The 120,939-nt window shown below is 43.6% G+C and overlaps 8 protein-coding genes across 10 annotated transcripts in view; 7 read left to right on the top strand and 1 right to left on the bottom strand.

Moving 5' to 3' along the window:
- Positions 1-1,324: 1,324 nt before the first annotated feature.
- On the top strand, positions 1,325-7,957 carry derl2 (derlin 2). The gene is made up of 7 exons (XM_062536152.1): positions 1,325-1,449; positions 2,446-2,511; positions 2,602-2,675; positions 2,889-2,982; positions 3,729-3,924; positions 4,767-4,857; positions 7,365-7,957. The coding sequence occupies exons 1-7, from the start codon at positions 1,357-1,359 to the stop codon at positions 7,468-7,470; spliced, it is 720 nt and encodes a 239-aa protein (XP_062392136.1). The 5' UTR covers positions 1,325-1,356; the 3' UTR covers positions 7,471-7,957.
- Positions 7,958-13,975: 6,018 nt separating this feature from the next.
- Positions 13,976-36,194, top strand: rabep1 (rabaptin, RAB GTPase binding effector protein 1). Its single transcript, XM_062536151.1, has 18 exons — positions 13,976-14,096; positions 16,213-16,341; positions 16,770-16,973; positions 18,331-18,491; positions 20,412-20,531; positions 20,687-20,822; positions 21,109-21,287; positions 22,507-22,611; positions 22,966-23,451; positions 24,369-24,473; positions 24,917-25,033; positions 25,468-25,566; positions 26,474-26,614; positions 28,902-29,091; positions 30,727-30,782; positions 32,500-32,598; positions 32,812-32,928; positions 33,127-36,194. The coding sequence occupies exons 1-18, from the start codon at positions 14,051-14,053 to the stop codon at positions 33,226-33,228; spliced, it is 2,592 nt and encodes an 863-aa protein (XP_062392135.1). The 5' UTR covers positions 13,976-14,050; the 3' UTR covers positions 33,229-36,194.
- Positions 36,195-36,910: 716 nt separating this feature from the next.
- On the bottom strand, positions 36,911-45,493 carry nup88 (nucleoporin 88). Its single transcript, XM_062535826.1, is given in 16 exon segments — positions 36,911-38,313; positions 38,790-38,908; positions 39,105-39,231; positions 39,761-39,781; positions 40,148-40,213; positions 40,466-40,519; positions 40,996-41,003; positions 41,108-41,212; positions 41,408-41,505; positions 41,851-41,855; positions 42,105-42,281; positions 42,437-42,523; positions 44,392-44,517; positions 44,989-45,032; positions 45,034-45,109; positions 45,450-45,493. Coding segments are annotated over 16 exon segments (1,221 nt in total). The 3' UTR covers positions 36,911-38,249.
- Positions 45,494-45,996: 503 nt separating this feature from the next.
- On the top strand, positions 45,997-63,985 carry vps37d (VPS37D subunit of ESCRT-I). Its single transcript, XM_062536150.1, has 4 exons — positions 45,997-46,275; positions 52,936-53,107; positions 60,620-60,702; positions 62,963-63,985. Exons 1-4 carry the CDS (start codon positions 46,150-46,152, stop codon positions 63,488-63,490), a joined length of 909 nt encoding a protein of 302 aa, XP_062392134.1. The 5' UTR covers positions 45,997-46,149; the 3' UTR covers positions 63,491-63,985.
- Positions 63,986-78,760: 14,775 nt separating this feature from the next.
- On the top strand, positions 78,761-86,054 carry prkrip1 (PRKR interacting protein 1). Its single transcript, XM_062535557.1, has 6 exons — positions 78,761-78,894; positions 79,066-79,144; positions 81,815-81,915; positions 82,103-82,188; positions 85,125-85,183; positions 85,553-86,054. Exons 1-6 carry the CDS (start codon positions 78,772-78,774, stop codon positions 85,645-85,647), a joined length of 543 nt encoding a protein of 180 aa, XP_062391541.1. The 5' UTR covers positions 78,761-78,771; the 3' UTR covers positions 85,648-86,054.
- Positions 86,055-88,299: 2,245 nt separating this feature from the next.
- On the top strand, positions 88,300-90,678 carry upk3b (uroplakin 3b). 2 transcript variants are annotated; one of them, XM_062535555.1, is made up of 6 exons: positions 88,300-88,449; positions 89,208-89,375; positions 89,468-89,711; positions 89,888-89,970; positions 90,072-90,201; positions 90,326-90,678. In XM_062535555.1, the coding sequence occupies exons 1-6, from the start codon at positions 88,392-88,394 to the stop codon at positions 90,501-90,503; spliced, it is 861 nt and encodes a 286-aa protein (XP_062391539.1). In that variant the 5' UTR covers positions 88,300-88,391; the 3' UTR covers positions 90,504-90,678. The 2 variants fall into 2 exon arrangements, with proteins under 2 accessions (XP_062391539.1, XP_062391540.1); XM_062535556.1 differs by lacking the exon at positions 88,300-88,449 and adding an exon at positions 88,965-88,997.
- A 435-nt stretch (positions 90,679-91,113) lies between these two features.
- Positions 91,114-114,226, top strand: rasa4 (RAS p21 protein activator 4). Of its 2 annotated transcripts, none has more exons than XM_062536149.1 (21): positions 91,114-91,439; positions 94,523-94,579; positions 95,823-95,936; positions 96,489-96,550; positions 100,398-100,530; positions 100,879-100,960; positions 101,597-101,731; positions 102,523-102,614; positions 106,486-106,603; positions 106,899-107,052; positions 107,998-108,062; positions 108,176-108,280; positions 109,066-109,257; positions 109,547-109,684; positions 110,218-110,362; positions 110,827-111,002; positions 111,304-111,441; positions 111,580-111,715; positions 112,477-112,597; positions 112,710-112,768; positions 113,066-114,226. In XM_062536149.1, exons 1-21 carry the CDS (start codon positions 91,375-91,377, stop codon positions 113,194-113,196), a joined length of 2,418 nt encoding a protein of 805 aa, XP_062392133.1. In that variant the 5' UTR covers positions 91,114-91,374; the 3' UTR covers positions 113,197-114,226. The 2 variants fall into 2 exon arrangements, with proteins under 2 accessions (XP_062392133.1, XP_062392132.1); XM_062536148.1 differs by having other exon boundaries at positions 108,176-108,288; positions 109,065-109,257.
- A 1,819-nt stretch (positions 114,227-116,045) lies between these two features.
- The window catches only part of clip2 (CAP-GLY domain containing linker protein 2), a 21,566-nt gene continuing 16,672 nt past the window's right edge, over positions 116,046-120,939 (top strand). Inside the window, exons 1-3 of the mRNA XM_062536147.1 lie at positions 116,046-116,497; positions 117,452-117,667; positions 120,594-120,939. The exon at positions 120,594-120,939 is cut by the window's right edge and continues 190 nt beyond it. Coding sequence (XP_062392131.1) covers positions 117,553-117,667; positions 120,594-120,939 — 461 coding nt within the window. The 5' untranslated portion in view covers positions 116,046-116,497; positions 117,452-117,552. The remainder of the gene's footprint in view (positions 116,498-117,451; positions 117,668-120,593) is intronic.

Below are 120,939 nucleotides of genomic sequence, written 5' to 3'. Positions count from 1 at the left end.
ACTTGTCGAGTGGTACAAACTAACCACTGAACAAGAGCCACAGAATCTGGGTTTAACCCAATGCAGTTCATTCTCTGACATAAAACAGAGAATGAAGTCTTTGACATTGTCAATGCATGCCCAGAATGATATTGCACCGTGTAAAGGATCCTGACCTTTTTCGTTGGTTGTTTAATTAAGCATTAAATGGGGTTATATTGACGCCAATGGGCATAGATATGGATGATACAGCAACTTTTTGAGCAATGTTGCAGGGGAACAACATAACAGTTTCCATGGGTTCCGCTGATTAAAGTTTAAATTGCTAGTTTATTTTCCATTGTTTATTTCCGTTAGGTTATAGCTTGAATTGATGTTGTTCTCAAGTATTCAGTTTTCAAGAAACTTGAGGTTGATAAGAGAGGTTTGTCTTGTGTGTGTGAGAGCAATCTAGGCCTACCTGTTACTCATCTTGCACTGGATCATCTTCCTGAATCTCAATATTCTGATCACAATAAGCTGGACCAATTATTAAGTCAGCATCAGTCAGAGGCTGCATCTTTTGTACTTCACCTCACTTCGTCATCCAAAAGTATTGGTTGTAGCAAAATATTTGAAAGTATTTTAAAACTACAGTAATAGAAACCTGTAAAGAATTCTGATTCAAAATATGAATTCATTTTCTTCAAGCCAAATAAAATACAAATTACAATTTTGTATTTGAAATACGTAGCCTATTTTAAATGCACATAACCGCCCATCCCTGCTGATTCCCATCTTCTAAAGAGTTTAGGTATTGGTTTGACATTGCTTCCCTCTTGTGGTTAATATTTGAAACTACATTGTTGTCACGCATAACCAATCATATATTTAGTTGACTGTATTAAAATAACGTTATATGGTACATTTTGGTGTTATTTTATTGCATTGGTAAAAATAGTCTCATTTAAAAAAAAAGGGGGGGGGGGGAGCACTGTTTTAGGCCTACTCTCTCAACTGCCGACTGGCAGCACTGTCGTCTGGTAAATCATAGCTTGCATTATTCAGTATTCATTTCAGCTGTAAAATAAAAAAATGGGGTTGATGGCTGATAACCAAATACTTTTTGTTTGCACAGGAAACAGGCCGTACAAACCAAGTCAGTCGTGTGCAGTGTCCCACTAGACACGTATATGTGCAAAAACCAATTGAAAACTGCCATATATTCATATGGCCGTCCTACAAGTGACTGCCATGTTTGTACTCCAATAACAAAACAGACTCCTCAAACAGTACACGAATGAGGGGCCACAAATATGAAACGCCCCTCCCCCTTCCGCTGAATGTTATGACGTGTCAAGAAAGTGCCGGAAGCACCTGTGTGGTGGTGCAAAGAAGATGGCTTACCAGACATTCCAGCAGGAATATTTACAGATTCCTGTGGTAACCAGGGCATACACCACTGCCTGTGTACTTACAACAGCTGCTGTGGTAAGTAATATGTTTTACAAAAGTGTTCGTAATAGCAACGTGTCTGAGTTGTTACTGTGAAAGGTGCATGAACGTTGTCGTCTTCCCCTGTGCAACTCATTAGCCTAGCGGAACGCTAACGACACACAGTTATCTAAATGTCTAAAATAGGATGTTGTGTTTATCTATACAACTAGTTGTCAAAGAGAAATGACACATTCTGTGAAGTAAATAGCGAGATGCAACGTGTTGTGTTCCTGCGAGCTGACTTTACTGGACATGACGTTAGCGAGACCGATATATGTGCAGCTAGCATCGCGTAGGTTTTGTTGACGCTTTCAGCACATACTTGTGCACACACAGCACAGAATGCTAGTAAACGTTAGCTAACGTTGTGCCTCACTCTTTCGTATCTTACGTATGGATATGTGTTTGTTCAGCAGTATTCTACCATGTTATGGGAGGTAATGTTAACGTTATGTCTTGATTGTGAAACTATACGTTACCTAGATAGCAATCAGATAATCACAGGGTAAACATACCTGATTCTAGGTGTACTGGTTACGTTTAAGTGCATCGTTGTCTTTCCCAGGAGGGGCATGTAAAAGTATCATACGGTTAGTGCAGGCCAATTTCCATTTGTCCTATGTGATGTGGCCACAGGTCCCACCAGGGATGTACGTTAACTTTGTTTGCTCATCGCACTGATGCTACAGAGGTTGATATTTTTGTACCACAGGATCTTTTTGCATCGGTATGTAAACACTTAAGCTGATGGGTACACTCTTCGGTGCTATAATGGTGAATTCATAGCACAGACATAGTACAGTTGTTTTGTAGTATGTGCTTCAGATATGTAGCACTGTACAGCCCTGCCCACTGATGACTAAATTATGAGTAGCTTCCATTGCTTGCTATATAGGTGTGGACCTAACCGATGATGGGGAGTGTTTGGTAATAGGGGTTAATTTTGAGCTGAATGCACTCACCTCATGTTTTGTTTCTATTCTCTACCAGCAACTAGAACTCATCACACCTTTCCAACTCTATTTCAATCCTGATTTGATTTTAAGGAATTATCAAGTAAGTGCTCTCTTTGTAGTTCCAGGTTTGTGACATTAGAATTAAGATTTTCACAGAATAAGTACTGTTTTTTTTCCTCTTATTTCACAGGTATGGCGACTTATAACCAACTTCCTGTTTTTTGGTCCAGTTGGTTTCAACTTCTTATTCAACATGATATTCTTGTATCCTTTGTCGGAGATGCACTTCAGCTAATAAAGTATTGGCTTTCTGTCCATCAGAATCCATGAATCAGATTTCATGGATCAGATCAGACGATCAGATTTGTGATACTCCATATAACCATTTTTTTGCGGGCAAAAAATGTGCTATGTTGCAGGGGCACCACATAATGTTTCATTGCTATGCTGAATATGTCCTTAACTCAAGTGTTGCAGATACCGGTATTGTCGTATGCTGGAGGAGGGTTCGTTCAGAGGCAGAACATCTGATTTTGTCTTCATGTTCCTCTTTGGTGGCCTTCTCATGACCGTATCCTTTTGTCACTATGGGAATCATTTTACTCATTTAGAGTTTCCCAGTACTCTTGTTACATAACGTTGTGACATAACTGAAGATGGAACTTGTAATTACAGTCTGAGGCATAATGTTGTTGAATATCATTGACTATTTAGTTTACAGTTGCTTAAATGTTCCTTAGAATTTGCTGAACAAATCGCCCCATTGGGGGTAGGGCTGCACAATATGAACCAACGCAATTTCCTAATCGGTCAAAATATTGCCAAAACACATTCCTTAGAATTTGCTAAACAAATTGGCCCATTGGTGGTAGGGCTGCGTAATATGAACCAACGCAATTTACTAATCGGAAAAGTTAGAAATAATTGTGTAGAGTTAATTTTGTCACATTTATGATTTTTACATTCTTGTCATCCTCCTTGAATGTGCCACTTTTGGTTGGTGGGTGTGCACAGTGCATGAGGGCCACAGAAATGATTGGTGAACTTCACAGTTGATGGAGGGTGTTATGCTTCTTGTGCACTGGGTGTGCTTACCAATCATTGCAATCGAAATATTTGTCAGAAAAATCGCAGTTAGATATTTTCTCAATTGTGCAGCCCTAATTGGGGACCAATAACATTCTACTTACTACTTTTCCTAATCTTTACTGCCATTCTTGTACGTTTATGTACAGACAAGCCTTGTGGATACATTTTTGTAAATTTACAGATGTACTCGCTTTTACGTTTTGTGTGTCGAACTTAATTTCCGAACAGATATTTGGCACATTCGTGAGTTTGGTATTCCTAGGCCAAGCGTTCACCATCATGCTGGTGTACGTGTGGAGCAGACGCAACCCCAACGTGCGCATGAACTTCTTTGGTCTGCTAAACTTCCAGGCCCCCTTCCTACCGTGGGTGCTCATGGGCTTCTCTCTGCTGCTTGGAAACTCCATCATTGTGGACCTCTTAGGTAAGAAGAAGAGAAAATCATGCCATCTCTTTGTCCAACACGTGCACAACATGCATTAGGGGTGCAAAGGTTCGCGTATTCGTACCGAACTGTTTAGGTACAGGACAGGACGTTCGGTTCAATACAGATGTGTGCCAAATGTATTCTTTCGCAGTAAGACCATGTTACAAATTTGAGTTCCCACACAAACATCCTGCACATGGATATTGCATGTGCACATTATGATCACAAGAAATGTTTCTAACAGCGGTGCTGTTAACGCTGCATGTTGTTAACCCAGCTAAACTGCAGGGATCCGTAATTAAAATATGCCCCTTTAATGATGAGTTATGGCAAGTTTTGTGGAAAGGAATGGACGGTTTGATACTTACAAATATGACGTAACCATCATCAGATTTAAAAGCATCTGCTGTGAGAATTACAAATTACAAAGCATGATTATTGCAGCACATACCTGAACTGGTCACAAACAAAAAGCCTAGACAGGATTATTCATGTTTATCCTTCGTTTTCCTTCAGCTTTTTTGTTTACATTATTGGTAGAAACTTAAGCAATGTAAATTACTTTATTCTGCTTTGGGGGAAAACAAAACAAAAAGTATAGGCTGCAGGCTTGTCTAAATCACCTGAAATGTAACTTTTGTGTAGATGTTCTGAATAATGATCACTTTTGCAAGGATTTGATGCACTTCACTTAGTCAATAACTGGCGGTTGTGCTTTCACAGAGTGCAAGCGACTGTCATTGCTTTGCTCGTGATATTACTGATCACTATAGGGAAATGCCGATGGGTATTTTTCTGTTTGGGCATATGATGAATCTTTGTTCTTTCTACCCATATAGGTATTGCTGTGGGACATGTCTATTTTTTCCTTGAGGATATATTCCCCAATCAACCAGGTGGCAGCAGATGGTTGAAGACCCCCACCATTCTGTAAGTGTTGCTTCTTGGGCATAATGTCAACTATTGTTTTGATTAAGATGTTTAATAGAACTCCAATGTGTGATTTTAATAATCGGTACTGACTTTGATACTTCAGGATTTAAAAAAAAAAAAAAATGGGATATTGTGTTTTAAATAGACCTAACTATCTGGTAATCTAATAAAAAAGGCTCTTAGAGAGATAGGGTCTTTATTGTCCTATAAATGATATTCTTCTTCACACATGTCATTCCGTTCCATAAAAGATAGCAGCATTTGATCTTATACAGTAAATTCTAGTATTCTACTAATATTAGTATCAGATTTTTCAGGTCTCTTAAGGCCCTATCACATTGCGTACGGCATGTGCTTCGCTCACTGCTAGGTTGCGCTTGGTTGAGGTGATTTTTGTTGTGGTTACCGCTGGGCTCTGCGCAAAAGACCTACGATTTACAGTACAACGTGCCGCGGTCAAAGCTCAACAAATTTCAACTTTGACCGCGGCACGCGCAAGAGTAGCAAAGCGGCAGTTCATGCGCGTGCAAGCCATTCAAAGTAATGGGTTTCATACCACATGCCATGTGCATTGTGATGGGGCCTTCAGGCTTCAACTGTGCTGCAACTGCAACCCAGCTAGAAAATAGAAGAGACCCCTATTTTTATCTACGTAAAGCAAGTATTGAGAAAGTGAGTGTTCAGAAATACATTGAAAAGACCAGTCAAATCATGATTAGTATTCAAAAGGAGAAGTGGAGGCTACAGTACATGTGTACTATCAATATATTGCGTAAATAGGATGACCACTAAACAGATTCTGAGAAGGAGGGCAGATTGTGTCTGGGGTGTTTTCACACATGGTTTCTTTCAGCCTTTGAAAGAACTCCGATCGATGACTCGGCGTATTTTGTGAACACTCCAAACAAACTCCAACCCCACTAAAGCAAACCGTGCCAAGACTACCTCGGGAGCCGTGGTGCTGTTCGCCTAATCTGTGCATTGTGAACACAAAGCGCCCTGGTTTCTCTTTCACATTTTGCGTTGTAGGCTAGCCTATTTTGTCCTACTTGACTTGCCATTGCCAAAAGAGAAGGCATGTTTTTTTATGATAAAAACGTTGTCATCATTAGGCTCATGATGCAGAGATTTGTAATTTGGCTATAGTGTGTCAGTTAATGTGGGCGTGCTCTAACATTAGGCTAACAAATATCTTTTCATCCAAGCTATTGGTCGCTGAAAATGTACAAATCAGTGAACTTTGCTCACCATTTTCATGGTCTGCATCTAGGCTATTATTGCGCTGTTGAACTCTTCCTGCATATGGCAGGAAGAGTTCAACAAGAGACTTTGTGGTGCAGTTAACAGCAGTTCTGCTCATTTGTCGTTTTGGACGTGAGCTACAGGTTGGTTATAGCAACAGTAACCAGGTGGGGCGGACCTACCATTGAGTGAGAAAGTGTGATTGGCTGGCATGTTGACAAGCAGTTCTTTCCAGGAACCTCAGATCAGAATTCATTCTGAAAAAATATTTTTCTATTCTCAAAAAGTTAGAGATATCTAATTTCAGAAGTAATGAAACATTGAACTGTTGGACATGCACATTTAAAAGTTTAGAGAAGGTCACATTAAGTTCACCTGTACCTGTACACCTGATTTTAGGTTGGCTCTCCGTTAGTCCATGCAGAACTGAAACTGAATGTATCTCTGTTCATACATGGGTAACACTGTTACAGTTATTTCTGCTGTGCATCAGCAACTCACATTTGACAGAATAGAAGAAGTGGCTGTTTAACCACTTGAAAGCAGTTATTGAGTTCATCAGGGCTGCCAAGTTTCAGAAAATGGTAAGTGTGAGAGTTCGTCCGCCGACCACAGGTCGGCGGCGAAAAATCGTGACATTTGGCAGCTCCGATTAGAATAGATTTTTCAAGTGTGAACTTATCAAGAAAGAGGCAAATAAATGTTACACAGCTCTGCAACAAGTGACAATTAGGCTATAGACTTAGCAGTCTTAACGTTAACTTGGAAAATCAAGGAGAAACAGCGAATCAACAGTGAACAAAATCTAGCAAACAGTAGAACGTTTTAAATCTAATTGTCGGAGTCGGCGCAGTTGTGTGTTTGAAAGATAAGTTAGAGGCGCCAAGACCCGCCTTATGTTGTTTCTGATTTGTTTATATTGCGTGATGCCTTCCGTGGTTGGTGAGATTTAGGCACAAAGGACTGATGGATTGGTTATTGCTGTCAGTCAATCAGAGCTCGAACTACGGCAAGGCAATGACCAACGTTTATCATCATGAAAAAAATAAATATATATATAGTGCACTGAATGGGGAAATATTTTGCGCGAGAAATGTCAAGTTTGGCGTGAGCGAGGTGTGAGAATGGGTCAAATTGCGTGACTCACACTCAAAGCGTGAGACTTGGCAGCCCTACACACACACACACACACACACACACACACACACACACACACACGGTTTATGCTGCTGCTGCTGATGATGTCCATTTGTCCCCTACAGCAAGATGCTATTCGACACTCCCGAGGAGGATGCCAACTACAACCCACTTCCAGAGGAGCGGCCTGGAGGCTTTGCCTGGGGTGAAGGCCAACGTCTTGGAGGCTAGCTGGAGCTCCTTTTGCCACTATTTTTCCTCTCTCTCTTTTTTTTTGCCTCTGGACATTGATGCTGAGTGCAGTGGGAGATGAAAAACAAAGATGTGTTCTCTCCCCATCCCCCCCCACCCCCACCCCCAACCCAACACCAACTCGTTTCTCATGTACTGAACAATGAACAGAAACTCACTGAGGTCAGGGGAGAGACTCTTGGTTTGTCGACGTTTGCAGCCTTTTTCTCCCCGAAACTTTTTTGAGCCTGACTGGCGCTCAAAGCAGGAGAAGGGTCACTGCGACAGGATGTTGCTTTTTAAAGTAATCCTGCGCTGGCTACTGTTTTTTTTTTTTTCTTCTTCTTGTTTTGGTTTGTCTCGATGTGCAACAGTAGTCAGTTGGCATTCAACTGCAAAAGGAAAAAAAATCTGGATCAGTTCATATCAGAACATTGTCATTTTACGTAAAAAAAGAAAAAATAAATGTGTATAAAGTGTGCATTTAGCCCTGCATCCTCTCTTACCTTTTTTTTTTTAAATGTTATTTTACAAGATCACACTTTTTCACTCATCACTGAGACTTGGAGAGTGCTGTGCAGAGATCATTTTGGATATATTACCTGTTTTTGGATGTGCTTGCTGTAGTTGAAGACGTGTGATGAGCCCTTGCGTTTTTTAATTGTTTTGGGGAAGTGTGATGATGCGTGGGGTTTCTGATGGATTTCAATTGCCTTTGTTGAAGTGAAGGAGTTGGTATAACAAGTAAAGGGAGTATGCCAAATGTTTTACTTTATTTTATGTGTTTTTCAGCTATTGTCTCTCTTGATAGGATATTGTTCATCATAACCTGTTAATCTTCAATAATTGTATTCCACAGTGCCTTAGGTAGTAGTGAGAAAGGTGTCCACAATGTTGTGTGTACAAAAAAAACAACTAAATATGCATTTACATAATGTGATGGCATAATCTTTTGCAAACTATTACTTGTAAAAATGACTCATTAATTTTCAGGCAAGGTACATAAACGGCACATATTTTTCACATATATTTTTATTTTACAAGAAATTGAAAATATTGAAAGAAAATGCCTACAGTTGGGCCATGCTGCTCTTTCCCCCACTTTCCAGCAGTACTCAAATCATTTCTGGCTTTAAAGTGTAATAAAAAGCACATCGGCTTGATTTGAGTTTGTTGTAGCTGGCAAGCATCTTTTCAGAACCCTCACCCCTCTGTCCACAACTCCGGCAGAGAGAAATATGATTTCTCGATGGATTTACAGGCTGTTAGAAATTACATTGTTTTGTGCTTCCAACACAAACAGTTTACTGGGCCTCTATTTCCAACTGGCGCATTTCTGCAAAGCCCAAGACATTACATAAATCAAATAATACCTCATCTTACAGCGTTTTTTTTAGTGGAAAGTCCTCTCCATTGTGCATGCGGGGCCTATGATAAATCCATGCCCTGAACCATGCATATTATCATTGTAATATTTAGTGTGTGGTGTAGCCGCATTCGCTTTTCAAATCTTGACTGCTAACATAGTTGTACTAAAAAGGCTTGTACTAGAAACACCCTGAAACACACATACACACAGCATCGTTGTTCTTTCTTGACGATTTCTTGAAGTGTGCTGGTATAGCAATGTTGCCTAAAGATGAAGCACATGCTCCACTATTCCTCCACCTGCTGTCCTCCATGTTGACCTCTGCTTATTCAAGGTAGCTCAGGGAAAAGTAATGGAATGTGGTGCAGTTGAAGGCAGAATGTTGCTCTCCAAGACTATCATTTTCACATTCCTTGCACAATAATGGGATAATATCATCATAACATCATAGTTATCATTGTCCAGCTCTGTGTAGTTGATATGGATGTTTTTTTGTGTGCAGCGTTCAGGAGAACTTGCAGCAGTGAGAGCAACATGACAGGTGCAACTTAATATTTGCTGAAGATCAAGTGTAGCCTAATAGTTTCACAACAATAAGTGATCGATATCTCAGACAGGTGAAAAGTAAACTATCCATAACTGTGCATTTTGGCAACAAAAGAGACGTCAGTCAATGAGCATTTTAAAACGCTGAAAACTGGCTGCTCTTTGTCTGAGGTCTGATCGTCTAATGTGTGTGTTCTGGTGGACAGCTAAACTAGCCTACATCATCGTAATCGTCGCTATCGTATCCTGGAGGTGGCATGACATCATCATAATCCTCTTGGTCCTCCAGTGCTTCTTTGCTTTTAGGCGTGTCAGGTTGGTCATACAGCGGCTGTGGCCCCTCGTCTTCAACCACTTTCAGATACTCCGGGAGGCTGTCGACTGGCTCGTATTGATTCACTGGCAAAATCAGGACAACACAGTGTGTATTAGTGGTGGGGGAAAAAATCGATTCTGTTCAGTATCGCGATATTTTGTGCATGCAATTATATCGATACGAGAAGCTCAAGTATCGCAATACTTAATTATATAATTTAATCATCTATTTTACTTTTATTTGAGGCGAGTTTACTCAGGGTTTACTCTGATCACATTAAATTTGCTAGATAGATAGATAGATAGATACTTTATTGATCCCCAAGGGGGAATTTCAATATATTACGCTCTCAAGGTGACGCTTGTTGTGGCGTTTTATTGTCCATTCAACGGCAATTTCAAATTGAAAGTGTGGGTGTGTTTCGGTTCTCAACAAAAAGCAAATAGTAAGGACCTTGATATGCACCATGCCATGACAAAGTGAGTTGAACAGTGTTATTTTCCTTATTTTTTGTAATGCCTTCGAACAATATGAGAGACATGAATAGCAATATATCGCAGAATCGAATCGCAATACTTGTTGTATCGCAATATGTGTAGAATCGCAATAATATCGAATTGTGGCCCAAATATCGCAATAGTATCGAATTGTCATTCTTTTGCCAATTCCCACCCCTAGTGTGTATAGAGTCTTGTGCAAATCCATACAGTGCTGAACTTGCATGCCATTGGATTAACATTCAAAGACTGAATTGAATGCTCTCCCTCAGATTCTATGCTTTGTTATGCTTCACTATTCCACAACTCTTGTTTTAAATGTCACAGATTATCAGTATCAATGACAATAGCATATGTTCTGTAGAATACTAGGCATAGATGGCAATTTCGCTGCAGGAAATAGCACTAAAATTCTACACTAACACTAAAATCAACACATTAAAGGGACACCTTTTGGGACACCTTTAGCTTGCAGTTCATGCTTGATCACATTGCAAATTCACAGTTGTATCATTTTCAACCTTTGCAGGTCTTTGATTTGAAACACAAGTTGTAGGCTACCTCATGAATGTTTTCACTTACCAGAATCCGAAGACTCAAACATATCTCTGGGTGGTAATGGAGGAACATCACTCTCAATATCTCTGGTGTGGTAAGGTCGACTGCTATATTGCAGAGGGAAAAAAGCAGTCTGAATAATTTTCAAGGCCTAACACTGCTGATAGAAGTAAAGACATGTAGAAATGAATGAATTCTGTTTTAGTTTTAAGACAAGACAACTTACTCTGCATAGAAGTTTGACCCAGTTATTTGAGGGGTTGAGTTTGTCTGATCATTCGCAGCTGTGCCAAATAAGGGAAAATAAGAAAATGTATTGTAATAATGAAAATGTGATTTGGGAAAAATAAGACAGCAATATGACATTGTTATTGACTAAACCGTTTACAGTTGACTTATTGGTCAAAACTATTATGTGGGTCTTTTAGGAGTGTTTATGAAAACATTCACTGTGAACTGAAACAGTTGGGAGGTGAGAACATACTTCTGGAAAGAGGTTACAAATGCAACATGGATTCCAACATGTCTGAAAATAAATACCTTTCCAGCTTATACACTTGTTAATAATGATGAATACAAGTGCTATGACCAGAGAGGACAAGACCATTCCGACAACAATCCACAACCAGTAGAGATCACGAAAAAGTGCCATCTATTTTGCATCATCCAGACGATTCCAAATGAATGATACAAAGAGAAAAAGAGAAGAAACGGTAAGTCATCACAGTGGCCATCATGCCTTAGAATCATTAGCTTACAATCATTAGATCAACTGACATTTAGATAGACAAAATATTTTTTTTGAGAGATGGACGATGAAGGTGCTACTTCCTCTTTCAAATTGTCCTGTACGACATTAGGTTTTTCAACTAATAGAAAATGCATGCTGTGACAGACTATACTTCGAACAAAGGTCCAAGAGATAGGTGAACATAATCTAGTCAAGTTAGCTTATTTGCTTTGACTAGTTATAAGATGACATTACATTACATTACATTAGGCTGAGGCTTTTTAACCAAGCAACTTACAACATGGTAAATACATTTAAATCATGAATCCTTTTTTGACAGTGCAGTCCTACAATCTAATATCTGAGATGTGGAAACATCACCGGAGTAATTTGCAGTCTTCTGGACATAATACCCTGTGCATTAACAGAGTCTGCCTCAGCAGTTTGACACATACTTTGAGACAACAAAGTCTCAGTTCACAGACTTTGTTAAAGTGTTTCGCCAGTTTATCAGTGAGCAGACATCCTCTTGGTTTCACAGTTTTTAAATAGACTGACATGTCTAAATGACTTCCTCTTACACACTTTTCCCCCCTCTGAAATGCATGACTATTCTGAGCATGACTATTTACTTTGAGGCTCGGAAAAAATACTTCGGCAGACATAAGCCATTAGATAAAGCTTGAATTTTCCATAATTATGTTTCAAAATAGAATTGACAATATCCCCAATTGATATTCAGTAAATCACCGTTCACTTTTATCTTTAAGATATTCATAGTCCATAGGCATATAATAGATTAAGTTGACCATTCGACGTTTGACATTTACTTTTCAGTTTGTGAAAGATTTCAGATAGGCCTAGCTTTCACTTCTCAAAGTGTAAAACTAAAAACCAATACTATCGTTACTATTTGCCACAAGATATTTGTACTTGAAATGATAAATTCAAATAGCATCTTACTTTTTTACTGTGCTCTGGAGAGCCCCAAACATTGATATCCCAACTGGAAGCTGTCAAGATTAAGTCCTTGGTACAAATAGAAAATAAGGATATTCCGTGTGAGTTCCCATAAAATGTAACCTCTCGGGGATTGTGGCCACCAGATTATCAGAAATAGCTTGCACTATCTCCTAAGTGTGATGATACTTATTTGATGGCGACACTGTAACCATGTAAAGGGAAGTTTAGTCTTATAAGTAATGATGTGTGGTGGTGGGTGGGTCTCTCTCTCTCTCTCTCTCTCCCTTTCTTTCTCTTTCTCTCTCACAAGCGTGTGCGTGTCTATGCAAGGTGACACACACACACACACACACACACACACACACACACACACACACACACACACACACACACACACACACACCCTACTGAGAGATAATAATGAATGAGTTGATTCATTTTGATTACATACAGTATCTGATTCAGTATTTGATTATTTTTGACACTGACTTGACAGACACTCAAATTTTTAATGTGTTTATTTGAATTAGATGCCATGCAAATTGTTGCCAATTTAGGCCATTTGAATTAATGTGATTCAGATCAACGTTTTTCATAAAGAAATACAATATATTGCCAAAGGTATTGGGCCACTTGCCTTAGCTGACATCCCATTCTTAATCCGTAGGGTTTGATATGACATTGGTGTACCCTTTGCGGCTATAACAGCTTCTGGGAATGCTTTCCACAAGGTTTTGGAATGGGTTAATGGGGATTTCTGACCATTCTTCCAGAAGTGCGTTTGTGAGGTCACACACTGATGCTGGGCGAGGAGACTGGCTCTCAATGTCCCCTCTAATTCATCCCAAAGGTGTTCTATTGGGTTGAGGCCAGGACTCTGTGCAGGACAGTCAAGTCCATCCACACCAATCTCTATCATATGACCCTTGTTCCAACATCACTGTGCACCAGTGCACAAAACAAGGTCCACACAGACATGGACGACAGAATTTGGTGTGGATGAACTTGATTGGCCTGCACAGAGTCCTGAACTCAACCTGATAGAACACCTTATGAATGTGAGCCGACACTGAGAGCCAGTCTCCTTGTCCAAAATCAGTGTGTAATCTCACAAATGCGCTTCTATTGGAAAAAATGCCCATATACACTCGGTGAAAAGCCCTCCCAGAGGACTTGAAGTTGATATAGATGCAAAGGGTGGACTGACGTCATACCATATGGATTAATAATGGGATGTCACTTAAATTCATTTGTGAGTCAAGGCAGGTGACCCAATAGCCTACTTTTGGCATAGTGTATAGCCTAGGCCTGCTGCAGGTGGCATTAACAAAACAATCAACCATAATAGACAAGCATATTTGCAAGTGAGCTCTAAAATACAAGAGTTTTGTTATATGCATTAGTTATAATAAAAAGAATACAACATTATAAATGATCCGAAATTGCAATTTAGCCTTCCGACTCCGCCCTTTTGTTATTCACACATGCGTGATGAGTACTGTTGCTTCAATGACGTTGTCCAGTCTGTAGTAGTCTGTGCACTGGGGCACTCCTAGCTGTGTACGCTCAAGCCCGGTAATTGCAATCAGCTCCGGGAAACCATGGCCGAACAGGCCCCGGGATCCTCCCGGTCGTCTCAGGATGACGGTAAGATTGTGTCTTGGAAAAACGACCAATGTTACTAACCTAGAGGTATTGTTTGAAGGCCAGCGGCCTATTCATCCACGGGCTCGCCCACTGTCATCACTGGGTACTGTTGCTAATCCTCTGCCATCACGTCCACTGTTTTCAAAGTCTTTATACATCCACTTGTCATACAGCAGCCTGGCGTCAGAAGTTATTTCGTAGAAATACTTGTTTGCAAACATGTTTAAATGCAAGTACTAGTAGACGAGTGATACTTTGACTTTATTACACGTGATTGTGCACTCACTATGCATCGTTAGTTAGCTGGGTAGCTTGTTATAGCCCCTTTTGCTAGCTTGGTCTGCTGAGCAAGAAGTAACGCAACTAGAAAACGTAGCTCGCAGCTAAGTAGCAACGATGGATGGATAGCTGTCATGTTGCTTTGTACTTTGACAGTGACAGAAATATCATGAAATCTAATCAGGCGCGCGGTAGTCTTTAGCATCAGAAATGGAGAGCAATCTTATTTATTTAAATGATAACTGCGTGTGCGCTTGCAATTAGGGCTGCGTCTACATCAGCGCTGGTTAACTGTTAGCTAACGTTAGCTGATTTACAGTCTGTAAACTTACTAAAGACTAATTTGGCACGGACTAACGTTATGATCCTGCTATTATGTCAGGGTTCTGTCACGCGGTTACAGGACACATTCTTCGCCATATCATATGCAATTAGAGGCTAATGTTAGCGATCAAAGGTAATATGTCGTTGAATTGTTTTGGTTTTCATGCAGATTGTCCGAGTAACCTGTCAAGAAAACAAGCTGTTTAGAAAACTGGAGAAAACAAGCCTATTAAACAATCAATGGTTTGTGCAAGAGTTTGCCTTCAACAATTTCACTAGATAACAACAGCTGTGATCAGCACTTCTCCTTTGCTGAATTCAAGATACACCTAGGTTTTGATTCTCCGTCGTGTTAGAAAACTACAGCAATAGGATCAAATTGATATATATTTTCACAGTAAGACAAGAGGACAGCTTAAAATCACTGTAGTAGGTGAACATGACCGGGGTTACGATGTATACCAGGCACAGCAAGGCATTACAGAATGTGCATGGGGAAACTACAGGTGCACGCTTGCTGAAGCTTTGAGGTGAGGGATTGTTTCTTGAGGAACCTTTCTTGAAAGCAGAAGCTAGTTATTAGTTGACACAATTTCAGGCAATTTCTTTGACATTAGCCACAATCTATGATAAAAATCAATGGTCAAACTGACTTTTGTGCAGTGTGTTTTGGAGTAGTAATCATCCTTGTTGCTTTAACCTGAATTTAGTTTCTCTTGTAGTTGTAGATGTTAAATCCACAGTACCATGTCCCAGCTTTTATTGTTTGCTCCGTATCACCTCAGGACATAAATTATTCAGATGGTCTGGCCCTTGGCTACTTGAAATCTAGTTGCTTACTGGACTACAACTAGTCTATCTCAAAGGCTTTGTGTAGAGGCATACATTCATATATGACTGCTTTCTGCCAGACATTATGCAAGACACCACTACTTGTCAGTGGAAACCCTTGTCAAGGTTTGTTTTCTTACTTGGGGACATCTGGGCATGAAACTCCTGAACTATTGCACGTTTGGCCTAATCCATTTACCAGTCTCAAACTGACTCAAACTACGGGGTGTCTGGTAAACCCTTTAGTATTTACTGGCTATTTAGGGGTGTTTGATAAGAGCTGTTTGCACCAAGAACTATAATTATAATTAACTATAAACAAACATTGTTCTTGTTAATATCAATGATGACATTCACACAAACTACAATGATAACAACATGAAGAACGATATCGTTGGGGATCAATTTCAGAGTGATTTTGAGAATGACAGACAATCAGAACCCATCACATTTTAGCCATCACATTCATTAAGTAGTTCACACCAGCACGGCGCTTCTAGTAGGAAGTCAAAGCGGTCTGATGACCGGGGCGCGGCACTTCTAGGTATAAGTGGGTCAGAACGGCGCGGCGCTTTTAGTCGTAACACAAGGAAAGACTTTGCTCATCTTGGTCAGTGTGGACGCTTTTCTCGTTATCGTTGTTGGTGTGAATGGCCCTTAATGCTGGTGTGTGTTCTTGCAGGGGTTCTCCAGCAGCGAGTGACTGAGCTGGAGCATGAGCGAGCTGAGATGCTCAAGCTTAAGCAGCAGCTGGAGATGGAGTTCAACCAGAAGCGAGCCAAGTTTAAGGAGCTCTACCTGTCCAAAGAAGGTGAAGGCCCACACTACCCCACTGGTGGCACAACAAGGAGCACTGTTACTTTTCCGTCTGGCCAATCTGTCATATTTGAATCACGGTCAAATCATGTGTTGACTGTGATTTTAGGCTCTACATTTTGGGTTATTTTTAGTGTTTCCTGTGAACGTATGTGTTGAGAAACACACACAAACAAGTGGCATGTTCATGTGCAGAAACACACACAAACAAGTGGCATGTTCATGTACAGAAACGACACACAAACAAGTGGCATGTCCATGTACAGAAACACACACAGACAAGTGCCATGTTCACACACACACACACACACACACACACACACACACACACACACACACACACACACACACACTATGCACCCTCTCCCAGTTCCGCTGTATGTCTCCCACTCACACGGCTCTGGCGTCTGGTCCCCTCCACAGAGGAGCTGAAGAGGCAGGCGGGCTCTCTGGAGACGGCCCAGGCAGAGCTGCGGCAGGTCCAGGCCCAGCTGGCCGAGGAGCGCGCCGAGATGGAGAACATCAAGGCCGTGGCCACCGTCTCCGAGGACACCAAGCAGGAGGCCATCGACCAAGTCAAGCAGCAGTGGCAGGACGAGGTGGCCTCGCTGCAGGCCATCATGAAAGGTCAGGCAGCGCTCGTCAACGGTCACGCACCAGTCACATGCATGTGATTAATTAATGTGTCACATACAGATATAATGTGTCACATACAGATAGATAGATGGATAGATAGATAGATGCTTCATTGATCTCCATGGGGAAATTCAAGGTCCCAGTAGCTTAAAGACATCACATACAACATAAACAGGATGATTTTAAAAATCCATGGACAATAACATTCATACAAAGTAAAATATGCTATGAAATACTTAATCCTGTTACTTAAATGACTGTGAAGTGAGTATATTAATGTAGATATTAGTGTGTGATGCTAGTTTCAGTGACTAAATCTCCCTGCTGACACTTTAAGAGATGTGCTAGCAACATACTGTATGCTAGCACCCATGGGTTTCACCTGCCTTGTTAGCATGCCCGCTCAAGTGTTTTTTTATTTGTTTGTTTGTTTTCTTAACCTTGGTCAGCTGTTTTTTTCAGTCGAACCTCACTGGTGACTAACTTTGGATAGGTAAAGTCAGTGCTTTATTGGCAATACGATGAAACATTGCCTGGAATTTGATTAGTGTATGTCTCTGGATTGAAAACAGAACATAGTCAGACAGCACAACATCCACAACTCATACAGGACATACAGCTCTGGAAAAAATTAAGAGACCACCGCACCATTTCATCCTATGGTTGAATTGACGGTTATATTCAATTTTAAGAGACCACTGCAAATTTGAAAACTCAGTCGAATGTCACTCAGCAACCATAGGATGACATTGGAAAAATGTGCAGTGGCCTCCACAATTTTTCCAGAGCTGTTAAAACCAAAGACAGTATAGCTGTTCAGCAAAGGTTTAAATGTAGGTATAGTGCACGCAGCCACTTAGACAGTCTGGGGACAAAGCAGTGCCATGTGCAGACATCAGAAGCCATAATTTCATTGTTGGGTGGTGAGCAGGGTCGGGTGACGCGCACAGTGTCTCGCTCTTGAACTAAATCAATCATGCAGAGTGTGGGAGCGTCGCACTGATCCGGCCATGTTTGAGTTGACGGCCTTGCTCATGGTATCAAATTGGCAAAGTGACTTTGCCCAGTTATTAAATTAGCTTCATTTCATGCGCAGCAGACTTTTTTCTTGTTGCTTTGCCTATTGCCTGGTGCCAGTTGCCCATCAATGGCATTAGGGCCCTTAAGTGCCTGGTAAATAACTGTGTCTGTTTCTGTGTGTCTGTGTGTGTGCGCGTGTGTCTGTGTGTGTGTGCGCGTGTGTCTGTGTCTATGTATGTGTGTGTGTGTGTGTGTGTGTGTGCGCGCATGTGTGCATGTGTGCGCGCGTATGTGTGTGCGTGTGTGTGTGTTTTGCCACCTTGCGTAGACACGGTGCGGGAGTACGAGGTGCAGTTCCACCAGCGGCTGGAGCAGGAGCGTGCCCAGTGGGCGCAGTACCGCGAGAACACGGAGCGCGAGATGGCAGAGCTGCGGCGGCGGCTCTCCGAGGGCCAGGAGGAGGAGAACCTGGAGAACGACATGAAGAAGGTAGATAGAACCGCTCGCTCGTCACATGCCTTATGTTTTCGGCAATTGGTGAAAACTTTAGCACAGCTGAGCTGACAGAGATAATGCTTTAGGTGTGTGTGGTTTGGTTTTGGTTTGGTTTATTTATGGACATAGAAAGACAAAAGGAGGATCCAGGGGATTACATGTAAAAGCGATGAACACGTTTTTCCAACATGGTCCCTGATGGAAGAAAACAGGACATACAAAACATGCAAACACATACAGCCAAGGGAAAGAGAAAAAAATGCACATCAAAAATGCCAGATAAAACACCATGAGCTACAAAGCAATAAATCACTATTTTCCCCTTATTATCTATTTTATTCCACAACTCTCCTCTAACTTTATGTTTAAAATCCCTGTGAAGGAGGTTTGTGTGGACTTAAATGCGATGATCTTTGAGCTGGCCTCTTTAGATGAGAAACTAGTGAAGCTTGCACTCGTGGAGGCTGGAGACACTGTCCCCCACTCACCATCTGGCGAGTGGCTTTGGGCCCCAAGTTGTGGCATTTGCTGTTTGTATGACTGCGTCACCTGTCAACTTTTGGTAAAGGGAACTGGAAAATAATGGGGGTTGAGTGCTCGAGATTTCATACAATTAAGTTCTTCTTTCTGCATTGATGTTACTTTCAGTCGTCACCATGTGATTTTTCGGTTGCTTGCGCTGACACCGGGAGTTGTGGCACCAACTTGGTATTTTAGAGCGAGGTATGGGGAAGTACTGTAAGGTGTGAGAGTACTACACATTTATTGGCTTTTCAAAAAATGACTCATGTCGTTATTTCCTCTTGTTGACATGTAAGGTGCTAATGAGTTCATGTTGGTGTTGAAGATGTATGACATGTTTAGTTAGCCTTATGTTGTCATGTTTTATAAATGTGGGCTGATGATTATTTGTTGTAATGAAGATTTGTTGATCAGCACCTTTTTGGTAGTTCTGTGTGTGTGTGTGATACTGACTATCCCACTAATCAAACTTTGACTGTGTCTTTGGCGTAACTCCACCATGCCTGCTCATTTGTGTAAGAGTATGATAAGATAAGAAGTCTAATGCAATCTGATGAAATTGCAAATGATGGTTCAGCAGTATGATAATGGAATAATCCAGGCTTGACCTGTTACAGAACATTAACCTGGTCTTTTGGAGTACTTTATGTGTTTAGAACATTTGGAATATTTTGTTATGACCCAAAACTCTAGAATGTGTTTGCTGACTTCTAGTGGATGGTCCGATTTTCTGTTCTCATGGCTTCTGGCCTGTTGTTCCTGTTGACTAGTTTTGAAGGCGTGATTTGCTTGCTCAACTGTCAGCAACCCCTGGACAGCATCTAATCCACATACCCTCCCTTCCTCTGAGTATCGTCTCTTGATATTTTACAATCCTGAAAGACTAGAGGCCATGCTGGCCTCTCCACAGTTTCACCTTCACAATGAATGACTTATTGAAACCTCTTACCGTTTCTGCGTGGGCTTTATGAGAAGCCTGTTGCTACAGGTCCCTACCACTGCTGCTTGAAGCAGCAGCATGTTTCCGTGTACTATATTTAAGGAGACTGGCCTGCATTTCTCAAAAGCATCACTTAACCACCACTGTGGTAACAGTGGAGAAAGGTGAATGTCCTGAAGGTCATTATGATTTATAGTTTATGTGTGAACGTAGTCATTCATATTAACGAGACAGACATTTGTTTATAGTTATCGTTCTTGGTGTGAACGGCCCTTAATGGTGGTAATTGCTGTTGGGAACGGCATGCCTCCTCAGCAGAGTATCTGCTAAGGATGAAGCCTTCACTGCACACACTGCGTATACCGTGTGAGTAGGGCAGTGACTGGAGCAGTGCTGACGGTGTGACTCTGTCCTGTGTGTGTGTGTGTGTGTGTGTGTGTGTTTCCCCGAAGGCCCAAGAGGATGCCGAGAAGCTGCGCTCTGTCGTCATGCCGATGGAGCATGAAATAGCGGCTCTGAAGGCCAAGCTGACGACCTCTGAAGACCGCGTGAAGGAACTGGAGGCCTCCAAGGTATAAACAAATGAGTCGCTCGAAAGAGGTTGATAGAGTTCACCACAGGATTTTACTGCAGGTGTCCGTCGGCAAAGTCGTACGTGACCCACTCCGGATGTTTGAAGGGCTGTCAAAATGTAATCTATTTTGTGTTGTGTTGTTTGTGTCTGTAGGTGAAGGAACTGAATCATGTTCTGGAGGCAGAGAAGTCGTGCCGCACTGACTTGGAGATGTATGTGGCAGTGCTCAACACACAGAAGACCGTGCTCCAGGAGGACGCAGAGAAAATGCGCAAAGAACTTCACGAAGGTATTGCCCAGTAACATGGTCGCATGAAGTCTAGTTCTGTGTCAGCACTCCCAACTGACCAAGGGATACCCTGGTGAACCAGCCCTGTGTCAGTCAGTAGCGTGTCAGCCATTGTTTTTCCTGTGATTAATTTGTTAAACGCCAGGGCCTATCACTGTGAATTGCTTTTTGGTTTGGAACTTGACTGCGTGCCAGATGGCAGCCTGTTGTAAACTACCTGAGTGGTGAGACGAGCGAGTTCTCACTGCTGGCTGTCGTGTTGTGTCGTGTCCGCTCTCCCTGCCAGTGTGTCACCTGTTGGAGATGGAGCGGCAACAGCACAATCAGCTAAAGCACACCTGGCAGCGCGCCAACGACCAGTTCCTGGAGTCCCAGCGGCTGCTGATGCGCGACATGCAGCGGATCGAAAGCGTGCTGACCTCAGAGCAGCTGAGGCAGGTGGAGGAGATCAAGAGGAGGGATCAGGTACTGACCTCAGATCAGATCACACCCGATTTGTTCTTGGGTTTCCCGCCACTAACATTTGCATGCATTCAAATGACTATAAACGGATCCAACGAAAGTCTAAAGCAGTATTTGACTCATATCTTGCCTACCCCTCCCTTTGTCTATGAGAAGCAGCTGTTTGACTTTGAAACTGTGCAAATTTGCACAAGCCTTTTGTTCCACTTCCACCCTGTTTGTCGTCCTTGATATGACCATAGATGGGTAATACTCATTTGTATGAATGATTGATAAGCAGGGGCAGAGAGTATTTCAGTTGGGTCTGCCTGTGTGTCCATTCACATAACTTGAAAACTACTAGTCCAATTTACCTCAGAAATGTTCAAACAAGGTAGAAGTCCACCATATCTCGGTTCTCCTACATATTGTTTATCATGTGATAGCAGGATAGTTGAAATTTGGTTTGCAACATTGCTAGATGGGCCAAAGGTCTACAGTTGCCTGACTTGCCCTTGTTTGATGAAAAAATTGAACTTACATTCACTCCAGGCTACAATTATAATTATGTATCGATCCGTATTGATTGACTGTCCAGGGTTGACAGAGAGAGTGCATCTCCGGCATTCTGAGTGCCCTTTTGCCAGCAGTGCTTCAGCGCTAACACAAAGCGGAGGCTATCTTAGTAGCATCTCTCATGCTGAGACAACCGCCTGACTGAAAGAGCTCGCTTGGGGAAAAGACTGCATTTCCACACTGCAAGCTGACCTTTCATTCCCTTCCCTTCACATTGGCTGTTGTCTCAAGTGCCCCTTTTCTGAAAAGCGCAAATGTTTGCAGTTGCATTGCCCACCAAGTGGTCATGCTCGGGCAGAGTCGTCTGTCGGGTAAATTCAATAAAAGCTCATTTCTGAAAATATTTGCCTCTGCGCAGCATGGGAGAGTGTCTATGCAGGCTCTATAATTTGTAACAATTTGTCATAATTTCACAACATGCACATGTTTGACATGTCAAGACAGACACAGCGAAATGAGATTCCAATCGATAGTAATCAGAAATCAATTATAATTGTAGGAGTGCGTTTATAATGATTTTGTAAGCATGACCAAAACAGCCAGATTGTTTTGGCAGGTCAACTGAATTCTCCGTTTGAAGCGTCCAGAATTATACAAAGCAACGGACGTCCTTTTTTCCCCTGCTGTGTTTTCTCTCTGTGATGTTGTGTTTATGTTTCTTCACCAGGAGGATGACGAGAAAGAGAGGATCAGCCAGGCGAAGGACGAGGACGACGGCACGGAGCCTGCTGAAGCTGCAGAGGACTCCCTTATGGGCCTGTCTATAGATGAGGTAGGCCTGCAGATAGCCATTTTACATGAATTACAATGAAAACAACATATATTATGGGCCTGTCTGTAGATGAGGTAGGACTGCAGATAGACATTTTACATGAATTACAATAAAAACAACATATATTATGGGCCTGTCTATAGATGAGGTAGGACTGCAAATAGCCATTTTACATGAATTCCCATATTTGTTCATGATCATGAAAATCAGGGCAATAATAATTGACACTTAGTAATAATTACTTATTTTAATACACTGCTATTTAAAAATAGTTCCACAAATATAATTGGTACAATAATGACTCGTTTAAATGCCTGAATCATTGTTTGCTCATTGTTTGGTGCTCTTCCGTAGGGTCAGCCCAACCATAGCATGCACAGCTCTTTGCACTCGCTGGACGCGGACACGCCAGGGCGAGCTCCGGCCGGCTCGGACCTGTACCAGGACGGCCTGCGGCGGGTCCAGTCCACCGACAGCCTGGGCTCGTCCGGCGGCGCCGCGCTGCAGCAGCACACGCACGCGCACGGCCTGGGCGGCCACAACCACAAGGCCAAGTCCGCCAGCCAGCTGGACGAGTCCGACTTCGGGCCGCTGGTGGGCGCCGACTCGTCGGGCAACTTCGAGGGCTTCGAGACGGCGTCGATCAGCTCGCTCGGGCCCGCCGCCGGTCACTTCCTGCTCACCAAGGACCAGGAGAAGGCCATCAAGGCCATGACGCCGGAGCAGGAGGAGACGGCCTCCATCCTGTCCAGCATCTCGCACGCGCCCGAGAACGCCTACCTGCCCCCGTCCGGCTACCGGCTGGTCAGCGAGAGCGAGTGGAACCTGCTGCACCAGGAGGTAGAGCTCCTCTGAGGACCGCTTTTTTATTTTGTTAAAGTTCAAATAATAGGGCTCGGGAACAAGCCTTGCATTCTAGGAATATAGCCGCCATATTGGTAGCGCACCGAGCGTAATATCCATTCATTCATATGCAGAAGACAAGAAGCAGAAATGTAGTATTAGCGATTCTTTTCCTCTTGCGATCATGGGTGGTGCTGTTACACCCCACTACACAGCAACATACGACCAAGAAGGCAAAAACTAAGTAACACGAACACACTAATAGGCGGGAGTAAATCCATAGTAATCCATAGTAAACTAAGGAGTGAAGCTGCCAATATGGCTGCGCCCGCGAAGTTTTCACGTCATGATCCCGAGCCCTATTACTTATTAGAAGCCACTGGTGTTAAAAATATAAGCCATGAAATGTGGGTAATAAGCATGAAAGAAATCATATATATTATATAATATCATTATTAATGTCAGGAAGACATGCTGGACTACTCCTAAGAGACTAAACCCAGGGATGACCGGAGTATTCAATATATTTTTTATTGTGGTGCAAACAATTGACTGACGTTTCGATGCCTTGCGTCTTGCTTGGAGTCAAAAGATTATTGTTAATATGTATTATGGTTGGCTAGAAGATGCATATTTTCGGTGGGTTGTAGAATGACTTGTGTCAGCGCTTACGCTGTTTGGCCACATTAGTCTTAGAAAAGTGGTTTGCCTCTTGTGGTGTCTTTGACTCCAGTGCCGGTCGTGGGAATAATAGAGCTTAGTGTGCTGCAGGAATGGGCTAAACTCTAAGCGCTCTTGGGAATGTGATTCTGATTTTCTCAAACTTCTCCAAGAATCCATCAGCAGGAACTCGTATTTCCACCACTAACGCGTGCCTGCTGCCTAAACCCTGTGTGTTGGTTTTTGACCCTCAGCTGAAGAACGCTGGCAGGAAGGTGGGCCGCCGATGTGACATGTGCTCCAATTATGAGAAACAGCTGCAGGTCATCCAGGGTCAAGAGGCCGACACTCGTGATCAGGTCCGTCCAGTTCTCGCCCTCAATCCCATGTAACAGCAGCTGTGCATTACGTGCTTACAGAATTGCAAAAGGGTTCTCCAGTATTTTCTCAGTTAGCCTTTTAAAATGATCTCAGATTAGTAAACAGAATGTGCTTGTAGAACATTTGATGAATGGTTACTGATAATGGCCAATGTAGATATTGCATTAAAGATCAGCCATTTCTTTCTACGGTACAACAGTCCCAGAACCCTTTTGCAGTTATGTCTGAAAAACGGCTAAAAACTGCTTCTCTGATTGGAAAAAAAACAACGCAACTGATCTCCGCTGGTATTCTGTCTATAACGGAGTGGGATGTAAATGTCGAAGTGACCCCAAACTTTTGAGCGGTAGTGTGTGTAATGTATTTAGTTGTTTGCTGTGTCTCATTGGATGGCCCTGATGTCGCTGTGTGTCGGCTGCAGGTGAAGAAGCTCCAGAGCATGCTGCGGCAGGCCAACGACCACCTGGAGAGGACCATGAACGAGAAACAGGAACTGGAGAACTCAATGAAGCAGGGCAACGAGGAAACGGCTGCCAAGGTGTGTCAGTGTGTCACCAGTTCAGGGGCTTCTACAAATCATAAAAAAAGCAATGGCTGTGCTCAGTCACCGTGACGACGTTTTGGCGAGCTCATAAAGAATGCAAAGCTCTTGTGTGTAGTGTCGTGGAGATGATGATGCTAGTTACCTGCTCTCTAATCAGTCAGGCTCTAAACCCTGCCCCCGAGGCAACTTATGTAAATGCTAAGCCTTAACTTCTCTCCTGTTGTTCTTACCGTGTGTGTGTGTGTGTGTGTGGTGTGTGTGGTGTGTGTGGTGTGTGTGTGGTGTGTGTGTGGTGTGTGTGTGGTGTGTGTGTGGTGTGTGTGTGGTGTGTGTGTGGTGTGTGTGTGGTGTGTGTGGTGTGTGTGTGGTGTGTGTGGTGTGTGTGGTGTGTGTGGTGTGGTGTGTGTGTGTGCTTGTGTGTGTTTCAGATATCTGCTCTGAACCAGAAGGTGCAGGAGTCGGAGGGGCTGCTGGGCGGTCTGCAGCAGGCCTTCAGTCAGGCCAAGAGGAGCACCCAGGAGCAGATGGTGAGTCCCCACACACACACACACACTCGGCCCTTCCTCCCCTCCTCAGCGTCTGTCTGTCTGTCTGTCTGTCTGCCCAGGTGTTTTGGTCCGAATCGGAATCAGGTGTTTGGCTCGTGTCTGTCTGAGGCCCAGGTGTGGTCAGAGATTTGCTCGTTTCAGTCCCAGTGTGGTGGTCACGCCTGGTGAATGTGCCTCTGACGATTGTGCTGCATCTCCCCAAGTGGGAAGTGTAGAAGACATCTGTCACCGAGCGGAGGCTTATTTTTTACTTCACCGGATGAGAGGCCTGCGAGTCATATTTAAAAATACGTATAAATATATTTTAATTCCCAATGACACATGGCTCTTGGCACGGCGCAATGCCATGCTTGTCAATCTGCTACCGCTTACCATGCCTCAGCAGCACTTATTATCATGTCAAATTGCTGAGTTTAAAATGGTTCCTAGATGATTTTTCCATCCTAGCAACAAAAAAAAGTGTGTTCTGTTTTTGCGTTTTTCTTCCTTTTTCCGTTAGTTTGCATGTCACCCTAGACTTGGTTGGTTTGGGCTTTGTGAAGTGTGTGTGTGCTGGCCTGTGTGTGTATGCTGGCCTGTGTGTGTGTGCCGGTCTGTGTGTGTGTGCCGGTCTGTGTGTGTGTGTGCCTACAGTATCTGTGTGTGTGCATGGGTCTGTGTGCGTATGTTTGTTTTGTGTATGTATGAGTGTATATGTATTTGTTTTGTGTGTGCGTGTGTGTTTTTTCTGCGCGTTTGTTTGTGTATATGTGGGGTCTTTGTGTGTGTGTGTGTGTGTGTGTGTGTGTGTGTGTGTGTGTGTGTATTTGTGTGTTTGTGTTTGTAATCGAGAGACGAGCCTCTGACTGACGCTGTTGTGTCCCCACACACACACACACACACGCAGGCCGTGCTGCTGCACTCCAGGGAGCAGGTGGCCGAGGAGCTGAGCCGGCTGCAGAGGGACAACGAGAGCCTGCAGGGCAAACACCGCCTGCACCTGTCCCTGCAGCAGCAGGAGCACTTCCAGCTGCCCACCGCCACCGAGGTCTGACCCCACCACTACTCCACCACCCCAATCCCCACTCCCCCCTCCCTGACCCCACCACCCACTACTCACTACTCCACCACCCCACTGCTTTAGTTATCCCCCCTCCCCCCTCCCTGACCTCACCACCCAGTACTCCACCACCCCACTGCTTTAGTTATCCCCCCCTCCCCACTCCCTACCCCCCCCCCCCCCCCCCCTGTAATAGACGTTTGTTACTTGTATGCTGGTTGTATGTATTCTTCTGTAGTTTTGTATTTTCAGTAGGGTAGTAGAATTGAGCCAGTAGTGTGAGTGTTGTAGGGTAATAAGAATGAAAAAATAAGGTCAAAGGTCAGGTCAGATCAGATCACAGAGCAGTCTGTTGTGGAATCAACTCTGGTATTTTAGTGCTGCAGGACGTTGGGTGAGTCACTGGATCAGCAGGTAGGCACTAGTGGACGAGTCAGTCATGGCTGGGGGCCTATAAGCCACTTCTACTGAATTATGCTAGGTTGGGATAACAGTGTCAGACTGGGATAATACGCACAGAGTAGAGAAGAAAAGAGAAGTGTGTGTATCGAACAGGGTTGGCATGTTCATTTTTAATGCCTTTTTTCTTTGTGTCCTCCCACTGATGATGAATGATTCAATGAATCCAACGACCCGGTTTGATCAATCGTGTTCACTTAGTGTGTCATGAGGGGGGGTTTCCAGGCTTGCTTTCAAAGAGGAACTGGAAGTGGAAAATGTTTGTGGACTGACTTTGAACCTGTGTGTTGACCAAGAATGGCATTGAATTGAATATGAGTTTTCTGAGTATTCACTCTGGTGCGTAAGAAGGCAGAGAAAAAGCTATTTCTACCCACTTTGTGGTTTACATTGTCAGTGTAGACCGGATCTGGTTTCAGTGCTTCAGTGTTGCATGGGCATGGTCATATTTGACGGCTGAATTCTCATCTTTTGTAGAACTCATAACTTTTTTGTAGAGCTCTCACGAGTTCTAGTGTTAGTGTCAATGTGCTGTGCAATACTGTCCATTAAGGCCGTAGTGCTAGTGCTGTGGCTAGCCATTGTTGGCTTCGTAGCAATAGATCAGGGTTCATTTCCAGACCAAAGCAGGTTGTCACTTTGTACAGAAGCGTCGGTTCACTGTCTGACCTTTACCGTTATACGGCTGTTTGATGTGTGAGAGCTAGTGAGCGTGTGTATGAAATGTGACCACCCTCATTCTCTGCTGGGTTTTCAACCTGAGCACTCAACGCCCAAGTGTGTCTGTCACTCTCGAATGGTTTCTTCAGTTGGAGTCTGTGTGTTGTTGTGGCTACACTGTTGTCTGTTGCTTTGGTGACATGTGACATTGCCTTTCATTTGAGTGGGAGGGCCATAGCAAGTGATCTGTCTGCCAGTCTGTTCCCTTATGCTGATGACACACAAGGCAGCTTTTTGAGCAGTGTTGCCGGGCAGTGTTACTGAGTATTGTTGTTCGGCCACATTCCCTTTGATATTGACCAGCATCAGGGTCATCGGTAGGCAAGGTTCCACGACCGTCCAATCAGAACACGTGGAACTGGTTATGTGGTTGCCCAGCAACATTGCTCAAAAAAGTTGCCCCACCTTGATTCTGTCAGCTTGTAACTGTGCATTCGCACCGAAACCGTCAAAAGAGTCAAAATCGCTGGTGAAGCTCATAGCCCGACGCTCAACTCAGTTCAGCGCCGAAAGCTTCAAAGCCAAGACGTGAAACATTCGAACCAACCACAAGCAGCAATCCTGCTAGTTTGACATTCTGATTGGTTGACGCCGAACCGTGTCACAGCTAATTACCATAAAGTTAACTGAGGCTCAACTTTATTTTGACGCCCGTGAAGCTCATGAAGCCACGCTCACGCCCAGAACGCTTTTGACGCCGGTAACGCCGACTCTCCATAGAAAATGAATGATTTCCGGCGCTCTTGACGCTTTTGACGGTCTTGGTGTGAACGCACAGTAACAGCACTGATGTCTGTGTTAGATAGGTAGACAAATATAGTGTTGATGCAAGAGTCTGTGTGTCCCAGCATCACCTGCCTTTTGTTGCCTGGTGCACAGCTCTATATGTTGGTCAGGCGGGTACTGGATCAGACATTATAGTCCTCATGGTCGTGGTCTTTTTTTTTTTTAATGGAAGTGGATTCCTTCTTCAGGTTGTGATCTTGCAGTTTAGAGTTGTTCAGTGCCTCTCTCTTGCTCAGTTGGTGCCCACTTACACGGTCACTGCTAGTGATTGACACCAGCACCACCTCACCCCACCCTCACCCCACTGCAGGAACTCCAGTCGCTGGTGATGCAGTACCGGGAGGACATCGTTTCTGTGCGCACAGCGGCGGAGCACCTGGAGGAGAAGCTGAAGGCGGAGATCCTCTTCCTGAAGGAGCAGATCCAGGCGGAGCAGTGCCTCAAGGAGAACCTGGAGGACACCCTGCAGCTGGAGATCGAGGGGTGCAAGGAGGAGATCGGTGAGGACTCCCGCTGGTACCCCTACCCCAGCCCCACCCCAGGGGGTGTGTGTGTGTGTGTGTGTGTGTGTGTGTGTGTGTGTGTGTGTGTGTGTGTGTGTGTGTGTGTGTGTGTGTGTGTGTGTGTGTGTGTGTGAGTGTGTGTGAGTGTGTGTGAGTGTGTGTGAGTGTGTGTGAGTGTGTGTGAGTGTGTGTGAGTGTGTGAGTGTGTGAGTGTGTGAGTGTGTGGGTGTGTGGGTGTGTGGGTGTGTGGGTGTGTGGGTGTGGGTGTGTGGGTGTGGGTGTGTGGGTGTGGGTGTGGGTGTGTGTGGAGCTCAAGGCTTCTTCTGCACATATACTTAACAAGACCTTGACAATAGGTTTACATTTCATTGGTTAACAACACGCCCATAACGTAGGAAAGTCTGCAACCATTCTTAAGTCGGGTGACCACAATCATCAGTTTAAGAAATTCTGCAAGCATTCCTATCTTATATCTCTGATCATGGGACGAGGGTTTGTAATTTTTCTCATTTTTCTGCCCTTGCTATGAGCTTTCAGCATGTATAAGCTTGTATGGGGTGCTGGAGTGTGCAATTGATACACACAGGACCTCCTTTTGCTCAGGCAGTGCAACTCTGCGCGCTGGAAAGATAAATAAGTGCAGCGTGCAGAAGTGCGGGCGCTCTGTTTTCCGAGGGCGGGGATTGGGAAAGCGCTCGTCACTGAGCACGCTCAGTGCCGCCGGATTAGCAGATAGAGTTGGCCAGGTGCATGGGGAATATTCTGAATGCAATCCTGAGTGATTCTGCTAGTCTGCCAGCTTAAAGCCTTTTTCTGTTGCATCCTCACAAAAAAAACCTCTTTCTTTCTCCCCCCCCCCTCCTCCTCTTCTTTTTCTCCTCTGTTGGGGACTTGTGTTCAGACATCTTGGAAGGTATGAAACATCCTGACGGATTTAGGATGTGTCTGTGTGTGCGTGTCTGTGTGTCTGTGCCTTCAGCAGAGTAGCAGCACACACTCACGCTCTGACTAGTCACTGTTTGCGCTCCACTTTTGGATGGATACCACATCATTTGCAAACACCACTACACACACACACACACACACACACACACTGTTAGTCTGCTTGTGTGGCCATTCATTGCGATTATATTGTGCCAATCGAAGCATTGTGACGATCACATTTTTGTCATAGCTTGTTGCATCAGCCATGTTGCATCAACTACTGACAAATTACAGATTGTATCAATGTCTTTGTCCTCCCCCGTCCACTTGCAGTGTTGTCTTTGTGTGTACCACATGTTCCACACTAATGTGAGAGTCATAGTCACACTAATGATTTGTAGCACTAGACGGCCGTGAGTAGTATCCTCTGATTAACAACACATCTGCGTAACATAAATGGTTGCTATGCATCAGATTACTAACTAGACTGTGACTCACTGTGGCGTAAATCCTACTGAATGCCACCCTCTCTGTCTGTCTGTTTATGAGTATGAGTTTGGTATCCCCCGTAGTAACCGAGATGGCTGCTGAGGATAAATGATTGATCCTCGCAGTAGATGAGGGCACTATCTGCCCCCATAGTCATGGCTGCATGTGAGCGCAAACGGCTCTGGAATGACCGTGTGTTTTGTGCTTGTTCCCTGCCAGCCTCGTTTTCCAGTCTGAAAACGGAACTGGAGCGCGTGAAGGCGGAGAGAGAGCAGGTACGGTTGGACGGAAACATTTCTCTCTGAAGTGTGTTTGTGGGAGGGAGTTGTGTGGAGTTTGCTGGCAGTACTTAAAGCGTGTTAAAAATGCCTCAATGAATTAGGTAACACGGCTCACTGATGGTAGTGAGATCATCTTTGTAGTAGCGCGACGCTTGGCTTGCTTCACACAGTGGTGCTTTTGTGCTAATCTATGTGGAAACGCAAATGCGGCGCTTGGGTTTAATGACGGTGATGTTGGACTGACAGATCTGGGTTCAGTTTTTAATGCTTAGAGCAGTGTTTCCCAAAGTGTGGGCCGCAGCCCACCGGTGAGCTGTGAGATGTAGCCTAAATTACAGTGCTGCTGCTCCCCCCACACACATCATGCACTATGCATAGGGCACCAAGGGACAGTAGCTCTCTTCCAAACGGCAAACTGCTTTTTACTCTTCCTCGAGAGCGTCTACAATGTCAAAACAGCATTTTACATACAAGGATGATACCAGAGGTGGGCACAAGTACATTAAAAACTATTTTGTTACAAACTAGCTACAAATACTGGCTCATAAGATATAACAAAATACAGTATAATGCAAAATACTGATGTGAAAAATATGTTTAATTAAAATACAAGTAATTAGTTATTTGAAAATGCAAAAATACACACACAATAATCATTGTATACCAACTTTTAAAAGAAACTACAAATCATATTATTGAAAATGTATCCCCAAGAGACGAGAAATACTATTTTCTGATTGGCTGGCAGAGGACTATTAGTTCTGTGTATTGGGGCTCCTGTGAAGTCGATCTGGTCAAATACTGTGAATGAATCAGTGTCCCATATCAATGTAAACAATGATTGAACTGACAACAAGCAGGCTTTGCAACAGGTGGAATCAACGACTGTGGTAGAAAAACCCAGACCGACCAGTTTACTTTAAAAGCAGAATTAGCACTCGCTAATGAAAACCTCACACTGAGACGAAGTAGCTGTTGAACTGTCAATACCACAATGTGATACCGCCTGAATAAGTCTATAAGCCAATGCAACACTGAGCAGCAGAGCGAATGTATAGCCAGCAGAATATTTAACCAATTTGTGCAAAGTGGTCTTAATGCCTTAATTAATCCATCCTTTAAGGACATTTGCTTTGTGAATGAATTATGTATTGTTATTAAATAAATGTTCAAAAACAGGTGGCTTTAGTTAGGAGCCCCCTATGTTAAATTCCCATAGAGGCAGGCAGATTTTTTTGGATACCATGCATCCTGATAAAGTTCCCTTGGCCTTGGAATTAAAATAGTCCCCAATAGTGGTTTTATATCATTTAAATAATAGCTGTTTTTATTTGCACTGAGCTATTAGGCTAACTAAAATAAAACTATGATATCTCTAGGTATGGGGAAAGGTATGTCCAACCTGCGGTCATTCCTGATCCCACCCCATCTCTCTCTCCACTTACTTCCTGTCTCACCCTTCACTGTCCTATACCAATAAAGACAAAAAAGACCCAAAAAGTATACTTAAAAAAAGCAAATTAACATATATTACGATAAAAACTAAAACAGTTTTTTTTTAGGGGGTTTTAGGTCAGAACATTTTCATAATTGCAACTGGGCCTCGGCAGTTTTAAGTTTTGGGCACCTCTGGCTTAGAGTGTTTAGAACGTTTGCTCAGGTGTGTTTGGAACAGTGTTCTCTAAGCTGATCTGGGATCTGTGGTGTACAGCTGGAGAAGTCCCTGGCGGAAAAGACGAAGACGCTGGAGACTGTGCAGGCCGTTAGGAGCAGAATGGAGGAGCAGCTCAAGGAGGCCCTGACCAGCAAGGTCAGTCAGCCGGGATCCCGTGACCGGAGTCATTAACATTGACCTCACTTGTGTTTTCACACACACCGCATGCATAAATATGGTAGCACGGTGGACTTTGGACTCGGTCTGCATGCCTAGGGATGCAGCAGGCAACCCATCACATGATGTTTTCCTTCTTACATACTTCATTTGTGTGTGTGTGTGTGTGTGCGTGTGTGTGTGTGTATATAGACGGCGCTGGAGAGCCAGGCGTTGGACGAGAAAGATAAGGCGCAGCGGCTGCAGACGGAGCTGGATGTCAGTGAGCAGGTGCAGAGGGACTTTGTGAAGCTGTCCCAAACTCTGCAGGTAAATTGCTCTCACGGGGCACAACTAATCAGTAATGGTGGGAGTCCCCCCCCCCCCTCATATTTAGTAACGATAACGTATCATACATTTTAATTTCTATCCCTAGCTGACGATGATTAAAATGATTAAATGTTAAAATGAAAATGATTAAAACAGGAATGAGAGATATGACCTATTCCGTGACCTATTCCATTTCAGGTGCAGTTAGAACGCATCCGGCAGGCCGACTCCTTGGATCGCATCAAAGTCATCCTGAACGACACCAACCTGACAGACATCAGCCAGCTCCCGGAAACATGATGACCCCCGCACCCTACCCCCCTTCCATCTCCCAGTCATCCCTGCAGTGTCAGTGTCTCTCTCTCTCTCTCTCTCTCTCTCTCTCTTTCTTCTCTCTCTCTCTCTCTCTCTCTCTCTCTCTCTCTCTCTCTCTCTCTCTCTCTCTGACAGGCCGCCTCCTCACCACTGTGTCCGCACCACCTCATGGCCTCTCTGATGGGGGGGGGCATGAGGCTGCTACCCTCCACCTTTCTTTTTTAACAAAATAAAAACAAACAATAATAATAAGAATAATAATAATAACAGCAACAAAAAAAATCACTACCCTCTGCAAACAACTTGTGAGCGAAATGAAAAGGACAACAAAAAAAGACGACAGGCCTTCAGAGGGGGAGGACAAAATGACGACTAAAACTGTGGATGGTGTCGGATGACGGAGAAGAACCGCTCCTGTAGAACACTACTGTTGGACTGGATGGTGACTTGGTGGATGTAAATAGACAGTTTGCGGAGAGCGGTGGACCTCTGGTGGAGGCTCTGCCTCCTGGGAACCCTCTGCCAAGTTCTGCCCTGAGATGTGAGAGTTGTGGTTCTGTTTTGTTTTTGTTCTGTTTGTTTGTTTGTTTGTCTGTTTGTTTTGTTTTTTTAAAATCATTGCACTTCTAAATGATGGCAACTTCTCATTTAGCTAATGGTAACACGCAGGGCCACAACATTCCCCCCACCCACCACCATGTTGCACCTCCTGATGGCAAGCGAGCAAATGACACCTGGCTGATCAAACTCTCCATCTGTCTGTGATCTGATCGTTCTTTCGTTCTGCGCTCTCCGCGTTGGCTTTGGCCCAGCTTTGGCCCAGATTCTCATGCTCACCCCACTCGCCAGGCACAGCCTCGGCCTCGGCCGGAATGAAGGAGACGCACTGTTAGGTGTTTGTACATACGGTGTAAACAGAATATATTGCACCAATTAAGTTAATGAATGAATGACTGAGTGAGTTGATGAGTGAGTGTATGAGCTAATGAATTACTGAATGCATTGTTGAGGTATGTGGTTTCTCCATACGCCGTCCCGTGTGAATCCAGTGATGGATCAGTCTGTCATGTCACCCGACAGTCGTGCTGCCCTGTCTTCGTAGTTTCTCCTGCTTTTTGGCTCTCAGTCCATATGGCCTCCATAGACTCTCTCTCGCTCTCTTTAACAGTGCCACTTTGGGCTTTTCATAAACTATACACCAACAGGGGAAATGATCGGACATCTTAATTGTGTTTTACATTTTGTTTTCTTAAACCTGTTTACAGTGTTTCTTATGTTGGGTTGCTAAAACCTTGATGTTGCTGATGAATACTTCCTAGGATGTCTTAGACTTTTTGCAGTATCCCCTTTTGCCATATTTGATTTTGAGATCAAAATCCAGCAAGCCAGTTGTCTGGGTTGTACCACTAATGGCTAAAGCATGCCACCTGCCATGAGCTCTGTTCAGTTCAACATGCAGGTGCAAAGGCCTATCGATGAATGCATTCAGCATGTGAAAAAAGAAACAACTCAAAAGTACACTATTTTCTGGGTTTTGCTTTCTGTAGGTAACTTCACAGCCCTCTGTGTCAGGTTGAAAAGCACTAAAAGCAATGTGTGAGTGTAAATGTGTATATGCCCCCATGCATATGTATGTACATTTGTATATGCCCCTATGCATATGTATGTACATTTGTTTGTGTTTCTGTGTGTTTTGGAATTGACTCTTGTGCTCCACGCCATGCAGTGCTGAGTGGTTTTGTGGGAGTGAAACCACGGACATTTGTGGCACAGGTTGCCTTCTCAACACAATGAGTGTCTACGGTGTTTTGAAATTACATGGTCAGTGCATAGACTCAAAATGCAGACTCATACTTAGAGAGTGACAGTATTGGATTTTTTTTTTTTTTTTAAGGGCTACGTAATAATGCTTCACTGATTTTTGACATCGCTGCTGATCTTGACAGACACTACTTTAAGCCTAAGCACAGTGTGTGTGAGGGAAAGATCTCACTATTCTACTGGCTGGTTGATGTTGAGAAATTTCACAGAGTTTGCTGCAGTGTGGGTTTGGAGAACCGCACTTGAGATGTCTGATTGGGGTGTCTGCCCCCCCCCCCCCCCTTGTTTCCTCCAGAGGAAATTTGTCAGACGTGACTGCATGATTCATGTTTTTTCCGAGTCTATAAAAGTCTGTTTGGGAAATCAGTTTAATGCTGTGCTACTGATCCTCATCCAAATATACAGCCACATACTTTTTAATGCAGTGTGCAAATCCAGATTCTGGTTCATATTCCTGTAAAAGATTCATGTAATTCCCCTTTGTAACATTGAAACAGGAAGTTGTACTATGACAATGTCATTTAATGACTTTGCTGTTACCACTGTCTGTCTTCACTTTTCTCTTCATCATTTTAACCTTTGACATTTGACACTGGTTTACAAAGTGATTTTACTCTAATTTCAGGTGTCACCATTGACCTGAATCAGCTGCTTGGTAGTGCTTTAATTGGCCTGTGAAATAAATGAATCCCGATAACACATGAAGTGAATCGTATAGAGAGAAGGTGAAGAGCTGTAAAACAAAGCTCTCGTTGTGAAGATTAAACAATATGGCTGCTGCTGCTGAAGTTGTGCAAAGAGACCCCTGGTTCTTCTCCCTCGCGCTTGGGGGCAGGACGCGATCCGCGCCGTGGAACATGTTGTGATGTCTCTCAGGTCGTGTTTGTCTTTATTTTGGCTTCTGCGGATCGCTCGCTGTCTTGCCAGACACGCACACTTGCTGCCTCTGTGCACACGGAGTTTGGTTTAAAAAAAAAAAGAGAGAAAAAAAAAATGTACTGCTTCGTCTTGGCTTTCAGAGAAAAGGATTTCCTCAAAGGTCTCTGTGCTTCTGCATTTGGTCTGCTTTGGTTCTTCAGTTGTGCAACCTCGTTCTTAGGAATGATGCCCATATGTCTTGTCTAGGTTTTCACTTTCATTTAGCATTTCTACGAGTATTAGACCTCCACACACAAAGCCTTGTAGAAGAACCCACTGCTATGCAGTCTGAGGCAGGACCCCTGGGGTTAAGATTGCTGGGTATAGGTTTCAAAAGAAAATCCATATCTGGGAACTGGATACCAACATCTCATTTGGAACAAAGAAGCTTTTTTTTGTACCTATCAGCAGTGTAAACCAGTAACCCAGTGACATTTCACAGTAGTGTGTGTGTGTGTGATGTATCCAACGTTAGTCATACGAAGTGTGGAGATCTTAGCTTTACAACCTGACAAAATAACATGTTTCTATTCGCATGCTTAATTGAAACTGCCGGATCCCTTGCAGATTTATATACTGTACCGTGTACATATCTCTGTATATATCTAATAAACCAAATTGTACTTTAAAACACAGTAAACAGTGATTTGTTATGCTACATATGGTCGGTCTCAACCTTCCACACACTTAAGGTCTAATAAAAAATAGAAGTTAAACAACGTCGCCCGTGCTGAACAGAACCGTTTTTTGGAATAATAATAATAAAAAAAATGGATATAATTAAAGATGAAACAGTTGAAAGTGGAAACACAGTCTTATATTGGGACCACTCTTCACAATCCACATTCAAGAGAAGGAGGAGAAAAACGACTGTGAAAGTCTGGGAGCTGTTGACTACCAGAGTGGTCACAAACTGCTATCCTTCCTATTAACCCATAAGCTGGTACGATGGAAATTGAAAGTTTTAACGAATACCGGTATCTGGATTCATTGAATTCAACATGGAATTTTAGAACCTTGTTGCGGAACAGAAACATCTATTAGAATGTTTGAAAAAGCAGCTTCATTCAACACGACACTATATTTCTCCATACAATGTCCCATGACGGTGCACATGTTTAGTTAGAAAACATTTTATACAAATTGCTTATTGACCTAGAGAGCGTTTACAATGGATAACAAACAGGTAATATTAACTGCCACAGATACTGTGCCCTGTAAAGTACTCAGGTTCTGATTTTGATATGTTTTCAGTTGGTTTCTTCAAACAATGCAATACATTAAAATAATGATACAATTCATGATATGGACTTATATAGTACTTAAGTACTCATCCTTAGTGTAACTGCAAAACAAAACAAAAACACACAAATACATAAATAACTCCTTCAAGACAATAAATGCATTCTATGCTTCTTGTACGTGTTTGACACTTTCTTGATTTGCTTACAATGGCACCACTAATCCACCTGTGCAGATGGCCACAAAACAGAAGAAAGGGAGCCGTTATAAAAACAATCTGTACAATTCTGTACCTCACAAACTGCACACACTGCACCTTTAAGAGGGAGATGAGAGAAGACACTGAGCCCTGTCTCCAGCTAATTAGGCTTAAGGGATACAGTTAGGCCATGTTCAAGGGAGAGCCCGCAAGGAGCCGACACATGAGATGAGACAACGTCCCAGCCGAGCCGAGCAGCGCCATCCTCACTGTCAACTAATCCCAGAGCCATCATCATCAACATTCATCGTTTCAGCAGGCAGGGATGGGCATGAGGGATGGGATGAGTTTTAAACGGCCAAAATTGCAAACAGATCCCACACTGAAAACATTCGACGACAGAGACAAAAGACGTTTGCCTCATCATGGCATCGGATCTGACGCATATTTGGGCATGAGATATTAAAAAGCTTAGAAACAGATCTGTCTCACTGACCTAAAGTCAGTACCCCCAAATCCAACAAAAACATCTGCAAGGCTTCCAAGTAATAGATTGCAAACCTCACTGAAAAATGTCCATTGTTGTCTTTCAAGTAATCTAATATTTAGCATTTTTTTGGCGAGGAGAAAAAAAGAAAACAGCACCATCTCTCTGCAAAAGTGAATGTCCAATCAAAAAAAGCAATAGCTGCAAGTGGTTAGAGTCGACAAATAGGATGTGACGTGCATGTCCCACTGTGGCGACTTCAGTGAACTGCCATCACAAGAGCAGCGTCCTGACAACGTCTAAGCGATGGGTGGTGACTGGAAAGCCACTTCCAGCCATTCAGAAACTGAAATGGTTCTTGAGATCCTTTGTCTGCGTCATCATATCCGAGATTTGCCCTCCCCTGTTGGAAACACAAAACAGTCAGAAAATGTGATAAGACATCAGAGGAAGCATCAAGGGCAGGATGAAAGTGGAGTCTGTGATTATAATCAAATACATTATTTGGTTGAATGAAGCAAAGTGCTCCTCATCGTCCTCTAGCTGTCTGTGTTGAGTGTGTGCAGTGCACTCAATAAAAGGCAGGTGTTACTACGCAGTGCTAGCTCTGCCAGTGCAGTGGAAAAGACACAGTGGCTGGAACCAAGCCTGAACAACTCCAGCCATCAACATGTTGCTTCAGATGTGGTGTCATTTCATTGCTTGTTTAACAACCTTCAGAATATCTGCCAGACTCTGCCTTACTGCCTTAACTGGGAGCTTATTCACACAGCCGTCTAGACATGACATCTTATTTACCACAATTTGTAAACAGATTTGTATGGTTGCCTTCATGCTTTTGCACTGATAGTGCTGGGTATCAAGCACATGTCTACTTACTGTTCCTTGAGAATCCCTTGGACGTGCTGCCTTTGCTGAGCATTCAATATTACACTTGATGTGGATTGAGAAACTCCCATATCCATTTGTTTCTTCTGGCATTCCATTTTTATTTTGACCTGAAAAGAGTGAAAAGGGGTCTTTAAGCACCACGCCCAGGTTGGTTGCCTTTGTCGGCTTATACTTTAAGCCACATGGTGGTGCTCACAACTTCAACAAATTAGAAATGCAGAAGTTGTGTTTTTTTTTTTTTTTTTTTTCGCTTTCAGGGTTCAGCTAATTTGGATAAAAATAAATTAAAAAAGCACTGCATACCTCTTTGGCGCCATTGCTCAGGTGATGTAACTGGTTGTTGACGTTCTGCAGCTCCTTTATCATGTCCTTCTCGCTGTTGGACAGCACTGGGAGCTGGCTACGCTGGCTACCCATGATGCGCTTCACTCTGGGAGAGACAGGAAGGGACGTCTGTGAGTCACCTGTGCAGTTGTTCTCTCACCGGTGGACAGAAGTATACAGTACTGTATGTCTGTGGGATGTGCTTGTTGTCACTTGTGAACTATAAAAGAATGCTTTATGGGGGGAGCTGTGGCGCAACAGGCTACAGTGCTTGTGCCATGTATGGGTCTGAGTGTCCACAGAAGCCCAGGTTCAAGTCCAACCTGCGATCATTTCCCGATCCCAACCCATCTCTCTCTCCCGCTTGCTTCTTGTCTCTCTCTACTGTCTTATACGAATAAAGACAAAAAGCCCCAAAAAATATACTTAGAAAAAAAAAAGAATGCTTTATATGATTTTGCCAGCAGAAAATCTATACAAAACAAACACAAATCTAAAAATACATCGGAAAGATTTACATTCACATGGTGGCCTTAAACCAAAGGGATCCATTCTACAACAGTGCTCGTACAAGAAGTCTTTGTACAAATCATCCATGGGAAATGGAGCGCTTTGCCCTCTCAAGTGTGACAGACCTGTTAATGAGGACTTCGCATCTTCATATTTATCAGCCAGCTGTTCCGCCGTCTCCCGGAGACTTCTCCTATGATAACGATAATGGGCATGCTGAAAAGTCAATCTGCCAATATGTTTGACATTGTCTCACTTGGGCAGAAAACGTTGCTAATAGAATTAACGTCAACAAGCCTAAATGAACAGGACACGCTTTCACGACGCCAGGCAAACATCCGCATCAGATCATTAATGGTCTGTCTTATGAAGAGCCTATTTTTAGCAGCAGTTAAATGTAATCACATTATATGAGCTGATTTGATTTTCAGATTGGATGCTCACAGCAGAGTGGTCTCTGCTGACACACATGGCTGATCAGGGTTTATGGGCAGTCAGCTGGCATCACATACCTCTCTCCCCTACACAGTGCCAGGTCCTCCAGCTGTTTGGTCTTCTGGGCGCTCAGAAGCTTCATTCTGCCAAACGCCACGTAGCACATTACACATTCCAATCAAAAACCACAGGCAAAGTCAACAAGGACCACATACAGTGGAGGAAATCATTATTTGATCCCTCACTGAAGTTTGCACACTGACAAAAGAAATGAACGGTCTATAACCTTAATGGTAGGTTTATTTTAACAGTTAGAGACAGAATATTTTGCGTGAAATAAGTATTAAAATAACGGAGTTAAAATAAGCTTATCATTAAAATGACACATGCATCACCGAGCACAGAACCATGGGCATGGTAGCCATGCATCACAACAGAACTTACCATCTCTTAGGAACACAACACAACACATAACACAACACACCACACCACACCTATGAGGATAGACCTGCTAAATATAGACATAGTATCATGTCACCATACCACAAGGAGCAGAACTTGTGTTGAGATTAGCATATCATTGGAGTACAAGTGAGTAGCATACAGCCTTGCGTGAGAGTGGGACTGATAAAATGTACCCACAGCTGTGGTTACCTAAAATGTACCCGTGGCTGTGGTTACCTAAACTGTACCCATGGCTGTGGTTACCTAAACTGTACCCATGGCTGTGGTTACCTAAACTGTACCCATGGCTGTGGTTACCTAAAATCTACCCGTGGTTACCTGCGTGACTTGGGCTCCAGCCACACAGCTGTGGGTATATCCTCCACCAAATGCACTCTCACCAACCGCACTCTCACCCGTAAACTCTAATATAATGCGTAAACTCATTTCTACATGTGGTTTTGCAATAAACAAATCATACCTGTGTAACTTGGGCAAACACAAACAAACAAACAAACAAATAAAAATACCCATGTATTAAACGTAAGTAAACAAGACTCCACGGCCCAGGTCTGGGGTCAGATAGGACTTACAGCAGGGGAAGCAGCAGACACTGGTAAGTGCTGGTGATGCAGATCATGCAGGCCTCCAGGGAGAGCTACGGCAGGATCCAGAACCCCTTGATCGCCGCAGGCGGGCTGGAGCACGGACAGGACAAGCCCAGTGAGGTAAAAAAAACACAGAGAACAAAGCGCGGCCAAGCCACGGTCACAGCTTTTGGCTCATACTGGACAGGACGGACAAAGGAAAGTGTCTCACTACGGGCCAGTGAGATGATCTCAGTTGGCTCAGCTCAGCTCGGCCATTAATCCCCAGAGCCTTGGGGCACCGACCTGCTGGGGAGGGGCACGGTGCACACTGCACAGGATGTGCTCTGCCCTGCCTGGCTGCTCCGCCGCCAGCTCCTGAAGGCTGTCTATATCCTCTTCTCCTTATAAGAGAGAAAACAGGATTTAATGCAGAAGAATCCACGTTCCAAATCCCCATCCCCCAAACACACACACACGGCACACACACACACACAAAAAAAAGTTTAAGCTCTTCAAATAGTCAACTTTAAAAACCTGGTGTGAATTTCAGATACTGCATGTTCCTTTCCTGACTTCCTGTCTAAGGCAAGCAAGCACACCTCTAAAATAACTCTTCGCAACTGACAATCTTCACAACTGAATGCTGGGAGAGCAGGGTAGGCAGAGTAAGGCCCACGCGTCATGCCCATAGTTGTCCTCAGCTGGTGGATACATGGGCAGTGGGCCCAAGACCTTTCCCAGGTTACCTCCACTAGATGAGAGAGACGATGCCAACACACCTTAGAATCAGTTCATCTGACTCAGCTATTTACTCCTGAGCTCAGGCTTTGAAAATGGGTAAGATCACCAAACAAGCATCACCCAGGCTGAAGCGCAAGAGACCACCCCTGCTATTAAACATTTTAGATCATCCTGATCTAATACAGAGACAGTATGAATAGTTTAAGTGTATAAATAGTATAATAAATACTGACAAAGACCCTGGATCAGACAGTATTACCTGTAGGTCAAAGAGATGTAGCTCAGATAGGTCTCCCCATTCTCATAGAGAATGTACAGAGGATAGACGAGCACCTCCCTTGTAAAAAGCTGGCTGGACAGAAGTTCAGTACTGTCTGCCAGTGGCCCCAAGTCAAACGCCACTGCAATCTCGCCAAGCGAGGCTGCATAAGAACGCCTGGTGGAGAGAACAACAACAGTAGTCATCCCCAACATGGCGTCCACGTGACTATGACTGTGTGCATGCCACTGTATTTCTGATTCTGAGCACTGGAATAAAGATATATCTGATAAAAGACTTGTCGATTTTATCAAATCAGGTACAAATCTGACCCTCGTGTATGTGTCCAGCTGTCATCTTCTGTCTGAGACACACAGAGAACCTTAGCTGGGCTCTCGGGCTGTTTAAGACTGTAACATCTGTGTGAGGGAAAAAGAGGAGTCGTCAGTCCAAAACCACTGAGGCTTATGTGTGTTCCCCATGTATGTTTCTCTGCTAAAAAAAAGCTAACACATCAAAGCCCTGCATTTTTTTCTGATTGGGATTGGGAGTTGTGAAAGGCAGAACAAATAAGTTCTAAATTATACTTTATTTGACATTCCTGAAAGAAATTTGTTCTCTGCTTTTAACCATCCGGGACACACATACATCACTGATTCTTGAGAATTTGCCTAAAACAGGTTTTAATTTTGAAAAAAAAAAATTAGTAAAATTACAAAATCTGAAGGTATGTCATTATAGACCAAGGTCTTAGCTGTTCAGCAATGTTCCGGTGCAACCTCCCCTTTTTGTATTTTTTTCATAAAATAGGCATTTTTCCAGTACTTATACAAGGTTTTTTTAGGCCTAAATAGAAAAAGTATGTTTTTTTAATCCAACAACCATATTTTTGAATTAAAACAGACTATTACTTTAATAACTACACCACTGAAGAAACATATTGTAAGCATATTTATTTAAAACCAATGAAAAATGAATCTGACGGTGTGACACTAATCTGACGGTGTTGACAGTGGTTTCATTACAACATAAATTTCCAAAATGAATACCACTCAAGTCTTGCTTGACAACTTTGTTTAACTATTTGGTCCAAAAAGCCTCCGTTGAGGACCACTTGGAGGCTTTTTTCACCACCGTTAAGCAGAAAACCTGACGGAGGGTGACATCTGACGGTGGTGACAAAAATCTACTCTTTCACATGATATGCATGAATTGTTTACATTATCCACCCTGTTTGCATCCTATTGCTGGCTACTTCAAACCTCTTCTTAAAAAGTATACATTTATTTTATAATCTAATCTAATATTTTGTATACAAAAGAGACGGTGTTGACATGTTATGGTTGTGACAGTAGCAGTGTCCAAAAATATGAACAACTTTAAGAGAAAATAGCAAACTAATGGGAGCTTGAGTGATCTTAAAGCATGCAGTACGGCTGAAGGTTTGAAAATGAGGTCCTCAAGAATGTAGTTGACCTTGTAGTTGCCTGATTTTATTGCCTTTTATAAATATCTGACGGTGGTGACGAAAATGTGGGACACATTTTGAGCAGCCACGAAATAATAGTAAATATTGCTCAAAACGTACTGTTTGGAGTTTCTAATACATAATACAATGTACTCTTTCATGTGGTAAAGATATCATTAAATTAAATGATTGCTTTTAGTGTTTTTAATCAAGTCAAAATGATTATCTCCTATTCGAGGACAACTGATTTTGTAGGGTATGGGCCAGCATATAATCATTAAATTAATACAAAAATAAAATAAACCTTTAAAAGAACCTCATATTTGTGCAAAGGACCCCCTGATTATAACCTTGATTCTTTTTGTTCATGGAAATGGTATTAATTTCCAACAGAATCAGCACTTTTCTTAGTGAGACATGTTTTAGGCAAATTCTCAAGAATCAGTGACATACACACACACACACACACACACACTTGGAGCAGTGCGCTCACTTAGAGCCCACACACACTAGGAGCACACATAGACATAGAGAGCAGAGGGCAGCACTTAATCTGGTGGCTAGGGAGCAGTTGGGGGTCAGGTGCCTTGCTCAAGGGCACCTCACCCGTGGATGTGGATGTGGGAGAGCACTGTTCAATAACCCCCCACCCACATTTTTCCTACCAGGGATTGAACTGATCACCCTTACGTCACACGTCTGATTCCAAAACCAGTAGGCCACAGGTGCCTCTATTCCCAATTCCAACCTATTTCTGTCCGTTTTCTCAGCGACAGCGGACCAACCAATCCTCTCATGTGTGGACCGCATTGCGTTCACCTGATTGTGTTGTCGGAGGTAAGCAGCACCAGATGGAGCTCCTCTGGTTCCCCTGGGTACCAGACAGCCTGCTGGAGCCTCAGCAAGACAGAGCCGGTGAACAGACTCTCCGCCACGGCGATGGAGCTACCGAACAGGAAACACGGACGTTTCAGACCATCCTGATCAACAGGCTTCAACATGACATGCTTCTCGTCAGAGATGACTGCGCTCTACATCCTTAAGATAATGTCATACTGATCAGTACAGTCAATAGAGCCTTTAAAGATGCAGTCTGCAAGTCTGGAGTAAGGTTGTTGATGTGTATGAAACCTTCGGCTGAAAAGCACTTTGATGCAACTTACAAAGCCAGGGCGGTGTACAATCCCTGAAGTTTTAAGCACTCATACAAAACAGACAGTGAAGAGTGAAGAGCAATTTTCTTTTAGTCAGAGCGGTTTGATAAACTGCAGAATCACTCCATTAGTATCATGGCATCTACCTTTAACTCATAGTCCTGTAATCTCTTTATACACAGGTCTAATAACTTTAAAGGCAAATCTACAAACATCTGATAAGAGAAACAAAATCAAGCCAAACTGAATTGTCACAGCTTACTTGCAGTGGATCTCAACACGTCCTCCTTCAAATTCCGACTTCGTTCTTACACTATCGCTGAGGGAGCTCAAGTACAGTAGCGCCCCTCTGACCAATGAGGGCGACATGCGACCGAGTAGAACTGAGAAGTACCTCAATCAGTGCCTCTCATGCAGCGTTTACGTCCTCCCTCGCTCATCTAATCATTAGACAAATCACATACAAAGAGCCATGTTAACCTGTTGCACTACGAGATGCAAATTAAAAACACACCACCAAGGATTTATTGTCATGTGTATGCACCAACTTTGAACTTGTCTAACCTGGTATTTTGCACTGGTCTGCCCCTCTTCAGAGTTCAGTTCTCCAGTTTTTGTGTAGAAGACACTGCCTACATCATTCCATATGAAGAAATCTCTATCTTGACAGAACGTACGATTATTGGAAAGTCTATTTGAAATGACTTGGTCTTCTAAATTTACATTTTCCCGTATTTTATTGAAGATATCATGGTCTGGAAGTGCATGCTTCCACATCTCTCCGACAAGCGCAGCCATGTTTTATTGTAGTTGTCGCTTATTGATGACGCGAAGACATCTGAGTCTTTTTAAAATGATTTTTTTTAATACAAGGCGAGCTGTTTTAATATAATTTTATTTATGACTTGACTACAGATTACAATAAAGTTTTAATTAAACTACGAGATTACAAGGAAGTTAAATTAAGAGAAAGAGTTTGCACCTTAATAGTAAAAAGTAGTTAAAAGTAAACATGGGGAAAACTTTGACGTTCTAACTAACAACTTGGAAAATAATAGGCGAGGCTACAACCACAACCCATAGCGCACAGTGACACTTGTGTTTGAAATCACGGGGCGTTTGGAATCTGTATGCCACTGACTAAATTGGCTGCAATGTTTTGAATCCCAAACATTCTGTTAATTTCGTAGTAAGCGCCGTGCCACCGTGTGGTTACAAAGAACATTGCAAGGAACTATAAACGTATGTCACAGCCTCTTGCATTGTCTCCGCCAACAGCGGTGTGGCTTCCCACCAACGCGGTCTGCTTCAATACAGCAATCGCGTGTGTGCAGTAGCCTTACTCCACATAGAAAACGATCGAAATGGAACTATACTGGCTTTTGTACGGAGTAGTTTGAACAGTACTTCCTTGAGGACTACAATGTCCCAAAAAAGGGATACGAACTCTTGCCCAGATGGGTATTACAGGATTCTTAACACCTCTGAACTGCGCGAGCTTCTTCAAGATGAGGAAAAAATGGATCAGATCGTTCGACTCAATGAAAAGGTAGACTTCTTCGCCACAAACACTTTAATCTTAAATCACATCACATTTTTCCAGAGCATTATTTAATATTCGACTTTACTCGGGTCTCCATTGGGTACATTTGGGAATGTTGATAGATATGCGCTTTACAAACATCTTTGCTGAGTGCATGTTACCTACTCTGCCTGTCGATTGGCTCTCCATAGGCTATACATTCTATAGCATGACTGAATGCCTGATCCACTGTGAAACGAGAGTCGAAATGGCTGTGTTGAATCTTCACAAAGACGCGTTTCTTTTGTCATTGCGTTTTCTTGCGCGTTTTATGTGAAATATGATCTATGCAGATAAGTTTACAACATTCCGCTCTAGAGCTGCATGGTTGCAAATAAGCCTACGCTATCTTATGTCCGCAGTTGAATCATTTAGAAGCCTCGTGTCTCCTTCGCAATTACAACAAAATACAATCTGTCCATATTAACGAAAGATTTATTTTACTTTTTTTCGTAGCTCTTAAGTAAATTATTCAGCGACAGATTGTTCAAACAAACTGGTTAAAGACCACCTCGTTTCAGCGTTGGCGACTACACTAAATCCACAGTAAATAATGTAATTCGATAATTGACAGTAAATGTCAATTGAGTTTCTCTCTTCAGCAGTTATAACCATTAATGTTGTGTTGTGCTGATCTCCGGGTCTAATCAAAATGTCTGAAACGATATCGTTTACAGCCTACACGCAGAAACAATTAACACCCAAATATTTTAATGACAGTTCCGCACAACTGAGTTTGGCGACGAAACTCAGCACGCCCTCATTTTTTAGCACCAAGACAACCGTTACTCATTTGGGAACCCTCTGTTCAAATCCAGCCTCGGTCGTAACACTTCAGTGTCATTTTCTAAGAATGAATGACGAGCATCAGCCAGATGATTGTCAGTGTGATGGTTGTCACAGTGAACCCTCACCGTATCATCCGCTGCAATGGTCCAGAACTGAAGCATGCAGGCTCAACGCTGGCATGAGAGGAATCCCTCTGATGTGATGATGGTACAGTAGATGCTCCGGTTAAAGCAACCACTAATCATCCATTAGTATAAATATGACACTACATAAGAGGTGTAGTAGTTAATCATTGTGGTCTTCAGCTACTACAGCTTACAATAATGTATTGTGTCCAGTCACTGTAAGACAAGTGGCTCTCTTAAGTATTCACTGGGCATAACACAACTACATTATTTATCATTGTGTGTTTGCTGCTCTTCACACACTGTCTCCTTTGCATACCAATGCCAGTGTCTCCATCATGGCTGTTTTGGTAGTCATATGATCTGGTTGTGGGTGATCTCATCATGAATAAGCTCTGCAAGGCATGGAGGCATGGAGGGCAATGCAGTGCATCAATTCATTAGCACACTAAGGTCTCAGAGGTTAGCCCCACTGAAAGGGTCATTGTGGCCCTGCGGTGTGCAGGCAAATAAGAGCTCCAACCCCCCCCCCCCCCCCCCCCTCAAACAAGACCAGCAAGAGGCATGCTCTCCCGGAAGTGTGATCTGCAAAGTCTTCGCAACCCAAATACAATGTAAGCATCCATTTGATGCCTGCTTTGATGTACAAAAGACTCGGTTTTAATAGCAGAGGCTTGCCAGAGAGGATGTACGTCCTGTCCTGATTGCACAGCTTGTGGTTGTTTGTGGTGGGTAAACCCACTGAACTGGCTGCGGTGGATTCAAAGATGCAAAGAGGGGGATAATCAGGGGGCAAAACGAGGGGACTTGAAACAGTTAATCCGGTATACTCCTCGCAAACAACAGGTTTTTGTCTTTGAGGTGTCTCTGTGCCAAAGGTCACCCAGAGAAACAAAGCCCATGTAATAATGAGATGGCATCCTTTTCTGCGCGCTGACAGTAATTTGTTAGCGCTAAATCTCTGAGGCAGCAGGAGTGTAAAGAATGGCTGTCTACCACGAAAGCATTGTTCTTTCATAAGTGCGGTTTGTCAGAGTCTGTAAACAGTGTCAAGCCCAGCCTGGAACCAGTGTGTCATCAGAAACGCACTGTATAGCCCCCTGGGATTCAGAGCTGCACAATGTATAAACACAGGGCTAAGCAGCTGCAGCAGGAAATGAATCGAGTGTGTGGATTCCTGTTTGGGGAAGCCAGTTAACAGTGTTGTGAAGTTGGCTTTTGTGTGCTTGGGATCGGAGAGGTACCGTCGAGTGCAAACACAATTCTTCTTTTGACTGCCCGGGCCAAATGTTTAGGATTCCTAAGAATATACAGTGAACTGATTTGGCTTGAGTAGATTCGTTATCCCCCCTGCAACAAGTGTCAGAGGGACTCGCTGGTCAGTGGAATGCCTCTGTGGAGACCCATTCTAGAGTTCAGGGGGAAGGGGTTTAGTTTACAGCATCTGGTCACAAGATTCTTGTGTAAGCACAGTGAGAATGGTGTGATTTGCTTGAACCACACCAAGGTGAGATGCTTGAGTTGTCAGTTCCATATCGAGACGAAACCTCTCGCCACTTCCTTTACATAGCTACTGACACCTCAGTCTATGGTGCAGTTGGGACAGAATTGTGGTTGTGAAAGAGATAACCCACAAGTCTAGGACATAAATGAGATGCTACTGGATGGCTGCAACATTGTGCAGTCAGTGGCTTGGATTCTTTCACTGTTTTGAAATACAGCAAAGGGGAAGTCATTAAAAGGAAGCATGCTGGCCTTGAGCAAGTAGAAGAGCTTCAGTCCTGGACCCAAACAAACAGACTTCTGAGGACCATGTGAAGAAATATGAAGAAATCTCTCTCTTTGGCTGTCCGACCGGCTGCCTGCCGTTTTTTGAGTTCAACGCTCACACACTGGCAACGCTGTGGGAACTCTTCACATTAAGATGTGAGCCTTGCAAATCAGGTGGTTAGTACATATTCCTCTGTGAGGGCTAAACCATGCGAGTGTCTGCGAGTGGGAGTGGGGAGAAGGAGAAGCGGGAGCGGGGCCAGGGCGCCGTCTGTCCGCACAGGGCCAGATCAGATTTGCAGCTGTGATGTCGGGAGCCGTGCGCCAGCAGCAGCCACCGCCACAGCTCCCCCTGGACCATGGAGAAGATCAGCGGAAAAGCGTCATTCATTCATTACATTAGCCATTCATCATCTCGTTTCCTATGGCCCAGAAACGTTTTTTTGTGTTCTCTCTCTCCCCCCCCCCCCCCCCCCATCCGTTTTATGATGCTCAGTCCGAACCCAAAAAGTCCCTGTTTCTTTTTTTTTGAGAACACAATCGAACATGAAATGGCCTGAAACATCTGTATCATCTTAACGTGGATCGAGGCTATGGGTTCTCAGGATGTGAACAAAACTGGGCATTCAGACAGACCGTGAACCATTGGATTCACACAAGTATGTTTTCCCCTGTTCAGAACAGACGCTGTATTGTGTGGGTTGTTCTCGCTGTCTAATTGGAGTGTGACCTTAAAGAGTCGTTGCATAGATTTTTATCACTCATCTTCTCACTCATCAAGAAGGCACTTGTCTCCCTCTGAAGCTCCACAGTTGTTAGAACTTAAGAAGTTTATCTTAAAAATGGGATCAGCAACCAAGAGCTGCTTCTTATTAGCATCTGATATTAAACAGGCTAAACAGATCTAGTTTCATGCATTGAAATTCATTAAAGGGACACTTCACCGATTAGCATTAAGCTTTGTATCTTTAGAAAACCAGTCACCAGTCGTGCATCATTCCCTCAGTTTGCCTTGAGATGGGAGAAATATGGATTTCAATGAAATCCATGAATAGGACTTCCTGCTTTCAATGATGTAAAATGATGATTTTTACATCATTGAAATCCGTATTTCTCCCATCTCGAGGCAAACTGAGGGAATGATGCACAACCATTCAAAAACATGACTGGTTTTCTAAAGATACAAAGCTTAATGCTAATCGGTGAAGTGTCCCTTTAAGGAAGGGAGCATAATTTAAGTAAGAAACACTTGCTTTGTTTTGATCTTAAAGGTAGAGTATGATTCTGGAGAAAAGGTTGTGCATATTTGAGCTCAACAGCCAATCAAATTACGCTCCTTGTACTACGAAGCAATGTAGTGATTGGCTGGGATTGATTGTCACGGTCTGAGCCACTATGTAAGCTGTGTTTCATATTTACAACACCAGAACACGGACGATACACGGATATACACACACACACACACACACACATGGATACACAGACACACACACACACACAGATACACACACACACGGATACATACACACACGGATACATACACACACGTGTACACACACACACATGGATACACACACACACACACACACGCGGAGACACACACACACACACACACACACACACACACGGACACACACACACACACACACGGCTACACACACACGGATACACACACACGGACACACACACACACATGGACACACGGATACACACACACACGGATACACACACACACACACACACGGACATGGACACACACACACACACACACACACACACATGGACACACACACATACACTGATTGAGGAGTGTGTTGGATTAGACTTGTGGACTGTGCTTTTAAACTAACATTTTTGAGTTTCATTTGGAGAATGGAGAGCAGCTGTGGTCATACAGTATGTAGGTTACAAATATTAGTCAGAGTCTATGATGACGTCTAAAAATCACACGGTTTAAATTTCCCACAAGACTGGGAAACAAAAGTATACTTACAAAAGTACACATAATGGTATCACAATGGTTTATTATTTATAGGTTTTAGGAGAGAAAGCGGAACATAAGAACACTAATCATGGATGACTGTGGATTGGGTTGTATGTTAGTTTCAAAAACATGGTGGGTACATAGCCTACAGCATAGCATAGAACCAATTAGTAGGCTATGTTATTCCAACAAAGCATGCAGTATTGTACCTTTCTTTGTGATATTGTTAGCATATTTTCACTGTTTGCTTTCTCATGAAACTCATATTGAAAATATATCTCTGCTTTTAAATACAGTGCCTTGAACCAGAGAGCTGTGGTTCTCACATTACGAGGAGAAATATTAATTCGATAAGTGCCCATGTGGGAATATGGCACCATCCGATGCAATGTTTTGTCTCTAAGTGCAATAGTGTAAGAGCCATATTCTCATATTTGCAAAGCAAATAAATCACTAAGCCTCTTATGCGCCCTGCTAAGCCCCGTCAGGTTTTCTAATATGCCCAAGCACTGGAACAGCCAAAGGAAACCTCCAGAATTTATCTTAATATTCAGGCAGAAATGGATAAAAAAAAAAAAAATGTGAATTCCAATTAGACCCAAACATACTCTGGCTTCAGACAATTGTAGAGAGAAACGGGGTCTGTGGTTTGAAGCGATGTCCTATCCTTGTGCATGCTTTCCATGAGCCCATGGTTTTGGACTTCTCCCTCCCCCTCAGGCGGTTAGTCTCTCCGTGGACCAGGGAAGTGTTGTAGGAAGAGCCTCTTGGTGGCATTCTTTGCCAGTGGAACACTTTAACAGTGAATGGACTGCCACGATCTGCATTTGCCTAAAAGTGTCCAAACAGTGCAACCAGTGGTGAGCTTACTTGACAGTGTAATAGACACCCTTATTGCCATCAGCATCTCTGTCAAACCCCCTTGAACTATAATTTTAGAAAGGCAAATTAAACAGACTACTTCATCTGGAAGTCATTTATAAATAACCATAGAAACATATTCGCATCACAATATTTAGTGACTCTTGTAGAAGGATTCTTTTTTTAGATGGCGTTCCTGGCTCTTTTGAAGCACAACTGTTATTTATTGCAGTTCATGTGCTTCTAATGCTCAGATGTTAGTCATGAGGGTTTTTTTTGGGGTATGTGTACTAGGCAAGCTTCAGCTGAAGTGTCTAAAGTAGCGGGGACGTTTCAGCCTCCGAGGCTGCCAACAAGCGCGGCCCAAGTCTTAAAAAGCCTCAAACTGACTGGCCACTGAAACTTGAAGCGAGCCCTTGACCCAGAATTTATGTAGGTTATGCCACCCAGCAGCGCAGCAGAGCTACACGGTGGAGAGTTACAATGTTTTGAGAACACGGGCTGTTTCACATGTCATCACTTAACCCATCTTCTTGGCCTGATTCGTGCAATATGACACTGGCCAGGTTCTGCACCGTCAGTTTCTACCCTTTGTGTTTCTTAATTTGCTTAAACTCTGTGTCCATGATGTTGTACTTAAGCTACTCTGACTTCAGCATGCTTCGCAAGTCTGCTAATGAGGTCTGAAGTCTTCGCCGTTGCCCACATCCTGTGCGGCTGCCTGGGCCTGTGCGCTCACGCTGCCCCGGTCTGTCTGGTTCTCTCTGTCGGTTTCTAGTTTGACCTGAGCTACCCTGAAGTTGTAATCACTGTTTCAGTCAAGACAAGTCTTTGCGGAGACATGTCAACAGCTTGGCAGACGTCGACGAGCAGTATATCGTGCTTGACAAATACACACGCATTGGAACATTTGCTTTGTTGGGGAAAACCAGCATACAGGATTTTTTTTTCACAATCTGATCATTTCATCATGTATTCCCGTGACCCTATCTCTTGCCGTCCACATTTTTGCAATATGATTAAGTGTTTAAGTCATTCGGATTTGTTCAAGAGCTCTCGGTTCTGGAGTCTGGATCTAACCAGATCTGGTCTGTTTAGTTTCAGGAGCTGCAGGTGGACAGAGAGGGGCTGTTGACGTCCAACCGCAGCCTGGCCGAAGAGAGCCTGGCACGCAGGCCTCACCTCCAGAACGGCAAACTTCAGTTGGCTGCTAAGTACGAGGAGCTGGCGAGACTGACTACTGCCTGCAGGGAAAAACAAAGCCGACTCGGTAAGTTGAAGGTTGCATTAATATTTCATGCTGCATGGATAAACGTACAGTGGCAGTGCAAGGAGAACATGAATGTTGATTTGGTGTAGGCTATATTTTTTGGCACATGGCATGATGTTAAAATGGAACTTGAGTGAGTTTGTTTCACATATCTCGCCTTTTCTCACATATTTCGTCTTTTTTTTGATCCACTCCATACAGGAGATTATTTACAGTTCCACCGCCAGCACATTGACAACTACAATAAACACGATTTACCACGCCAGCCTCTGTTTAATTGTATTGTTTATGTACACTATGATGTTCCAATATCTCTGCCTCAACATCAGCAAATATTACGATATTGCTCACTTCTAAAAACAACCACTGGGATCTCGCCTGCCTCATCAAATTGAGACACGGCAAGCTGGAACAGCAGACCCACATTATTGTCTGGCCTACTGTGCCATTGTTCACTTGGCAGCTTGCCATCCCCCTCAAATAGGTGTAGTAAAATTATCATATCCCAGAGGGCCTGACCGGGCCGAGAGGTCTCCACCTTGCTGCCCCACCCCCCTTTCAGCACCGGCCAGGAATAACCTGCCTGAAACGGACCACACTTACTCATGTTGATCATGTTTCAGCCCGCAGGCACAGAGCCTGTTTAATAGGGAGGGGAAAAAAGAAAAAAAGATCTCGTAGATTTTTTCTTTTTTTTCTTTCTTTCTTTCTGTAGTTTGGCCAGGATAAAAAAAATATGAAAAACTTTTTTTTTCTCTCTGTCTCTTTTGGCAATATCTGAGGCAGACTGGTTCTCATGCTTTCGTTGGATAATTTATCGTAGTGTTGACCGGCTAAGGAAAGCAAATTCGATCTGGTCATCAATACTTTCTTCAGATAAAACAAACCAAACTAGCCCGCCCCACCACCACCACAACACATCCCCACGTCAGTTCACTTGGTGTAAGCCCATCCATGTCCAAGTGAGGCAGATGGACCACAGAATATGCGAAAATAAAGACAAGGGACCCGACCGAATCATGCAATATTGTTGTAATTGTGGCTGACTGTGAACGCTAACATCAGTGTCTGGCGCTGGAGAACTAAAAAGCTGTGTGTGCAGGAGTCCTGCTGGGTCTGCCTGGAGCGCTGCTGAAGCGTAGTCTCTCTCTCTCTCTCTCTCTCTCTCTCTCTCTCTCTCTCTCTCTCTCTCTCTCTCTCTCTCTCTCTCTCTCTCTCTCACTCTCCTCTCTCTCTCTCTCTCTCTCTCTTTCTCTCACTCTCCACTCTCTCCTCTCTCTCTTCTCTCCCTCACTCTCTTCTCTCCCTCACTCTCTTCTCTCTCTCTCTCTCACTCTCCTCTCTCTCTCCTCTCTCTCTCTCACTCTCTCTCACTCTCCTCTCTCTCTCTTCTCTCCCTCACTCTCCTCTCTCTCTTCTCTCCCTCACTCTCCTCTCTCCTCTCTCTCTCTGTCTCTCTCTGGGTTAGTGGAGACTCCTCAAGCCTGCGGCTTATTGCTACTTGCACTAAAGGATTCAAGTGGAGGTCGTCCTGTACAAGGTCTCAGATGAGCTCCTTGTCTCGCAGCGTTGTTAATTCATGGAGGGGGTGGAACAACGCTATAGGCTACCCCCCCGCCCCACTCCTTGTGCCCCCGTCCCTGTAGCATTCCTGCATTCAGACGAACCCATACACATATGAATTATTTGTTGATCTTTTTTTTTTTTTTTTTTTCTCCCCATTTTCCCCCATCCACACCATTGTGCAGCCTGACTGGTGTTGCAAATCCGTTTGAAAGGCCCTTTGTCCTCTCAGTCCACCTCCGCTGTGTTGAAAAGAAAAGGGCAAGATTCACATGATTGTCAGAAGTCTCTGAAGCAGGCCCACCCCCTCTCCCGGTCTTTTGGCGGGGGCCGAATGTGAAGGCGCACATGGTTATGGGAAAAGTTGGGTCGACTCAAAAGCCAGCAGGAAATTGACCCGTTGTCAGGGGCTGAGGGACTAACAAGGGGAGGGTCGGGCTATGGGTGGTGGGCTGGACTGAGCTTTGGTGGTGGTGGTGGTGGAGGGTTTGGTAGGGGAGTGGGGTGGGGTGGGCTTCCTCTTCTACGGTCCTGCCCCGAAACAGAAATGTATACGGATGAAGGAGATCTGCTAGTCTGCTTACACGGTCTGGCGGAAGGGCAGTCTCTGTGTCGGAAGTCTCCATCACTTGAGCGGCAAGGCTGATCCTCCTCTTCCTAGTTCCCTCTTTTATCCTCCCCCCCCCCCCTCTTCCCGCCCACTCTTTCGTCTCGTCTTCGCTCTGAAACGCTGTTTCACTGAGCAGTCCCTGCGCAGCTGTCCCATGACGGAAGGAGGGTGGAATGTTCACCTTCCTGTCACCACACTCTTGCACATGCACCAACCCTCCAGCTGCAGCGTCAGGCAGGATGGGTGGGAGATCCTTCCTCCTCCAAAACATCTGATTCCCATTTCCACAAGGCAAGGAGAGAGAGAGGGAGAGAGAGAGAGAAAGAAAAAGAACAAGAGAGAAAGAATTCGGTTCAATTCCTCGGGCTGTAATGCTAGAAAGTGGGCGAGGAGTCCAGTCTTGGTCTACTGAGCTGTTGCGTAACCCGAGCTCATCATGAGCACTTTTTGCTAGTGTGGACATCAGCCAGAAAACGGATCTCGCTGGTCTCCAAGGTGAAGCCAAGCCCTGGCCTGTTGGGATGTTCTCAGAGTTGATTGTTGCGCGGTGTTGATCTGTAGTCATAATACGCTCGCATTGTTTTGACTGGCGCTATGTTTAGAGTAGCTGTTGGGCTGTTTTGTCTCTACAGTGTAACTGGACCCACAACATGTGTGGGCAAAAAATATTGCACTGATCTTCTTCTACTTCTGCTCCTCTTCCTCTTCTCTCTCCTCCTCCTCCTGTACCTTTTATCCGCATCGCGTGGAATCACATTCCCGGCCTCTTGGGGTGCCTGGCCAGTCTGCTGAAGTGGGACGCGGCAGCGCATATGTGTGGACGTGTCATAGCCTAGTTTTTTCCCCTCAGAAGGATGGCCTGAAGCGCTGAGAGCAATTATATCAAGACCATTAGACCGTGACCTGCAGATGCCACACAGGAACCTGGGGGATGGCATTCGCTACACTGGCTGATCATTCACTTCCCTGGCTAAGGCGCTAACACTTTCCACTGACACGCTAAAACGGGGCCCTTCCAGCTCAGTGTGTACCTATAGGAGAGGCGGAGAGCAAGAGAGAGAAGGACAGACCAGGGAGTGGGGGAAGAGATAGGGAGAGGGGGAGAGCAAGAGAGAGGGAATGAGAGAGAGAGAGAGAGAATGACAGACCAGGGAGTGGGGGAAGAGATAGGGAGAGAGAGAAGAGATAGGGAGAGAGAGAGAGAGAGAGAGAGAGAGAGAGAGAGAGAGAATGACAAACCAGGTAGAGAGGGGAAGAGCAAGAGAGAGAATGACAGACCAGGGAGTGGGGGAAGAGATAGGAAGAGGGGGAAAGCAAGAGAGAGAGAATGAGAGAGAGAGAGAGAGAGAATGACAAACCAGGTAGAGGGGGAAGAGTGAGTGAGAGAGAGGGAGAGAAACAAGCCAGAGAGAAGGAGAGAGAAACCAGAGAGAGGGGGAGTAGGGGGCCCTCTTGGAGGGGCACCATCATCAGGCTGACTGTGAAAAGGGCACCTCCACCTAAAGCCTCCGCTTAATCACACAGCTGAGATGCTTGTTTGCCGGCTCTCCGTTGGGTCAGCACAGAGGCCACATATTTCTGTGGGACGGTGTCGGTTTGCGCTCGTGGGAGACTGTGTAATTAGCAAAGAGCGAGATGCCCTGTCTCGGCTCTCAGCGTTTTAAGGTCGGTCAGCGTGGGGGAATTCTGCAGGGTTGGATTAAGGCCCGTTGAGCTCCCCACCACGACCAAGCTTAGCAACGCCACTGGAGAGCGTGAGGCCCCTTTCACAGGCCGCGGTAATCTATCCCCCTGGGTATCGCACACCTCGCAGCCGCTCGGCAGAAAACGTTACAATAATGTATGTATGTGTGTCAAGTGAAACATGAAATTATGCAATTTCATGCGTTTAGGGGCTGCGTCGCGTGCTACGGATAATATGGACGGCGGCATGCTACACTAAAATGCATGAGCCAGAAATGATCTCATTATGTCCATGAAAAAAAACGCTCAAACACAGGGATGTTTGTCAGTGACCTCATCCCACAGAGCTCAAAGCCAGAACAAAAACTAGTTTTATTAGAGGAGCCACCAAGGGACATTACTCAGGCTGATGTGTATGCACAGTAGCTCCCTTGTGTCGTGAAGGCAGTGATGTAGGCGTTTGTCTGTCTCCAGGCCTGTGACGTGAGTCATCATGCCTTTACGTTGTTGCCTAGGAGGATGCCTGGCAACTGGAGCACATACATCATATACAGCTGACAGCGTGTGTGTGTGGTTTTCCCCTGTGTAATTAATTGCACTGAAGATTTCATGAGGACGCTCAGACAGAGTCTGTCAGTCAGAGGTTGCTCAGCAGACGGTGGGACAGTGAGCTTATGTGAGAAAGCGGTGAGTGTGAAAAAAAGTGGTGACTGACAGACCAGTCCAGAAAAAAACTTTTTTGTGCGCTGCTGCGCAAAGTTAATCAAGTTCAGTTTTGCTGTTTGAGCTCTGTGGAGCCGGCCAGCAGGAAAAACAGTTGGTGGTATTTATCTTTAGAGACCACAAAAGAGCACCCACTGTTCTGACAGGAAGTGTGTGTGTGTGTATGCGTGTGTGTGTGTGTGCGTGAGAGAGGAAGGGTGCCTATGATGTTGCAGGCTATGGGGTGGGCTGACGTGTTTTTGTATTAGTTAGTAGTTTTTGAACCCAATCAACACAAAAAGAAGTCTCTCCTGATTTAACTGTGCTACCAAACGGATGGTTCTTTGAAGTATCTGGGGTTTTGAAGTGTCATAAAGCTTTCATTGAAATGGCTCGGGGCAGATGATTGAACACAATAAGGCCAATGAATACATCACACAAAACATCCTTTGTCAGTCCTCGGCTATAAACTTGAGATCTGGCAGATTTAAGCTGCACCTGTAATTTCAGAGGCTAATTTTGGAGAGCAGATTTCGTCCTTAGGCAAACTCTCACAGTGCGCAAAACAGGTCGGCACACGTGGCCATGTTTTGGATGCCACTGAAAAAGACTTCAAAGTGGCGAACAGGACTGGCAGAGCGATGCACATGGCTCGTGAGGCATGTCGAGCACATGTGAGTCCAATCAGGCCATCTCGAAATGCTCCTTTCAGAGTCCCAACTGATAAACAAAAACCCCTGGCTTGCGTGCTGTTTGTTCTCGATGCAGGGAAAACAAAAATAAAATGCCCCCATTTAATGAGCTGCTGGACCCTACGTAAAGCAAAGGGACATAAATAACACAGATAACGTTATATAGATGGACCATACAAATCACTTCCAGCATCCCAGAGTACAAGAGGAAGCAATTGTCAGAATGGTTTTCCATAATTATTGCAGCTGCTTATGTCAGCTGTATATATGTATATATATTTAAATAAATAAAAACCTATTGTAGATCTTACAATGCCTTTTAAAAAAAATGAAATTGGCTCTTACAGAATAATTATGGGATTTCTGTTATTCTCGCTCATATTTCTCGGCTGCTGTCATCACTCTTGAGCGTTGGGTGTGATCTTTAGCTGTGCACCATGTTTCCAAGGCTTCTCTCTGGTGCCCCGTTCGTCATGCAGTTTGATATCATGTTTTCATTGCAGCGATCTCGTGGGACTTTGCATTGGGCAGAACACTTGAATGAAGTGAAAAATAAGGGCCATCACATGTGCGGCAATGTGCTTATGAAGCAGTGGATTGCCCCCACTCTGCTTAGGGTAGATTGTAAAGGCACATTTAGGAAGTTTAGTAGGATAGTCTGGGCTATGAGCTGCACTTGTACCAGTTGCTCCTTGTACTCCTTTTTAGCCTTAGCATGAAGGTCACAAGTCACAAGTGTTGGTTTTTTTTATATCTTATTCTTAGTCTTTTTTATGCTTTTGTTTGTTTTTGTGACAAAACTCAAACAGGATTAAAAAAAAAAAAAAAAAAAAAAACCCTGTTTCCCGCTGTCGGGATGGTGAAGGCAGGGAAAATGTTCCGGTTGTTTTAGCTGTTATTTTCCTTTGTCTTGTCGTCTAGGAGAAGTGAGTTCTTCATGTTCCGCGTGTGTGACACACACACCCCTGCTGGGACGGCGTCGCCCTTTTCACCCCGGCGTCGTACAGACACCCTCTCTGCTGAAAAGCTCCGACGCTGAACTACTCACCCGACGCAACGCCGCGTGCCCGGGAGGCTCCTGGTCGGCGCTAGGCTCTTGTCTTTAGGCACACTGAATTATTTCTCTCTGGAAAAAAATATAGGTCAGCCACAGCTGCTCACAAAGTGCTTGTTTGGCTGTCTGTCGCTTTCCATTAGACCACCAACATCTGGGTTGGAGGGGGTCACACACGTGGCGCGGTACCCGCCACTACTCGCCTGTGCAAGTTTGCCTCTCAAAGATTTGGAAGAACACGCGGCGCGCGCATGGAAAAGCAGTTGGCAGAGGCAGTCTTTAAGTGGGTCTAGATTATTGATGTCGAGGCAGTGGCGTTGTGAAGGCGCGGTGTGAATAGGGGCCTGTTGTAATCGTTATTTGTGGTTGCCTCTGCCAAGATTGCAAAGGGAGCGCTGGCTCGGGCCCAGCAAAATGACATGACCGATTAGCAGATGCTATTTCTAGTGAAATTGCGCGAATGCTACCACTGTGAAAGGTCTAGTAGTAATAAAAAATGTGGTGCAAAATTGACTTTATGGCATTCTTAAACAGTCATTTAATATTGAGTGAAATGTGGAATCGTAACTACAGGCGTATCCCTGCCTTTCCACTATTTTCAGTTCGTTTTTTTTGTTGCAGCCTATAACGCATACTGATGACCTTTCCCTGCCCTGTGCTGTGCGGTCACTAGATGAGTTTCTGCTAGCCTGCTCAGTGCCCCGCAGTGGCAAGCACATGTGTGCATTAACATTAACGACTCGTTACCATGGCGACCACACAACACCACCCCAGGGAGATAAACCCCCCCAACCCCTCACCCACCCGCCCACAACCTCCGTCAGCTGAGTTGAGCTAACAGAATGTGATCGCTTCCTCCCCAGCCCCCCAGGACGACCAGTGACACTGCAAACATCTCCTCCCACTGCGGCTCTTGCCCCTGCTAGTTGACACAAAGCCCAGCGGACGTAAGCTCGGGACACAGGCTGCTCTTACCCTCAGCATGACCAGACTCTTGGCCTTCTAGAATGAAAATTAAAAACCGTTCACGTCCGCCCTTCTGGGAGAAAAAAGCCTCTTCTCGACTGCGATTGCGTCCCAAATACCCTGTCGAGGCGCCCTAAAGCGGAGGAGGGAAGAGATTTTGCTGTGATTTGCATCCAACATTCCTGACAGACTGGTGTTACTAACGTGATTACGAATTTGTTTGTTTGTTTGTGTCTTTGCAGAGGCCTACACAGAGAAGCACAGTCCCAAGACGGCTCAGAATCTTCTGCTAGAGGAAGTTGGGCGTGCTGAGGAGGAATCAGAGGTAATCCAATCACATATATCTTTTGTGACGTTTCAGCTTTCGCCACTAGCCGCAATTGAAGGGTTTTTTTTGTCCTTTGGTTGTCTAGACTACCTAAAAAGCAACTCTTTAGGCTCTGTATCTTCTCCCCCTTTGGAGCACTCCAGCAAATGTTGGGACACGTTACACTGCTGAAATGGCATGAGAATCTCACACTGTGGCATTCAAACCCATGTAGCCTGAAGTACCCATCACGCACTGGTAACTGCTTAAGGGGGAAATTGAATTTGAAAGCGCATGAAACATCCAATGCGCTTGTTCCACCACTCAGCGCAGCAGTTAGTTCTTTTTTTTTCTCCTCTTTCCTCCAAGTCAGTCTGGGGCCTTTAATTATGCATATGTGTTAAAAGTCTTATCGACGACAAAGGAGGAACAAAGGCTTGCGGAGGTCGCAAACCACTGCATTTCTCACCAGGACTGGGCCGTCATTAAATCGTTGATGAAATCAATTTGCAGCCCGTGCATAACAATGGGCAATGAGAGCTGGAGGCCCCAGGTCTGCTTGCTGTGATCTCATCTGACGCTCTGGAGGAGATGGTCCCTGAGGTGGAACACCTACACCCCCCTACTTTTAATTACTGCCACAGCCAACCAGGCTCCACCGAGTGCTCCCTCTGCTGTGAGATCCAGCCACGCTGCTATAGTGCCTAGCCTGCACTTCACACCATGCACATCCACACATCTACATCTCCACAGTGCTATATTCTATCTGCTGCTTTATCACTCTCTGTGAAATGTTCTTGATGAACCGTGATGGAGATGGATGAGACGAGAGTCTGTGTGCACAATCTCTGTTGGAGATGTGCGGTATTACATTTAATTCAATCTTAGAGCAAAATATATATCTATATGCTGTGTAGCAGGACTGCAGGGACATTTTTGGAATGCCATTCTGATGGTGTGAAGGAACGTCACGGTATGAATTCTTCGGCGTGTATTGCGTTAGTCAAGCTGACAAGCAGGCATTAGAACATCTTGTTAACCTTAATAAGCTAATCCTTTTAAAGTGAGAGTGTGTTGAACACCGAACGAAATGCTGCTCAGTGCAGCACATTCTCATTAGAAAGATGACTTGTGTTCCCAGAGGATCCCCCCCCCCCCTCCCCCGTCTCCCCTGTTTCCGTGGCCTTTCATTCGGCCACCGGAGCCACCCAAGGCCATCCGCCACAGGCCCATAAATAAGTACCACGTCTCCACCTCTCCCCAGCGCCAATCAATGGCTCTGAGACGAGAAGTCGTTAGGCTGCTTGGGGGGGCTGATGGATGGGCCGTGCTTTGTTCATAACTACAACTGTGCTGAGTGCTGGCTTTCAGGAGGGCCCGGGAAAGTGGAGCCGAGCCACGTGGGGGTGGAATGGATGGCCCCTCTACCCATTTGTTTATCGGCTGAATTAATCCCATCGATTCCCCCACCCCCCACCACAAGCCTGGAGTCTAGCTTCCTACCTCTGAAGCAGCCAAAGAGCCGTGATTCAGCCCTCTCTGTCCCACTCATTCATTTTTAACCATCCATTCTTCCCTGGGAACTTCCAGCGCTTTTTTTATTTAAAAAAAAAAGGGGGGCAAAACGACTAAATGATGGCATAAAGTGGAGCAGCTGGTAGCCGAATCAGATCGCATGTCGGCCCAGGTTCCCGCTTGTGCATATGGTAGTTGTCCCTTAAGTGCAGGTACTGTAGCCCCATGTGCGCTTGACTTCCTCACTGCCCTCCATTAGCCGTGCCCTAGTAAGAGCTCACATTGTTGTTTTTAGGGTGGGGACCGCAGGGCCAGTGTGTGTGGGTGGGTGGGTGGAGGGTAGGGGGTGGAGAGTGGGGGTGGGGGGTCTTTGCAGACAAGACGTCATCAATAATTCAGCACCCCCATACTGAGAGAGACTGGCTGTGACACCTGCTCCCCACTGATTACTGACAAATGTTCTCATTAGGATGGTGGGCAAGTGAGATGCTTAGCCTCGCGGTGCTCTATGCAGATAAGAGACCTTGCCGCTAACCTGTTTGCTCAGCTGTCTTGCGGTCATTCTTAGCTTTCGAAATTCACACGTCTACTTACCGCTGTTCAAACATTTTCCACTGGGGTTGTTTGTTTGTATTGTTTATGTGTTCCTGTGTAATATCTGTGTGAAACGCTTCACACATGTTCAAACATATGTGTGGGATTTTAGTACATGGGATCATCTTTGTCTATAATGCCCCCTTTTTCTCTCTTTCTCTCTCCACAGGATTTGCTTGAGCGGTTTATGGAGGGCCGAGTGTCTCTGGAGGGATTCCTAGAGTCTTTCCAAAGCTCCAGGAAGGTTTACCACATCCGCCGCGCACAGGCCGAGAAAATCCAGGAGTTCAACCGCCCGGAGCAGAAGCTCAAGCCAGCGGACGAGGGGCCGAAGAGAGGGGGGGAGCTCGGCCCGGAGCCTCCGCGGCCCAACGGCGTCACGGCCCCCGCCGCCGCCGCCCAGGTCCAGCCGCGCGTCTTCCAGCTGCGCTACGGCCTCCTGGTGCCGCACTTCCCCCTGGGCGTCTCGTCGGCCCCCGCCCACGCCATCAGCCTACCTCCCGTGGACTCGCGGTCGGGGCTGGTGCAGGGACAGGCCCAGGCGTCAGGGCCCGCTGCTCCACACCCGTGCCCCGGGAAGGCCGTGGGTCTGCGGGTAATCGGACAGATCCCCGGCTGGCCCACGCCCAACCGGCCGGTGCGGCTGCAGCAGCTCTACCGGCCGAGCCCTCACCAGCCGGAGCCGCCGTACCGGTAACAGTGTGAGATTTTGGCGCGTGCCATTCCCGGGTCTGGAGCGAACAAAGGGGCCATCAGCCATATTCATGATTCCACTCAGAGACTGCCTTTGAGGTGTGCTTGAGTCGATGTTCAGAAGAGCTGATCACCACTGTGTTTTTTTTTTTTTTTTTTCTTTTTGGATGTTTTTGTTGATGTTGTTCAAAGATGTTCTGGAAAAGGGATTTGTTTCGGGGAAAAGCCATGAGATGAGTTAATTGTTGCGTGTGCGCAAGACGTCATGAAAGAGGTGGACATTTTCTAACGTTTCTACTTTCATGTTGTGCTGACAAGCTCTTTCTCAGGACATAATGGACTTATGAAGTGAGACAGTTTTTGCCTTGGGTCGTCAATAGTCGCAGGACAGTCCCATATCCCACTGACGCGTCTGAGAGTGACCATTGCTTGTGATGTGGAGCCTTCTTGATATGGTGGTGGTCAACAATAAAGTCCATTTCAATGTGTTTATAATAAACCTCGAAAACGAGTTGTTTGGTGATTTTATTTAGCTTTAATGCATAATGTTAATATTTTACGAGTCAAGATCGCGCATTGGGGAGTTTTTCATTTTCTCAAGTCTGATTCGTTCATTTTATGCTCTGGTTAAAAAAATATATGCATATTTATGTTTGAAATGCACTTTTCCACGCAGATGGTCCAATATTTATTATTTATACAGCTGGTAGATAATACACTGGCAATGCTATTGTTGAGCCAGGACTTTTATGATCAATAATGGAGTTAAGGATGTGTTCACACTGTTATCTCTGGACCCGTGTCAAAAACGGGGATTGTTGTTGTGAGGGTCAGTGGGCTGCTTTTGCCAAGGTGGATTAGTATCCCAAATAAAGGAAGATCAGTGTAAATGGAACAGGATGAGAAACGTTGTGTTTGTTTTTGCTCCAGCTCCTTTTCAAAGTCACATCAGTATAAAAACGCAACACGGCCAGAAAAATCCTATTTGAAATTCATCACACCATGTGGACTTCAAACAGTGTTTGTTTGCCATGACAAATGGGAAAGTCCTTTTTTTAAAAAAAAAAAACTTGTTCTGCAGTGGCATAGTTTGTAATACGGACTCCATTATGTGATTTATGGGTAGGAATCTCGCCTCTTCTCCGCATCCTCCTTATCACTGTAATGGAATATTTATGTGGGGGGTGGATGATACACTCTGTCACTAGTCATCCCTGATTGCCAGAGTGATGAGGGGGAGAGCATACCCTTACAATTAATATGGTGCCAAATTCCAAGAGGCAAAAGATATCGTGTAATTAAGGCTGGTGTGGTAAAAATCCTTAAAGACTAGGCAACACAGACAGTAGCGAGTAGAGGATCTGTCTTTAATTATGCACTGAGGCAAGGTTAAGCAAAATGTATTCGGCCTCATTCTTTGCCAGCATTTCCTGTCTAATGAGTCACACATGATCTGCAGTATATACTACTCTGCATTCACGACAGCAACTCAAAACAAACACACACACACAGCCTTGCTGCCAAACTTCATTTCCAAACCCCCAAATCATCAACAATTGTTAAGCGTGGATGGCCTATATTACAATTTTGCATTGACCTGATTAATCAGCCGACTGGTTCTGAGGACTGTGATAAGATTCTGTTGCTGTGTGTGTGCTTATGCTTACTTCATTGCTCAGGAAACTCCTCCCATCATTACCATTATATCATTATCATACCACCGAGCTTGGTCACGCTCCAGTTTTGAAATATTCAAAGCCAAGCATAGAATGTATATTTTAAACGCCATTGCCAATTTGTTAATATAGAGTATTTCGCAAGTAAGGGTACTCCACACAATGAATAGTGCACTGACGGTGAGATCGATATTACTAATACATTTAGCTACCTCAATAAGATCATCATAATCTGCAAAGTCAACAAGAAAACATGAATCCTTCCCCCATCCCACCGACCTAACTGGATTAATACAATTGACTTTAAAAAGTATTTGGAAGAATGTATGTCTGAGGAGACAAATAACAGCAGATTGGTTTTAGTTCAGTCTAGGGAAATCTGGAATGCTGAAACCCTGTGGTGTCAAGGGCCATTTCCACCAATACTGCATTATGTGGCTCTTCTGTTTAATCAATCTATGGACTGGTAGGAATTGCATTGGCACTGTCTTCATCCTGCTCTCCTTAGTCAGTGAATCATCCTGAATAATTCTGAAACACACACATATCCCTGTCCAGTCTCTTGACCAAATTCATTTCCGATGTGATTTCATCTCCTCCATCACGGGGTCAAGGGGTGGCCACAATTGCAAAGCAAAACAAAAATGCATAGCTTTGTCATTCTCTTCCTCTCTCTCTTAATGTTGGCCTTCTGTCTGAGAAAATTAAAAGGGCTGGGCTGATATACAGTATTCTTCTTCTTATAAAATATTCAAGTGTGGTCTCATCTTTTAAATTAGCTTATTAATTAGTTCAATTATTAATCCGTTAAATTACCCTATTATAAGGGAAGGGTGTGTGCACCTTTCTTTTTAGGCACTTCCGGCAGCATTTGGCAGACTCGCACTGTGCCCGTCCCTTGATGCTTTGACCTTTCACCTCCTCCGTGACAAATCGGTTGAGACAGCGGAAATTTGCCTTTCATGTTTTAGGGTCTCCTGGAGTCACACTGGGCCTGTGTTTACCTGCACTACATTTTTGCCTTTAAAATGGTTTAAAGGTTTAAAAACTTAGTAGACTTTAGTAGGATATGTGTTTGTGTTCTGATAAAGGAATGTGCCTTCCTAACATGTGTGGATGCCCCACTGCTTGAAAATGCAGGCATTCTAGGCCATCTGCCACAGACACCGAAATGTAGTTCGCTATGCATAACTTATCCACAACTCCAAACCAGCCCAAACTATCAAAGAGTAAAACAATGCGAGAATAGGGAATTTAATTAACAATTATCATATTTAGAACAATAAAAATCTGCTAAACAAAATAATTAGCTGATTTCTCAGGCGCCTCAACATATCCAGCTGGATCAACATACCCTAACTTGGAACCCTATCTTTTGGGACTGCATATTGGGTCTGTTACGCACTTTGCTATGTGTCAGCTGATGACACTCAGCCTGTGTTCTCACTCAAGCTATGCATTAGTTTTGTCTCATGTTCCCCTGGCTATTGGTTGACATTAGTTATAACAACAACAACAATTGTGCTCTCCCCTGTCCCACATATAAAATAATATTAGAAATATGCCACTTATGGTTGCCAGTGAGTGATGATGTTACTGTAACTTCTGAGGTGATCAGTGAAAATAACCCACTCCACTCCAAGATACTTACCACAGTCAACAGTCTCGGGTCTCACTAAGCGTGAGAGTACAGTCAGGACACACAACTGTTGTACCTTCTGATGATGAAGTGTTTGTCACATGAAGCTCAGGGGACCGACACAGACATGTGGGTGTGGATGTGCCCACTGGCCTTCTGCACCAGTAGAGGTATACTGTCAGCCAGTGGGGCTTTCCTGGCCTAGATAACAACACAGCATTGTTGTGATATAATTAGTTATAGCTGGCCGGCAACCAGGTGTTCTAGAAAGAGCTAACCTAACCTAATGACCAATTTCATGCATTTATTGGTATACACTCTTAATAGTGGAATGCCACTCATATTAGGCCACACTGATTATTAGCTCATGAGCTTTACAAGGTACAAGAAAAATAGAAAATGTAATTTTTGTTTGGAGCAATTTCAACTCACAGACTACGGTTTCCTCTGTCAGTGTGGTTCTCCAGTTGCACAAAGACAGATCAGCAACCCTTCTTCCCAACTCTCCTGTCCCAATACCTCACCCTCCACATAACCTGTCCCAATACCTCACCCTCCACATAACCTGTCCCAATACCTCACCCTCCACTTAACCTGTCCCAATACCTCACCCTCCACATAACTTCAGACAAGAAGTCTGAACTTTGAACCATATGTGCACTACAACACACTTCTGCACATGATAAATATTTTGCACTGGAAACGACGTACTGTGTGTAATATACAGATGAAAAAATCTATTTATTTTATTTCATTTATTTATCTGTCTCCCTATTTCAATTTTTTTCTGTAAAACTTATTTGTGTTAGTAACTGCTTCATACTATACTCTATTCTACTATTACCACTTTCATCTTAGATCTTGCCCGACCTGGCTCATTGAGTTACTTTACTGTTCCGTGATTTTAAACCTTGACCGTATAGAATTGACTTGACCGCCCACGTTCTCGCCCTCCGTGGTCAGCCTGTGCAATTTCTCTGTGCTTATCTGGCCATGCGTCCTTTAACGCCGTCTGAAAATAATTTTATTCCCGTACAGAACATTCCATTGAGTTGCCCTGAGAGAAGAAAGGTATGGGAAATGACTTGTGTGAGACAAGATAACGGCCTGAAAGCACGACACGGGAGGCACTCAGCCGTTTCACCAACTGTGCCTGACCAAAGCAAACACCTCATTTACTTCAGCCCCGATACCATCAGGCTCCAGCCTCGTAGGGGAGAGAGTCGAGTGAACCGGCGAGCCTTCAGCACAGCTGCTGAGAAGGTGACCGTGAACTGGAGAGCTCAGATCCTGTTCCCTCCCCTAGAGGCCCTGGCCTGAGACTGAGAGCATGACATTGCACTGTGTGTGTGTGTGTGTGTGTGTGTGTGTGTGTGTGTGTGTGTGTGTTGGGGTATGTGTGGGGTTTTGGAAAGGGGACTAAAATACTGTAACCATAGAGAAAGGCAAGAGCTTGAGAGTTTTTTCCTCTCTCCCCCCCACTGAGCTCAAGTTTGGCTTTGACTGTCAACATATTTCTTAGCCCAAGGGAATGCGCAGGGAATACCTCCAAAGCCCAGAGTTTGTCCAGCGCTGTAAGCTCATCTTTGTGAAGAACAGCGAGAGAACTCCACAGTTCTGTTCTCACATGCTCACATCCTGTTCAACACATCATCAGTGTTTTGATTGTAAAATGGATGGCCTTCTTTTGTCTGTGGACCACATGGGCAGCTGCAGTAAACAAACATCACTCTCCGCGGCATTCACTGCCCATTAACTGGAGGGAAATGGATCTGATTGATTCAAAGTGACTGTCAGTTGAAAACTACTAGCTGGGTGCAGCCTCGGGGAAATGCCAATCCGTGGCCGTCCGGGTGGTGAACTACAAATGACCCGATTGCATTAAAAATGGATTTGCGTGTTGTTGTGGGGGAATGTGACAGTACACATGCACCACCTGGGGGCATTCCCAGTGTACTTCAAGCCATGTGTCATCATCCCTAACCGTAAAGGCGTTCACTATGACTGTTGGATTCACTTTCGGGTTGTTTCAGTCTTACAGTATTTCATGAGAAAAAGATGGCAGACTACCAGACACTTTTCGGTCGGGCATATCTCACTCTATGATTTGTGGCTGACTGCCAATTAACACAAGTGCTGAAATCCACGAGGTGTTCCCTGTGTCTGTGGCAAACAGGTATAGATGATATATGTAGTCACTCTGACACTCTACGAATGTTTAAATCAAATCTCTGCACATGATTTCAATATCCACCAACCACAATTTCTCAAAGCTATATAACTTGCAGACATAACAGCTTACATTTGCATTAGTTTTATGTAAATATACTGTGGCAAACAGTTTCAAAATAGAACCATTCGTAAAAAGATAAACATCAATTTACAGTTTTTGCCTATTGCTTACACACTAAAATCAAATGCTTACACCAAAGCCTCAATACCTCAAACTCTTGTATTATACTTTACACACAGTGTAACCATAGCTTAAACACATTCTCTGCTTTGCACATTGTTTGCAATTCTGCAAAACACTTTTTTCTTACATTAGACACTTTGTGCAAAAACAAAATCCCCTGGTATCATTGGGAAAACACTTTGTTCAAAATGTAAAACTCACCTGGCAATTGTAGGCACTTACTTATACACCTGAAAACACGTGCATAGAAAACAGAGCACCAATCGGTCTGAACCTTAACACTACAAATAGGCCTCCAGTAAGCCATTTTGAGAACTTTGCAAGCATGGAGACAATTCATATATCAAAAGTTGTATACCTGCCCCCTTACAGCCCCTAAATGCAATTGAGGAAATAGTTCTGCATGGTGGTGGAAAGTAAATGATCGCCAACCACACGCCCGCATACCTCTTTTGCAGGCAATGTGGCAAGAGGCATGTGGAGACATTGGGGATCAATCCCCCCCATTGTATGTGTGTATGATATTGCAACCCCCCCCCCCCCCCCCACCACATACACACTCACATGCACATACACACACACACACACACACACACACACACACACACTCACACGCACATGTGCACACAGACATACACAGACACAGACACACACATACTGTACACACACACACACACACACACGCAAAACCAATATATATTTTGTTGTTTTTTTCAATCGCAAATGATCCAGTATTTTTTTTTTACTTTTGTTTTGTTGCTATATTTGACTTTTCTATTTCTCTTTATATCTGTAAGAATGTTTGTTTTTTGTAAAAACTCTTGTTTTGATTACTGCAGAAAATCTACTTTTGAGTTTTTACAGAAGATGAGGTCTGAGAAAATGACCAAATAAAATACAAAAATAGAAACACAGACGGCAGTGTTTTCTATAAAGTGCATCAGTGTGTTACTGGTGATATAAGGGTAATTCAAATGGTGCTTGTGTGTATAGTTTTGTTGCAAGAATTTAGTTTTTAGAAAAGAGTGTTATGTTTTGATTGCAGTGTTTCATTTTGGCATAGATGTGAGTTGTTTATCCCCAAGTGCTATGTGTTATATAGCTGTGTGTAGAGTTTTGAAATAATGAGCCAAATTCTGCAAAACGTGTGTAAGCAATAGGCAAAAACTGTAAGATCTCATTGAAATTCTGATCAGGTTCTCTCATTCCACGGGGTCACGACACGCATGTACAAACCCTGGTCAAATGTCAAATGATTACCATTTTTGAGACGGAAAAAGTCAATGCTGTTACACACTTGCTGCTGACTGTGGGAGCCGACCTTCAGCCCTCTTGAAGCAGATGCTTAATTCCAACTCTAATCCCGGTCCTTTGAGCCTTCGAGCATGAGCCTCATTTAGGAGTTCAAAGATATTTTATCTATTGTGGAAGGCTTGATTTCTCTTTGGTAGCGATTAAAGCACCCCGAAGATAGATGTAATGCGGTCACAAAGGTGTTCGGACCGGACCCGTCTCCATCTCTCCAGCAGTGCCTCTCTCAGTGTATGGGGAGTCAACATTTGTGTTGTGTTTGTCACTAAGTTGGCAGTCAGAATTCAGAAGGATTCAGAGGAATATGAGGTCAGCTGTGTGGACGTAGATGAAAATTCCGTCTAGACTATTTAAGCCTTTGATCTTCCGACAAATTGGTTCGTAAGGATACCATGGTTCGCTCCCCTCTCCCTCTCTTTCTTCCCATCTCCTCTGTAGTTCTGTCTCAAACCACCAAGCCAATCAAATTTACATAATCTCCAGCACCCCAGTGATAGGGCCCTTTGTTGCACATCTCCAAAGTCACACAGTCAGGGGGCCTCGTGTTCTCTGCAGCCTTGTCTCTGATATGCTCACATTCATCTCACTGAAACCTCAGTCACATGTGCATGTGTGGAACAACACACACATATATGGGATTTGTTACATAAGATCACACCCCTCAATGTGTGTGTGCTTCTGTGTGTGTGTGTCTCTATGTATTTGTGTGTGTGTCTCTGTGTTTGTGTGTGTGTGTGTGTGTGTGTGTGTGTGTGTGTGTGTGTGTATTTGTCTGTGTGTGTGTGTGTGTGTGTCTATGTATTTGTGTGTGTGTTTGTGTGTGTTTGTGTGTGTGTGTGTGTGTGTGTGTGTGTGTGTGTGTGTGTGTGTGTGTGTGTGTGTGTGTGTGTGTGTGTGTGTGTGTCTCTGTGTGTGTGTGTGTGTGTGTGTGTGTGTCTCTGTGTGTGTGTGTGTGTGTGTGTGTGTGTGTGTGTGTGTGTGTGTGTGTGTGTGTGTGTCTCTGTGTGTGTGTGTGTGTGTGTGTGTGTGTGTTCGTTGTCAGCTTCTCAAGGTGAGGGCCAGATCAAGTGGACAGGATCACGCACTGGGGCCGTCCAGGTTTCCCCATCACGGTGCGGCGGGGCCGAGGGAGCCCAGCGGATCTGCGAGGACGAGGATGAGGATGAGGACGAAGAGGCGGCGGGCGCCGCGTGAGGCCGCGTTTGTTTTCGCACACGGTCAGCATGGAGGAGTGAGCTGGAGCAGAAGCAAAGGGGTTGTGAGCGCTGCCACTGCGCATTACGCCGGCGTTAATGAACAGCCTGCGAGCACCGCGAACAGGCTCGGACAGGTTTCATCCAGAAAAGCCGTTCCCCCTTTTGTCGTTAACGTGCGCTTTTCCCAGGGCATGCTAATGATATAGACCTACACACAAGTGTGAGTATCCACACACACACACACACACACACAGGCGTGCACCTATTGTTAGGAATTCCTGTGTCAGCTTAAGGATTCGCCCAAAAGGCATATCTCTCCACAACCCACTGAATGAGCTTCTTTTTTTAAAAAAAAAACAGCAGTCACTAGAGGCTAAACATCCACAACCTCACTGGCTAGAAAGCCTAAATCTTAAATAAACCACTGCTGAATGCAAACCTCTCTGCTGAGTAATCACATTATTTTATCAGTCTGTGCATCTCCACGAGAATCAGAAATACAGGCTCACAAATTATATGTTTAAGCAGCCTTTATCTGTCTTGCTTTGGTTTCAGTGTACTGTACATGCCAGTATACATCACAGTATACATCATAAATCACAGTAACTGTGGCCGTGGCCATACCCAGGCATTGTATAGGCTATATGTCACAGAACTGGGGTAGACACAGCCTTAACGCCACATTATGTACACCATTTGTGATCGGAGTCTGCTGTGCTCAGGCATGTAATGCATCCATGCATCCCTACATACATACACACAAACACACACACATCGCATCAGGATTTCCCATTGGAGCGTCCAGTTTGTGCCTGAAGGTTTGCAGCAGTAGAGTCTACATTTGCTTCACTGTCTCTGCCTTGAACAAAGAGACAAGACAGTAGACCAGACCAAAGGAACCCCTCTCCCAAGACTCACAAGGCAATGGCATCTAGTTATTTTGCATGTTTATGTATCAAAATGCTTTGGTTAAGACAATCAGCCAATATCCTTCCATTCGCCTAATCACCCCTGGACATGGATGCATTCATTTTAACCCTTAAATACACACACACACTGGACTATCTAGCCCATCTACTGCAAGACACACTATTGCCATCCTTTATGCTTCAGTAGACCTATGCTGCTAGAAATATTGGGCTCAATGAAAAGATTGTAATTTCAGGTTCCCCAATGAAAATAATGTACAGATTCTCTAAGGGCTCCTTTGTTGCAGGGACATTGGAATCATTCTCTTCAATTTGTTTATGCATAGTTGATCCAAAATATATTTCATTCTTGATTGTATGGAAGTGCATGGCAGTGTTGAATCTTGAATTATCTTGAACATCACGTAGGTTAGTCTAAAAATGTGGATTGTTTTAGCATATTGTATAGGACTTGGCCGTCTTATAGGCCTAGTATAGGTTACTCCGATTTTTATAGCAAGTCGGTCAATGAAAGATAGCAAAAAGCAAAATCAATAGTTCTATATGGCTCTGAGTCGCCTGAATCGTGAGATACCTTCATTCTTGCTTAACGATCCATCATGATAGTCCCAGCGTAACTGTTTTTGTAGGTAACAGGCCTAAACAATACACATGACCTCGGTGTCCTTATGGACATGAGGCGGAGACAGCGCGCCAGGGCAGCAGTGTTCAAAGCATAACCGTGTGGTCCTCCTTATTCAGCTCCATTAAAACATTAAAGCCTGGCTAATCCACAAACTCGAACAGTATTTTAACAATGATGAGCATGCATACTATTAAGCTGGTATAAACAACCTTCAATCCTTTGGAAATAGAAGCATGTATGACATGATGCTAGATAGATATGGTCTGTTTGCAATTAAAAGTGAACCTGATAGCCACCTCTATCTGAAAGAAATGCGTTTCATGGCAAATGTGTTGAATGCTTATAAGGTAAACGACTTATTGAAGACTTCAAGACTCACCAATTATATTACAAAAAGACTACCAAAATGTCTATCACTATGCGTACAGCCTATGTCAAAGTGTCCTCTCTCACAGTGTCAAAGTGTCACAGTTTGTTTTTTCTACGTGTCCTCTCTCACACTCAGTCCGTAGTGGAAACCGGATAACTCTGCGCGCTAAGGCGCTTTCCCAATTAAACGGAGTAGCATAATGTTCACGTCCGATCTCCAATGGAGACTGAGAGAGGACCTAAAATGTATTATCCGTGTGTAAGATGCTGTTGACGCATATTGACATTGTAAACGTTCTCTAAGAAGAGTGGAAAGCAGTTTGCATTAAAGCTACTCATGCTAAATGTTGGTGTCCCCACTGTCCCTTGCGCACCGTGCGTGGGGGTAATGGCGAGCCTACGGTAGATTCTGGCCAAAGATGCTAGAACAGCTCTAGAATCTATAGAGCGTTACACGCTCCGCTCTAGAATATTTGCACAGAAGGCTCTCAGGCTACGTTTATAATGTCATAATAAGGATCCAGCTACATCAGCAGTCGTCAAAGTTCTGAAGAAATGTGAAAACTCATTTTGGCACATTCAATTATATTTTTGACAAGAGACAGCACGTGTTTGGACATCAGCGAATAATTTCAAGCCTTATTCCAAATTTATTTCGGAATCATCTCTCAGGTAAATTATTTGCCCACCATAGTTGTATGATTAGACTAACTTGTGTGTGTGTGTGTGTGTGTGTGTGTGTGTGTGTGTGTGTGTGTGTGTGTGTGAGGAGGGGGGGTAATGGGGTGGGATGGGGATGATGAAATGGTGTGGGTGGGGAGTAATGTATGTGTGGGGGGAGACACATATATATATGAGGACTTTGGTAAAGTGTAATGGTGTGTGTGAGGGAGGGGATATCTTGGGGGTGAGAGGCAGATGATTAAATGTATTAGGCTAGCTGGCTTTATTATAGCCTATTTCTATGAATCTCTGTAAATAAAAATAACATAAAAAGGCTATAAATCCAAAGACTGTAAAGTGTAACCATTGAATAGGAAATGTCCTGCTATACCTACTTTCCATTACATACAGACTTATGAACATAATGTAGAGCCTTCAAAAATGGCCTGCTCTGTGTTGTTGAAGGTATTTGAAGGAGTGCTTTAAATACCCTCAGGTGGGAGAGATGACTGATCTGAGGCGATACCAGGTCTGGGAGCCTCGGGAGCCTCAGGAGAGCAGGGAGCTGGACAGGGTCGGCTACTTCTCGGACAACGCTCTCGGCCGGCCTAACCTGTGCGAGGAGCGTTCCACTGGCTGCTGGGCGACGCTCCAGAATTGGCTGTGCCTCGGACGGAGGCGGCGGCAGCGGCAGCGCGCCTCGGAGCAGTGGTGGATGGAGGAGGTGAGACTGTGGGAGGCAAGGGAGGCTGCCCGGCTGGAGCAGCAGAGGACGGCCCAGAGGCAGAAGCAGGCCAGGCTGCGGAGGAAGAAGAGGCTCCAGGAGAAGAGGAAGCAGGAGGAGGAGTGGGAGCAGGAGTTCCGGAAGAAGGTCATGGGGTCACTCAGAGACGACCTAATGGCTTGTGTGCTGGATCCGGAGCTGGTGCCTGAGCCTGAGCCCACACCGGAGCCAGTGCGCCGAAGCAGAGAATTCCGGGCACAGGAAAAGATGGAGAGATTCCAGGACTGGGAGCCGCAGGCCGAATGGCCCGAGGAGAGCAGAGAGCCGGACACAATCGGCTACTTCTCGGACGAGGAGCGTTCCACCGGCTGCTGGGCGATGCTCAAGAATTGTCTGTGCCTCGGACGGAGGCGGCGAAAGCGAGCCAGGGCGGCGGCGGAGCAGCGGTGGATGGAGGAGGCGAGACTGCGGGAGGCGGCCTGGCTGGAGCAGCAGAGGAAGGCCCAGAGGCAGAAGCAGGCCAGGCTGCAGAGGAAGAGGAGGCAGGACGAGCAGTGGGAGCGGGAGTTCCGGAGGAAGGTCATGGACTCATTCAGAGACGACCTAATCGCCGGTGTGCTGGATCCAGTGCCCGTGCCTGAGCCAGTGCAGCCACTGGAGCTGCTGAAGAGAGAGAGAAGAAGAGAGAAGACGAGGAAGCAGAGCCTAGTCGCCTGTGTGCTGGACCCAGTGCCCGTGCCTGAGCCAGTGCAGCCACTGGAGCTGCTGAAGAGAGAGAGTAGAAGAGAGAAGAAGAAGAAGCAGGGCCTAGTCACCTGTGGATTGGACCCAGTGCCCGTGCCTGCATCTGAGCCAGTGCAGCGAACAGAGCTGCCACAAATGTCGGAGGAAGAGAGGCGGATGCGGATTAAGAGGGTGGATGACCTATTGAAGAGGCGGGAGAGAGAGAGGGAGAAGAGGGCACAGGGAGAGAGAGAGGAGGAGAAGAGGTCAGAGGGAGAGAGAGAGGGGGAGAAGGATGGAGAGCTGGAGCAGGCGAGGAACAGAATTAAAGACTTAGAAAGAAGAATTGAGGACCTGGAAATGGACAGCGCTTAAAAATCAGCAAGACATGGCTGAAGCCAAGGAGAGAGAGATACAGCAACAGGAAGTGCAGGGAGGGGGCTTTGGAAGAGAAAAGGAGAAGAAAGATGGAGAGAGAAGAAAAAGCAAAACAGAAAAGAGTTGGAGAGAGTGCAACATCAAGAAAAGGCCCTGCAGATGGAAACAGAGCTTGAAAAAGAGCGAAACATCAAGGCCAAAGAAAGAGCTGCTGCAACAGAAAGAGATGGAACGGGAGAAGGTCAGAGGAGAAACTTGACCTTGGCTGAAGCGAAGCAGAGAGAGATGTTGCAGAAGAAAGAGATGGAGTAAATAAAATTATTTTATTGCACTTACTGACATCTCATGACATGTTCACATCAACATTTTCATATTTTTTACATTTACACACCTACATATTTATTCACAATTATTGGCATTATTAAAATTCAATTATATCTAACTTGGTTTTGTGTGTATTGTAGTCTTTTGTGTGTCTTTAGATGTGACAGGGTGTCAAACTTTAGTTTATTAAAAGCTTTTTCTAAATCTAAAGGTATCTGGTGTATGGAAATACAAAAAACAAAACAAAAAAACATAAACAGCAGCTTTCATACGTCCATGCCACATCGGATCTTAAGAAATTCCGACGTCCTATAGAGGAAAAATTACTTGAACACAAAGTCGGGTCGGATTTTTTGCTCGGAAACTCATGTGGAAGTCTTGTGCCCTGAGATATCTGATTTGTCATCATTGTCATATTCTCCAACCACGGCATCCTCCCATGCAACACAAGAGGTGAATTTCACTCTTGTTACAAACAGGCAAGGTAATTAACACTACAGATAGAAATAGTCACCCAAGACATTTTACTTCGTGCTCAACCATAGTAAGCTGTTCTATTAACATTTTATGCATTTCCTATATTTGCTTTTCGAGCTGATCTCATGAACACACTTTTTTTGGAGGTAGGTAATTTGGGTAAAAGGTAAAAGTCGGGTCCTCCAAATTTACAAATGGCATGAAGACAGTATAGTCTGGCTATCACCATACTAAGCTCAAACTTTTAAGGTTGAACATTAGTCTGGAGTGTCTGCGCTTTATTTATAGCCTACTGCAAAAGAGGCGTGATCAATGGGGATAGTTCACATCATGACATCACATCATGATAGTTCACATCATGCGCTTTTGGATAGTCTTTCAACCAATCAGACCAACCGGTTGCACCTTTTGGATAAGCTAGTTTGTGATTGGACCCAGAAGATGTGGACAAGAAGCATGTGTATATTTCCAGCCTGAGCTGCTGGGCGAAATCAGAGAGGGTTGAAGCGGAGTAATGAAGGATCTTTGGCGAAATCAAAATAGCTGGCAAATCAGGCAGGGTTACTTTAAACCTATCAGTATGAGTTCTTTCATTAAATTGAACAAGCATTTAAAGACGCAACACTGTGTAATGGTAATGTGGGGCAGAAGACAGGAGGGCTCAAGAGTGAACCTGCTAGTACTGGGAAGGATGTAAGGAGCCAGGCAGTGCACCAAGAGCAGAATGCAGAGACCGAAGAACACCAGGAACTACATCAACCTGAGAAACAGCCAGCGGTGGAGAAAACACAGGCTGAGGTAGGCAAACAGGAAGTTGGTCACCAACTGCAGCCAAAGGTGGAGGCGGATAAAGTCGACGACACAAAGGCTGAGAAATAAGAAGAGGCAGAGGCGTTTAAAGTAGTCTACTTGGAGGCCGACAAATGACAGCAGGAAATAAGAGAGGAGGAGAAGAGAGGATGAGAGGATGGAGGTCTACAGGCAGAAGGTGCTGGAGGAAAAGAACATGCAAGCAGAAACATGAGGAGATTTACCCTACAGGAATGAATACTAGATAGCCTACTCTTAGATTAAGGGGGAAAAATAACCTAAATAATTTTGGATGAGTGGTTAATGACGACAGAGTAACTGTTATGACTTCTGAGTTGTGGCCAATGGGGTCCTATTCTTAGTTAATGCAATTAGACTGATGTTACACAAACTGGAGAGAGCTATTTTATCATTATCCTTTATTTATAAAAAAGACTAATAGGTTTTAAAGTCTGGGTGTAAGATAGGTCTAATGTCACATCAAATATGCACATAAACGTCATATTGCACTTTGGGTGCATCTGGGTGCTGTCTGCTGTATATTTGCTGTAGGGTACTACATTAGCCCTATACTCACTTATTTTGATTTTGAATTGGATATTATTCTTACAAACTTTATTGCACTTCCTGCACAAATATAACCATCTTAGTTGCAACATTATTTTTTTTACTAAGGGTCAAGGTGTGTATCCTTCAGCCTTCTCAGTGCAAATAAACCAGTAGGCTACAACACATTTCAATCATTGAAGATAGTACTTTGCAGGGAATGTGCTGCACAACATGTCAGTTTGTGGACTACAGTCTTGATCACAGTAACACTACTACATCACAGATTTTAATTGTCCACTTATTAGTTTTGGCTACTCTGTAGCCTACATGAGCAATCGCACTTTTCTCCTAAAGTACCCCTAGCTGGAAGTAAAGCCATCCTTTGCACTTCAATACGATAGAGGGCGCTGTAGGTCTGAACGTTGGCGAATCTAATAATATAATTTTACTCGAATCGGAGAAGCAGAGACTCAAACATGGCTGCGAACGGTAAACCAAGCAAACCAGGGAAACCTGGAAAGGAAGCCCAGCCTTTGATAATTGCTAAAACTCCTGCAGAGGAGCAACGATTGAAATTGGAAAGGCTGATGCGCAATCCCGTAAGATTTTATGTCTCAATTGTGACCTCGAGTATCGTTTTTTCAGCGAACTCGTTAGCATAACTAACGTTAGCAACTAGCGTTGACTCAGTCACTTCCCCAGTCATAATAGTAACCCCTGCTTTGTTTATGTATAACAAACACATTTTTTTCTTTCTTTTTTTGTATAAGGACAAACCTGCACCTATTCCAGAAAGGCCAAAAGATTGGAATCCTCGTGCTCCTCCAGAGTTTGTTCGAGATGTGATGGGTAAGCGCATGAACACAGACTGGTGACCCACAGAACAATCAGAACCTGTTGTATTGTATGTAACGTCAACATTTGCCCCAACGTTACTTGAGTCATTGGTTAGTTAGGGTAATGTAATGTTCTTTTCGGTTCTTGTCCTTGAGCAGTCCAACACCCTGCCATTTTGTGTGTAGCGTCAACATTGGGCTAAAAGAAAAGAGCACAGACCTTATTTCGCATATCCCATCCGGCGTGATTTCAAATCTACCAGACCGAATCAGATCTGGTTTGATTTGCATTGAGCTCAATGGGCATCAAACAGGCTAATAGGCTAACTGAACAAAACACCATGCCAAGCTCTAGGCATGGTGAAGGGTCTGTAATGATGTGGGGTTATTTTAGTTCCAAAGGCCAAGAGAACTTCATCAGGATGCATCCTGGATCCATGAAATAAGTGGCATTTAAAAATGAAAATCTGCCTGCCCCTATGCTAACACTATGTTAATGTAATTCCCATAGGTTAGGGGTGCCAGTAATTTGGGAAGAAAATGCATTTATGATACATTACTAATTCACAAAAAACGTTGGTGTCCATAAAGGTTGGATATTTCTTCATTAAGATGGCATTAAGATCTATTTCCAAAAGACGATTTTAAATTCCTCTTTTTTTGTCAACTTTAGCATGGGTGGCAACACTTTCAGCCATGACTATCTAGTCATGGTGTCTCTGTTGAAACCGTTTTAAGACTAATAGCAGCGTGTGCAGTCACGCTACACACACACACACACACACACACACACACACACACACACACACACACACACCCACACACCAACCTCAAGTTTCTTGAGAATTTTAATGATCAGTTTCTGGAGGACTCCCTGGTAGCCCTGTGGTTGCAGTGGCGGTCCTACCTTGTATGATGCCCTGGGCGGTCCTACCTTGTATGATGGCACTCCAGAGTCAAACCACCTATCTCTCAACACCGATGACTTTATTGTCAAAACGAAACTAATTCATGTTGGTTTGCAGATTTGTTCGTTCCATTTGGGAGACCCAGAGGTGAACTGTCTCCTGCGCTCCCCTCCCCTTTCCCCTTCTCACACAGCTTCTGTGCACAGCACCTTCTCAGCAAGAGAAGCCTGTAGGGGCTTTTTTTTAAAAAAAGTGCTCATGCCGCCCCCAAGTGTCATAAAAAATGTCACCCCTGGCCCTGGCTGGCACAGCTTCCTCTTTGGTGATTCGCTGAGTATTTTAATCCAGCCCATGACAGAACACCCTGCTTTTTAGACCTGAGGCAGATGGACAAAATGTGCCGCCACCTAATTATTTTCTGTTGAACTCACAGGCATGGGTGGCATTTTAAACTTGGGTGGGACAAAGTAGCAAGGAGTTTGGGGAGGGGGAGGGTTCAACTGGGTAGATGTGATTTCCTTTATTCTGCTGCATTCTAACAGGTGGCCTACTGGAGAAGGGTGATGACCTTTTTTCCGTTCACATTATGTCTTGACTGCACACGCAGACCTGACTGAGCTGTGTATGCTGCTTAGAGCTGGCCCAGACTAGAGGTGCCTCTCAAGCAGCGTTTATACGTTCTCCCTCGCTCCTCGGGCCTCGATCCTCACTGATCTACATAAAGAATGATGTGGGGGAAACAATGGGATAGTCTATCCAGTGTTAGTTATAGATCAGTGGGAACGCCCCTCAAGGATCGAGCATCGAGGATCGAGGAGCCATGTTGAGAGGCACCCTAGGTTACTCACTGCTATTAACTGAAGTAGGTCTATCCACTCGTTTTACCCCCTAATTTATGGATATCACTTCTTTCATGGTTAGTTAAACCTACACACATAAGCCCATATGCCATTTCCCTTGTTCCCCCTGATTTAGGTGAGCTAGGTGCTATCCAGACATGACATCCATATGTTCATTTTCTTCTCTCCTTGCCTGTAAATCAGTCAACAAATAGGCATTGACTACTTCTGTTATTACAGCAAGGTATTACAATTTTAGATAGTTGCTAAGATGGCTAAATTAGATCAGGATTCTGCCAGGAGGTTGCGCTGAAAACATGGCATGCATAGTCACTGATTTGGGTATTTCCCTAATAATGTACACACAGTGAGCAGAATGGATCCATCATCATCCATGGCTGACAAACAGTATATTCTCAGTACGAAAGGAGCTTTTGGGAGCTGAGAGCTGCTGAGAGGAAATGGTGTAAACCCAGAGATGGATATGATTTTCGTAACTATCAGTCTGTGCTATCATCTTTTTCATCCACTGTTACACTTGCAAAAAAGGCATTCTATCAGATCAAGATTAAGAGCGGTGGAAAGTGGAAAACTTTTTTTCCATTTTCAAGTCCTTCTCAATCCTCCACCACTGCCATCAGGTACTTCACTATACTGACTTTGCAACATTTTTCACTGAAGGTACCATACCATAAACATAGCCATATATACAATATGGAAGCGCATATTAAAAGACGCAATGAAAAGATTTATACAGTGATGTCGACATGGTAGAAGTGTGGTTGGGTGGGGTCCAAATGAATAATAGTAAAAAGTGAATGGGTCCTGTCCCACCTTCAGATAATTGCTCTGATGCCCATGATTAAAATGGAGAGGGGTAAGACAGGGAGTCTGTTGCCATCTGTTGATGAATATCCCATCTGTTTTTTCTCCTAGGCTCCAGTGCAGGTGCTGGCAGTGGAGAGTTCCATGTGTACAGACATTTGCGGCGACGAGAATACCAGCGACAGGATCACCTGGACCGAATGTCTGAACATGTGAGCTCTTTAACACTTTGATGGGTGATGACAATTGATAGTTGTGATTCAAACCAACTGCAGTGTTTGCTTTTTCAACATTAAACATTCTGTAATGACTGTTCTGTATGATGTCAATAAACAACATTCTCACTGTACTATTGCAATAAGGCAATTGAAAAGACATTGTATCTGTAATATTTTACAGCAAAAACTGGATGATGACTATCAGGACAAAATAAAGGAAAACCAGCAAGCTGCTGAAGACAGAACAGCTAAGCGGCGTAAGAAAAGGTATGAAAGGAGTTTCTTTTTTTCCTTCATTTTTTTTTACCTGGTTACACTAAATTACCAGCAAGTTGTTGGTATCAAACATCCGGCTCTCACTGCCTCGCCACAGGGGTGCCTCAAGGTTTGGCACTAGGGCCCCTTCCTTTTGCCATGTACATCACCTTGGGCCTGATTAATCTACTCGCATGGCTTCTCACTACTGTGCAGATGATGTCCGTCTGTCTGTCATTCCCCCCTGACGAGTCCATGGTCTCAGCATGGATCTCGGATTATCTCTGACATGTCCACATGGATGAGGGAACACCTCCAACTTAACCTCTCTGAGACCGAACGTCTGGGCTTCTCAGCCAAACATACTATACATCACATCAACATCAAAATGGACTAATTACTAAAGTTGCAAGACACTTTGGTGTCATGATGGTTGATTTGCTGTCCTGACCATTTTGCTTCTGTTGCCCGATCGTGCCACTTTACACATAAGGGAAAAACAGGTTGCACCTCACTCAACATGCCACTGAGATTCTGATATAGACCATAGTTATCTCATGGTAGCGGCCTCCAAAATGGGCCTCCCGGTTTATGCAGTGTAACTGCTACAGATTATCCAGAATGCGGTGGTGAGTTTTCAATCAACCAAAAAGGGCACATTACCCCACTTGTGATTGAATTCCACTGGCTACCATTAGGATCAATTTCAAGTCACTAATGTTTGCCTACAAAGTCAACTAGATCTGTTCCAACTTAAAAGCTCTCATAAAGACTTATGTTACCCCTCAACTGCTGCATTCCTCCAATACAAGGAACGTTGTCTGTCACGGTCACCCTACACACAGCAATCCAGACTCTTCATTTGCAGCTCCCCGATAGTGGAACAATCCACCAAGTACTACCAGAACAGTGGCATGGCATCCCTCTCTATCTTGTAGACTCAACTCTTCGGAGTACCCCAACAACTCTCATCCGAACATGCCTGACATGCACTTAATGGCCACTTCTTTTCTTCCACTTCCTTCTATCTACAACCCCTGGCAAAAAATATGGAATCACCAGTCTTGGAGGATGTTAATCCAGTTGTTTAATTTTTTAGAAAAAAGCCAGATCACAGACATGACACAAAACTAAGTTCATTTGAAATGGCAACTTTCTGGCTTTAGGAAACATTAAAGGAAATCAAGAAAAAAAATAATTAATCAGTAACAGTTGCTTGTTTTAGACCAGCCAGAGGGGAAAAAAATATGGAATCACTCAATTCCAAGGAAAAAAATATGGAATCATGAAAAACAAATTGACAAAAGAACACTTCAACGCACCACTAGTACTTTGTTGCACCACCTCTGGCTTTTATAACAGCTTACAGTCTCTGAGGCATGGACTTAATGAGTGACAATCAGTACTCTTCATCAATCTGGCTCCAACTTTCTCTGATTCCAGTTGCCAGATCAGTTTTGCAGGTTTGAGCCTTGGGATGCACCATTTTCTTCAAATTCTACTACAGATTTTCAATTGGATTGAGCATTATCGAAGATGTAACAATCGCCGTCTCCCCAATGCCTTTACCTGACATGCAGCCCCATATCATCAACGACTGAGGAAATGTGCATGTTTTCTTCAGGCAGTTGTCTTCATAAATCTCATTGGAATGTGGATATAACTAGATGGAAGTCATATTCAGTGATGAATCGCGTTTCTGCAATGGGCAAGGTGATGATGCTGGAACTTTTGTTTGGTGCCATTTCATTGAGATTAATGAAGACAACTGCCTGAAAAAAACAAGGTCATTGATGATATGGGGCTGCATGTCAGGTAAAGGCATTGGGGAGATGGTGATTGTTACATCTTCAATAATGCTTATATTATTATTTATTATATAAAGTTTATATTGACATTTTGGACACTTTTCTTATCCAATCAATTGAAAGGATGTTTGGGGATGATTACATCATTTTTCAAGATGATAATGCATCTTGTCATAGAGCAAAAACTGTTGAATTCCTTGAAGAAAGACACATAAGGTCAAAGTCATGGCCTGCAAATAGTCTGGATCTCAATCCAATTGAAAATCTGTAGTAGAATTAAAGAAAATGGTGCATCCCAAGGCTTCAACCTGCAAAACTGATCTGGCAACTGGAATCAGAGAAAGTTGGAGCCAGATTGATGAAGAGTACTGATTGTCACTCATTAAGTCCATGCCTCAGAGACTGTAAGCTGTTATAAAAGCCAGAGGTGGGGCAACAAAGTACTAGTGGTGCGTTGAAGTGTTCTTTTGTCAATTTGTTTTTCATGATTCCATATTTTTTTCCTTGGAATTGAGTGATTCCATATTTTTTTCCCCTCTGGCTGGTCTAAAACAAGCAACTGTTACTGATTAACTCATTTTTTTCTTGATTTCCTTTAATGTTTCCTAAAGCCAGAAAGTTGCCATTTCAAATGAACTTAGTTTTGTGTCATGTCTGTGATCTGGCTTTTTTCTAAAAAATTAAACAACTGGATTAACATCCTCCAAGACTGGTGATTCCATATTTTTTGCCAGGGGTTGTACTCTTTTAACCACTATCTCTTTCAACCAGACCTTAACTTGTACTTGAAATTTCAGCATTCTCCTGTAGTCTCTTGGTAGTGTATATTGTTACATAAGGTCTCCATTGCAATGTAGGTTGAATGTCACTCCTCATTTTGTAAGTCGCTTTGGCTAAAAGCGTCTGCTAGATGATTATGTGGGTGTCTGTCTACGGTATTCATCCCATATGTGTATCCCATATTCAGCCACTAGAGTGTGCTGTTTAGTAAACAGTGTTATGATGAGTGACTGCACTGTGTAGGTTAAAGGGTGTGTTTGTATATTTCAATCAAAATCCTTAAAATAAGTAAATATGGCTAATGTGCACTAGTGTAAAAAAAATGGTTTGTTTATTTGTTTATTTTTGTTTTTTTTCTAGGGAAAAGCTTAAACAGAAGAAACTGATGGCTAAGAAAGCCAAACAAGATAAAACTGAAGGTAAGAGACTTCATACTTTTGAAAGTGAATAATATTAGGTGTGCAGGCCAGGAGAGGCTGAGCACAGTTGCCTTTCTCCTGTTACTAAAAATAGGAATATTATGCAGGCAAACTCTAACCATTTGTTAAACATTTGTAGTGAAAGACCAGATGTACTTTGTTGAATCACATATTGACTGTAGCGAACCATTTAAGAGAAATGTTTTGTTATCTCTTACTGTAGGTGTCCTCATAAGACTACACCTTGCATTTCATTGACAGTTTTGCCTAATGTATTCCATTGCTTGCTCTATAGACTTGTAATGTAGCTGTGTGGTTCTGTAAAGGTCACTCTGAGTGGTCATACTGAGGTGTTTTTGTGATACACAGACTCCGAGAGCGACTCCTCCAGTGACGGTGAAAAGGAAGTGGAGGAGGCTGAGGATGATGCTGAAGTTCCAAGCTTTGTCATGGGGAAGAGGTGATTGGTCCAGTCGGCCCTTCGCCCATGTTCGTAAGAGACATCCCCAACACGATCTACCCATGCAGTGACCACAAGTCCATTTTTTTGTACCTATGGTGCTTGGAGCTTTTTCCGTTGTTAAATGAAAGATCTGCTTGGCTGTGGGAGGTGTAGAATGGTGCATTGTCTCAGCTTTGATACTATGTCAGAACGGAAATTAATGTTACCCTGATGTGGGTTTAAAAGGAAAAACTACTCTTCTTTAATTACGGGGGATTACAAGTCTGTTGATGGCGAGGATGAGTGGGATATTGTCTAGGTGTTACTTGCATACAGAAAACTCCCATTTTGATTTGTATTTTTATAGTGATTGTGTGTACATATTTTTTAATAAAATGTAAAGACATAAACTTCCTGTTTTAATATTTTCACAAAGCTCAAATTAGCTCATAGTGGTATTTGCAAGAGTAGCATATTTGTCTGTCTAACATACTGTACATACTGAAAATTCCATACAGAATGCACTTCAGACTCGTTGTAGAACAAGACTGCATAGCAATAGGAGGAAGCTACACTAATATTTCCACTACTTACATGTCTGTTATGACTGTTGAATGTCCTGAATTCTCTGCTATATTAGGCATTGTGTTGCAATCCTATTTTGTTGTTACGGAGCAGTAGGGTATTAAGCCTCCCGTCGTTTAGAGGCTTAATGGATGATGTAATTCTTGTAAAGGTTGTACCAAATGTAAAATTTAAAACAACTTTCTTCCGGATCTGTTTACTTTTCGTGGGATTTAAGCCTCCAAATGCCCTTTTCCCCTTTCCATTATGTGACCCAGCCAGATTGTGAAGTAATAATCATCTGAGAGGGCATGCAATCTGACACAGTTAACGTTAGTGCCAGAATCAGGGCAGACTCCGAGGATGCTGAAAACAAAACGTCACTCACGCCATCCAGCACGCCAGGCTTGTGTTTGTTTACCGCACTGATTGAATGACGTTTGGTGTCTGACAGAAACACTCAGACAGGGCTGGAGAGGAGGTATGTGGAGAGGAGTGAGTTCCTGTTCACCTCTGGACATTAATGGAGCTTGACATTGCACTTGCTGTCTGTTTTGTAGAGAATATTACAAACAGTTTTTTTGAAAATGTATTTCAATACAGAATACATGCTCTAAAATGCATTTTGTAACCAATTCCAATAGATTACTCAAAGTGAGTAATTTATTTTAAATACTTTGGATCACACAACATTGTATTATATTTTTTTGCAGTGGGTGAAACATGCAGTCATGTGAGGTTAGTAGTGAGACCCATGCTATCAACAACAACCTTCAACCTGCTTTACAGTAAGGATGGTTTGATGTACAGTGTAAGCCTGTGAATGAGAGAACATACTGTAGACTAACCAATCCCAAACGAAGTATACACAGATGTTTTTAATGAATTTCAACAGCATAAGAGGAGTTGCATGCAAAACACTCACACGAACCTGTGCTATCTTAAAACATGCTGGCTCGATACAGGCCTTAATTTAGTCTAGATTATCTGAGAGGTTTTTCATTTAGGCTATCAGTTTGCTTTGGCCTACATGTTATGATTTTAAATGTAATCCTTTAAATGTATCATAATAGTAAATGTATTCAAATGCCATCCATATAATTGTAACTATTTAAATACAGTTACTCATATTTTGTATTTTAAAATACGTAATCCGGAATACATTTATTCAGTTACTTGCCAACACTGATTACAAAAACAAACGCAGTAGGTTGCCAGAAATCAAGGCTTAAATGGTAAATAAACCACATCACCATTTGTTGCAGACTGGTGACTCCCCGTCATGCAGATGATTTTGGAATACTGGAAGAATTGGGAACTAAAATCTGACTTCTGAGGCACACTCTTGTACAAAAATGTATTTTCAGTATTTAAAAAATAATTACTAGTGCCCTGACTTTGTCACACATTCCCAGAGTTGAAAAAAAAACAAAGAACCAGTTGTTCATCGAACCTGCATGTCTTGGCTTGTCTTGTTTTGTCACTTGCTCATTTCTAAGGCATAGCCTATTTTATCGAAAACACAGACATTTCGTAAGTTACACCTGTAGCATCAGTAATTCAACTAACAGAGTATGTTTTGTTCTGTGGAAAGGATGAAAATAGCAATGGCATATTTAAAGGCTGTGTGCCTACAGAAGAACTAAAAATGGATGATATATTGTACTTGATCTGCTTAAAAGATGGAGGGCTTTCTCTTTAGCCATCCTCATTTAAAAGCAGCTTTACCATGTCCTATTTGATGGACGCACTCATAGCTTTTCAATGCAACTATAGTTGATGTTATTCAATTTCCTGTCTGTAATGCCACTGGCATGAAATGCAGTCTCTCAAGCGTCATAGAATAGAACACAGTAAGTGTTATGTGACCATTCAGCTCTGTCTATTCTATCTCGAGTGCATTACATTTTCTCTCCCTTTGTGGAAGAAGGGCTAGCAGATCTTTGACACAAATGTTCACAGGATCCGACACACCATCCTAAAAAGGATTAGGATATCTACAATGGTTCCCACAAAACAGGTTCAGATACACGCCTTTAGATCACACTTCCCACCCATACCCTTGCAATGTGCATGTCGTTTTGATGGGATGGGCAGGGATATTATACCCACTGTGCAATAGACTGGTTTGATCACTTTAGCTAGAGCTGAGGTTTTTCAAACAGTCAGGTATTGAAAGATTGGCCGTACTTTGCAGATAACATGAGGACCAGTTACATAATTGCAGCCTTCCTAATAACATTTATTGGACCGGGACAAAGTAAGTGTTTTTTTGTGACAGTGATTTGTCTAGATATCTGATGTACTGTAACCTATTTTACAAGGAAATTATGCATCTCCGGGCACAAGGTGTTAATCAGTGGACTTTATCATTCTTAAAGTGTATACATGTAACTCCGGCAAAAGTGGACCAAAGGGTTACTTGCAAAAGTAGCGAATTCTAAATAGTGCACACAATTGTTTATTTAGTACATGTGAAACTGAGTTATAGATGATCTGATGAGAGAAAAGTTCAGAGTGAGGGACAAGACATGGCATGCAACACTGCACCTGTCCCCACCCAGATACGGTTGGACTGAGATTCCCATTTATCAGTAGCTCAGGAGTGGGATCATGTGATCTTTTAGTTATTCATGGAAATTATTTAGAAAGACGAGAATTTCACAGGAAGATGAGCCACTAACTTACTCACAGCTCTTTGCTCCATTTCCCTCTTGGATGGATGCTGAAAAATCCTATATCAACACGACACCTCTGAAACATTGTGGTGTGAGAATCAGTGTGTGATGTTATTGCACTTTGATTACGGTATGCAATTGTGATTTTTCATGTTTTATGTAAAATGAAATGTTAAAATCAATTTAAGATGTCTTTTAAGATAAAGTCTCACAGTTTGATTAGCTATCCACCTTAAAAGTTAAGGGTTTTTCTTTTATGTTTTGGTTGAAGCATATTAAACAAACAATGCTGTTTACACCTTTTGTTTATACATTTCTTTAAATCATCAATATTTTACAGGTGAGACAGTTGAACATGCCCCAACCGTCACACCCCTAAACTATGTAGGGAAGATCACCACCGACACAGTCATATTGACAACACCACGATGCTACTTTGGAATCCCAACCAACTCATCTTGCAACCAGACTGACTGTGAGATCTGGTTGGTGCCCGCACTGAACTCCTGTACGTTTTCAAATGAACCCAGAGAAGCACTAAGTTTATGTATTACAAATTGGCCCATCTGTCTCATAACAATAACTCTTTTTGTTTGTCAGCAATCAGCACTTTTGATGCAGATCAAACAGACCCTGATATTTTGAGCCTGTCCCCTTATCCCACTGCATTCACTGCCAACGGCTCCAAGAACTATTTCCTGACTAAAGTGGGACTCCTGAAAGACTTCCTGTGTCCGTCTGCAACTGTTCGAAACTCTGGAAGCACTTACTTCAGAGTGGGATCAGAGGGAAGCTGTACCACTGCTAACTGCAACGGAGTGTTACCTGATGGCTCCACTGTGAAGTATGACACACACACACACACACACACACACACACACACACACACACAGATTCATTTTGTGTTTGTGATGTGCAATGTATGTGACACATTTTGAGACACCTTTAGTGGAACAGTTCTCATCCACCACCAGGAGACCCTGCTGGATATTACAGTATCTTTGCTTTTTCATTTTTCAGCTTTAAGTATCTCGTTCTTGATCCTGCCAACAAGGCGATTTTATCCGAGACAAAGTGGTCTGATGACATCTCTCTCTACACCTGTAAGAGCCTATAATTATCCCTTAGCGCTCGCATGCTGCTGTCCAGGCCAGGGAGAAAGAAGGCTCTAAACGAGGCTCTCTGGTTTTGCATTCATTTCCAGCTCAGAATCTTGATGCCATTGATGACAGCCTTCCCGGGAGATCCGCTGCAATGGTGGTCATCACAGCAATCCTGTCTGTTGCCCTGTTTCTCCTGCTGGTGTTACTCGTGACCATGCTCATATTAGCTCTGTGAGTCATTCCCCCTCATGGCATTTCATTCTATACTGAACAGGACAAATGCAAATAGCCATCGGGTCAGGTCAGGTATAGGCCTACTGTGATTGAAATAAGCCTTTGTTTGTTGCCTTTTCAGGTGCTGGGATGAGAAGGAGCCAATCCAAGCTCTAGGATCCCTGCGCATTCCACAGTATGACACTCACCACTTTAAGGACCCAGCTCCACATGTTAACCCAGCTTATGAACATGATCAGAGAGGCCACCCTATATTCAATGTACCCAGTCCCATTAAGCTTCAGGATTTTGATGAATAAATCATGATGTGTAGCCAATATTCCAACACATGTCATATTTTGGTGAGGAAGTGGCTTAAATAATGATTTTGTTATAGAACATTCCCAGACACTTTTAAACAAATCCACATTTCATGTAAAATGACTAAATATGAGTGTTGAAATGTGCTGAAAAATAAAGGCATGACTAACAAGATTGGACCAGTAGGCTCAGTATCTCTTAGCACACGACAAAAATCTTTTAAAAAAGAAAAAAGAAAAAGGCTGGTCAATTGCTCAACATCTACGATAGCAATAAATGTGTTTGGTATGGAGATCCCGGTTCAGTATTTTTATGCCACACCCGATTTGCATGCATCAGATCAGATATCATAACATATAATAATGTTAGAGGCTTTCCTCACGGACACAGACTCGTGACTTTTGTTTGCTTTTTCTAACCAGACCAATATTTCACTATGCCCATCCAATTTAGGTAAATATGAAGCCAGCATTCCTTACGGTCGATGACTTCATTTCCCGTGAACCCACAGGACCAGATGCGTCATCCTTCAATCTGGCCAATACAATTCCGAACTGTGTGAAGCAGTCAGTCAATCTAGGTATAAACATATCCGCGAAGCCCTTTAGCCACGAATTGAGTGTATAGTAGGCTACATGGAGGGGTAGCATTTTCAGAAGCGGAACAGTTGGCAGTGGCACGTAAATGTCGTGAGTAGGCTACGGGTTGTCAGGGAAGTTGGTCGAGACTTAAACGCGCCAGAAACAATCAGCAATGAAAACGTCAAAACGTTGTATCACACGGGTTGCTACGATTCTCACAGCTGTCAACGCCTGTTGATATCGCATGGCAATTTAATTGAACCTTTCCTGAAGCCTGGGGATTTAGACAATGTCAAAACGAAGTACTTTATTTATAAGGATTGTGGAGGGCAAAAACTTGCCAATTAAAGACATGTAAGTATTGTTGCTATTTAATTTCTTAAAAGAGAAATAGCTCTTCTTTAAGTAAACTGTCATTTCCCTCTTGAATAATCATTTTGTCATTCAGGTAGCGCGAAATGTCAGTACATGAGAAACATTTGAAATAGGCTGATTGTTTGCCTGATTCTGACAGTCTTTGACGAAATTCAAAACAATTACACTGGGTCAGGTGTTTTTTTTTTGTAAATCAGTTCTCACTAAGTTGATGAGCAGCCAGCCAGCTTTTATTAGGCTACTGAATACAAACAATTGAATGATTTTGTAGGCCAGTTCATTTGTGTGCAATAATAACAGCACACACCAGTCCACTGATTTACTATTATTGTGCTGTTCATGTAAGCTATTTTCTTTAGCTTGGGCACTGTGCGTAATTTATTCCAACTATGAACATGCTGAGGAATTTAGGTGATGGGTTTGTTGTTTTCCTCTATCTGTGCTTTGTGTAAACACGCTAGATTTCTTACACATCACACAGATGGTTAATCTGAGGGATTTACAGCATGGGGTACCATAATACCTCTGCAAACATGCTATATGTTTTGCGTCTGCCATCATTCTGTTGTAGTATCAGTGGCGCACGCATGTCTACATTCTCCCTCCACTTTGAGTTTGTGGGGGGAAAGATCCTTTAGGGCAATAGTTTTGGTCCCGTTTCGTGACAGCTGGAATACGATTGCAAGATTTGCCAATGCTGACACCCCATTTTAAAGCCTGTAGTAGGTTAGTTGGGGTGCTACAGTGGAATTTGTTAGGATCATGTGCAAATCATGAGGACACCTATCTGCTCATAAAAGAAATGCCCTCCTAAATTATTTTATGGCTGCTGTGAGCATTAATGTTGAAACTCCTTCAAGCAGGACAGCTGTGTGAGGGAAGTATAACATTTATCAAAGATAGATAGATAGATAGATAGATAGATAGGCTACTGGAAATTTCATCACATCCATGCTTATAAATAAATGAAAATGTCTATTATGTGCATACTGATGGGCTCTTCTTTAAAATTTGATGACACATTTCTCCATATTAAATCTCGATTGGGGTGCAGACACCTTCCAGCAGCATCCATGCAAATAAAAAAAGGGTCTCCCTTCATTTGCATAATCATCAATTTCTGGGAAATGACATTTGATTAGAGGTAAGTAGGCATGAAAACGCCATCGGACCATGTTGCCTCATGGAGGCGTGACTCACTGAGCAGAAGGCACCGCTTCTCAGACTGAGGAGCAGATTGTTTGCCCTAACAGCCCAGTAACTATGCCAAGCTGCGCAAACACAACATGCTGCCACCATGCACACTTTCACCATGCTAACCCTGGAATTCGGGTCCGTTTTATTGGCCCAGCATTCCGGTTGATGGCACAGCAACTGGAGGATATTAGTGTATTGTCATGGTGAAAGGCTTGTGATAAGGGCCAGAGGCTGGACTCGGATGAGCCAGACTGAGGCTGTGTTTGTAAGCAGGTATAGCTCAGATAATGGCTCTCTCTCTCTCTCTCTCTCTCTCTCTCTCTGCACTTTTACTTTTTTTTGTCTTTGTCGTCGGCGCTATCACCATTCTGCAGGTGGTGTGTGCAGACGAGTACGTGGTTCAACTGCCAAGCCACGACGCTATTTGATGTAGCACCTGATTCTGACAGCCCCAGGTTTCCCTATTACACTGATAACAACAGGCAAAGATGAATCACCCCTAGTCCTACTCTTCTTTTTTTCTTTTTTCCTTTTTTTTTTGAACAGACGTGACTAGTAAATGCTGGCACTATGTGTCACTTCTCCTGAGTCTACATGAGGATTTGATTGGGGGGAAAAAAATCCCCCCTCCTGTTTTTAATTTGCTGTTATTTTGTTGGTGACTAATGCAAAAGGGTCCATTTTCCTGTCTGATTTGATGGATCGTGAATAAGTCTGAGCATTTGCCATGCTACGTGATGGCAGCACCATAATAAGGGTGTGCATGTTGGACTGAGCTTTAAAAGACTTCATGAGATGCAAGTTTGTTTGGTTTACCTGACTTATGCAAAAAACCCCTCTTTAAATGATAATAGAAATGACCTGTCAAGCCTCTGTAAATATTGTCCTTCAATATCCGGTATGTTTTTTTGTAACCTGATTTTCAATCTTCTAGCAAATTACACTCGCAACACGAGAAAGACGAAAATGCAATTATGCACATCCAATTGAATGTGCAAGTCATTTCTAGGTTCATCACAGGCTAAGGAACAAAAGCTGCAATCCAATGAACAACTATGGGAATAGCTTCTTTTTTCCCCTTTGAGCGAGGCTTCACCAAGGCCATTTGTTGAATAGTCTTTTGTGCTGGGCTGGTAGTAATTATTTGTCCACATGGTTTATATGAAGGATTAATAGATGAACAGCAAATAGCCTACATGCACGTTCCTCTCTCTCTCAGTCTCTCTCTCTGTTGGCACGTAGACCTTTTCAACAAAGTCACCGAAGGCCAAACATGTGGGTGGAATAAAGAGAATACACATCAACAGCTGATGGGTGATGCTGAGGTGCTGACTATCTGTTGGCAGTGTGGTTGCGCTTAAAAGGGACGCGTGTGATTGGCTCGCCGGGGGCTGCCGGTGAGGTTTGCCTTGTGTGTCTGGGGCCACTGTCCTTTTGAACTGTGGCGTCGTGAAAGGCTGCATGAGAGATGCCTTTATCCACAATCTGCCCTTTTGGCGCAGGCACAGACACCCCGGGAAGAGGCATGCCGATGCCATGGCCTATGGGATGAAAGGGACGGCGCGTTTTCCGCCACCAGGGGAAGAAAAGGGAATCTAGCCCCTCTTTTTTTTCCACGTTTCATGTGCCTGCACATGGCTGAGAGCTGCAGTGTTAATTAATTTCAGTGGCCCAGTGGTCCGTGATGTAACCATGGAGTTTTGAATGGAAGGGTATCACCACGGGTGATTTGATTGGGACACCTAGAATCCGATTGGAGAATTAGGTGGAGAATAATTAGTTTCATAATGATATTGTCTCTTATGGTCTTATTTTGTATCTATAATGGCTTTGTTTTGTTTTGTTTTTTTCCCCCTCTCTCGTAGAACTGGAAGCAGTGATCCATACTGCATTGTCAGAATTGACAATGAGGCCATTATCAGGTAGGCATGCAGAGTCCTCTCCAGGAAAGCATTCTAACTGCCACAAGGTTACATTGGGATAATTCCCTTACTTTAATGACTTGATTATCATCATTCTTCTGGGTATTCTCTTTGCTGCTCATTGGCTTGACAAGCCGTGTGTGAGGATTCACTCTGTGTTAAATCGATTGGAACTGAACATCGACAGAAAATAAAGGATATGGTTAAGAAAGCAGAGATGTTCAGATAATGCAAAGATTCTCAGTGTCGCCACGCCAGAGGTATTTAGTATTGCAGACAGAGTAACTCTATTGTATATTGAGACATGCACACTCTATTGTATACTGAGACATGCACAAAGGCAGTGAGCACCAGGAAATGCATTGTAAATAGTCTAAGTCTCATATGGAAACTGACACCGAGAAGCAGATGTCAATCATGCATTTTGTTATTATATCAACTAACTCTCAGGTGGAGTTCATGTAAAGTATGAGAATAGCCTAACTACCATGACTAGAAGTGTGTGTGTTTTTGGAAGCCTTTGTGTGTGCAATACCTGATTGAAGGCTGCCTCATGTAGTTAATATGTTCCTGCCTAACTGCTCTGTCTGTGATTCTGACTTGACCTAAAAGCTAACAGGTTGAATAAAGCCCTTCAGCTGTAGTCTAATGTAAAAAAAAGGTCAATACCAGCTTTTTGCTATCTTCTAATGAAGTGTACAACGGACTGTCACAATCTTTCTACGGTGTGCTTTGGAGTAAACACGATGCAGCCTTGGTTCAGTAATCCCTCAGACACTTTGTATTGAATGTAGGCCTCGGGTTAAAAATTAAGCTGAAAGTGAAAAGAAAATAGGCACTGATCGGACCAGTTTGTTAGACGAACTTCTGAAGCAGTGAATTTGAGTTTCCCTCAACCATTTTGCCTTTTTTTTGCTGTTTCAGGGATGTCTGCGTTCTCAGATTACAGAAGTCACATGTCTTGTGCTTGACCTGCAGTATGTCAATTTCCACCACACGTTATATATAAAAGCGTAGAACAAAAACTTCAGTCATCAGTTAGTCATACGGTATTATTAGTGAAGGGAAGTGGGCTGTGGCCAGACCATTCTCTGTTTTTGCCGAGCTCTAATCTCGTCAGTGACAACGACTCCTGTGACATCCTATTAAAGTGAAATGGATCGTCTCATTTTCTTCTCATTACCAAAAGAGAGTGGCCAATATTCACTATTGGATATTTCCTCCCCTCTGATCTCTCCAACAGAACAGCAACAATATGGAAGACCTTGTCTCCCTTCTGGGGAGAGGAGTACAATGTTCACCTTCCCCCTTCATTCCATACTGTGTCATTCTATGTGCTTGATGAAGATTCTCTCAGGTAAATATCCATGCTACACTGTATGCTCTATGTGTTATTATACTATACCATACTTATCTATACTATAGTATACTGTACTGTACTCTACTATAATACACTGCACTACACTACTACACTACACACCACTACACTACACTACTCTAATAAGCTACACGCACCACTACACTACACTACATTGTACTACACTACACTACACTACACTACATTGCACTACACTACACTACACACCACTACGCTACACTACACTACACTACACTACACTACACACCACACTGTACTACATTGTACTACACTACACTACAGTACACTACACACCACTACAATTACACACCACTACACTACACTGTACTACACTGTACTACACTACACTACACTATACTATTGTATGCTATAATGTATCTTGTAAATATTTGTGATTGCTATGTCATGATGCTTAGCCCAGATGAAGAGAAAGAAGATGGAGAACAAGTGCACATCTGTGGTTATGGTTTGACATTTGAAGGTGTCAGTTTGCTGGTTTGGGCTAACTAAGGACATGTTGTATTTCCTCAGTCGCGACGACGTCATCGGCAAAGTATCCATTAGCAAGGAGGCCCTCGCAGCAAAACCACAAGGTAGGAGGACACTTCCTGGTTTGTGTATTAAGTGAAGTGAATTCCTTCAGAGTGTCAGATTGCCACAGCTGATATGCCTGGCTGTCAGCTGATCTCAGCACTGATTGAAAGGACGTGCCCGCCCACAGCAGACGCTTTTACCACTTTGGGGATTTTCAAAAGTGTGCTTAGATGGATATTTAAGAATATATCCTGTTTCCCCAAAAGGATGATGTGCTTGAACAGTTAACACGTTTTTATGGGGATTTGTCAGTTCATACTATTTTCATCCTACAGTATGCCAGTGTCCAACATAACATTTCCACCCCACTAGCCCCTCAGTCCAGTAGGCCTACATCATATTTGTGCAGGCTCATTGTATCTACTGGCCCAGAAAAGTCACTGTTACACAAAACTGTTAATTTACGACATCGTAATGAACTTCTTCCTCTTTATTTTAGTAGCCTCACATGCTTAGCTTCAACCACTAGCATCACATGTGAGCTGAGCTGACTCCTGATGGTGTGTTGCGAAAAAAAAAACTGCGGCCCAGTGACTGGCCAATCAGCTTGCCTGACATGCTCTTCTAATAGTCCAGCCAGCGGGGCCATTGCTTCTGTTGAACCCTGCCCATCATGCTTCTGTGCCGCTTACAGGCAACAAGACCAGTCTGTGTGTGGCATTTACACTTGATCCTTTGAGTTCCCTTTGCACCTTGGGTGTTTCTCTTGATAGACTCTGAGTCATACACACACACACACACACACACACACACATGCAGACACACACAAAAAAAAAACATGAGTGGGAGCTAATGCAGAGGTTTGGGGTGACGAACCGAGGGGTTGAGTCAGCCATCGCCATGGCACGTCAATTATGGTGACACGAACAAGCGCGGGGTAAGATCATACTCACAGTCGGTCCCACGCAGAGATGATAAATGCCCCTCGCACGGACAGTTTAGCGAAGGTTGGCGAAGTCAGGCCACGACGGAGTCAAATCAGGGGGTTGCTCCTGTGGTGCACGTGGGAAGTCCACATGTGGATCGTGTGTGTCTGCCCTTTGTGGATAATTGCACTCGAGAAAGCTCTGCGGAGTTACTCTCGTCAGACGATATATTCCCTCTTCGCTCTGTCTTATGTCTGCTCACACCAGTACGCAGTGAATTCCCAGGAGGAAAGGGAATTGAAGCGGTTGGGTCGTGAGCTTGAAGAAAAGTTGTTCTAGTGTGTATTGATTCTGGACTTTGATTGTGGATTATGTTTAAGGATATAGAGATCATTATGGAGTTCTGAGTTGTCTGACAGGGTATCTTCTCAGGGAAGTTCCGTGTATAGGCTACTACAAGAAATACTAGAGTTGCTGGTGTGATCACTGAGACAGGGCAAAGGCCTGCAGCAATTTCAGACTCCAGACTTCTGGTTGGCGTAGTCCACTTGTAGGTATATGGAGGTGTGGCAGATGTACATTATATCTGTCCTGCTGAGCATACACTTTCCATCTACTGTATGCTTTATGATGCAGTGATTTTGTTTGATCTTCCTACTTAACTTAACTGTCTGTATTAACACTGCTGTTGGTTTACTACACCCCGGGCATGTCTTGTGTGTCATCGTATATTGCAATGGCACCAAAACTAAGAAATTGCTTTCTTAGTGAGAAACATAATCTAATATAGACGGACAGAAACATGATATAAGATTAAATGCGTAAGCCAAGGCGTAGTTGCATCGAAATGTAACGGTGATTTGATGTTGCCATGCACAATCCCAAATGACATTGGTTGGCAGCAAGCTGGTAAAAATTCCACTCTGGTTTTCTAAAAATGCCCATAGTCAGCCAGACTTTCTTTTTCCATATTAGTTTGTTGGAACACTGGCTTGGCTGGACAGAGTCTATTTTTGGCCTTCACAACAGGGCAATAAAACACAGCGGTCCTCAATAAGATGTACCCTTGAATACTAACCAGAAGGAAAAGCACTCCACTAAAAAGTTTCTACAGCAATACTCTGATACATCCAGCACAACAACAAATAGTGTCTTGGCTACATTAGAAGGGTGTTTAGCTCATGACCATGGTCTGCATCTGGATATGCTCAGTGTATATGCTACTTTACATGTCTACCTCATACTGTATGTTGCAATGTATATTCATCGCTAAATACAAAATGTATCGGTGTTTTCATCAGCTTTGTTAGATGATAATATGTGTGCTGCTGTCCGTATGGAGGTGGATGTGTGTGTACAGTAAATGTGCAGATTGATCTGACGATAAGCTGTTGAAAAAGCATCAGAGGAATTAATTCTATTACATTAAGCCACACAAAGCCAGACTTAGAGCCGTGGGATATGATAGGGCAGATTTGTCTCATCGATATTCTCTCTCACATACACTGGTGTGTGTGTGTGTGTGTGTGTGTGTGTGTATTTGTTTATGTGTTTGTGGTTTGCATTTGCAGAGTGAAATTGCATTTGTGCGAGAGTGCATCTGAGACTGTATCTTTCTGTTTACCTCAGCAATGTACATCTGCATAGAAGGCTACGTGCAGAGGTGGACACAAATACATCAAAAACTATTTTGTTACAAACTACAAATACTGGCCCATAAAATGCAACAAAATAGAATACATAATATTGATGTGAAAAATGTATTTAATTAAAATACAAGTCATTAGAAATGTGAAAATACAAAAATACCCATGCAATAATCATGCTATACCAACTTTGAAAAGAGACCACAAGGCATATCATTGAAAATGTATCCAAGAGACAAGAATACTATTTTCTGATTGGCTGGCAGAGGGCTATCAGTTCTGTACATTGGAGCTATGAAGTAGAACCGTCCCATATCAATGTAAATGATGATTGAACTGATAAGAAGCAGACTTCGCAGTAGTGGAATCAACTGTAACATCGCAAACTGCCCAAATTCATTTCCGTAACTCGTAACCAATGAATGTAGAGCGACAAATTTAACAGGTCGACCTATTTTTAAACTGAGCTGCATTTCCCTTTTTGTGCTATAAATGCGAGCTGTTGCCTACATACATGACTGGCAACACGGGGGAATACAGAATAACATCCTGTATGATGTCCTGATATACAGAATTAATTAACTTGGTCTAGAAAACTCTTTTTGCATCGGGGAGGTCTCTGCGTCCATCTCCATTATTTCAGCAGACCTCGGCAGATGTTATCCCTTGCACAAATCCTCATGTCATCCGTTAAGTGGTTTTAAAACTGTTCTGTAGTGAGAATGAACATCAGCTATTAGGTACTCAAGGTCATGGGGTTAGAGGTCATCATATGGGTCCATGTCCTAATGTTCTCCTCCAGTATCTCATCTGTATCGTTTTCAACTTTTAGTCTTGTAGCACCTACCTGACCCACCTTAGTTACTTTTTCTATTTTTCACAGTGTTCAATGTTCCTGATGAAACAGAACAGACAGATATAATGTTTTTAAGTTGTCTACAGGGTGGCATAAAATTGGCGACAGAATTAAAGAAATAAAAAAAAAAACTTTAACTGACAAAACCAGGTTCACCAAGATTCTGCATCGTGCATAGCATAGCTTATTGTCATGGTTAGGTAATATATTTTAACTGAGTGATGTTTTGAATTATTAGAGAAAAAATGATTATTTGGAGTATTTAATTATTTGAAATACTCCAAATAAATCCCTCAAAGTATTTTGTTACAAACTACATTAGATTTGTTCCAATCCTGCAAAATGCAAATTACAAAATACGCTAAAGTACTTAAATGTGTATTTAAAATACATGTAATCAAAACACTACCCGTGTCTGGCTACATGTTTGGTGACTAAAGGTGGTGCACTCATTTGCCTGCGTGCCCATCTGTTGCAGGTGTAGACGGCTGGCTGAACCTGACGGAGATTGACCCTGATGAGGAGGTGCAAGGGGAGATACATCTCCACATATCTGTGCTCGGGGACGGAGACGTGCCCACAAGACTACGCTGTCAGGTCATGGAGGCCAGGTGGGTACACTTACCTGTCAAAGAACCAGAGAATGTACAATTGTGTTATTTAACTGTGACATTAGGGCTCTGCTCATGGAGGGTTGTTCATTTTGGATTATTCTTTTGGGTAATAAGTAATCCATAAGTAATATGGAACACAAATGATCAGTCATTAATAATGCTAAAATAGTTACCAGCAGTTTTGGGTGGAAATTGAAACAAGACGGTCATGCCTTGCTTGTGGACACATCACAGTAAAACATTCCTTCTACATTCCACAATAAACATTCCCTCTACATTCCACAGTAAGCATTCCTTGCACTGACTCGACCTGTGTCATGAACTTGGAATGCTTCTCTCTTGCAGAGATCTTGCCAAAAAGGACCGTAATGGGGCCTCCGATCCTTTTGTCCGTGTCAGATACAATGGAAAAACACATGAGAGTGCGGTACGAGAGTGACAACCACGTACATACAGTAGATACACACAAATACTCACCCAAATGCATACACACCACAAAGGCACACACACTTACACACACACTCATACATGCACACGCACAAACAGACTCACACCAATCACCTCAGCTCCCAGTTGTGCACACACACAGACACACACACACACTCACATACATACATATACACGCACACGCACACACACACACACACACGCACACACACACACGCACACACACGCACGCACACATACACACACACACACACACACACACACACACACACACACAGACACACACACACAGACACACACACACACACACACACACACACACACACACACACACACACAGACACACACACACACACACACACACACACACACACACACACACACACACACACACAGACACACATACACACACACACACACACACACACACACACACACACACACACACACACACAGACACACACACACACACACACACACACACACACACACAGACACACACACACACACACACACACACACACACACACACACACACACACACACACAGACACACATACACACACACACACATGCCACGCGTAGCTGAAACATATGCTGTGAAATGTCTCCGTAGGTGGTGAAGAAGACGCGCTACCCCCGGTGGAACGAGAGCTTTGAGTTTGAGCTGGAGGACGCCACTGCTGACTCCCCCCTCAGCGTGGAGGTCTGGGACTGGGACCTCGTCAGCAGGAACGACTTCCTGGGGAAGGTGACTCATCAAAAGCATCTTCTTTTAGAACAAAGCTGCCTGTGTGAGTGTGGAGTCTGTGTGTGTGTATGTGTGAATGTGTGTGAGTGTGTGTGTGTGAGTATGTGTGTGAGAGAGAGAGAGTGAGAGTGTGAGAGTGTGTGTGTGAGTGAGAGTGTGAGAGTGTGTGCGTACGTGTGCATGTTTGAGAGCATGTGTGTGTGTGTGTGTGTGTGTGTGTGTGTGTGTTCCCAGCTTTGTGACCAGTAGGCTATAATTTTTGTCATTTTTTATTGTTGGTAGAGTTGTCGTAAGTGTACAGCTGTTAGTGAGGGTTCTTCCCACTTTGGTCCAAAGATATTTGTTTCCCCTGCTTTGTGTCCAGTAGCCTATAATTTTGTCTTTTGTTATTGTTGGTAGAGTTGTACCATAATAATATAGTTGTTAGTTAGGGTTCTACCCACTTTGGTCCAAATATAGTTTTTTTTTTCCCCGCAAATGAAATGAAATATCCCAAATGTCCTATATATCCTGCATGTCCAGATGCAGCAGAATATCATTTTTTGTTTCCTTGTGAACAAGGACTTCTCTCCTCAGGCCGTGCCCTGCCTGCTGCCTATGATGTCTGGCAACACAAACACACACACACACACACACACACACACACACACACACACACACACACACACACACACACACACACACACACACTAAATGTCTGGCAACTCACATCCTCGTCATTTATCTGTAATAAGATTGTTTTGACATTTTATTGCAACAATTTAATGTTGTGTATAACTTCTCGCTCAAAGGTTCTGTTCAACATCAGCAGACTCCAGTCTGCCCAGCAGGAGGAAGGATGGTTTCGGCTGGGGCCAGACAAACCCAAACACAGTCAGCACGAGTGAGTATCCGCCAGTGGGCTCGCAAAAGTGCGCCGCTAAAGCAGCCATTATGGTTCACTAGGAGAGTCCTAGACTATTTCTTGGGTTATTTTCATTCTTCACATGCTTACCTAACCTGTTTGAGCAGAGAGAGGAGCAAACTTGAAATCGTGTTGTGAAAATGCCATGGGAAACTCTTGCTTAAATGGAGAATGGTAGGAGTAAAAAGGCTTAGTTTGTCTTTGTTGTACCAGGGCTGTCTGTATTCTTCCGTGTTATTTTCTGGTCAGAGTGATAGTGTGCAACGGAAGATTTAACTTCAAATCCCGTTGGAAGATTTGGTTAGTGTATACAATGGAGAAGAAAAGACACAAAATGGGGTAACAGACATCATTCACGGCTCAGTTCAGAAATGGGCGATAAGTGAGGGAAGTCCAGCCACGGTGAATGCGCAGCTTATCTTGAAACCAAAAAGAGATGCCTATCTCTCACGAGCCTCACCTCACCTCCATCATGTATAATGTGGGTTAGAGATGCCAGATCCTCTCCACATCTCTGCAGCTGGTTGTGGCAGACAGCGGGCTGTGGAGGAGATGGGGCGGGATGGAGCGCTACCTTAGCCCGGGTTTTTGTGTGCGTGGACTAGTGTGTGCATCTGTTGTGGCCCATGTGCCGACAGGAAGTGCTAATCCTTTCCCCCATCTAAATCCCTGGATTTTTTTCCCCTCCTCTCTCTCTCTCTCTCTCTCTCTCTCTCTCTCTCTCTCTCTCTGTCTCTGTCTCTCTCGTCTCTCATAAAAGATCATTTGGCCATGTGGATTCGCTGTGGGGATTAGTGAGGGAAGAGTGAGGAGTGGGATAGAAGGCTTATGTAAATACTCCCAAGGTTCTAACCGGAGGATGGATGGATGGATGGATGGATAGATGGATGGATGGATGGATGCAGCTATGGGCTGTGGCGCTAAGGCAGGACATGACAAAAGGGTGGCTCGCCAGTTGAACTGGATTAAACGAGACACTGTGGGTCAGTTTGGTTGGCCCTGAGTAGAATGTGAAGCACTAAACCAAAAGATCATTCATGTTTTTTCCCCGCATGTAGTCAGGAAAGAAGACAGCTTTTACTCTCTCTCTCTCTTTCTCTTTCTCTCTCTCTCTTTGTCTCTGGTATAAAGTAAGCCTTCTGTGTCAGCATTTGTTCCTATTTTTAGTGTAGCGTATGAGCCATGACCACTAACCGACTGAGAACTGATGATGTAAGTTCATTGAATTGAAAGAAATATTTCAGATGAAGAGCAGAACATATTCATTATTCGATATTGTATTTTATCCATTCACGTGGTTTAGCCTCATGGCAAAGAAAAGCTGTGTTTCTCCATAATCATGTTGCTCAGCAAAGGTCGAAGGATTACATTTACAGCATACATTGACACACAAATCCATGTGAGGGGGAGATTAAAGAGACCTGTCCTTTTACTTTGACAAACCACCTCAGCGCTTTCCTCGTATGCCCTTCTACACCACGCCTGCAAGCCGCCTTATTGAAATCTCTAGTGTTTGCGTCATTCATTCAGTGATTTCCTGACCTTTTTGTGAAACAGCAAGCATACTTGCAAACAATTGAAAGATTAATTTCCTGTTGAAGTAATGTTATTTGTTTTCATTATATGCTACTTGTTTTTCATCAGTTCTATGTTGAAAAGAAATCAAGAACTATAGAAATTAAAAATCAAATTAATTAACCTTAGGGAGTATTATAAGGATACGTTCTGTATTTTCAGCATAATTTGCCAAAACAAGCCGAATGAAAGGTCATAATGGGTTCGTGGAACTGTGGGCGTTTTGAGGGGATCTGTAAGTGACTTAACTTCATTTCTCAGTTTGGGGGGGCGCCCACTTTTCCGGTGGCTCATTCAGTAGATCTTGCAAATTAAGCCCCTGTAATCCCGCTCCGCATGGGTGATCCCTTCCCTTCTGTGTGAATGAATCAAGCTGCCGTTGTTTTAGTTTATTTTCACCCGCTCTCATTTCTCCCTTTTTTTTCTCTCCCTTCCTGTTACCGTCTTCTTTTCTGATTGGATTTTTGACGGGCCACCATCTGTCGCCTGAGATTCAGTGGCATTTGCTATTAGTTGCCTCTCTGACCTGAAGACCTGACAGGGCTCCTCTCCCTAAAAGGAGCCAAAAAGTTGCATATACCGTAACATGCGGGGGCTAGTCAGACGAAGGCCAGGGATTCCTCACGGCTGCCAAAACTATAACTTTGCAACTCCCCTTTGAAATACATGGAGATGGTTATGCAGGAAGGACTGCACTGTAATCTAATTCTGGCCCTGAGCACTGAAGTATCAGACAAATGTGAAGCTAAATTGCGAATGAATATTGGATAGCTCAAATGTCGACGTAATAGCAGGAAATTGATTTACATGATATGCGACACGAAAACAGGAAATAGATGTAACTAGGTGTTGCTTGCTTTGATCAGCTTTAAATTATGCATGGCTGCTAATTAGCATGGCTCCTGATTGCAATGTCACAGATGAGCAAAAATGTGGAATAGGAATGCATCACAACTTCAGGCTGAATATCATGATTTCTAACTCCTAAATCCAAACTGTGTGCTGTCACTGCATGATGGTCCAGAATCGTAAATCATGACATGTGAATTGATGTAATTGAGGTAGTGTAGGTAAGGTATCAAAATAGGTGTGGTAGTTATGCGTAATGCATCAAACCATGAATTTGAATGGTCACAGTGCATTGGGCATAATGCTATGTGAATAATGTGTGCATCTTACAGCATCATCTGGTAACGGGAAGACACTTACAACCTCTAAAAGCTCATGGAAATTTGGGAACACATGAGATGTAAGTGCTTTTAGCACAAGCATCAGATGAGTGTGCTTTGCTTGATATCAAAATGTCATCATGGGCTGCAGAACAGCAAGTGCGATGACCCATCAACACGGCTTGCGAGTATAATATTCTTTATATTGTTGTAAAGTTACAGGAAGTGACTGGTTTATTTAGACACTGGAGAGTAATGTCTGAGGTTTGACTTTATAGGTCTCTTGCTTGCGCACGTTTTTTAATGAAATGAATTTTGAAGGCGAAGGGACTTTCCTCCCGTCACGAAGAGGCCACATTTAAGGGGGGTGTTTTTGTCTTGGCTTGTGTGCCTTCGCACCACTGCCCCCGCTGTCATTCTGTTTGTTTCCATTATATGAGCCCAATAAAACGGACCGACCCGCCCAGCCTAATGAAGCCGTCGGTGCCATTTGGATTTTATGAGGCATCTGCACAGGAAGGTGGCCAGAGTGGAGCCATCCGAGCGGAACTGGTGGTCAGCCGCTGTGTGCTGACTGGACGGAATAGGCTGGCAGCGTTTTTTTTTTACTCAAGTCTTTTTTGGCAAAAAAAGGTGTCTTGCTCTCTGAACAGCCATAGTCTGAAGGCCTCAGCTTACTGTGTCCTAGAAAGTCTTCTAGAAAGGATCCTTGAAAGGGTCCTAGAAAGGGTTGTTTTTTTTTTTATTGTGATTGTGTGCCAGTGTATTGCGTGTCAGATTCCAAGTAGTGATGACAGTCAGTATTGTTCTCGTGTCTGCCGTAAGAATGTGCGGGTAAACCAGTGTTCATGCATTCCCTTTGTGTCAGGAAGCGGCCGATAACCATCTTTACACAGGGTAACTCTCTGTTTCTGATTCTGAATGAGATCCAAGCCACAAGTCACACGCTCAGGGCTTCCTTCGATACGTGGTATTTTTTTTTCCATGAGGGTTAGTATGGCTTCCTCATGATGATGCAGCATGATTCAAAAAGAGTCTGGTGGTGATGATGGCTCGGGTGTGGTGGCGATGACGTCTGACATCTGGTGTCGTCCTCTCTGTCCCAGGGGGACGCTGGGCTCTTTGCGACTGCAGCTCCGACTCAGGGATGAAACGGTTCTGCCCTCCAGCCATTACCAGCCGCTCACAGAGCTACTGTGCCAGTCTGTGGACTCCCATGTAAATGTGAGTCTAGCTTTTATTTTAATGAATGTAAAATAAATGTAAATGTGAAACTAGTATACATGCTCACTCATTTCATTATTTATATTTGACATTGTTATTGATATTATTATTATATTAAATAATTGTAACTTTTGTAATGTTCATATGCTCTAAGTCGCTTTGGACAAAAGCTTCTGCAAACTGCTGTCAGCAGAACCATAAACAGCTCAGAGCTCGGGAGTAAATGAGGTCAGAGTGGTATGTTCTGGGAGATTCAGGTTTTGACCGGTTTTGACTTGCTTTGGTGACATTCCAGGGCAACTGGCCAGACTTGATCATGCTCATCGACGAGACCACCACAGCTGAGAGTCGACAGGAAGTGGCCAACAATTTGGTCAAGCTCTTCCTGGGTCAGGGGCTGCTGAAGGAGTTCCTGGATGTTCTCTTTAAACTCGAGCTGGACAAGACCAGTAAGTGGGCAAGCACAGAGCACTCACCCTCCCTTGTCTTGAGAATCTGCTCCAATGATCATCAGGATGTCAGAGGTATCTGCGACCAGAGGCTCGCCAGATTCTCCCCTAGTCATTTGTGGATGAATAGTTGAGAGTCATTGGATATGCATGACATGCAAGCTTATTATTATGCTCTGTGTGACCACTGATGGCACCCTTCACTTCCCTCATTAAAATGGCCTTAACATTCCTGATGTTCGCTGTGCTAGCCGCCAGTAATTGTGAAATATTTCACTACACACACATCAACTCTTCATGGGCCTAATGTATTTGGTGGGCAAAGTGCGAAATCTGTCAGGAAGTAAGTAAGGTCCTCGTGCTTAAAATACAGCTAGCTAACTTTATTTTAATTTCTATAGCACACTTACATCCAAAGTGCTTCACAATAATAAAAAAAGGAGTTTAAAAGATGATTCCAACTCCAATCCAGACAAAAAAGCAAAACAAAAGGTACCTCCAGATTGAGACAGATACACATACATACAAATAGGATCTCCATTCATTCCCACTTCCCACAGGCTCAAAGACCATTGGGTGGCATATGGGACCGTTGAGCTAAATCAGTGTTTACACTTCAGTGTCTCACCCATGATGTTAAACTAGCTGATCAACTAATTAACTAGCTAACTAGCTGATTAACTAATTAACTAGCTAACTAACTGATTTTGTGTAGAGGTTTGTTTAGACTTACAGTAAGACTTTGTACTTCTTTGTACCCATCATTCAGATGAGGGCCCTTTATGTGTCTGATGGCAGATGTTACACAGGTGTTGCGAAAGTGTCCTTATTTGTTCCGTTGCTCCTCATTATTCTCCCTGATGAATATGATGACGCAACTCTTTCTCAATCAAAACTCAATCTGAATGCAACTCATTTTTATTTTCCCCATCTCTCCTCTCCCAGCTGAGCCGAACACATTATTTCGGAGCAACTCCTTGGCATCCAAGTCCATGGAGTCCTTTTTAAAGGTCGGAATTATTCATATATACCTCCTATAACACATCAACTGTGTTTTTCAGCACTGATTTGACTTGACTGAGCTCACCGGTGTCTCATAATTCTCCTGGCTTGCTTCTCGTAGGTAGCAGGCATGCAGTATTTGCACAGACTCCTGGGCCCCACTATAAACAGGATCTTTGAGGAGAGGAAATATGTGGAGCTGGACCCCAACAAAGTGGAACTAAGGGAAGCTGGGTAGGAGTGGGACTTTCATGCGTGCATGTGGCATGATTGAATATTGCATGGGGCTGTTTTTTGTTTTCTGTACTTCTTGAGGTTTCTGTCAAAAGTTTGCAAAGTTCTAGTGCTGAACAGTGAAAACATTAGAGGAGGAATTTGGTGGTTTTCATCTTTCTAGGGCAGATAGCCGGCACTGAAAGCTTTGTTATTGAGAAACTTGTCAGTCTTTGGCAGCAGCTCCGTGGTATTGTTTGCAGCCTCAAGCTCCCTCCAAACGGTGCCAAAATAACAGGCATATACTTTCAGTTGGAGTGTGTATTTTTAATGAGAAGTATTGTTTTGGGAGCAGGGCATTTGGATGTGTCATTGAACCTCATTCAGTTCCATTAAGAACCTGCTAATGTGTCTTACGATTCTAAGCAGGGCAGTTATCCGCTCCATTAAACCATGAATGACTGTAGATTATGGAAGGTTACTGTATAGAATGAGAACGCTGTAGATTATGGAGGGTTACTGTATAGATTGACTGTAGATTATGGAGGGTATAGATTGACTGTAGATTATGGAGGGTTTCTGTATAGATTGAGAACACTGACCTGCTGCTTAATGCATTGGGATTAAATGTGGGACTAAAATCCAACTTCTTAAAGATTCTTGTAGTTATGGCGTAGGATATATCTCTGAAAAGAAACTTGACTAATGGGTGTGTGTGTGTGTCTCTCTCTGTGTGTGTGTGTGTGTGTGTGTCTGTCTATGTCTGTTTTTTGCATCTACATGTATACATTTTACAGGTGCACAGGGCTTCACCGAACGCAGACTGAGGCTGATATTATCCAGCAGAGCACCACACACCTGCAGTCCTACCTCTCGGAGCTCCTGAACGCCATCTTGCAGTCAGCCATGTACTGTCCCCTGGTCCTTTGCCAGGTCTTCAGGCAACTCTACCAGCGCGTGCAAGCTCGCTTCCCAGACCCAGAGTACAGGGTGAGGAGCTGTTTACCTGAAGTAATAGAATATAATGCTCTATATTATAATGCCTAGTTATGGCCCTATACAACTGTAATGTATCACTTTAATAATATAATATATAGCATCATATGATATAGTACTGTCATAGTAAAACGAAGGTCTTGTGTAAATCCACAGTGTCATCGTCGTGCCACCATAAAGAGTGTCATGTTAACACTAACATCCTTAGACACTCACTCGTGAACTTCCTGCTCTGAGTTCTCGGTGTGTGTGTGTGTGTGTGTGTGTGTGTGTGCGTTTGCAGAAGGTGAAGTTCATCGCTGTGACGAGCTTCCTGTGTCTGCGCTTCATCTCGCCGGCCATCATGTCGCCGAGGCTCTTCCACCTCCGGGACAAGCACGCCGACGCGCGCACCAGCCGCACCCTCCTCCTCCTGGCCAAGGTAGCCGCCGCTCGCTCCTACGCTACGCTCACTCTTCTATCACCACAGTTCATTTACCGCACAGTTTTATTTTGACTCTTACTATTTTTATTTGTAGTAGTTTGTAGAACACAGTTTTAGCAGCAGTAGTACTCTAGTTTCTCTTTCTCTTAAATGTGCCTTCTCAAATCAGACAAGCTCTCAGAACTGCTTCCACAGACAAAAAAACACCTCTTTTTTCATCTCCCTGCCGCACAGGCCATTCAGATGGTTAGGTTTGATCATAAGTGGCTTGTACTGTAGTATGTTAGTAGTAGTAGTACAGAGTTTCTATAGTTGAATTAGTAGTAGTAGTAGTAGTGATAGTAGTGGTAGTGGTAGTAGTAGTGGTAGTAGTAGTGACAGTAGTGAACTTGTAGCTTGTAGTAGTGGTACATACTTTCTCTTCCTCTGAAATGTACCTTCTGAAATCAGACAAGCTCTCAGAACTGTTCCCACAGAAAAAAAAGCCCTACTGTACTTCTCTTTTTCCCTCTCATTTCCCGGCTGCACAGGCCATTCAGATGATTGCGAACCTGGACACTCTGGCCTGCTGCTCCAAAGAGCCGTGGATGAACCCCCTGCAGCCCACCATCCAGCACGGCATTGCCCAGCTGAAGGACTTCATCACCAGGCTGGTCAGCTGCGATGATGCCGAGGGTGAGTCACAGGCTCCGTGCCGGTACGGCTTTATGATGTATCAAATCAAGGCCTCTGATTGGCTCGCCTGGGATTGGGCTCCGTCTCCGTCACAACCTCAGAACCCACTTCCTGCGTATGTACGTACGTGTCTGTGTCACACCTCCTGCACTCAGTAAATATTTAACATTTAGCTCCACGACCTTATCGTCAAACTCGGCAGCCAGGGATTGTTTCTCTGCCCGCTCGGGAAGAGGTGGGAAAAATCAACTCTGCTCACAGCTGGTGGTGATACAGCTGTTGTCTGGGCGTTTCATGCGATCTGAAGAAGGCCGTAGGCCGAAACGTTACCGCTTTTATAATAAATAGTCTGTTGAAACTCGGAGTGTGCGGCATCTCTCTCTCTCCATAAGTTTATATCAGTTGCCTGCACCTCGATTTTGGTGTGCGTTTGCACCTCTCATTCAAAGTCTGGGCGTGTTCAGACCTTTCAGACCTCCAGGAGCGGATGAGTCTCCAGTGCGGCACCATGGAGAAAGAGGGCTACCTGCTGCTGCACCGGACCAAGGACAAGTGCATGCCCATGACGTCGCCCTTCAAGAAGTACTTTGTGACGCTCAGCAGAGACACCCTGTCCTACGCAAGGACCCAGCACTCCAAGGTGAGCGCACGCACGGTTGCCGAGATGCACCAAAACTCAACCGTTTGTGAACTTTCTGTACAAAATATACAATTTGATCATGCACATAAAATATTAAAATGCATCTCCATTCATATTGATGTAATTATACTGGATAATCTGTTCCCAAAATGTCCAAAAACGTCTCATAATTATGTTCATATATGTATGTGGGTCAGCACTAAGATATTTATAAGGCAATGCTGCAACAATATTATCATATTACACAAACGTTCAAGGCTAATTTGTCACTGAAGACCCCCTTCTCTTCTCTCCTGTGCAGAAGAGCTCCTTCATCTCGTTGCCCAAGATCAAAGCTGTGGAGAAGGTGGAGGAGAAGAGCTTCGGAAGTGCCAATGTCATGCAGATCATCTCCTCCGATGACACTGGCCAGCTGGAGACTCTCTACTTGGACTGCAAGGTGAGATACACCTTCACCAATTAAGAAGCAAGGATATTGCTATGATGCTGTTATAGGCCCTGTTGTAAACCTCTCTCTCTCTCTCTCTCTCTGTGTGTGTCTCTCTCTCTCTCTCTCTCTCTCTCTCTCTCCCTCTAGAGTGTGAATGAACTGAATCACTGGCACTCTGCCTTGAGGAAAGCCTGCAGTCACAACACGGACACGATGAGCTCTTACCACCCTGGGGTCTACAAGGCAGACAGATGGAGCTGCTGCCACCAAAAGGACAAAGCTGGTACTACAAGTCAGATGATAGCCTACAATGCTGATGCTGCTTTCTTAGAATTATTGATTTGTCCTTCTCAGTTCACCCCCTCTCTCTTTCTCACACTCCTGCACACACATACACACACACACACACACACACACACACACACACACACACACACACACACACTAGCCTGACCACACCTACTTAGATCTCCTTTCAGGGAGATACTAGTCTGGAACACCATAGTTCACTAACAGTTCTATTGGTGGGCATATGACCTGCCCAATCAGCAACGAGAGGGGATCACGCTATAGTTTTGAAATCGAAAGTAGCTTTAGTAAACGGTAGTAGCAACACCGGCAAATATAAAAAATTACAGTCGGAAAAATGTGTACATTTATTTACAGCAAAAGTAGGCTCACATACATTGTCTCCTGACTGCCAATGCTGTTTGGGGTTAGTTTTGAAAGTGTAGGCAAAGTAGGAAGTAACGTTATGAATTCCTGAATAATGTGTTTGGTGAGGCTGGACCAATGATTTCAAAGTTAGGTCTCGTCGTGATGCAAGTATTGGAAAGGAATTCCAATCATGAGTGACCAGACTCTATTCACTTCACAAATGAGTTTTGGTTACCAGGCTACATAGAGAGAGAGAGAGAGAGAGAGATTAGAGAGAGAGAGAGAGAGAGAGCGAGAGATAGTATATGTATTAGAAGGCAGGTTTGTGAGGGTTATGAGTAAAGATATAATGACTGATATATAAATGAAATATAAATGTCTTTACAGACACAGGTTGTGACAAAACAAAACACGGAGTCACACTACAAGAATGGTACGACCCTTTGGATCCTGATTTGGAGTCTCAGCTCATCTACAGGCATCTGCATGGGGTTCAACAAGTCATGAAGTAAGGCAGGAGTTTTGTCCTCACGGACATTTTATCAATCATTTTAGAGTCATATGTGGAAAGGATTGTAATTAATGTTGCACTGTATCTGCCTTTTGTTTTTGTCTCTCAGGGAAAAATATTTAGAACTAAAAAAGTTACATGAAAATGAAGAAGAGCAACCTGAAAAAGGTAAACTATAGAAATCTTCCACAATGCATGTCATGGACATCCCATGTGACTGGCTATGTGAACAACTATACATTTGCAACCGGTTGCTGAGCAACATTCGAGTTGACGGTTTTATTAAAAATGAAGAGACCACTGCCAATTTGAACATGACTGTCAACTCATTCAAATGTCACTCAGCAACGTAGGATGACATCAGAAAAAAGTGCAGTGGTCTCTTCATTTTCCCCAGAGCTGTATTTTAGACTTTGTTGCAAAGAGGGTTGTCGGTGGACATGAACATCTTGCTCTCTGTTTCAGGCCAGAAGAAAACAGATGGAGTGATGCGATTCTTCAGTGCTCTCCAGGACCTACATAATTCACATTTGGCTGTGGAAGAGGAGGAACGCTCAAAGAATAAGAATAATTTCCTTTTAGAGTTACAGACATAAGAAAGATCCTACGCTGCAGAGAATGCATTTACACACAGGGCAGATCTCCCCCTAATCTTCACAATACTTCTAAAAGGGGCATGTACTGTAGCTTCATTTTGAAGGGGCATTTAGACATGATGGTATTGTGGTTTGGTTGCAGGCAGAGTAAGTTTTTGTCAGTTTTAATCTGATGCTAATAATGTTACGCTTCATTCATCATCTCCATGTAATCACCAAAAGAGTGTTTGAAATACTATATGCAGGATCCCTTTAATAGAAGCAGCATTGTTGGTATTTGGCGCATTAAGCAGTATTTACGAAGGGTGATGTTTTGTTCAAGTATAACGACTAAGGTGTAGAGCACATTAATAATATCCAGTGCAGTCACCGGTTCAAATTGCCAACTAGAGAAAAGTTTATTTTTATAGTTATGTTAACAGATGGCAGCTCTTATGTGCATTTTTATTCCATTGTCACACGAGGCTAATTCTTTCTATGGAAGATGTAGATGTTATCATTTTTACTTGTGTATAAATGTGTGTCTCACGTAATTTTGTGGATGTCTTATGTTGTGTTTAGTTTTTGTATTTCAATTCGATTTAATTGTATTGTTTGTTATTTTTATATTTATTGTGCTAAAAGCATTGACCGAGTAAGCATTTGATTCTTTGTTATACAACATGTTTGCCATTAAACACTGATGTTTACAGATTGTGGAAGCAATGGATAACAGTCATTTTGTTGTGTTATTCTGTGTAGATAATGTCCGCAGCTTAAGTATTATCATAGTACTGATGATGCCAACAACATGTTGATGATGCTTGGACTGACCAGAGACCTTTAAACATTTTTAAAGATGTACTCAACCCATTGTCTTTGTCATTCTCTGTATCACGTCTGATTTCTGTTCTTTTCTATGTCCAAATATCATATGTAAAAAGATTTGTATTGTGGACTTCTTAATAGTGAACCGTGTAAGCATTTTTCTATCATTGATTTGTCACATGGCTGTATAATACTGAAAACAATAAAAAAAAGTAGTTTGGTCCATTTATGTGGTGAGCTTTTCGTCATCCTGCCACTAGATGTCGCTGTAGCTTACTCTTGCATTGTAAAATTGGGAATGGGGAAAAGAAGTTTGGACTGATTAAACAGATTAGTAGGATTGAATTCCACTCTAAGTAAACTGAGACCACCCACAGTTTATCACACATGGTCATGCCCACTGCCCTTGTTTTTTGTCTCATCACTGAATCCCTTGCATACTTTGGCTTAGGCCTTTTATTTTCTTAATAGATTTCTACTATTTAGAGTTGGGGGATCAGAATGTGAAGTTAACACTACACTATACAATGGCTCATACAGTGAAAATGGAACACACACTCCGTGAATAGGGTCAGCATTTTTTAGATAATTTGATTTAACGCATAAATGTAATCATGGGGTATCAAATGACCAAGCACTGTAAATCGTTATGAAATTAACGCCATACCAGTGGTACAATGGATTCTTATAGCACAAAATATGAAAAATGTGTTGATAGTGTAGCCTAGATAACACTGAGAAGAGGATTGGTTGAATTTATAGTCAAATGTCTTTCGGCCTGTTTAGCGCCTGGGAAGATTCCAGTTTCCTGTTTAGTTTTAAACGCTCCCTGAAATATGAGAAGTCCACACTTTCCCAAAGGCCTTTCCAAGTTTCTGTCCAGATCTGTTTGTTCACATTCTAGAGGGCAAATTGTCTGTCTAATAACAAACTTTTTTTTACAGAACAGCATAGTGGTATCTAATCCTGTACCATTTATGTAGCCTATTACATTCTAATGTCACATTATAGTGTCGTTGTCATTTATAATGGTACATTTTCTTCACAGTCATGCACACATATTCTCTCTTGCTCTCTCCGCCTGTCTCTGTCTCTCTCTCTCTCTCTCTCTCTCTCTCTCTTTCTCATAAACACACACACACATTTAGCCTAACTTTGAGACATTAACTTTCAGATCTTTCAGATTACGGTAGGCTAATGTTTTTGCAGCTGCATCAGAATAGGGATATCTGAGGCACTTGTTCTCAGTCACTGACAGCCATGATTACAGGCAGTTGGGTTATCTGCATAACCTTTTCTGCATCCTTTTACAGCCTGGCAAACCTTACTCGTTCTCATGTCCATGTTAACCAACAAACATGAACAGCCTTTGTGCTTCATAGTGGCCATAAGGCTCCTGCCATAATTTGCCACTAGAATATAGCCTATTATTCCCTAAAACTAAACACCTCAAATCTTTAAAAACATCTGAACACCCCCTCAGTGGACTCAGGAACAGTTGAAAGTAGGCCTAGTCTACAGAGTCTACCCAGAGTACTGATAGTTTTTGCATGGGAATATATCATCCATAGCATTATATCATTCATCCATACACTTTCTCCTTTGGTAAATAATAATAATAATAATGGTCTATTCTAGACATCATCACTAGGATAGGCCTATAACTCAATTTCTTTGACAAAATAGGCTAATGGTTTCACTGGAATCTATATCAAAAAATGTTTTAAATCAAAACCGAACATAGGCTAGACCTATCCAAAATCCACCATAGAGCAGCGTGCCGTTTTTTTAATTGGCAGTCTAACGTTCTTTATACATCAAAAATTCAACTAAAACTGCTTAGAATAGGAATATGCACAGATAGCCTAGATATTTCAAGGCAACTAGGCCTATACAGGAAGTCTTCCCCCAAAGCGTCGGAAAGTTGCCAGTGATTTCCTCTGCCGCTCCCCCGCACAGTCCTCGTTGCTCTCGCTGTCTTTTGTCTGGATATGCTGAGCCCTGGGAAAGGGGCCGAGTATCGCTGCGCTTTAGGCAAAAAATAGGGTACCTCCTCCCCCTCTATTCAGTAAACCACATGCTAGCGGTAGTGAAAGCGCTCTAAATCCAAGGTAACACGGTCCTACACTGCCGAAATGCTTTAACGGAAATCAGCACACCCCAAGAAAACAGAGGACGTGGCCATAGGGATGGTAGACATCAGTTTAGTACAATCGCATCTAGACCAGACCCCTAGACGACATTTATCTAGACCGCGTTCCTAAAATGACCCGGCATCTCCGTCGCCTTTCTACTGCGGCTCGCATCCTGCTCCACTCCCCCTCTCAGTTCTAGCTCAGCTCAGCATCCATATTTTTCGCATCCCTGTGTGTGAATGTAGGGAGTGGCAGACCACATCTATCTGAAGTCCGGGGATTCGGGGGACTATTTCATTTTGGAAGATTAAAGTTAGTCGGCGACTACCTTGTGCATTATCGAAGGTGGACTTTGTAAGGTAAGAATGCTTTTGTTGTATCTTCATCGCAGGCTATTTGAGACATCTGTCAGGGCCAAGCAAAAACGCAGACCACGCTGCAGTACATAGCTAAAACAATAGAACAAGATTTGCAATGTAGAAAGGTTTACTTCTGTATGCAACTGTATCGTGTAGAGACATCATACTGATTTTTGTTAAATTAATTTAGTCATATTTGATCAAATCTGAGTCTTGGTTTGTTGAAAGGGTCGTTTTGAGGTCTCTAAGCAAGTAACGTTCGCCAGACGGCGTAACACAACAGGGACATCCTCAACCTTAATGAAAACTGTAACAAGTTTCACGGCATAATATAGAATTGCATCTATGGCATTCACATTAAACACTTGAACAATAATTCCAACATCAGCTTAGGCTCGTGTTTTGTTTAGGGCTATAAAGATGACAGACGGCCACGTCCTAAAGACGCTTTAAATGAAAGCTTGAGAAAATATAGCCTATATTCCTAAGTCCACCAGAAGAAAGCTTTCACTCTTTCATCCAACTGTAGTGTAGGGTATGATCTTATGGGCGTGAGTCAGTTATATGAGTCATTTATTCCCATCCGTTAGCTACTCTTGTTTGTTTTGTCTCCTGATGCTTCACCACAATTAGGTACTGCTGGTGTTATCCTCTAGTGGGGGTTTTAGTGTCTCTGTGTTGTGCAATGAGCTTTTTGAAGTCCAGTGCTTCTGGTCATTCCCAGGCCTAATCTTATACATTAATACAAACCCAGGTGAATTAAATAATTTAGTGGGTGTTCAAGTATTTTAAAAAATATATGTATGCATAAGATTAGCTTATTCAAGTCCACAATCAGCGGCCTTCCATCATCAATATAGTGAAGAAGAGGGTTTTGTTTGTGTATCTTAAATAACCTAGTTTTAATACCATTCTGTATCAACTGAACTTGCTTAATGAAACACACCTTCTCAGTCCTGCAGGTACCATGGGGATACTCCATCACTACAACCACATCTAGTGCCTCAGCACAAGCCTTTGGTTTTTGGGAATTTGCTGCCTATCAGCTGAGCACCATGAACATGTTGAAGTCAAGTGGACTGAAGATTCCTGGCAGGGGTCCAAAGCACTCCAGCCCTGTGGGACGAACCACTGCTGGGTCCTCTTCCGGTCCTGCTGCACAAAAAGACAGTAAGTCTGCTTTCCCCACAGGCGCCTAAAGGGCCTAGGAAGGAGTGTTTTTCCAACATAAGTTAACCATGATTCAGCTAATCCAGCAGTGGTCCTCTTGCATGTCGTTTCCATTGCATGGAAGGCTTCAAATGTGCCTGCTGTGCAAGAACAACAACATACACGTGAAAGTATTAAGAGTGAGACAGTTGGTTCCGTGCCTGTTGTTCTACTTGTATATTTGGACACATCAAGAGATTAGGAATCCTAATTCCACAAAAATATAGATAAAAAAAAAAAAACAATGTTTCATGTAGAGTAGACCAGAGGACTTTGAGGATTATCACATTACTGTGATTTCTGAGTGCCCCTCAGGAAAAGCCATGTCGCCAGTTATTTTAGGCAAACCTTCATGTGGGCATGTATTCCAGCTCATACACCATGCATCATTAAGTTTTTAGTTAGCCTAATCTACCCTTCCAAGCAATAAAAAGCACCCTAAAAGCAGCAATTAAGCAATTCCCATTCCAATGTGTATGGACTTAGCAGGCAGAGTGTATAAAGTGCACAGCAGCTCATTTAATGCCTTAGTCTTAGATTTCTGACCCCAGGACACAGACACGTGTTTTATAAACTACGACCGGACGGGGTAATCTCCACTGGGCCTGCGGTGCTCTGCTCACGGCCCGCAGCAGCTAGAGTCAGACTGTAGTTTGTTATTTGCATTAGTTTGTGTGTCAACCAGAAGGGTGTTATGGTTCAAGCTGTCTGTGGAATGCACTGAGAGGGAAAAAAAAGGGAACTCAGGAAGTGAAGTCACGGTAAGTGAAAATCAAGCAGTGCAAGAATGCAGCGTTATGCAGCCAGTTAAATGAGCGCAACCCTGGTTGTTGATTAAAATAACATAGGTCCACAATCTACAGAATGGATCTGGTTTGTGGGCGGCTGAGTATTTGATATAAGTATGTGGTTGGTTAGTATACATTGGAATTCAGAATTTAACTCAGACTTCAGAATTTGAATGTCTGGCCTAACCAAGTGTTCTTTTGAACCAAAATAGATCTGTGCACTGTAATGCAGTGGAGATGGACACTGTGTGAATACATGACGCCACTATTCCATTGAGATTATTAAGTAATAACTAGGCTACTATCTAATGTGCCTTATTTGGAAGTTAGTGAACTACTGCTGAATGTAACCACTTACCAAAGTTGCATTGTTTTGACATATTGTAACAGAGAAAAAAGACTCCAGGTCATAGAGGAACACTGCAAGGAAAAAAAAGAAGAGACAGAGAGAGGGTAGAAAGGAAGTGTAATGTGTGTTTGTGTGAGGGAGTGAGTGTCCTTTTGCAGAGGGGAGGCGGCATTAAGAGCTGTGCTGGGGTGGGTCATTGTGCTGGTGCTGGTGAATAGTGGAATTCTGATGGGTGGGAGGTGGCGACGGGGCACAATTGTGAAGTGAGGCCTGTGTTCTTCTCCTTCCTCCTGCCTCCCTCTCTCTCTCTCCCTCGCTCACTCGCTCCCTTTACCCAGATCTGCTGTTGCCCTGGCAACGCGGCCACTTGGGCAAGCAACACGGCAGGGCCTTCGGTTTTCGCTCGTCACTGGGCCGGGACATCTCGAATGGGGCTTCTCTTGTAGTGGCTCAGTGACGTGGCCGCGAGCCAGACTGACCCCAGGTCACACGCGAGTTGCGGGAATGCAAACATGCTACACACTTCATTGTAAACATACATACTGTAGCATTCTGGTTGTCCTTTGATTGGGTGTGGCAGATTAGAAAAGGAAGGCATTATTTTACGTTATTTTAATGTATAGGATACGTAAATTACAGCTCTCTGCAAGATCATGATGAGTTGTCTGAATTTATGAAATGTGTCGGTCAGAGCTTGAAATCTCCTGTCCTTTTAATGATCTCATCATTTTGAGCACAGTGTCCCCGTCATATGCCTCAACCACTTTATATTATCCATCTGTACCCTTGCAATAATGACCTACATTAGACCATCTCTACCTGAAGTGTTGTTGGCCCTGCTTGTGAGCACAGCTCTTGGAAGGTTAACAAGCTCCACGTGTTTTGATAGAGGCGCAGCCACCAAGATGAGCAGAGCCTGGCTTCTTTTGTCTGTGTTTTGGTTTGCATCTACAATGCTGTCTATCGGTCACAGAACATATGGGAGCAATTGGGGCACAAAAGCTGTCCTTACTCCCCCTCCCCCAGTCCTGGCCAACCCTGGCACCAACCACGTCAACACACACACTGAGCTGTGAGGGCAGCAGACCACATGCTAATTCAGCTGTGTTGCTCTCGCAGTTTTGCCGGGGGAAAAAAATCACTGATAAATAGTGTGTCATACACAAAGTATTAAGCTGTGCAGTCAATGTTTCACTTCAAATTGGTCTGTTATGGAATGAACATGACTAGGGTATGAACTCCTATATAATTGAGGTTTTGAGGATTTTTTTGCAGGTGTCAGCATTGGGGCCACTTGTCTAGTTTTGATACAGGATTTGAATTGTTGGAATTGTTAACACACATCTACACATTTGTGTTATAAGGTTGGAAGTTGGAAAGTAGTTTTAGTTCTTTGATTTTTTTTTGTTGTCAAATTTTGTTGTTATATTATGCCCTCTTCTCTCGTTCTCTATGTCCTTCCTTGACTCTTTGTAGATAAGTGTGGGTGGTGGTGGTAGGTCTTTAATGTAGAACAGCACTAAATGAGAAACTAGGTGAACCTCATTTTAGTCCTCAAATGTAAGTTTGTTACCAGTTCTGAATATTCTCATTAGATGTCTGTTCCACATCATCAGCGTGCCGTTTGTGCTGAAGTTGGGCCGCTTGGCTGACACTTGTCCCTCTCTCTGCAGACCCTCCCCACAAGCCCACCACACCGACACACACACACACACACACACACAGTTGACACTTGCCCCTCTCTCTGCAGACCCTCCCCACAAGCCCACCACACCGACGGCCAGCAACGCCTCAGACAAGTCCAGCTCCAAAGCCTCCGAGGTCGGCGATGACGTCTTGGGGGACTTTGTGGTCGGCGAACGGGTGTGGGTCAACGGCGTCAAGCCCGGAGTCGTCGCGTACCTCGGCGAGACGCAGTTTGCGCCGGGCCAGTGGGCCGGCGTGGTCCTGAACGACCTGGTGGGCAAGAACGACGGCTCGGTGGGTGGCGTGCGCTACTTCGAGTGCCAGGCCATGCAGGGCATCTTCACCCGGCCCTCCAAACTCTCGCGGCAGCCGACCGGGGACGGGGGCGACGGCCACGCCGGGGATGCCCT

Source organism: Sardina pilchardus, chromosome 5 (assembly GCF_963854185.1).
Source record: "Sardina pilchardus chromosome 5, fSarPil1.1, whole genome shotgun sequence".
Classification (NCBI taxonomy): domain Eukaryota; kingdom Metazoa; phylum Chordata; class Actinopteri; order Clupeiformes; family Clupeidae; genus Sardina; species Sardina pilchardus.
Note: the sequence above shows the minus strand (reverse complement) of the source record. Positions and strands in the feature narration are given on the sequence as shown.

Bases quoted from the DNA above. Each gene is read 5' to 3' on its own strand.
- derl2 (XM_062536152.1), top strand. From the start codon at position 1,357: ATGGCTTACCAGACATTCCAGCAGGAATATTTACAGATTCCTGTGGTA. The intron at 1,450-2,445 runs GTAAGTAATATG...ATTCTCTACCAG, and splicing joins TACTTACAACAGCTGCTGTG to CAACTAGAACTCATCACACC. The intron at 2,983-3,728 runs GTATCCTTTTGT...ATTTCCGAACAG, and splicing joins TTGGTGGCCTTCTCATGACC to ATATTTGGCACATTCGTGAG.
- rabep1 (XM_062536151.1), top strand. From the start codon at position 14,051: ATGGCCGAACAGGCCCCGGGATCCTCCCGGTCGTCTCAGGATGACG. The intron at 16,342-16,769 runs GTGAAGGCCCAC...TCCCCTCCACAG, and splicing joins GCTCTACCTGTCCAAAGAAG to AGGAGCTGAAGAGGCAGGCG. The intron at 30,783-32,499 runs GTACGGTTGGAC...TGTGGTGTACAG, and splicing joins TGAAGGCGGAGAGAGAGCAG to CTGGAGAAGTCCCTGGCGGA.
- vps37d (XM_062536150.1), top strand. From the start codon at position 46,150: ATGTCCCAAAAAAGGGATACGAACTCTTGCCCAGATGGGTATTACAGG. The intron at 46,276-52,935 runs GTAGACTTCTTC...TGGTCTGTTTAG, and splicing joins TCGTTCGACTCAATGAAAAG to TTTCAGGAGCTGCAGGTGGA. The intron at 53,108-60,619 runs GTAAGTTGAAGG...GTGTCTTTGCAG, and splicing joins GGAAAAACAAAGCCGACTCG to AGGCCTACACAGAGAAGCAC.
- prkrip1 (XM_062535557.1), top strand. From the start codon at position 78,772: ATGGCTGCGAACGGTAAACCAAGCAAACCAGGGAAACCTGGAAAGGAA. The intron at 78,895-79,065 runs GTAAGATTTTAT...TTTTTGTATAAG, and splicing joins AAAGGCTGATGCGCAATCCC to GACAAACCTGCACCTATTCC. The intron at 85,184-85,552 runs GTAAGAGACTTC...TGTGATACACAG, and splicing joins CAAACAAGATAAAACTGAAG to ACTCCGAGAGCGACTCCTCC.
- upk3b (XM_062535555.1), top strand. From the start codon at position 88,392: ATGAGGACCAGTTACATAATTGCAGCCTTCCTAATAACATTTATTGGA. The intron at 89,712-89,887 runs GTATGACACACA...TTCATTTTTCAG, and splicing joins CCTGATGGCTCCACTGTGAA to CTTTAAGTATCTCGTTCTTG. The intron at 90,202-90,325 runs GTGAGTCATTCC...TTGCCTTTTCAG, and splicing joins ACCATGCTCATATTAGCTCT to GTGCTGGGATGAGAAGGAGC.
- rasa4 (XM_062536148.1), top strand. From the start codon at position 91,375: ATGTCAAAACGAAGTACTTTATTTATAAGGATTGTGGAGGGCAAAAAC. The intron at 100,531-100,878 runs GTGGGTACACTT...TCTCTCTTGCAG, and splicing joins TGTCAGGTCATGGAGGCCAG to AGATCTTGCCAAAAAGGACC. The intron at 101,732-102,522 runs GTGACTCATCAA...TCTCGCTCAAAG, and splicing joins GGAACGACTTCCTGGGGAAG to GTTCTGTTCAACATCAGCAG.